The 141382-nt window shown below is 42.9% G+C and overlaps 7 protein-coding genes and 2 non-coding genes across 25 annotated transcripts in view; 5 read left to right on the top strand and 4 right to left on the bottom strand.

The window, feature by feature from the left end:
- NIPSNAP2 (nipsnap homolog 2) overlaps positions 1-13002 on the top strand; it is a gene marked incomplete at its 5' end in the record, with an annotated part of 31345 nt that extends 18343 nt beyond the window's left edge. The window contains 3 exons of the mRNA XM_021700407.1: positions 5421-5515; positions 10512-10595; positions 11843-13002. Of these exons, the coding sequence (XP_021556082.1) occupies positions 5421-5515; positions 10512-10595; positions 11843-11907 (244 nt within the window). The remainder of the gene's footprint in view (positions 1-5420; positions 5516-10511; positions 10596-11842) is intronic.
- Positions 13003-19315: 6313 nt separating this feature from the next.
- PSPH (phosphoserine phosphatase) lies at positions 19316-41932 on the bottom strand. Of its 6 annotated transcripts, none has more exons than XM_021700454.1 (7): positions 41893-41908; positions 36203-36329; positions 25872-26030; positions 25017-25151; positions 24218-24363; positions 22449-22597; positions 19316-19977 (listed from the first exon to the last, which is right to left on the bottom strand). In XM_021700454.1, the coding sequence occupies exons 3-7, from the start codon at positions 26009-26011 to the stop codon at positions 19870-19872; spliced, it is 678 nt and encodes a 225-aa protein (XP_021556129.1). In that variant the 5' UTR covers positions 26012-26030; positions 36203-36329; positions 41893-41908; the 3' UTR covers positions 19316-19869. The 6 variants fall into 6 exon arrangements, with proteins under 6 accessions (XP_021556129.1, XP_021556127.1, XP_021556124.1 ...); XM_021700452.1 differs by lacking the exon at positions 41893-41908 and adding an exon at positions 32960-33014 and having other exon boundaries at positions 25995-26030; positions 36203-36277; XM_021700449.1 differs by lacking the exon at positions 41893-41908 and adding an exon at positions 32960-33014 and having other exon boundaries at positions 36203-36277.
- A 22105-nt stretch (positions 41933-64037) lies between these two features.
- Positions 64038-74585, top strand: CCT6A (chaperonin containing TCP1 subunit 6A). Of its 4 annotated transcripts, XM_021700640.2 has the most exons (14): positions 64038-64261; positions 64663-64726; positions 66012-66146; positions 67138-67311; positions 67819-67922; positions 68531-68641; positions 68925-69084; positions 69166-69248; positions 70599-70695; positions 71021-71168; positions 71573-71706; positions 72627-72729; positions 73845-73917; positions 74191-74585. In XM_021700640.2, exons 1-14 carry the CDS (start codon positions 64125-64127, stop codon positions 74261-74263), a joined length of 1596 nt encoding a protein of 531 aa, XP_021556315.1. In that variant the 5' UTR covers positions 64038-64124; the 3' UTR covers positions 74264-74585. The 4 variants fall into 4 exon arrangements, 3 of the variants coding, with proteins under 3 accessions (XP_021556315.1, XP_044771053.1, XP_044771054.1); XM_044915118.1 differs by lacking the exon at positions 68531-68641; XM_044915119.1 differs by lacking the exon at positions 66012-66146.
- On the top strand, positions 66901-67034 carry LOC123325020. The gene has a single exon (XR_006540188.1). It is a non-coding gene; the product is annotated as a small nucleolar RNA SNORA22 (small nucleolar RNA).
- Positions 71212-71351, top strand: LOC123325015. The gene has a single exon (XR_006540183.1). It is a non-coding gene; the product is annotated as a small nucleolar RNA SNORA15 (small nucleolar RNA).
- A 1052-nt stretch (positions 74586-75637) lies between the features above and the next one.
- SUMF2 (sulfatase modifying factor 2) lies at positions 75638-85998 on the top strand. 5 transcript variants are annotated; one of them, XM_021700435.2, is made up of 9 exons: positions 75638-75739; positions 77457-77613; positions 80115-80229; positions 80648-80692; positions 81062-81212; positions 82047-82102; positions 83984-84068; positions 84257-84401; positions 85811-85998. In XM_021700435.2, the coding sequence occupies exons 1-9, from the start codon at positions 75676-75678 to the stop codon at positions 85893-85895; spliced, it is 903 nt and encodes a 300-aa protein (XP_021556110.1). In that variant the 5' UTR covers positions 75638-75675; the 3' UTR covers positions 85896-85998. The 5 variants fall into 5 exon arrangements, 3 of the variants coding, with proteins under 3 accessions (XP_021556110.1, XP_021556111.1, XP_021556112.1); XM_021700436.2 differs by having other exon boundaries at positions 75649-75739; positions 84059-84068; XM_021700437.2 differs by lacking the exons at positions 75638-75739; positions 77457-77613 and adding an exon at positions 79526-79721.
- A 981-nt stretch (positions 85999-86979) lies between these two features.
- PHKG1 (phosphorylase kinase catalytic subunit gamma 1) lies at positions 86980-92773 on the bottom strand. 3 transcript variants are annotated; one of them, XM_021700434.2, is made up of 9 exons: positions 92691-92773; positions 92031-92187; positions 91515-91564; positions 89178-89243; positions 88757-88920; positions 88266-88356; positions 87975-88128; positions 87675-87800; positions 86980-87284 (listed from the first exon to the last, which is right to left on the bottom strand). In XM_021700434.2, exons 1-9 carry the CDS (start codon positions 92771-92773, stop codon positions 87039-87041), a joined length of 1137 nt encoding a protein of 378 aa, XP_021556109.1. In that variant the 3' UTR covers positions 86980-87038. The 3 variants fall into 3 exon arrangements, with proteins under 3 accessions (XP_021556109.1, XP_021556108.1, XP_021556107.1); XM_021700433.2 differs by having other exon boundaries at positions 91515-91569; positions 92009-92187; XM_021700432.2 differs by having other exon boundaries at positions 89178-89249; positions 91512-91569; positions 92009-92187.
- Positions 92774-98259: 5486 nt separating this feature from the next.
- Positions 98260-102939, bottom strand: CHCHD2 (coiled-coil-helix-coiled-coil-helix domain containing 2). 2 transcript variants are annotated; one of them, XM_044915120.1, is made up of 4 exons: positions 102717-102927; positions 100490-100754; positions 99167-99321; positions 98260-98558 (listed from the first exon to the last, which is right to left on the bottom strand). In XM_044915120.1, the coding sequence occupies exons 1-4, from the start codon at positions 102764-102766 to the stop codon at positions 98486-98488; spliced, it is 543 nt and encodes a 180-aa protein (XP_044771055.1). In that variant the 5' UTR covers positions 102767-102927; the 3' UTR covers positions 98260-98485. The 2 variants fall into 2 exon arrangements, with proteins under 2 accessions (XP_044771055.1, XP_021556097.1); XM_021700422.1 differs by having other exon boundaries at positions 98489-98558; positions 99171-99321; positions 102717-102939.
- A 12939-nt stretch (positions 102940-115878) lies between these two features.
- NUPR2 (nuclear protein 2, transcriptional regulator) lies at positions 115879-116784 on the bottom strand. Of its 2 annotated transcripts, none has more exons than XM_021700583.1 (2): positions 116462-116784; positions 115879-116133 (listed from the first exon to the last, which is right to left on the bottom strand). In XM_021700583.1, exon 1 carries the CDS (start codon positions 116762-116764, stop codon positions 116468-116470), a length of 297 nt encoding a protein of 98 aa, XP_021556258.1. In that variant the 5' UTR covers positions 116765-116784; the 3' UTR covers positions 115879-116133; positions 116462-116467. The 2 variants fall into 2 exon arrangements, with proteins under 2 accessions (XP_021556258.1, XP_021556259.1); XM_021700584.1 differs by having other exon boundaries at positions 115912-116123; positions 116462-116783.
- Between the last annotated feature and the right edge of the window lie 24598 nt (positions 116785-141382).

The following is a 141382-nucleotide window of genomic DNA, read 5'->3' on the forward strand; positions in this document are numbered from 1 at the left end:
CAAATACTTGCTATGTGGAAGAGTCCAAAGGAGCACATAGTCTATGATTCCCTTTGTACGAGATGTCCAGAAAAGTCTAATTATAGAGACAGGAAGGTGAGTGGTTTCCTGGGGCTGGGGGTGGCAACAGAAAAGGATTATAGGTGGGCACAAGGAATCTTAGCATAATTGGATTGATGATTGCACAAGTCTGTAAATTTACTTAAAAAAAAAGTTCTGTGCATCTAATTGAATTTTATGGTATATAAAATATACCTCAGTGAAGCTGCTAATGACACACACTTCACTAAAGAGAATTTATACCGTGAATCCAAGGATAATTCAAAATGAGGAAATTGATCAATATAACACAGTCAAGTGTATGAACCGTGTCTGGCCTCTGCACCCCAGCACATTGCCTCCATGCCTCTGTTAGAGCGCTTGTCACCCCAGGGAGGCCCCACTTTCCAGTTCTACGACTCTGTCTGCAAGACCTGGCACATCCTGGGTGGCTGGTAAACGCTGAATGGATGGTGGAAACTGGTAGTTACATATGAAGAAAAGGTCAATTGCCAAACCTGTGAACTACCTATGTGTCTGAGGGAAATGGATTATAGTATATTCGTGCAGTAGAATCTTACATGGTGGTTAAAGTAAAACAGACCAGGGGCACCCGGGTGGCTCAGTCGTTGAGCATCTGCCTTCGGCTCAGGTCATGATCCCAGGGTCCTGGGATCGAGCCCCACATCAGGCTCCCTGCTCGGCCGGGAGCCTGCTTCTCCATCTCCCGCTCCCCCTGCTTGTGTTCCGTCTCTCACTGTGTCTCTCTCTGTCAAATAAATAAATAAAATCTTCAAAAAAATAAATAAAGTAAAACAGATCGGGTCACGGATAAATATTGAAAACACCAAGATGAGGAGAAAGAGCTAGTTAGAGAATATGTACAACATGATGTCTTTTAAGTAAATTTTAGATTGATACAACAAGAGAGTTTATAAACAAGTTTTCTATAAAAAGATATAATTATTGTTCATGGATACCTACACATGAAGTAGAAATATAAAGCCATGGACAGGAAGACTTGTCTTCAAAAGAGAGGTAACTGGGCGCCTGGGTGGCTCAGACGGTTAAGCGTCTGCCTTCGGCTCAGGTCACGATCCCAGGGTCCTGGGATCGAGTCCCGCATCGGGCTCCCTGCTCCTTGGGAGCCTGCTTCTCCCTCTGCTTCTCTCTCTCTCTCTCTCTCTCTGTCTCTCATGAATAAATGAATAAAATCTTTAAAAAAAAAAAAAAAGGTAACTGCTTCCACAAAGTGGTGACTAATGGGGATGGGGGGAGGGGATGAGGATGAGGAATGCAAAGCGAGCTTCATCTGTTTCTATGGTGTTCATTTCTTTTTGAAAAGATCTGAAATATAAGAAAATGTAAAGTATTGATGTTTTTTGTTTTGTTTTTTTTTAATATTTATTCATGAGAGAGAGAGGCGGAGGCAGAGGGAGAAGCAGAAGCAGGCTCCCCACTGAGCAGGGAGCCCTATATGGGACTCGATCCCAGGACCCCGGGATCATGACCTGAGCTGAAGGCAGATGCTTAACCATCTGAGCCACCCAGGCGCCCAAGTATTGATGTTTTAAAAATCTAGGTGGCCAGAGTGTTTTAATGGGCACAAATTAACAATATAAAAATCATCTTAATACATGTTCAGAAGGCATTTGATAAGATTCAATACCAGTTTTATTTTATTCGTGACACTAATTTCTAATAAGAAGCACTTTAAAAATTAGGAATAGAGGGCGCCTGGGTGGCTCAGATGGTTAAGCGTCTGCCTTCGGCTCAGGTCATGATCCCAGGGTCCTGGGATCGAGTCCCGCATCGGGCTCTCTGCTCCTTGGGGGCCTGCTTCTCCCTCTGCCTCTCTCTCTCTCTGTCTCTCATGAATAAATAAATAAAATCTTTAAGAAAAAAAAAATTAGGAATAGAGAATATTTTATTTAAATCATGGGTTGGCAAACTTTTCTGTAAAGCACCAGTTAGTAAATATTTTAGGCTTTGTGGACCATTCTTTGTCTAAAACAATTAACTTTGCTGTTTTAGTGTGAAAGCAGCCAAGAATGATTTGTAAATGGATGAGCATGGTTGTGTTCCAACAAAACTTTATTTATGGATACTGAAATTTGAATGTCATGATTTTCATGTGTCATGAAATATTATTCTTTTGATGAGATTTTTTCCAAGCATTTAAAAAGGTAGAAATCATTCTTGGGTTCTGGGCCATGAAAACAAGCTACAGAAGGTGGGATTTAGTCTGAGGGTCTATTTTGCGAGCTCTGATCTATAAATGATAAAACTTTCCATTTCTTCCATCTTAACAGCTACATTAAACTTAATGGTGAAACGCAAGAAGCATACTCATTAGCATTATCACAAAACACCAACTTTTACCATCATAATTTTATATAGTTTTTGAAAATCCTATTGTGAGAAAAAAACAAATAGAAGGTATAATAATATAAAGCCTCAGTAATTAAGAGGGATACAAGAGTAGGTTATTGGTCATTAGTCAGATATTAACCCTTTGGTTTCCTTATCTTTAAATGAGAACCTGTGACTTTTATTTTCAACTTAGATGTGTTCTCCTTTTTCAGTTATGAAATATCTTGCTTTGAACTGTATAATTTCTAAGATCTCTTCTAGCTCTAAAAAACGGTTCTGGACTTTTTTTTTTTTTTTTAAGATTTTATTTTTAAGTAGTCTCTATACCCAACGTGAGGCTTGAACCCACAACCCGGAGATCAAGAGTCACACACTCTACCGACTGAGCCAGCCAGGCACCCCTGTGATTCTTATTTCTAATAAATATTTTCTTCTTGGGTCATCAAAGGCTACATAATGCAAATTAGATTTTTTTTTTAATTTGAAAACTAAGACATACCTATTTAATTGGATACCACTGTTACAGGCATCACTTTATTAAGAGACCTTTTTTCGGGAGGGTCCTTATAAATGTAATCATTTAGTTGCCCACAGAATAGGATCATTCATTAGTTTTATGTTTGCACGTTACTATTAAGACTTGCCCACCATGGACTTCGCAAGGAAGTACTGAGGTTATTCTTAGTTATTTAACCAAGTATTTATAAAGCCAGTTCAGCATTCAATTTATATTTTGGCACATAGGTAACTATTTAAGATGGTGATCTCCTCTTCAGTACATGCTTCTGATTATTACCAGGCTAAGGCAAGTATGTTTTCTTTGCCTACTGAAACTGAGTTAGAAAACGTCATAATGGAATGAATAATCCTGAATATTTATCACTATCAATGAAAGACAGTTTTTCCCTCTCTGAGTTAGAGTGCACGTTAAAGTGATTTGCTCAATTTCAATAATTTACCAATCGGATTTGTGATTTTTGTGAAGTTATTGATCACTTAATTCTAAATATAAGGGTTAAAGATTTTAGTATCATTTGGGGGTAACCCATGGGGCAATAGCAAGAGATCCCTCCTTCACCACAGAAGAACCTGAAAGCTTGGGTCCCCCTCAGAGTTGAGCTCATGGGGATGAGAGCCGAGATGCATAAATCGATCTTGAGGAGTCCGGCTTTATCCCTCCCACTCTGGTTGCCCTTGCTCTGATCCTGTGCCCCACCACTGCCTTGAGATGTGCCAGTTCAGTTGCTGTAAAGTTTGCCTCCAGGACGAGAGTGTACTGGTCAAGCCAACTCGAATCTCTTGTCCCTCAAGAGTTATGTCTCTCTGTAGATGTTAGTAGATTAGAATCCTTGTTCATATGCCTCCAGCTCCTTTAAGTTAATGAGAATGAATCCATCTTCCCAAGTCCTGTCAATTCTGGTACCTTGATGTGACAGACTTGAGGCCCAAACCTGGGCAGTGTTGAACACTGGTGGTCTGTGGTGTGGAGTCTCTGATGGACTCCAGCCATGCTTTCCCAGGTGACCTCCTTATATCACTTCAAGCCACTTCTTTCATTTTCAAGTTTGATTCTTGAAAGAAAACTGCTTTTGGAAAACATACACATTTTTTTTTTAAGATTTTATTTATTTGAGAGAGAAAGAGCACGGATGCACACACCCGAGCTGGGGGAGGGGCAGAGGGAGAGAAACTGACTCCCCGCTGAGTGTGGAGCCTGATGAGGGGCTCAATCCCAGGACCCTGAGATTGTGACCTGAGCCCATATCAAGAGTGGGATGGTTAACCGACTGAGCCACCCAGGTGCCCCTGTACATTTTTTTAAAACCATTTTAGGATTTCAGATGCATCACTAGATATAAAAATAAAGTACCTGGTGCAAATAAGAAAGAAGGTGTTTAAGGAGCTCATACCTTTTGCAGTAGGAAATGTTAAAAAGGAAAGTTTAAGACAAGTGCCAATTCTTAGCCAACTTAATCACAATTTCACGTTAGACACATAGACACGTATATATATATCACACATTCTTCCACACATACGAATGCCATTGGGTATTCATTATCCTGATGGTTTGTTCTGGTAAGAAAACAAGAAGCAGGGCGCCTGGGTGGCTCAGTTGGTTAAGCGACTGCCTTCAGCTCAGGTCATGATCCTGGAGTCCCTGGATCGAGTCCCGCATCGGGCTCCCTGCTCGGCAGGGAGCCTGCTTCTCCCTCTGACCTTCCCCCCTCTCATGTGCTGTCTCTCTCATTCTCTCTGTCTCAGATAAATAAATAAAATCTTTAAAAAAAAAAAAAAGAAAACAAGAAGCAGGGGTTTTTTGTTTCATTTTTTATTGAAGTATAGTTGACACACATTAAACTAGTTTCAGGTGTAGAGCAGGGATTTGACAAGTCTGTACATTATGCTGTGCTCACCCCAAGTGTGGCTGCCATCTGTCACCCCACAACACTATGACAATACCGTGAGGCAGCTTCCATTTTGATAGTGATGCTGTATTGCCCAGAAGCTCCACGTTCATGGTTCTTCAGTGTGTTTTCCAGAATTTATGGTCTGCAGGTGCTTTGAAGGTGTGCTCCCTTCATCTCTGTCTTAAACCCCATTCTCTGGGGGTGGTCCCTGTCTCCCTAAGACACAGTAACTTCTGGCATCTTGAGTGGTCTGGCATCCACGTTTCCCTCACTCCCTGTCAGCACATTCTTAGAGAAGCAGTTCTTTTTAAGTTGATGGGTCTTATCCTCAGCCAATTTTCTTGACTATGTATTCTCAAGCACTGATTCTAAGAGTCATTAATTACTGTCCACTTCCCCCAAAAATGACTATTACAGCTACAGAAAAGTACATTTACATCTTATATATTATCTACATTAAAATAATTTTCAACTGCATTTGATAGTTAAAAAACAATTAGTCTTCATATCATACAACTTGCTCTGAGGGCAGAAGAAATCTACTGATTCTTTTCAACATACCTAGTTCAGTATCTGAACACTGTCATTTTTTCCTTACAGGGCTCGTGCAATTCGCTTCAGACAGGATGGTAATGAAGCAGTGGGAGGATTCTTCTCTCAGATTGGGCAGCTGTATATGGTACATCATCTTTGGGGTATGTATTTTTTCCTTCATTTTTGTGTTACTAGGATTTCAGAGTTCATTACCAAATAAGCTATACTAGGCAATAAAGCACATCTCAAGTCAGTAACTTTAAACACCGTAGCAGGGGGCGCCTGGGTGGCTCAGTCGTTGAGCGTCTGCCTTCGGCTCAGGTCATGATCCCAGGGTCCTGGGATCGAGCCCCACATCGGGCTCCCTGCTCCGCGGGAAGCCTGCCTCTCCCTCTCGCACTCCCCCTGCTTGTGTCCCCTCTCTTGCTCTCTCTGTCAAATAAATAAATACTTTAAAAAAATAAACACTGGAGCAAATCCAAACATCACAGATAGAAAGTAAGTGCTGGGCTATCTAGAAGGAAAGAGTCAACAGTGAAAGGCCCATAGACTCGGGGCACATTAGTAGGCTCATTATGAGAGTGGGGATAATGGTGAAAGGAACAAGAGAAGTGAAGCACACAGCCATGGGAGAGGGAAGATGATAAAGCTGCTGTCCCTTTCTAGACACTTCCCATGGCTCCTCAGAAATTATCCTGCATTTTATCCAGAGAGGCAGCTCTCCACATGTTCACTCACTGCCTGCCTTGTGTCTGATTCCATCGTTCCGGAGGCCCTTCTGTCACCTTTTCCATCCCCACCCACTTTTGTCTGGCACCATCTTTGGTATCTCTCAGGGCCTGACTCGGGCGTGCCCCCTTGCCCCCCAGTGAATGTCTCTCCTCCTCAGCCCCCAGAGCCCGGTATCATGTAGGTTGTCACACTGTGGCTATTTGTGTCTGTCTCCCTGCTAGAACAGGAACTGGGTCTGAGTAATAGCTTGGTACATTTGGGGCACATCTGTATATGTTTATTAAAGTTAAAAAAAAAAATGGACGAACCATGAGAGACGATGCACTCTGAGAAACAAACTGAGGGTTCTAGAGGGGAGGGGGGTGGGGGGATGTGTTAGCCTGGTGATGGGTATTAAAGAGGGCACGTTCTGCATGCAGCAGTGGGTGTTATGCACAAACAATGAATCATGGAACACTACATCAAAAACTAATGATGTAATGTATGGTGATTAACATAACATAATAAAATTTTTTTAAAAAGTTAAAAAAAAATGAAGCTCAGCTGAGACTCCTGATCTCAGCTCAGGTCTTAATCTCAGGGTCATGAGTTCAAGCCCTGCATTGGGTTCCACGTTGGGTGTGGAGCCTACTTTTTTAAAAAATGAAAAGCATAACTCATTTCTAGACCATATTAATCAGCCGAGGTATTGGTTTGGCCTGTCCGGTCGCACCCCGTGCTGCACTGTCTGCCTGCTGTGTGGGCACGGCAGGCGCACAGAGGCTGGTGATGGTCTGAGGAGGGGAAAGCCAACACGGGGGACCTGCCACGAGGCAGTGTGTGTGATCAGTAACATAGGGGCACCCCCAGCACTTAAGGGGATATAAACTTACATGTAACTGGGGGAAATCAGTAAAAGGTGAATAGGGTCTAAATGGTTTGGGCAGGTAAAGGCAGGAAGGAAGGGCCAGAACAGTGATGGGAAAACGGGAGATTATAAAAAATGGTCAGAAAATGAAATCGTGCAGACTGGCTAAATGGTAGGAGAGCTGCCAGGGACCTAAGTCTGAATGGGAACCCCTTTCCCCCGCCAAATCTTCAGGGTCTGGGGAGGAGACCCCCATCAGTCACTGCTTCGACCAGGTGCTCAGCTCAGATGCACACATAGGGCTTCCCTGGCGTGTGAGCAATTGAAAACCCTGCACCAAGGAGCACCCAGTGGCTCCGTCGGTTAAGCGTCCAACTCTTGGTTTCGGCTCAGATAATGATCTCAGGGTCGTGAGATCGAGCCCCGGGTCCAGCTCCATGCCCAGCAAGGAGTCTGCTTGAGATTCTTTTCCCGTCCCTCTCCCTCCCCCTCTGCTCTTCCCCCTACTTGTGCTCTCTCTCTCTCCTTCTCTCTCTCTCTCAAAATAAATAAAATTTCGAAAGGAAGGAGGGAGGGAAGGAAGGAAGATAGGGAGGGAGGGAGGGAGGAAGGAAGGAAGGAAGGAAGGAAAAGTTTTCACATGTAACAGATTTGGAAACACATCTTTAAAATCTGCCTTTAGAGATTATGCTAAACATAATTTAACCTTTCTGGGTTTGAGGTAGGGGTGACATCATTTTTATTATTATTATTTTTAAATAGTATGTGTTCTGTCTGGAGAATATAAACTGAAAATCAGGCCTGTCCCCTTTGCTCACTTTCCTCTCAGGCTTGGCGCCTGCACACCTTCCCAGACATCCTCTGTACACGAGCGCAGGGACTGCACTCATGTCAGGGCTTACAGTGTGTCTGGATGGGAACTCCCAGGTGAAGGAGGAGACAGGCAGGCACCAGGGGGTCCCAGGCCCTTAACTCTGTCCCGCGGGAAGGACTTGAGGTTTCACACAGCAACAGCAAGATGCGGAGGAGTCCACCAAGATCATCCTCCATGCGCAGACGCAGAAGCTAGGAACAATGTGGTGCTTCGGCTTTGGAAAGTGGCCAGATCGCAGCTCGTGTCTTTTCTGAGGCGGTGCCTTTCTCTGCCTTCCTTTATTGTCCCCAGTTAGTGTCCCAAATGTCCACTGCCTGCTTCCTCCTTTACAGGAAAAAGTATTGAGATATGCAGAAATGAATTTTCAATGGCCTGCCCCAAAAACTTAGCCTTACTTTTCCATACTTTTTAGAGAACCACACTGATCAGGCACCTCCAGTGTGTTGGTTATTTTAAGCATCACTCTCTTTAATCCCTACAACCACAGACCACAGTGAGGTACCTGTGACTCATGGATGATAAATAAATCACTTAGAAGCTGCAGCTGTCGAGTCACTGAACCAGGCTCAGACTTGGGCATGTCTGGCTTCAAAGCAGGTCTTCCTAGCACGTAGCACCGCTCCTTTTACCCTCGCACTTGATGCCACTCCTTCCCCACCTTCATCAAGGCCTTGCTCCATCCATTTGCTCCGGCACCACCCCATCTAGGGGCTCCCTCCCAGTAATATGTATATGCTCAAGTGCCTCCCACCTTTAAAAGCCTCGCTAACAGAAAACAATAAAAAAATAAAAGCCTCCCCAAATCCAAATGTCCATTGACAGATGAACAGATAAACAAAATGTGGTACGTACGCACATTCATCCATAAAAAAGAGTGAAATGCCGGCACATACTACAACATAGATAAACCTTGAAAACATCAGATTCCACTTACATGAGGTGCCTAGAATAGGCAAATTCATAGAGACAAGGCCAAGTAGAGGTTACCAGGGGCTGAGGGGGCGGGGGAATGGGGAGTTAGTGTTCAGTGGATAGAGTTTTAATTTGTGATGGTAAAAAGTTTTAGCGATGGATAATAATGAAGGGGACAGTTGTGAATGTACTTAATGCCACTGAATTGTACATTTTAAAATGGTTAAAAGTTGGGGCGCCTGGGTGGCTCAGTCATTAAGCATCTGCCTTCGGCTCAGGTCATGATCCCAGGGTCCTGGGATCGAGGCCCACATCGGGCTCCCTGCTTGGCGGGAAGTCTGCTTCTCCCTCTCCCACTCCACCTGCTTGTGTTCCCTCCCACGCTGTGTCTCTCTCTGTCAAATAAATAAATAAAATCTTTAAAAATAAATAAATAAAATGGTTAAAAGTTAATTTTGCTGGGGTGCCTGGGTGGCTCAGTCCGTTAAGCGTCTGGCTTCTGCTCAGGTCATGATCTCGGGGTCCTGGGATCGAGTCCCACATTGGGCTCCATGCTCAGAGGGGAGTCTGCTTCTCCCTCTGCCTGCCCCACTCCCCCTGCTTATGCTCGCTCTCTCTGACAAATAAATAAAACCTTTAAAAAAAAAAAGTTAATTTGGCTGTGCATATTTTACCATAATAATAAATTTTTAATTAAGAAAATTAAAATTTGAAATGAAAAAATAAGAACACAGCCCTCCCCAACCTGTGTTCCCTGCAAGGGGTCAGCACACAGTGCACCTGCCATGTACCTGACCTCAGTTGGAATGCTGCTTCTTGTCACGTTAATGCTAAGTGTTTTGCTCTGGGTGGTGAGAGGTACAAGATTTGTTTTCCTTCTGTTTTTCAGCATCTTCAAAATTGCATGTAATAAATGTATATTCCTTTACTACTTGAGGGAAACTTTAGATGGTTAAACTCCTAGGCCTACAAGGGTAGGTCTTCTCATCAGGAAAAGGAAGTCTTGTGGAGAACAGGTGTGTGTCCCAGAATAGAAACTAGAAGCCCTGATTCTTGTCCTTGTCTTGACTGACCCCGTCAAGATGCCTAGGAGGTATTTCCCTGGTGAGAACTTGGAAGGAGGTTGCCTAGGCTGGGAATCAGAAACCAAGGCACCCAGATGAGGTACCTGAATTGTACCACATGACACCGAAGATTCTGATGCCTTTGACCATGCTCTTCTCTCCACCTGGAGCAGCTTTCTCTTCTGTTCCTGTCGACATTCTTTGCAACCTTCGAGACCCACCTGGTCAAATCACACCCTCCAGACAGCTCTCTCATCTCCTCCGTGCTCTTGTGGGCTTTGTTCTCAAATATACCACAGTGCTCAGCAGGGGCTGACCTTGCCTTCACTTGTCTTTTTGCTCTCCACTGCATTGAACACAGCCTGTCATGCACGTCATTGTAGTGCTTTGGAAATGTAGAGCAAAATGGAATCGAATATTGCTTATCTGTAGTCTGACGGTTTCTGATTATGAATTTAACGTGTTATTGAAGAAATTCACTTGGTTTGAAAGGTAGATCTTGGATCCACTAGATTTTCAAATTTAAAGAGTTGTTTATTTTGCTTCTCTCACAAGGCCTAACATAATTTTGCTCAGAGTGACAGCTCACAGTGATCTCAGCTTATTGTTAAATCCCCAGAGTGGTCTCTTTGAGAAAACTAGCTGAGCAGCTGACTTGATGGACATATTAGTGGAATGCAGGACATTTTGTTGGGTTTAAGCCTTGCTTCTGTGTGGTTATTTTTCAGCTTACAAGGATCTTCAAACCAGGGAAGATATACGGAATGCAGCATGGCATAAACATGGCTGGGAAGAATTGGTATATTATACAGGTAATACTTTCATAAACATAAAATCTGTCATTCTTCTCATCTTACTGTTTTATGTTCTTTCCCCCCCAAGGCTAATATGTTTTTTGGTTTTTTGTTGTTGTTGTTAAATAGTATGTTGCTCTAGGATGGTGAATCATAAGGTTGGGGGGATGGAGAATAGTCAGATTTTTCCTTAATAGTTACATGCCTTCTTTTCAATAAGGAAATTTCATTCTTTCAAGTATGTGTGGGGGGCGCCTGGTGGGCTTGGTCAGTGGAGTGTGCGACTCTTGATCTCATAAGGTTGTGAGTTCAAGCCCCACGTTGGGTGTAGAGATTATTTAAAAATAAAATCTTAAAAAAAAAATAGCAAGTGTGTATATTGTCTGGTACAGTTTTCAGACACTTGTATGTTGGAAATTTTCCATCATTACTTTTTTTTTGTACTTTTCTATATTCTCTGAATATTTATTACACAATTTTTTTCTAAGCTTTCCCTTTCTCATCAAAGTTATTCCCCAAAACATTATAATACAGCAATTAAAAAGTAATTTTGAAAATTAATTTGACATTTTGACTTTCTGTGTGTACATGTGTATGCATGGGCATGGATAGCCATGTACACGTATACTATGAAATCCTGGAGGCTTGATTTTTATAAGAACAATTGGGCTGAATACAACCCAGTAATACTGACACAGTAATAAGTACCAATCATGTGGCATGTCAGGTACATTTAAGCCCGTATACTACTAAGAAAATCAAAGAGTACTTTGTTCCAGAAAATAAGTATTATCTTGTCTTTTAGTTCCAAACATCATATAATTGTATGTGACTGGCTGCTTATTCTTACATGTTCATCAGTTCCCAGAGGCGTATTTGACTCAGCAGTGAGTTTTAGAAGTGCTGGTTATCCAGTCACATGCAGTCTGATTTGATTTTATATAACTTTATTTTAGCTCAGAGTTCTCAACCTTTTGAGAAAGCACCACTTTTGTTACAACATGGACTTTCCTAAGTTCCGACAAGTGAAACACATCTCCAGATAGAATCTGTTTTAATTTTAAAAACATCTCCTGGGATGTTAACTGATCTACCATTAGCTTGTATATTTCTGTCGCTGAGATCAGTTCTCTGTTTTCCGGTACTCTGTTCTGATTCCAAGCAGCATGTCTTCTGAACATTCTCAGCAACCTGTTTGTTACTGTACATTTACCATAATCTGTGTAGAAAAGAACAAGCACAATAATCTTGATCCTTGTTTTCAGTCCCACTTATTCAGGAAATGGAATCCAGAATCATGATCCCACTGAAGACCTCACCCCTCCAGTAAACAGATTTTAGATGTGCCTACATAAATTTATGTGACAAGTATTTGTCATAAATTAATTTTAATTGTATATCAAGTGAAAAAGAAACACTGAAGTGTAAACTGCTGTATATAGCTTACGAGAGATCTGTTTTCTTTAAAATTTACATAATCACAAGAAGGAAACTTAGAGTTGGATTGTAACAGTGCTCTGTAGTCCTCTTTGAAACATCCCTATGTTAGTTGCATACACCTTATACTACCAGGCACCCTTCTCCACCCTCTGAGAAAAGAGGGCCCAAATTAAAATTTGAATCCTCTCCAAATAGGAACCTAACCATGAAAAAAAGTTAGCAATTTCTTTATAAAAAGCAAATCTGTATAGTTACAGATTTTTAAACAAATTTCTTGTATCAGGAAGAAATATAAATTTTGTCATGTTACTCGAGCAATTTTTCTGAGCCTCAGACTCGGAACAAATTAAGAGCGTACCCAATACCTGAAAATGTTTTAATTCACTCTCATTTTTAATCAGTTGGCATAGTAAACGACATGTCATTACTAAGCTGGTGGTGGTTGCTAAGGTACACTTAATCAGTAATTCAGTCTTTACATAGTGTATTGTGATAGCTCAATATGAGGGGAAATAATGGCTTGAACCGTGTATCATATGTGATTTTGAAATGAACACCTTGAATAGCACTAATTTTTATTTGTAATATTTTTCTATAATAAAATGAGTAGCATTAGGAAAAGAGGTTTTATTTTGTAAACAATCATTTGTGACCTCAGACATTCTGTAGTTAATGTTTTAGTAAGCTCATAGCAGATACTTCCAAGATCATGTATGAGGGGTGGTGCATGTTGAGATTTAAGTTGGAATAAATTGCATACTTTGTCTAGCTCTGTTTGATTTAGTTTTTTTAACACAGTGTGCCTATTTTGTGACTGTCATCATGTGAAAGTCCCATTGAAGTGAAAACTTATGTCTGACCCCCAAATTAAAGGATTTATGTGTAAAATAAAGTGTGAATAAATCTCATAGCAAATGTCAAACTTTTACATGTGAATGGTTTTCTCCAAGAACCTATAAAAATCAATAAAATCCTCTTGATTTTCACATATTACTTGTTTGCAATCTTTTTTTTTTACTGAACTTGTGCTGAAAATGACCCTGTCCCTCTTGAAAAACAGCTTGTCCCTGCTGAGTGGGCATATGTGAATCTACAGAGCAAAATGCTAAGAAAGCTCCTCAGCATCCCCCTAGCCGTTTAGCAAAGTGTTTTGAGGACCGGGTGTTTGTACCAGGGCTTGGGGCCTGGGGGGCTGGGTCAGCTGGTAGAAGAACAAGCGCTTCCAAGTCCAGGCTCTGCTCCTTGACGAGGTACTTCCCGTCTTCGGTGTTCAGTTCCCTGAATCCATAAAATGGGGAGGTGGAATCCGATGGCATTTAACATCCCTTCAGCTCTGAATCTTTGTAACTCCTTAGTGCCACGGAAAGCAGGAGGGATGGGTAGCTCCAGCATAGAAGACCTGCATTTTAGCAGTTGTACTGATTGGATGCTCAGAGCATGTTTGTAGGATGTGAATGAATTATTTATATGAAACTGCTTTCTACACTATATAAAGAAAAATGGTAGAATTAGTATTACTGGTGAATTAGCTTTACTGGTGATCTAGCTATTCGGAACTGGGAAAAAATTGCTAGGAACGGAGGGAATTTTCACTTACAACTTGGGTGGACTTGAACGCTGCAGAAGTCCGGAATTTTCTATCATTCACTGGGGCGTAAGGTTCTCCAGAGAAACAGAACCAATAGGATATATCTAGATAAGATACGCATAAGAAGAGACAGGGATTGGCTCATGGTTACGGAAGCCAAGAAGTCCCAGAATCTGCCATCTGCCCGCTAGAGAACCAAGAAAACCAATGGTATAATTCTGTCCCAAGTCCAAAGGCCTGAGAATCAGGAGAGCTGATGGTTTAACTCCCAGTCCAAGGTCAGAGGCCCAAGAACCAGGAGCTAGCTCCAGTATCTGAGAGCAGAAGATGAACGTCCCATCTCACGCAGACAGCCTACATTTGCCCTTCCTTTGCCTTGTTCCGCTTGGGCCGCCAATGGATCAGATGCCCACCTACATCGATGAGGAGGATGTGTATACTCATTCTGTTGAATCAAATGCTAATCCTCCAGGAGCACCCCTCACAGGCACACCCAGAGATAATGTTTTAGCAGCTACCTGGACATCCCTTAGGCCATCAAGTTGACCTATAAAATTAACCCTCACAGCTGAGCTCACAGTTGGTGGATGAGTTAGATGAGGCTCTCTAAATTGCATCATCCACCCAACTCCCTATCCAGGGGCCATTCGGTTGGTGAGCACCATGATGTCCAGATCCCAACAGAATATGCAAGAATGAGGTTTTCTTTTAGAAACTTTGCTTTTCTCTTTTTGTGTTGCTTTCTTAAAGGAGCTTTCTGTTCAGAAAAGCACAGAGCAACAAACTGACTGTAAAATGGAGCTCTTTCAGAATATACCCTACTCTAGGAAGAGGAATTTCTGTCCTAATTAAGTCATTGGATTTCACAAAGCAGCCTGCCTCACGCTAGGCTTTAGTCTTCCTTCAAGTCAACAAACACGGAGTTTCTGTTAGTGCCAAGCATCAGACACAGGGAATAACATCATGAACAAAACATGATCCCTGCCTTTGTGAAGCTTACAGTCCAGTTGAGAAGAGACTAGCAATTAAAATATAAAATACCCTTAAGTTACATGATATGGTAGAAGTTGATACGTGTTCTAGTGGGGGAAGGTAGAACAGGGTAATGGAGATCAGGAACCTAAGGGTGGGCTGCGAGAGGCGGTATGCAGTATTGTCAGAGTTGGCCTCGCTGAAAAGCTGACATCTAAGCAAAAACGTGAAGGAGGTGACAAAGTTAGCCAGCGTTTGGAAGGGAATCCCACCATGCTGAGGGAATGGCTACAGCAGGGTCATGCCTGGCATGCACTAGAGCGGTGGAGACCAGTGGCTGAAACAGGAGAGGGAGGACTTGGTGGGGGAAGCCAGAGGTCCTGGGGCTGGATCAGTAGAGTGCTGGAAGCCCCTGGAGGGACCTTGACTTTTACTTTGAGATGGGATCCACTGGAAGGTATTGAGCAGAGGAAGGGCATGATCTGACTTACATTTTAAATGGTGGCTTGGACTAGGGGTAGCAGTGGAAGTAGGGAGAATGGTGAAATTCTGATTTTATCTTGACAGCAGAGCCAAGATGATTTCCTGAACGAATGATTGCGGAGTGTGAATGAAAGAAAAGAAATCAAGTGACCGAAGTCTTGTCCTCCACAACTGGAAGGATGGAAGGCTGTAGGTGGAATAGGTGCAACAGATCTGGGGAAGTGAAGATCAGGAACTGTTTTGCTCATACTGAGTTTGAGATGGTCTATGCAGATACCCAGGTGGAGATACCAGGTAGGCACATGTGAATTCTGCAGTTTAGGAGAGCAGTCTCACCTAGAGATAGGCATTTGTGAATTGTCTGCATATAGAATTTAAAGTCTTATGGGGAGTGAGTGTAGACAGAGAAGATGGCCAGGGTAAGGAGGAGCCAGGAAGAGAGTGAAAACCCATCAGGGAAATAGGAAAAAACTAAAGGAAGTGGGATGTCATGAAAGCTAAGTGAACAAAGTCCATCAAGGATGAGACCACCCGTGTCAAATGCTGCTGCAAGACTGGGATAGAGGAGGTCTGAAAACTGACCACTAACTGAGTAACAAGGCGGTCACTCGGTGACTTACAAGAACATTCCCTCATTATGCGAATTTATCAAATAATCACTATTTTACCAATTCCTGCCCAATTTGTCAAATCCTTTTATTAAATGCCCATAGAAGAATGAATTGTATTATTTTGTCCTACAAATTTTCATTAGGAATATTCAAAACTTCCAAACTCATTTTCCATTCGTTGGGTGTAAGTCTGGTGAATATTACTTGCACAAGCCCACTCATTTTTAATTATCATTTATGTGATATCATCCCTACTTCTTTTTAAAAGCCCTCTAGGGCCCACACTTTGCTCTCCTAAAACCAACATTTGACAGAACCTATTTCTTTCCCCCTTATTCATACCATGGCTGCCTGTGAAAGAGCCTTTTCTTCAGTTCCACATTGTATTTATTAAATTGATACCTTCAGTTTCTGGCTGGGACACAGATGTTCAATAATGTGCGTGATGAATGGACAGAAGGAAGGGAAGGGTTAAGTAAATGGAGAGAGGGAGAAAGGGAAGATAAGAAAAGAGAAAATATGGAAGGCGCCTGGGTGGCTCAGTTGGTTGGGCGACTGCCTTCGGCTCAGGTCATGATCCTAGAGTCCGGGGATCTAGTCCCACATCCAGCTCCCCGCTCAGCGGGGAGTCTGCTTCTCCCTCTGACCCAACCCCCTCTCATGTGCTCTCTCTCAAATAAATAAATAAATAAAACCTTAAAAGAGAAAGTATGGAGACTGTCAGCTCCAACTGGAAAATACATGAGGCTCTCAGAAAGCAGGGCAGTGTCTTTATTCATACTATTTTTGATGCAAGTTCTAGCGATCCTTGGAAATTAAGATACATGCCTAGGTAAACTCAGTAAAAACAATTCAAAAGGAGAATAATAAACATACATCAAAATATGTTCAGAGGTGGAAACTGATCAGCAAAGTACTGAATGGTCCTCTCTTAACTAGTGCTAAAACTAGTACTTTTTGCAGAGTTCAATGACCATTAAAGATGAAACCACTTGAGTATTTTGTAAAACAGGTCTTCCAACCTAGGGAATAGAATCTCATCTACTGCATTAATATACATTAACACCTGTGATCAAAGTGTTAAGTGTTAGCTTTCGGTAGATTCTCCTGGCCCCAGTAAATTAACTCTCCAGTAACGCACACGATAAAGAATGCTGTGGAAGTCATTGGCCCGAGCTCCAGCTCTGAAAGTCATTAACTTCTGTGAGCTTGCTGCGCCTGTTAAAAAGAGGACAGTGATATCTATACTGCTGACCTCAGGGTTGTGAGAATCACATGAGGACATGTGAAAACACCTGGGAAATGTGAAAGTAAGCAGTGTGACATGTGGCCAGATCACCGCCCAGGTTTTCTGAACCTGATCGTAACGATCCTGAGGGTCACAGAGGCCAAAGCCATTATGTTGGTGCCCACATTTACTGAGGCCGACCACTTGAATCTCTGGAATCCTCTAGAATCCTCCAAGGCTCCTGCCCCAGGTCTGGGATGCTCTGCCCAGCTCTTGGGAGGGACAGCCCAGGGGGCCGCCCTAGGAGTCATGGCGAAACACTTGTCTCCAGGAGAAGAGAGAGAAGAATCCTGGGGCGCCTGGGTGGCTCAGTCGTTAAGCGTCTGCCTTCGGCTCAGGTCATGATCCCAGGGTCCTGGGATCGAGCCCCGCATCGAGCCCCGCATCGGGCTCCCTGTTCGGCGGGAAGCCTGCTTCTCCTTCTCCCTGTCCCACTCCCCCTGCTTGTGTTCCCTCTCTCGCTGTGTCTCTCTCTGTCAAATAAATCAATAAAATCTTTAAAAAAAAAAAAAGAGAGAGAGAGAGAAGAATCGTAACAGCAAACCAGAGGAGGGGGCTGGCGTAGGAGATAAATGCCATGGGGTTCTCTCTCTTTTAAGCAGATAAAAGCTTTGAGGGACTTGTACCGTTTCAATTTAATACCACGAAAAACTTCAGTTCTTAACTTTACGACCCCAAGTCTTACCTTTCTCTGTTTACATAAGCAGGGTGCGTCATCAGAATGAAAATGACGTCACAAGGACAGGAAGCCGCATCACACTGCCGACACTTTCTGCCTCCCGTCCTCCTACCATCACGAACGGCACTCTCGGGAGGGCCGTTCTGTGGCTGTTTGCTGTGAGCGCAGAATGCGAAAAGCGTGAAAGACGCTCGCGCAGTGCCGGCGTCCTTCCAGACTCACGCCAACGCGACAGAGGGGCGGCTGTGCGCGCTGCTCGCCGTGGCCAAGAGCGCCTGTGTAACCGGCTCTTTGAAGAGGTTCCACGTGGGCACAGGGTCTCCCGGCCGATCGGACGCCTCCGAGCCAAATCCAGTACGCACCGCCTGTCCGGGCCGCTGAGCTGGGGAAGGCCGGCCTCGGAAGCATTAGGGGCCAAAGGCTCCTGGGTCCTCCGCCCACCGCCCGCGGGTCCCGCTCCCGCTCCCGCTCCCGCGCTGGGTCCCTGGGGGACGGCAGTGCGCAGCCCTCCGCAGAGGCGGCCCGCGCGGGCCCGCCCGGAGCTCGGCTCGGCTCGGCTCCAAGGGCCCAAGCCCCGGAACGGCGTGCGGGCGAGCTGCCTGCAAGCATCCCCACCGCCTCGTCGGGTGGGGTCTCGTTTAAACGTTGCCACACCTGTCACGGCTCTCCGCCCGCAACTCGGATTTGGACGGAAATCTGATTCATCTGATTTGGTTATTTGGCTACAAAATTACCTGATTATTTGACCAAATCTGATTATTTGGTTGAATTATAAGTTTTTCAAGTAATTTCCTGTATTAAACCCTTCCGGCCTTTTCTGCTTAATTGTCGACTGCATGCCTCTCCCTGGACCTGTGCTTTATCCTCCCCCATTTTTCTGCCAGGGAGGGTATATAACCGCATACTTTCGAAGCATGTTCTGAAATTTCTCTTTCTTGGCACTGCACAAAATAAACACAAACCTGGCTTTCAGGTCTTTCCAAGTCCTCTGTTAAGAAAGAATGGTTCAGGGCGCCTGGGTGGCTCAGTTGGTTAAGCAACTGCCTTCGGCCCAGGTCATGATCCTGGAGTCCCTGGATCGAGTCCTGCATCGGGCTCCCTGCTCGGCAGGGAGTCTGCTCCTCCCTCTTACCCTCCCCCCTCTCATGTGCTCTCTCTCTCCTCTCATCCTCTCTCTCAAATAAACAACAAAAAAAAATCTTTAAAAAAAAAAAGAAAGAATGGTTCATATAGGCTCTTAGGAGGTATTTCTTAATTCATTTAAGGCGAAACTCATTTGGGATGAGTAAAATGTGTTTTTAGTTCTCTTACTTCATGTGATTATCAAATGCCCATTTTTTTTTTTTTTAAGATTTTATTTGACAGAGAGAGAGACAGCAAGAGAGGTAACACAAGCAGGGGGAGTGGGAGAGGGAGAAGCAGGCTTCCTGCAGAGCAGGGAGCCTGATGCGGGGCTGGAGCCCGATGCGGGGCTCGATCCCGATGCGGGGCTCGATCCCAGGACCCTGGGACCATGACCTGAGCCGAAGGCAGACGCTTAACGACTGAGCCACCCAGGCGCCCCTCAAATGCCCATTCTTTAAGGTCACTACTTTTGTTTAAGGCTCCATTTTTTAAAAGGCTTTGTAACAGTGCCAATATGACAAATTCCAAGAGCTAAGAAAGCACCTCCAGCCCTCTGGCCCAGTGTGAGGGTTGGTGGGGGCTGCGCGGTGACCAGCAGGATGCCCTGTGAGCAGGGTGGGGTCTCCAACTCCTTGGTTCCTGGCCTGGAGGTTGTTTCTACTCAAACACTGAAAGTGCTTGAAATACTTGATATTGAAATACACGATAGGCAGAAAGTGACAAGGCACCAATCTGTACTGATATATGGATGAACTTTTATTTACCTACCAAAGGGAAAACCAACATTCACTTAAAGCTGCCTAACCCATATCTCCAATAGGGAAGGTGTTTCATTTACTATCCACCTTTAAAAAGTTTCAAATAAAATATCGCTAGGAAAATACATAAAGAACTCAGATTATAAAACTCTCCAGGTAATTAATGGCCATATTAATGCTGGGACTGCAGTTAAAAAAGAGCAATTTTCCATAGTTTACTTGGAAGTACAGATAATCAGTACCAAATCTATACATTAAGTTGTAATAGGCAATTGTAAGCAAACGGTATCAAACTGTGTAACTTTAAAAAATTAACCTGAAGTTGTTATGAACCGTATAAAATTGATATTATTCTTCCAGTTCTCCCAAAAGCTCTACAAAATCAGTGATGTACCATTCTGCATTGTCTTTTACTTGTTGTCTGATCACATTTCCTCCAAATCCAATGAAAACATCCTAAGAGGGGAAAAAAAAAAAAAGGAGTTAAAAAAAAAAAGATACAGCAGCACCTGGGGCAGTAAGTGTTATTTGAAAGAATAAACTGTTTGTGCAAAGAGAGGTAAAGCCCAGCCTCGAGGGGGTGCCCCCCCAGCTCCCTGGGAGCCTCCTTGCCTCCCCTGTCCCAAGAATGAATGAGTCAGTGCACCACGCTGCAAATCCATTCAGGCTGGGGACATTGCAGGCTTCCAGGAGAAATCAAGCCCCTTTAAAACTAATAAAATTGCTTACAAAGATAAAATCCCATCAGGTGGTAAATGTCTTTAGTTCTCAACTGGATGCAGGCCCAGCCAGGCAATCTCAAAGAGGGAAGATGAAAGAGAAGCCTGGGGTGCAGCTGAAGTCCCACTGCGCCTAGAACCAGGACCAGAGCAGGCATCTCCTGACAGGTGCCCTGTGTGAATCTGACGGACCTCCCTGCCAGGGAGGGTGTTGTTCTGGGCCGAAGGAGATGACAGCCCCACCATCTGCCGGCAGCACTCCAACTTTCCATCATTAAAATTATTTAATGTTACATCTACATTGTTTCCTGAATTTCTACCAAGTGATACCTTCTTTTAAATGGTATTTTCTCTTTTTGATCTTTTAAATGGTATTCTCTCTCTTTCTGCCAGGATATAGGCACATTATACCTAATGTGGACATTCAAAATCCTTTTACTTGCCTTTTCTCTTCATTTTTGTTTTCAGACCACACTAGGGGGCAAAAATAACAAGATTCTGACCTTCCAGTTAAATTTAGCCTCCTAACTGAGCTTCCTGCCTCTGTGGCAGCCCTTTCTGCATGCACCACCAACTCAGCTGTCCCAACACACTGATGCATTCCTTCTCTGTCCAGAAGCCTTCCAGGGCTCCCCACGACCTAACGGGAACACCCAAGTGCCTGATACGTAAAGTCTTCAGCAGTCGCTGAAGAGAAAGCCCATTCCTGCCGGGTCTTGCCCCCTGACCGGCCCAGGTCCGTGCCTAGTACATCCCCACTCTGCTCTGCTGCCCCCCTCCCTCGGTCCTGCCAGGCCCCCCTCCCTCGGTCCTGCCAGGCCTTCATGCGGTGGCTGCTGACCTTCCTCCAGATCACTCATTCCTCTGCCCACTTCTGAGGGCTACACACCTGCATGCACACCCTCGCGCTTGGTTCAGTCAGGCCATGTCATCTTCTGATGACTGCTAGGGTCCTCTGAAATTTATAGTTTTGTCATTTCTTGACATCAGGATGAGCAGCTCCCTGACAGAACTCAGCATCCTTTCCTTCCACACACACCTCGTTAAACTAGCCCTCAGCTTTTGTGACTTAGTCAACCCCAATGTGGGTTGTAAATCATCTGAAGATGTCTTACCTTGAATTGACTCAAGCCAGTTAAAAGGACCCAAAGATTCTTTAACCACTCTGGGTTAATCATTTACAGAGACAACTATTTTTAGATCTCAGGAAACTAATAAAAAGTTCACCACTGTATTTTTGGTTCAATTTTTCTTTAGGATGAGATGATAAGGGCAAAGTCCTACGTGAAAGGGGCACATCTGATATTCAGGACACTTGCTATACAGCCTGGGTTTCCTGCCAGTCTCAGAAAAGAGCATTCACTCAGAAGAACAAAATGTTTTAACACAGGCACATTATCAAACCTCATGAGCCTCAGTTCCCTAATCAGTAACAAGGAGAAGATAATGTATGAAGAAATACTTTATCAAATATAAAAAGGACAGGGGCGCCTGGGTGGCTCAGTGGGTTAAGCGTCTGCCTTCAGCTCAGGTCACGATCCCAGAGTCCTGGGATCGAGTCCCACGTCGGGCACCCTGCTCAGCGGGGAGTCTGCTTCTCCCCCCCAAGCCCCCCCCTGCGTGCTCTCTCTCTCTCTCTCTCTCACATGCACGTGCATGCTCTCTCTCTCAAATGATAAAATCTTATATATATAAAGACATTAAGATTTGGATTACAGTTATAAGAGCTGTCTTACTATTTGTGGTATTGTTTGGGGAAGTAAAGCCGAACCTGGAGCTCACACCTGGGCTGAGAGGTGGCAGGAACGGGGTCATAAAGTTCTAAGTGGTTTTCTTCCTTAGGTTTGCAAAAAGTCGGCTGACATGCTGAGATTGAAGTTGTTTTATTTGTTTTGGTTTTTCACAATGATACCTAGATGTTCTCGTTTAACGGTCACCAATCTTTTTTTTTTTTTCTTCAAAGATTTTATTTATTTATTCATGAGAGACAGAGAGAGAGAGAAGCAGAGGGAGAAGCAGGCTCCCAAGGAGCAGGGAGCCCGATGTGGGACTCGATCCCAGGACCCTGGGATCATGACCTGAGCCGAAGGCAGACGCTTAACCATCTGAGCCACCCAGGCGCCCAACGGTCACCAATCTTACGGAGTTCTAAATCAGCCGTCTAAAACAAAAACACAACCAGAAAAAACCAGCACACTCGATACATACAGCAGGAGGGCAGGCTTCCATGTCTGTGGCGCCATCTCCAATCATGACTATTTTCTTAAATTGAAATTTTTCCTTTAAAAGTTTAATAACTTTTCCTTTCCCACCAGATTCAGCTGTTGGCTGCAGCTCATCAAAACCTGCATATTCACCTTAAAAGAGCAGTTAAAACAGTGTCAGTGATCCACAGAATTCTACCAGTAGGGCCAGCTTTGTGCATAGATGATACCCTCACTTAAATGTCACTGAGAAAGCTAAAAATGGCCCTCAGTAAAGTAACACAGCCTGGATTTCCATACCTACTTCCCCGCATAAACAACCTCTGCCTTTAAATTGCAGATCCCTCTTGTTGAGGTTACTCCTTTAGGTCATAAACACCTTGGGGTCGATCGGTTTTATCCTCTAAGCTGTCAGAGTTGTAATTCTCAAACCTCGCTGAGGTGGCAGAACACCATGAAACAATAATATATTGACGTTTTTTAAAAAGTTAATATATAATTTCATCAAAGAGGAGATTCCAACTTATATTTGATGGATTTTCTTTCTTACAGTAATTACCACACTCCCTGTCTACATTTTTTTAATGGTCTCTGCCTGTAGACCCTTCAAAAATGTTCCACCAACACATTTAACATTTTAAAATTAACATTATTTGGTTTTGGGGCACCTGGGTGGCTTAGTCGGTTGGGCATCTGCCTTCGGCTCGGGTCACGATCCCAGGGTCTGGGGATCGAGTCCCACATCGGGCCCCCTGCTCGGTGGGGAGCCTGCTTCTCCCTCTCCCTCTGCAGCTCCCCTTGCTTGTGCTCTCTCTCTCTCTCTCTATGTCAAATAAATAAATAAAGTCTTTAAAAAAAATTTTTTTAAAACCATTATTTGGTTTTAAGGATGTCAGCTCCCCATTGCCTTAACTAGAGACCCCCTGAGATGGTAGTAAACACAGCTGCAGCTCTGCAATCGTCCAGAGAAGGGCCAGGAGGCACTTCACACCCAGTGACGGAGCAGTGACTCGCTGCTAACAAACTCTCCTTCCTGGGCCTAAACTGGTTCAAATACATAAGAACTCTCAAAAAACTGAAATATAACACATAACAAAATGAGTCACGTGGGTACCCAGGAATCAAGTGCAGACATTTATATACTGAGAGAGATTAGATGGACACACTAAAGCCAGGAGAGGTGATGGCCTAAGTCTATTTCACAGAACAAAGGATACCAAGGAGCAAAAGATACCAGTTGAGAGAATCCTCCATCTCAAAAAAAAAAAAAAAAAAAAAATAGAGGGTATTATGCTAAGTGAGATAACTCAATCAGAGAAAGACAATTATCATAGGATTTCACTCATATGTAGAATTAAAGAAACATAACAGAGGATCATAGGGGAAGGGAGGAAAAAATAAAATAAGACAAAATCAGAGAGGGAGACAAACCATGAGACTCTTAACTCTAGGAAACAAACTGAGGGTTGCTGGAGGGGCAAGGGGTAAGGGGATGGGGTAACTGGAGGATGGGCATTAAGGAGGGCACGTGATGTAATGAACACTGGGTGTTCTATGCAATTGATGAATCACTGATCTCTACCTCTGAAACTAATAATACACTATATTTTAATTAATTAAAATAAATAAAATAAAATTTTAAAAAAGAGAATCCTTCATCTCAATATTTAACTCTGAGGCTGTCTTGCTTAAGCTGCATTCCAACAGACATTACATAAGATATTGAACAATAAAACTGACAAGAAAGGGAAAACGGTACCATTAAAGTCTTACCATTAAAGTAGAATTTCAGCCTATTGGCAAAAACATTGGTTGATGGGATATTGAGCTTTGAAGCAACATGCTCTACAATACTCCTAAAGCCACCAGATATTAGGAAAACCTGAACATTTCGCTCTTGGAGGCGACTTACTAGCTCCCTGAAAAAAAGAAATATAAAACACCAAAATGATTAATATAAAAGAGAAAACATGAAACATGAAAAGGAAACTAAAATACATTTTTTTCTTCTCAAAGCATTTGCCCAAATATATTGGATAAGGTATATTGCCTGGTTAATTATAATGTTTTCTGTATTTTTTAAAAGATTTTTTTTATTTAAGAGAGAGAGCTACAGAGAGCGAGAGAGAGAGAGAGAGCACACAGAGAGGGAGAGGGATAGAAGCAGACTCCCCACTGAGCAGGGAGCCCGACACAGGGCTTGATCCCATCCCAGAACCCTGGGATCATGACCTGAGCCAAAGGCAGACACTTAACAACTGAACCACCCAGGTGCCCCACGTATGTTTTTCTAAATGGCACTAAATTAATAGGTGGGGCTGGACTGCTTAGGAAACCATCCCACAACTCTGTTCTGCCCATGAACCTAGAAACACAAAATGAAGAGGAAGCTTAGGCTCTCCCTCGGGAGAGATGACTTGGGCAGGGCCAACCACTCAGACAGGACCACACGTACGAGCTGAAAGAAGCAGGCAGAAGGGAGGACTAGAGCGATGATGAGATACTCTCAAGAGGACATGCCCCAAAAGGCAGGTGCTGACAGAGACAGTACCCAGACCGGGGCTCCTCTTACCTTATGCCCGGGGTCAGGTGTGGGGGGTGCTCTGCTATGAGCCTTTGCACCTGTTCCCTGGAGGGCTGGATCAGAGCTAAGCGCTCTGTGAGAGCAGCCTTGAAAGGCACTGCCCCACCCATGGCTCGCCGTGTCCTAGGAGGAAGACCCAACAATCAGGCTAGCCGTGTCAGATGTCCCTGAAGTCTACACCTTACCTCCCTAGCTTGTCCAACGTCCACCATGAGGAAGGTGCTGCCTAGAGCCCCACCATACAACAGACATGCTACAACGCCATGGGAGCAAGGCCTTTCAGTAAAGCAAACTTTACTGAAAGTTTGCTTGAGAATCATATTAGTATTTGTGGCCACGTCTTGCAGCAAAAGCAGCCGGACATGAAATGGTCCGTGACCTGGTGACTGCAGGCAGCAGTGCGGAGGGCAGGAAGGAGGGAAGAGTCTCACCCAGGCAGAAGCTGAGAGACTCTGAACCAGAACTAGCTTTCTAGCAAACTACTAAGGCTACACATTCAACCACGACACAAAGCACTGGACGCTTGGTGATCCCCCACCTCGTCATCTTCTCTGGTTCGTTACGGCCATCGTTTCCCTGACTGAGCTAAAAGCATGTCATCCACATTTATTTGTAAGAGGCAACAATTTTTTTTTTTTGGTCATAAGAATTTGTATAAATGGATGACTGGATGACGTACACTAGCTAATTCAGCTCTGAGTGATGGAAGAAGCTTACTGCCCATGATTTGCAGTCAGGGACTAAAAATCGGGGAATTGTGGCCCTGGTCCCGCATGTCATCCGAAAGTCACTCTCTTTTGCAATTCTTTATCATTTCATAAAGTGAATAAATACTGTTCCTACATTTCTGACACAGCATCCTCAACTCCACAGAATTTGGCTAGCTCATCAATTCCTTCTTCTCTGATGACTGTGCTATCAACATCAAAGCATACTGCGTCAGCTGAACAGAAAAGTTTCCTCAACTCTGAATGGGAGACCATCCTTGGAAGAATCTTCCTCCTACAACAGAAAAAGATAAATATATCTGAAGACCCATCATCATAAAAAGATCCAGTTTTGCCTACTAATGCCAATCTACTTTGATCCGTATCAAAGTTAGCATATCCCACATAAACATGGACTCATGGGCTCATTGGTTTTTTTTTTTGTTTTTTTTTTAAAAGATTTTATTTATTTATTTCAGAGAGAGAATGAGAGAGAGAGCACATGAGAGGGGGGAGGGTCAGAGGGAGAAGCAGGCTCCCTGCCGAGCAGGGAGCCCGATGCGGGACTCGATCCCGGGACTCCAGGATCATGACCTGAGCCAAAAGCAGTCGCTTAACCAACTGAGCCACCCAGGCGCCCGGGCTCATTGGTTTTTTAACACAAAGTAAGCACCGTCTAAATGTCAGGCTCTGGGGATACACAGATGTACAGGACCAAACTCTTCTCTACTGAAGGTACCAACTTATAAATATATTTGATGTTCAACCAATATTCGGCTATTTTTGACCCGACAATTATTGCAATAAGGCAAGTTCTGAAGTGAAAATATGCATAAGATACTAAAGATATTATGGGTACACAGAGAAAAATGCTTAACCTTGCCTATGAGACAGGGCTTCCAGGGGCATACAAATTCGAACCGAATCTTGAAGGGTAAGTGGCCTGAGTGGGTTGTTAAAGGGCAGGGTATCAGTTTGGTGGGTGCTGGGAGTAGGGGGCAGGGAGATGGAGGAAAGAAGAGAGGGTAATGATGGCAGAGAGAAGAGCAGGGGCAAAGGCAAGGAGCAAGAATGATGGACGACATGCTGGAAGCTGCCCAGTGGAGTCCGACTGCCAGGCAGTGCACCAGCGGGGCCCTGGGCCAGGCTGATGAGTTTGGATTTTAACATCTAGGTAATGGAAAACCTTGAAACTTTTGCCACAGAAGAGAGGGGAGAGCTGAACTGCACATCTGTTAGTCACCAGTACAGAGGCGGTAAGTGAGGGCATGGCCTGATGAAAGTCACCAGAGAATGGAGAGAGAAGGGAAAGAAGAGGGCTGAGAACAGAGCCCACAGGAACAGAAAGGATCAGATCAGGAGCCTGGGAAGAAAAGGAAAAGGAGGTCAAGATGCACAGGAAGAGACTGAGAGACCACAGTGCTGCAGAAACTATGGAGGACAGAGTTTCAAAAGGAATCCTGTGGGGTTTTTTATTTTTTAAGAAAATCGCTGGACTAGAATCTTGGGGGTAAATGGGATCCTAGAAGTTGCCTAGACCCATCTCTCATCAAATATGTCATGTACGAGGCCACACAGATGATGCAAATAACCTATATTTAGAATAGACACTGGCTAAAAACAGACTCAAAGGGGCTGGCCAACACACTTCACAACTGATTTCTAACCAGACATTTTACGCCAGGGGCTGGCAAACTATAGCCAGTAGGCCAAATCAGCCTGTTTTTGTATAGCCTGTGAAGTAAGACTAATTTTTACATTTTTTAAAAATTTTTTGTCAAATAGGATCCACCCAGCATGGAGCCCAACCCAGGGTTTGAACTCACAACCCTGAGATCAAGACCTGAGCTGAGATTAAGAGTTGGACACTTAATCAACTGAGCCACCCAGGCACCTCTATATTTTAAATAATTGAAAAAAAAAATCAATAGAATAAAACTTTGTGACACACGGAAACCGCATGAACTTCAAAATTCAGTGTCCATAACTAAAGTTTCAGTAGAATACAGCCACGTTCACTTGCTTATGTGTCCACGGCTGCTTTCATACAACAGAGGAGGATCAGTAGCTGCAAGAGGTTGAAAGGCCTGCAAAGCCTAAAATATTTACTACCTGGCCTTTGACAGAAAAATTGCTGACCCCTGTGTGGAACCCTTACAAGAGAGTGCTCTTCATGGGAAACAGGAGTTTCACAGGAGACCCACTAAAATGGGGGAAAGAGGAGGCAATTCATGAATCCAATGATAATAGAATATTAAACTCTAAACTAATATCAGCCTCAATGTAAATGAAGTTTCCTTTAAACAGAGACTCAGCTCCTTTGCTCGTTGCTCCTCTTGCAGTCTCTTAATGTTGCAATGACCACGGTCCACCTCTGGTCTTCTCTAACCATACTCACTCCCTCGATGAATTCATCCGGGCCCGTGGCTTGAAATGTCATCTCTAGGACAGGAACTCCCAAATCTGTACCTGGAGCCCAGTCCTCTCTCCCAAACTCTCAACTCAAACCACCTACCTGACCTCCACTAAGGTGCTGGGAAACACCCCAAACTTCGCATGCCTAAAACTGAACTCCTGATCTTCTTGTCCCGCCAAAACCTCCATTCTTGCACCTTCCTTCTCTCCCTTGATGGCCCATATCCAATCATTCAGGAAACTATGTTGGTTCTATCAACCAAAATCTGACCACTTCTTACCCTATCCACTGCCATCGCTCTAGCCTGAGCTACCAATGTTTCTTGCCAAGACGGTACCAAGAGCCTCCTAAAAGGTCTCCCACCCATTTTTGTTCTCAACATAACAGCCAAAGTAATCACTGTAAGCTAAAGCCAAATCATGTCACACTTCTAGCTCAAAATCCTTCAATGGCTTCTCATTTTATTAAGAGTAAAAGCCAAAGTTCTTGCAATTACCTGTAAGGTCTGCCCCCTACCCTCATACCACTGCCACCACCTCCACACCCTCCCCATTACACCTCTGACCTCATTTCCTACTCATCTCCCCCTTGCTACTCTGCTCCAACCACACTGGTCCTCCTGCTGTCCTGGAAATGCTCGGACCAGGCTTCCCGCTCAGGGCCTTTGGTCCAGCTGTGCCCCTGGTGGGAATGCTCTTCACTTGGATACCCACTTGGCCAATCCCTTATCAAGAGTTTGCCCAAACAACATTGTGTGTCAACTATACTTCAGTTTAAAAAAAGAAAATGAAATTTTAAAAAACGAGTTTGCCCAAGTATCACCTTTTTCCATGAGCCAACCCCAACCACCCTATTTATGACTGCAACCTCTCCCTCCTTATCCTTAACCCAACTTTACTAATATCCCTCACTATGCCTTACTTTTTCTTTTTTCCGTAACATCTATCATCTTCTAACATATGATAAGATATACTTATTATGTTTATTATGTACTATCTATCTGTCCTAATTAGGATGTAAATTTCACAAGCGTAGGAGCTTTATCACCTTTGTTCACAGCTGGATCCTTAGGACTGAGAACAGTACCTAGCATACAGTAGGGCTTAATAATATTTGTTGAATTAAGTGAATGAATAAAGCTCACATGCCGTCTTCACTATAAAGTCTCCCCTGATTCCCTGGGGCTGGAAAAAATTTCTCCCCAGAACTTCCACAGTACTTTATGTAGACCTGTTTTCAATATATGAAATCCATAATATTCCTACTTATCTTAAACTTATTTATGTGCATGTCACCTCCACTCCTGGATCGCAAGCTCTTTATACTAAGATCCAAAATTTTCCAAAATACTTATTCTGAGCCTCTTTTGAGTAGATGATCAATTAATTTCTGAAGGTTGAATGAATAAATGAAATGATATAACCGTGAATTACATACCCACAACTGTTTTTTTAACTTTTTATTGTAGAGAATTTCAAATAGATACAAAAACAGAAATAATGAATACATGAATTCCATATATGCATCATCCTCCTTCAACAATCATAGCAAATCATGCTTCATCAACAACCCCACTAAAAAGGGTTCTGTACCCCAATTCCAACATGGAGGGATTCCTATATATCTGAGCAATTCTTAGACACCAGCATAGTGTCCCCTATAAGTCAATTCAATTCTGACACTATCTACCCAGATAGCACCAGATTCTACAGGTTAAGGGTTCAGTTCCACAAGACTGGACCCCCCCCACCACACACACACACACACACACAAACACACATACACACAACTTATGCTCAAGGTATACAGAGGATGTCTTGTTCCTTAAATATGTCATGGTTTTTGAAACCTCTATGCCTTTGCAAATGCTGTTCCCTCTGCCTGAAATCACCTAATCCCTCATACCCAGTGGGCAAATTCCTATTTATTCCTCAAGATGAAGATTAAATAACCTTCCCTATACTACATTATCTCCTTCCTACTCCTTCAGAGAATTAATTAATCACTCTCATTCCTCTCCTTGATTGAAATATCTTTCATCTCTGTTTCCAGGACCCAGCAGGTGTAAAGTAAATTTTCATAAATTAAATAGAGTTGAATCTAAGAAGTTATTGAGAACTCAGCAAGAATTGAGATTATCGTTCTCAATAAAACTATTCCAACTTAGAGTGCTATTAGCCTAAAATTAAAATCCTTAACCACAATGACGACTATCGCCAATGAAACAGAACTGACATCATAAATTCTGAAGTCGGAAGAAACCTCAAAGCCATCACCTGGGTCTGGCCCCATGCCCTTCTGCAGGAACGATATTAATGTGTCCATTTCACAGATTAACGACTAGAGGTATAAGGAAGTTAAATGATCCAAGGTCACACAGCTCCTAAGCACTGGCTAAAGAACTAAAACTTGGATCTCAAATACACAAACACAACATAAAAGGTGGTGGATAAATTAAGAGGCGGATAAATTGAGAGGTAGATAAATTAAGCAGAACTAAATAGGTTAAACATTTGATAATAAGCTATGTGGACTCAGGAAATGTCAAAGATTTTCATGAACAATTCAGACCAGGGCACCTAGGTGGCCGTCAGTTAAGCATCTGCCTTTGGCTAAGGTCATGATCCCAGGGTCCTGGGACTGAGCAGGGAGCCTGCTCTCCCTCTCTCTGTGTCCCTCTCTCTGCTCATTCTCTCTCTCATAAATAAAATCTTAAAGAAAAAAAAAAAGAATTCAGACCAAAGTTCTGCTAGCTGGGCAACACAATGGGTGATGATTCATTAACAGTGAAAGAAGAAAGTCTGCACATTCTTTGGGAGACCAGCAGATAGAAACAGGTTTCATAAATCGTCGAATTTCCACCAAGCCGGGGAACACCAAGGAGCTTCACATCCCACTCTCTCTGTGGCTCAGTAACCACCCACATGGCTCTGGTCCAGAGGGAATCGACACAGTTCATACCACACGGCTAGGCAGGCTCGCTAACCCAGCCTAGAAGACAGCAGTCTGTCCGCGAAAAAGCAGTGCTTAGTGCAATGCAACCCCACGAGCATAGAGAACGAGTCACATGTAGTAGAGGGAAAGCCAGGAACAGACAAATAACATAAGAAGAGCTCAAATGAGATCAATGGGACAGGCTAAAGACTGTGCGTGAGGCAATACAATGTACCTAAGAATGGGCAATACTCCTGAGAAGGACTGACAGGCTTCTGAAGCCTTAAAATTCCTAACAGCAAAGCCAGTCCACACTGGCCCCCGTGCCTCGCCGAAGACCTGGGAAGTACAGAACGGGCACCATCTCCAAGAGGCCACCAGGCTCCCTGAGATGACCAGACAAATCATTACTGTTCATGTCTGAAAAGCCAGTGGCTTAAGCCTCTCCCCAACCACTGACAATAGAAATAGCTTCAACCAGACCATCAGCCTCAAATATAAAAGGAAAGACACACCTCCTCAAATAAAGTGAGGACTGATTTCCAGATCCCCAGATGAACACGAGTCCTGACTTAGGACTCCGAAATGCTGATCCCTGCCTCCTGGGGTGCATGGTAGCACCAAAGGCAGAGAAAAGAGGATGTTTGAGACAAAAGTTGCACTGAATTTACTTGGAAGGCTGATTCTGTCTCCACGCCCTCCCTAGGAGACAGAGCTGGATTATATAACCTTAACTTTGCCCACAAAATGCTCACGGCAGGGGATATGGCCTCCACCACTGGGTTTACACAGGTTTCAGCTCCCTGCTCAAACTTCAGACGGCCTCAGCCTCCTTCAGCCTTTCCCAGCCTGCACTGTAAAATGCCCTGCCTCCTGGTTCACTTTGGTTGCCTCTTTTTTCAGGTCTCAACTGGGAGCCACTCATAATTCATAGTCAAAATTCTCACGGCTACCGGGATGCGGGGGTGGGGGGGCGGAAATCTGCTAAGTTCAGGTGCTTCAAAGTAAATTGTGTACATTAGAATTTCACACACACAAAAATCATTGCTAGAGAATGGACTCTGGATCCCTTACATGTGGCCCTGGGAGGGGGATAGGACTGGGGGTGGAAAAAGTTCTGGTGGAAGGGTATGTGCTTTGCCATGGCAGCTCCCAGGCCCAGTCCTGACCGCTGAGCCACTGCCCTTCTGTGGGTCAGAACAGGTCTCCCACCCGCCCAGCGCCCAGCTGGTCCATCTGGGGGAAAGAGAGCCTCTTCTAAATGTTAAAGAAGCCTCTGCTGACAACTCCTTCTCACCCCCAGCTCCAAAAGTACAAAAGCAAGTGGTCCTTCAGAGCCAGCCTTAGGAGGTCTGATTTTAGATAAGAAAAACCTCTTCACCCAAATTCTCTTTGAACTTCTTCATCTATGTATTTCATGAAAGACATCCAGAATTGCCTTCACCAACTTACTCTTTTATTAGGACTGACCTCTTACCTTCACTTGTGTAAGAACAAATGCAAGCTGGTACAGAGGTTGTGGAGATTGTGGAGATCAAGCACACCCAAGAGAACAAAACTTCCTAGGCTTAGATGGATGTCACCTTGGGTGGGAGGGCTGAGTCTGTTTCAGGTCCTCTGGGCACTGCAACAATGCACAAATGCAGCCTGAGAAGCTTCTGGATCAAAGGAGAGTCAAAGAGCCTCTGGTAACTAGGCCTAGGGTTCCTGGTCAATGCACTTATAGTACATTTTATGATTTAAAAAAAGAACAGCTGTTCTGGGGAACCTGAGATTTTACGGATCCCACATACATTATAGCAGACAATTTTATTCAGGTGAAGAGGATACTGGTAACTGATAAATAACAACAACAAAAGACAAATCGGACTCACGTTTCTCCAGTGCTGGATTCCTAGGAAATGACACTGTTCTCTTCCTGCTTCTTTCCTGAATAAAAATGCAGCATAAAGTTCTGACTACAAATTTCTTTACAAGAGACCGTGTGAGTTCTGCAAGAGGAAGAGCCTAGAAGGAGAGGAGGAAATGAACATCAAGGTCCAGACACAAGAGAAGAAAGAGAAACGGTCGAGCTTCCCTCTCCCCCTGGTAGACTGGTACGAAGAAGGGTCAGATGCCAAGTGCCCTAAGACTGCTTCCCTTGCGAAATGCTTGACTTCTGCCTCCTTTCTGCACTGCAGAGAGGTAAACACATTATTTTCTGTGGCTTCGATTCTGTAAAAGCATCAGGTCTGACAGGAAATCACCCACACCTGATTAGCAGAACGCCAAGGAGAGGGAAGGGAGAGGACCTACTGAGAGAACAACATGCAGACACAGAGGAGCTGACTCAGGTATATCACAGACTCTGCAAAACAGATCCTGCTATCTTCAAAATGAGTACACAAAGTCGCCAACATGCCAAGAACAGTCACAGGAGAGTCCCGTTGCCCAATATCAAGGGAACACAGCCAACAATTTTGAATTAATATCCTCATAATTAAAACTGTAAATAGTAGGTAAAAGTGCCAAAACTCAGAAGAAAAAAAGATAAAAGAAATAATTAAGAAGATGAGGCAAGAAAAAGCAAAGAAATTGGAAAGGAGGGGAACCGTAATGGGAATAAATAATTCAGAGGGTTCAAAATCCAGTCTGTGCATAACCTTTCTCTCATCTGATTTCTGAGTTAATCTCAAAAGCAAAAAAAGGAATGTGGCTTCCATCTTGGCCCAGCTTCCCTCCCTGCTCTAAGGAAAGGCAGTTCCCATGTTGGCAGCTGCCCTATGGTGAGGCCCATGTGGCAGAACTGGAAGGGACCCCCAGGAAACAGCCAGAAAGGAAATGAGGCCCTCCGTCTAACCCTCAAGGAACTGAATCCTACCAAGGAGCTAGGCAACAGATCTTCTCCAATAAAGCATTCAGGTAAGTTGACCTTGGCCAATGACCTCTTAAAAGACCCTTAACCAAAACCACCCAACTAAGCTGCTCCCAGATTTTTAACTCAAAGTAACTGTGAAAAAAATAAATGTTTGTTGTTTTAAGCTGCTAAGTTTGGGGGTAATTTGTCATACAGCAATAGACAGCTAGAATAACAGCTTTGAGGTAGGCAAAACTTTCTTAAATAAAACCCCAAAAGCATGAACAATAAAAGGAAAACATGATAGAATGGACTTCATCAAGAGTAAAAACTTCTGCTCTTCAAAAGATACCATGATGGGGCACATGGGAGGCGCAGTGAGTTAAGCATCTGACTCTTGATTTCAGCTCAGAATCACGACTCAGGGTGGTGAGATGGCGGCCCACGTTGGGCTCCACGCTGGGCATACTGCCTACTTAAGATTCTCTCTCTCCCTCTGCCTCTGCCCCTCCCCACCTCTCTAAAAAACAAACAGAAACAAAACAACAAAAGATACCATTATGGAAAAAACAAAAAAAAGAAAGAAAGAAAAAGACAAGCCATAGAACAGGAGAAGATATTTACAATACACATATTTGACAAAGAACTTGTATCCAGAATAAAGAACTCTTACACCTCAGTAATAACACAACTTATTAAAATATGAGCAAAATATTGGGATAGACATTCCAAAAAAGAAGATATGAAAATAAACTGAAAAAAAAATGACTACAATAAAAAAAAAGAGTATTGAACTCTTTGAACCCTCTGAATTATTTATTCCCATTACAAGTATTGGTGAGGACATGGAACAGCTGGAGCTGCTGGGATAGAAAATGGTACGACCATTTTGGAAAACATTTTAGCAGTTTCTTATAAACATATATGGTAGGGTAGCAATCTCACCCTGGAGGTTTATCCAAGAGAAATCCAAGAGCGCTTTATTTGTGACAGCCCCAAACTAGAATGTCCATCAACAGATAAATGGATGAACAAATGGCAGTATATCCCTACAATGGAATACTACTCAGCAATAAAAAGGAAGGAATTAGTACTACATGCCAAAACAGGGATAAATACAAAAAACGTTATACTGAAAGAAGCCAGACACAAAAGAGTACATACAACATGCTTCCATTTATATGAAACATTAGAAAACACAAACAAATGCTATAATGACAAAAATCAGGTCATTAGGGCTAGGGGTGGGGCGACCTGGCTGCAACAAGACTTTAGGAAATTTTCAGGGGTGATGGAAGTGTTATATTGTGCTGGTGATTGTAAGTGTGTATGCAATTGTCAAAATTCATCCAAATGTACACTTAAAATGGGTGCATATTATTGCATTAAATTATACATCAAGAAAACATCAGCTTTGGGGCGCCCGGGTGGCTCAGTCGTTAGGCATCCGCCTTCGGCTTGGGTCCCAGGGTCCTGGGATCGAGCCCCACATCAGGCTCAGTGCTTGGCGGGAAGCCTGCTTCTCCCTCTCCCACTCCCCCTGCTTGTGTTCCCTCTCTCGCTGTGTCTCTCTGTCAAATAAATAAATAGAATCTTAAAAAAAAAAAAAAAAAGAAAAAATCAGCCTTAAAAAAGTTATTAGGCATGTATCAAATTATCTGAAAACTTAAAACGTCCTGACTACTTTATTTCACCAACATATAAGTGACAACACTATTATTATACTGAAAACCTACCAGGTAGTTGTAATAAAATTTAGAAATCCTGGATTTTATAATTTTCTTCCCTGATCCTCATTCCAATACCAGCCATTCAAATATTTAAAGAGTAACTACAATGTGTAAGTTGCTTAAAAAAAAATATAGTAAATAACTTTTATGAATGAAAGAATATTTAATTCCCACCTTGAAGTTGTCGCTTTACAACAATATATCTGGTAAGTGCTTATTTAAAATTCTAATTCGGATGGGAAAGAAGATGACAAAGTCAGACAGACACAGCCACTCTAAATTCCCGAGATTTTCCCAATCTGTACTGATGACTCCCCTATGCAGGATTGCATCATTCATTCATGCTGTTTGGTAACAGGCACCAGTGGGATAAAACAAGGGAAAACTACTCAAAAGTAAATCGATGAAAAGAAAGCCTTGAAATCCCATGAAATTTTAAAAACCCCGATTAAGAAAAATGCACGTAGATTCAGAGCCCTGGATGCGGAAAAGGCAGACTGGTAAATCAGAAAGCTGGGCACCCGGAGAGATAAACACATGCCCAGACTCACCCGGGTGCTGCTGTTCCTTCCTGGACTGCCGCCACCGCCTCCCGGGCTCCCGCGGCTCTAACCTTCCGACTGCGGGGGGGCCGAGGGCTGGCTCCGACCTTCAGTCGCGGAGATCCGAGGAGGTGACCTGCGCAGACCCGCAGAGCGTTTACCAAGCAGTCATATGAGATCTGCTGATGGTGCGGTGGTTTCTGGTAGGTTTCGCATGTGCTTTTCTAAACTGCGGACTGCACATTCACACTCCACAGAGCCGAGCTGGGCACAAGCGCCGGGCCCCGCCCCTGGGTGGGGCTCCCTGAGCCCGCCCCTCCGCCCCGCGGGGCTCCCGGCTGCCGCCCGAGACTAGCGCTCCGCGGTGGAGCCGGGAGCCTCACCGCCTCCACTTTGCGGAGGAGGGGCCGAAGCGCTCCCCGCCCGCACCACTAGGGATGAGCGTAAGAGAGAGAAGCCAGGGACCTCTGTGCTGATTTTGCAATTAACGAAGGCTCCTTAGGGACCTTTTCTGAATCCGCGTTTGCCCTGTTCTTCTAAGAATGTAGGTCTCCAAGAGAATTTCAGTAACTACTTATATTCATATTATATGCCAACTATACTTCAGTTTAAAAATATATATTATCAAAAGCAAAACTACTTATATTCGCAACTAAAATGCAGAAAGCCATGAGTGACAAAATGAGTCTGCAGCCTTTTTCTTTTCTTTTTTCTTGTCATCTTATTTTCTTCTAGGTGTCATTTGCCTAGCTACTTTTAAGTTGACTATAATAAATGGGGTGAGCACCTCCAAACATTTACCTTTGGCTCAGCTGGCTGGAGCTGGGCACTGAGGTCCCGCCCTAAAACCCAACCTGAAACCTCAGATGCTAACAGTTCAGCTTCCCTACAAGAGGTCACTCAGGCAGAGGGGATGCAATTGCTGGAGCAGGACATGTGGTTACCGCATCCCTGCCCTTTGCTACAGAACCTCTCAAAAACACAATTCTATCCGGAACAGGAGTGCTGCTGCTCTTTAGTCAAGCGTGCCCTTGACATTCAGTAAGAAAATGGCGGCATGTTTGGGGCACACCTGGTTTAGTTTCTCCCAGATGGGTCAAAGAGGCTTCTGATCTGAAGAGTGGAGAGGAGGAATTTTGGTGTTTTGAAATATGAGCTAAAAAATGATACCACTAATGGGGGAGGGCAAATAAGGGGATCTAAAGCAAGAATCTAGTCAAGAACCTGTTTATATTTTGTAGTAATTTAGAAATAAGCATAATAAAAGAACAAGATGTTAAACACCAAATATTTGTATATAGATGTAATATAAGTTATATAAGTATATATGTATATAAATATATTTAAGTATATAAGTATACTTGGTATATATATATATATATATATATATATATATATATATATATAAGTATAAATGGTAATTGAGTATTTCTAGGGGGAAAGAAACCCAAGTACAATAATGTGAAAAAGCAGTATTAATTTCTGCTATGTTCATATTTCATATATGTTTAATAATTTCAAATAAAATATTTGTACTGAATAAAATCTGTCAGCTACTCATGGTGTCTGTATCGCATCTGTACTAACACTTGTGGTCATGAGGTGGCAGTGTTGTAGACACAAACCACATTAAAAAAAAAAAAAAAAAATGTCCAGAGGAAGCTAATGGGTGGTCACAGATACATGTAAGAATCACAAAGTAATCTTGCCTGACAAGCCGTAACTATACAAGCAGATTATAATATGCTTCATTGTTGTTCTTCTGGAATAATGTTAAATAGCACATGTGAGCCAAACACAATGCAGTATGCCTTTGGCTCAGGGCATGATCCCAGAGTCCTGGGATCGAGTCCCACATTGGGCTCCCTGCTCAACAGGGATCTGCTTCTCTCTCTACCCCTCCCCCCCTGCTCATGATCTTTCTCTCTCTCACACTCTCTCTTTCTTTCTCAAATAAATAAACAAAATTTTTTAAAAAGAGTAGATCTTAAAAGTTCTCATCATAAGAAAAAAATTGTAACTATGTATGGTGATGGATATTAACTAGATTTACCGTGATCATTTCACCATACATGCAAATATCAAATCATTATGTTGTACACTTGAAACTAATATAAGGTTATATGTCAACTATACCACAGTAAAAAATAAATAATAAAACAAAATCTAAAATAAATGAATGAATAAATAAATAAATGCCTCAAATTGCTAAGTCAAATGATTACGTATTCAAAAAGTTATCTAAAGTTGCTAAATGATCTCAGCCAATTGTGAATTCCTGTTATCCACATTCCCAGCTCTCCTTCAACTTAGGGTGACCATGCATTCCTGATTTGATTAGTGAGATTCATACAGAAACATGCTGAGGAGTTTGCTGGGGAAGCTTTTGCTTTCCCAATATGAGGAGAATAACATCTCTGGCCTACTCCCTTTCTATTTCCTCCAACCTCTAATATTAATGAAATGAATGGAGGTACCGCAGTCATCTTGCAACCATGAAGAAAAACCAAAAGAATGACAGCAACCCAACTCTGCAATGATTGCACCATGGTTCCCAATACCAGCAGCCACCCATCTTTAGACTTCCTTTTTTAAAAAAAATCCTATTTGTTTAAGCCAGTGAGGTGAGCCCTCTGTTATCTGTAGGTGGAAGGCTAAAGGAAGCTGAAGAGAGATTTCAGCTGCTGTCCACCACAGAGTAACAGAGTTTGTCATTTGAATCTTGTCAAAGTAGAGGGGTTTGGTACACATCTTAGGCTTTCCACTAAAACCCCAGAAGGACCACAGTTTAGGAGTAAACATTATGTCCCAGAACAAAGTATTTGCTCTAAAACTGAGAGCTAAGGATGAAACTAAGGGGCCAAGTCTTCAAAGGGTTTGCTTGAGAGGTCAGGAGGGGACAGTGGGACAGACATAGGTGTTGGGCTCAGCTTAGGGAGTTTAGCCCAGAGTGGCCAAGCTTCCAGAGTGTCTCCCAGATGCTTTGTGAAGCCCTCTCAGGGCCAGCTGGTGATCTAACAAAGTAAAATATCAAGAGACCACAAGTACAAAGCAATCAACTAGTATTTTAACTTCCTGGTAGAACAAATGTACGCATTCTTTAGAAAAAGATAGTGGAAACTAAGTCCCAAAAATACTCAATCCAAAATATCCAAAATGTCCAATATCCAATCAAAAATTAAGACTTTCTAAGAAACAGGAAAATGTAACTCACAATCAAGGGGGGAAAGGCAATCAATATAATAGACCCCAGGATAACAGAGATGTTACAATTCCCATACAAGATTTTAAAGCAATGAAGCTAAAACTAAATATATTCAAAGACCTAAAGGAAAAAATTGTCACATTGATTGCCCAGATGAGAAATCTCAGGAGGAAATGGAAGCTTTTTAAATGGAAAATATAGAACTAAAAATTAAACATACTAAATAAAAATTTACTGGATTGATTTAACAGCATATAGAAGACTACAAAGAAAAAGGTCAGTCAACTTGCAGCTAGATCAATAGAGAACCAAGGCGGGGGGCGGGGGGGATGGTACAGAAAAAGAAGAGCAAAGCAAACCCAAAGCAAGCAGAGGAAAGAAATAACAGATATTAGAGCAAAAATGAATGAAATTGAAACCAAAAAATACAGAAAATCTATAAAACCAAAAGCTGGTTCTTTGAAAAGATCAATAAAGTTATTAAGACTCTAGTCAGGCTAACTAAAAGAGAGAGGAGACACAAATTACAAATATCAGAAATGAAAGCAGGGACATCAGTACAGATCCCGTGACAACTAAAATGATAATACAGAAATATTATGGGGACGCCTGGGTGGCTCAGTTGGTTAAGTGTCTGACTCTTGATTTCAGCTCAGGTCATGATCTCAGGGTCGTGAGATGGAGCCCCAAACAGGGCTCCGTGCTGGGCATGGAGCCTGCTTAGGATTCTCTCTCTCCCTCTCCCTCTGCCCCTCCCCTCCCCCACCCCTACCCACATGCTCCCTCTCTAAAAAAAAAAAAAAAAAAACTAATGAACACCTCTATAAACACAAATTTGATAACTAGATGAAATTGACGAATTCCTAGAAAAACACATCTAGCAAAACTCACAGGAGAAGACAATTTGAATAGGCCTATATCTATTAAGGAAATTGAACCAATAACTGATAATTTTCTAAAACCAAAGACCAGGCCTAAATGGGGATAACTGGTCTACCAAACATTTAGAGAAGAAATTATACCAATTCACTGCAATCTCTTTCAGAGGTTAGAAGAAGTGGGAATACTTACTTCCACTCATTCTATGAGGTATTACCCTAATATCAAAAACAAAGACATTACAAGAAAAGACAACTATAGAACAATATCTCTCATGAACACAGATGCAAAATTTCTCAACAAAATATTAGCAAGTCAAACCCAACAACATATAAAAAGAATTATATACCACAACCAAGTGGGATTTATCCAAGGTATTCAAGGCTCATTCAACATTTGAAAATCACTTAATGTAATCATCAACAGGCTAAAAAATAAAAATCACATGATCATTTCAATAGATGCAGAAAATACAACAAAATACAAACACAGCAATACTCATTCATGATAAAAATTCTCTGTAAACTAGGAATAAAAGAGAACTTCCACAATCTGATAAAGAATAGCTACAAAAAAATTTAAAAAGACACCCTACAGTTAACATTATACTTAGTGGTGTGAGAAACCAGTTTTCCTATTAAGATCAGGAACAAGGCAAAGATGTTACCACTCACCACTCCTTTTCAACATTGTTCTAGAAGTCCTAACTAATGCAATAAAACAAGAAAAGGATATAAAAGGTATACTGATCAGAAAGGAGAAATAAAATTGTCTTTGTTTAGAAATGGCATGTTCATCTAATAGAAAATCTGACAAAAATCGACAAAAAAAACTAATAAGTAGTTAGAGCAAGGTTGCTGGATACAGGTTAATATATAAAAGTCATCTCTTGCCTATATGCTAGCTATGAACAAGGAGAATTTGAAATTTTAAAATATGCCATTTACATTAGCACTCCCCAAAATGAAATACTTAGGTATTAGTTTAACAAAATACGTACAAGATCTATATGAGCAGAAGTACAAAACCAATATATAAAATCAAACAGGTACTAAATAATGGAGAAATATTCCATGTTCACAAATATGAAGACTCAATATTGTCAACATGTCAGTCCTTCCCAACTTATTTATAGATTCAGTGCAATACCACTCAAAACCCCACCATGTTATTTTGTGGGTATAAACTAACTGATTCTAAAGTTTACATGAAGAACCAAAAGACCAGAATAACCAACACAATATTGAAGGAAAAGAACAAAATAGTAAGACTGCTTTAAGACTTTAAGACTTACTATAAAACTACTAATAACCAAGACAGTATGGCATTGGTGAAAGATAGACAAATAGATCAGTGAAAAAGAATAGAGAGCCCAGAAATAGACCCAGATTAATACAGTCAACTGATCCTCAACGAAGGAGCTAAGGCAATATAATGGAGCAAAGACAGTCTTTTCAACAAATGGTGCCGGAACAACTGGACATCCACACGCAAAAAGTAATGAATCTAGATACAGGCTTTACACCCGTCACAAAAATTAACTCAAAATGGATCACAGACCTAAATGTAAAATGCAAAACTATAACACTCCTAGAAGATAACATAAGAGGGGTACCTGGGTGGCTCAGTCGGTTAAGCGTCTGCCTTCGGCTCAGGTCATGATCCCAGGGTCCTGGGATGGAGCCCCATGTCAGGCTCCCGGCTCACTGGGGAGCCCGCTTCTCCCTCTCCCTCTGCTGCTCCCCTGCTTGTGCTTTCTCGCTGTCAAATAAATAAATAAAATCTTAAAAAAAAAAAATAACATAAGAGAAAACTTACATGACCTTAAGAATGGCAATGACTGTTTAGATACAACACCAAGGCATAATCCATGAAAGAAATACTTAATGCTCATTAAAGCTGAATTTCATTAAAATTAAAAACTTCTACTCTGTGAAAGACAATGTCAAGGGAATGAGAAGACAAACCACAGAGTAGGAGAAAATATTTGCAAAAGATATATCAGATAAAGAGTTGTTATCCAAAATATACAAAGAAGTCCTAAGAGTCAACAATAAGAAAAACAATCCAATTTAAAAATGGGCCAAAAATAAATTAAAAAATAAATTTAAAAGTGGGTCAAAGATCTTAACAGATACCTCACCAAAAGAAGATATACAGATGACAAAAAAGCATATGAAAAGATGCTCCACATCATATATCATCAGGGAAATGCAAATTACAATGGATACGAGTAAACACCTATTAGAAAAATTCGAACACTTAACAACATCAAATGTGGCAAAGGTGTGTAAACACAGTAAGGTTCATTCATTGCTGGGAGAAATGCAAACGGTACAGCTATTTTAGAAGACAGGCAGTTTCTTAAAAAACTAAACATGCTCTTATCATACAACCTAGCAATTGTACTTCCTGGTATTTACCCAAATGAGTTAAAAATTTATGTCCACACGAAAATCTGCACACGGATGTTTATAGCAGCTTTATTCATTCATAATTGCCAAAACTTAGAAGCAACCAAGATGTCCTTCAATAAGTGATTGGGTAGGGGTGCACCTGGCTGGCTGTCAGTAGGCATGAAACTCCTGATCTTGGGGTCAGGAGTTCAAGCCCCACACTGGGTATAGAGCTTACTTTAAAAAAATTAAATTAAACGGGTGAATGGATAAATAAACTGTGTGTGGTACATGCAGACAAAATATTAATTACTCAGTGCTAAAAAGAAATGGGGTATTGAGCCTAAAAAGACATGGAGGAAGCTTAAGTGCATATTAATAAGTGAAAGAAGCCAATCTGAAAAGATTATATACTATATGATTCCAACTATATGACATTCTGGAAAAGGCAAAACAATGGAAAAGGTGAAAAGGTCAGTAGTTGCTAGGGTTTGCAGGGGGTGGTATGGGGTAGGAGAATAAATTGAATAGGCAGACCACAGAGGATTTTTAGGGCAGTGAAGATACTCTGTGTGACACTATAATGATAGATACATGTCATTACATATTTGTACAAACCCAAAAAATGTACAACACCAAGAGTGAACTCTAATATAAACTATGAACCTAAGTGATTAGGATGCGTAGGCTCATCAATTGTAACAAATGTACCATTCTGGAGAGGGACATTGGTAATGGGGGAAGCTATGCATGCATGGGGGCAAAGGGTATATAGAAACTGTACCTTCCTCTCAATTTTTCTCTGGACCTAAAACTGCTCTAAAAATATAAAGTCTTTAAATATTAAAAAAGTAAGCTATAGTAAAATTAAAACCATTCTGGTATATACAATAAAGGGAAGTTAAGACAGAGAAATAGTTAGATATTTAATGGAAGAACTGAGAAGCCTAGCAGGGTATGGTAAAGCAGCTCAGAGATTAACAATTGCAAGAAGCCTTTACCAACTCTGGGGAAGTGGTATTACTAGGCACAGGATTATCCGGTAGAGCTGGAGCCGCAGTGACCTGCCCAGTTGAAGCAGGAGCCACAGAGGAAATGCACACATTGCCACCTGAAACATGGGGGAGAAATACCCTGGTTTCTCACTTCCTCTCTTCAGGGCTTTCTCTTGGCCAAATCTAGCGAGAAGCCAGCTGACACAGGAACTTGAGGGGAAATGTATTTTTCCTAGATGTCAGAGCAGAGCAAAGGAAGAGCAAGGAACAGATTATGACAAAGGCAGGCCAAAGAACAGCACAGATTGCAAAGAAGGCCTACAAGTAAGAGGAGAAAACTAATTCCAGTAGAAAAATGGGCAAACAACATGAATATGCAATTCACTAAAGGCCAATAAACAAACAAAAGATCTAATTAACACTAGTAAAGAAATTCAAAGAAAAATAATGAGTTACAAATTTTTTCACAGACATACAAGATTGAAAAAGTTGATAAGGATGCAGGAAAATGGGCACTTATTGGTAGTGTGAATATAAATCCACGCAATTTTTTTTTAAAGATTTTTATTTATTTATTTGAGATAGAGAGAATGAGATACAGAGAGCATGAGAGGGAGGAGGGTCAGAGGGAGAAGCAGACTCCCTGCCGAGCAGGGAGCCCGACGCGGGACTCGATCCCGGGACTCCAGGACCATGACCTGAGCCGAAGGCAGTCGCTTAACCAACTGAGCCACCCAGGCGCCCAATCCACGCAATTTTTTAACTTAACTAGTTACCTATCCCAAAGAGCTCAATCAGTGCATAAATATTTCTCTTTTAGGATGTTCATTAGATAAGTTAAACAATTTATGGTATATACATTTATTGTACAATAGAATACAGCATAGCAATTAAAGAGGATGGTAAATCTATATCGATTGACAAAGAACTTTGGACAAATTACTGAATAAAAATGCAGAATACATGGGCGCCTGGGTGGCTCAGTTGGTTAAGCGACTGCCTTCAGCTCAGGTCATGATCCTGGAGTCCCGGGATCGGGTCCCACATCAGGCTCCCTGCTCGGCAGGGAGTCTGCTTCTCCCTCTGACCCTCCTCCCTCTCATGCTCTCTGTCTCTCATTCTCTCTCTCTCTCAAATAAATAAATAAAATCTTTAAAAAAAATGCAGAATACAAAACAATATATATAGTATGAACTTATCCATATAAATCTGTATGTAATTGAAAGATATTTGAAATGTTTACCAAAATGCTGAATGGCTGCCTCTCAATGATTTTCACTCTTCCTTGTACTCTTTTGTATTACTTGAATTTCCTACGTGGCTATGCATTATGTATTATGTTTGTCACACAAAGCTATCCTTATAATGGAGAAAAATAGGAAAATTTATATTACAAAGCAATATGATACAACATAAAAAGTGCAGCAATTCATGACTGAATCTTCCCTCTCCTCCTCCTAGAAATTCTACAAAGCAACAGAGAGATGATTGAGGGGGACCTGAAAATCCTGTATTCCACAATACTAGGAGATGAAAAGCAACTAGAGTTTCCAAGATCTGAGTAAGGGCTACCAAGAGCAGCTGAGATTGGGCAGCAACTACATGGGAAGTGGCACTTGGAAGTGTTTAAGGGAACCAGCAGCAGCAGATCCCAGAAAACACCAGAAAGTACATTCCCTGAGGATGAAAAGTTCACATGAAAATGAAAAAGCTTCTTGTTCAAAACACCCAGAGCATCCACAGAGATAAGAAGTGAGGTTGAACTGAAGCTACAAGGAACACAGTAGACAGAGAAGGTACAGAGTATCCAAAAGAATGTCTTGGAAACCAAATATGGTAAATCTCAGAAAGTAGATAAACAGCTCACCTCAAATGTTTCCTGGGTGCAATGACCAGTGACGATGCCAGGGAGCACAGGTATGACAGCAGAAGCCCTACTGGGCCAGTTTAGAACAAGGAAGCAAAGGAAGAGGGGCTACACAAAAACCGCAAAGAAGAGCCACATGGGGGGCGCCTGGGTGGCTCAGTTGGTTAAGCGACTGCCTTCGGCTCAGGTCATGATCCTGGAGTCCCGGGATCGAGTCCCGAATCGGGCTCCCTGCTCAGCAGGGAGTCTGCTTCTCCCTCTGACCTTCCCCCCTCTCATGTGCTCTCTCTCTGTCTCTCAAATAAATGAATAAATAAAATCTTAAAAAAAAAAAAAAAAGAAGAAGAGCCACATGGAACGAGGCGGTCTGACTGTGGCAGCTAAAAACTTTGGCACTGTTCAGCCTGGAAAACTACCTTGGCCCCTCTTGCCCTTCCTTCACAGGAGATCCCTGAAAACTGTGGGTCCTAGAAAACACAACTCATTTAAAAATGGATTAAAAATAAAATAAAGGAGCACAAAGTGACAAATACCTTTGTTACGAGTTAAAATTGTGTACCCCCAAAATTCATATGCTTAAGTTCTAACCTCTAGTTACTTCAGAATGTGAGAACAGTTGGAGATAAGATTCTCAAAGAGATGATTAAGTTAAAATGAGGTCTTTAGATAGCACCCTAATCCAAACCAACTGGGATCCTAATACAAAGAGGAAAGTTGGGATGCATGGAGAGACACCAGAAATGTGAGTGCACACAGAACAAAGACCCTATGAGGACACAGTGAGTAAACAGCCATCTACAAGCCAAAGAGAGGCCTTGGAAGAAACCAAACCTGCTGACCCCTTGATCTTGGACTTCTAGCTTGCAGAACAGTGAGAAAATAAGTTTATATTGTTTAAGCCACCCAGTCTGTGGTTTTTTGTTATACAAACTAATACAACTTTTCATACAAAATTACTAGGTAAGAATGGTAGAAAAGGGCAGCAAATCTTACCTACAGATAAAAGTACACACCAGAAAACTGTTAGTCACAGAAAAGATGAAAACTAAGATTGATTATACATTCTGTCTTGATATTAAAAACACATGGAATTGCCTCCATCCAAACAAAACTACAAAAGCAGGAATTCAGGGAAGAGATGAAGAGATGACAAGAGAAGAGGAAGACATAAGACAAAACATAAAATCTCAGGGAGAAGTCGAAGGGGGAAAATCAAGAAATAAAGATGAAACTAAAAAGAACACAAATAAAAATAGATACTATGAAAAACTCATTTACCAATACAGAGGATAAAAATGAGCAAAGCAAACAATTTATAATGAAAGAGAATTAAGCAAACTATATAAAGTAATGAGAGAATGAAAGAGAAAATGATGCTATAGAAAACAGGCAAGGGAGAGGCAGCAAAAGCACAGCTGAACTCCCCAAAGAAAATAACCAAAACATGAGAACAAAATAAGTATTTAAAGATACATAAATGGGGCGCCTGGGTGGCTCAGTCGTTAAGCGTCTGCCTTCAGCTCAGGTCCTGATCCCAGGGTCCTGGGATCGAGCCCCGCATCGGGTTCCCTGCTGGGCGGGAAGCCTGCTTCTCCCTCTCCCACTCCCCCTGCTTGTGTTCCCTCTCTCGCTGTTTCTCTATCAAATAAATAAAGAAAATCTTTAAAAAAAGAAAAAACACTTAAAAAAAAGATATATAAATAACAGCTACTGGATTTAAAAATAAGGAGAGACGGTTGAAGAAACCATCATCAGCTTCCTGCTCACCTTGTTGGTGGGAGGCAGGGACTGAGCTTGCATCAGCTCATTGTCCTCCTTCAGCTCCTCCCCCTCCTGGACCTAGTGTCATAGCTCCATGCCAAGGCCTTCCTGTTCTTTCCAGCATCTGCAGGACACTCATCCCATCAAGATGAACCATAGTGTGGTCCTCACTTCTAAAGGCCGTTTGAAAGCAAGAGCCGTTGCCCTCGCCAGAGATAATGGCGTCTGAAACAGGCCCAGAGGAATGAAATGGGGGAGTTGTGAGAGATGCAGTCTGGAGATCCGTATAGTTCTTGGGGATCTAAAGATCTCTTCAGGACAGGAGTTAAGATGGCAGAAGAATAGGGGACCCTAAGTTTGTCTCATCCCTCGAATACAGCTAGATAGTTATCAAATCATTCTAAACACCCGAAAAATCAATCTGAAGTCTGAGAAAACAAATGCTGCAAGTCTACTAGTAGAAAAGCGACCACTAATTTGGAAGGTAGGAGATGTCGAGACTTGAATCCAGTATGATATATCTAAGGATATGGTAGCGGGGAGAGAGCCTGCCTAAGGAGACTACCCCAAAGTCTTAGAAGCAGCGGAGCCAACATTGGAACCTGTAGAAGTCTGATAGAGTCGGGGATGCGCCTGGCTTAAAGGTGCTCTGGTGGCGAAGCAGGGTGGAATCCCAGGTGTGACCGCCGGGTCTGAGATGCCCCAGGTCCGCAAGAACGGGTGGTGTCTGAGTGCCTAACGGTTCCCAGGCATAGCAGCATGAAAGCCCGCTGAGAACAGTGAGTCTAGGCGCCAGCTGTCTGCTCTGTGTTGTCATAAACTGCAAACCGCTGCGGGGTCGTGTGACCACTTTCATGGGCCAGGTCCAGCACAAGGCAGAAAGGTCCGAGACTCCCTGGGAGGAAGAGTGTGGGTCTGCACTGCAGGAGTCCCTAAAAGTTAAGAGTTTTGGAACTCAGTGCATGCCTGAGAGAAAAACGCTCAGACACAGGCAGGGTGAACCCAGAGTTCTGGCAGAAACCAGGTGGACAGGGGCGCCTGGGTGGCTCAGTCGTTAAGCGTCTGCCTTCGGCTCAGGTCGTGGTCCCAGGGTCCTGGGATCGAGCCCCGCATCGGGCTCCCTCCTCGGTGGGAAGCCTGCTTCTCCCTCTCCCTCTCCCCCTGCTTGTGTTCCCTTTCTCGCTGTATCTCTCTCTGTCAAATAAATAAAATCTTTAAAAAAAAAAAAAAAAAAAAAGAGAGAGAGAGAAACCAGGTGGACAACAGTGATTAATTGCTCTCCTGTGAGGGCTCACTGAAGAGTCTGGGATGCAAACTTCCAGCTCTGCGGCTGGACAGCTGGGCACGGAGATACTCATCCTGCCCATCAGTGCTGAAAGCCTGCAGGGAGCCAAACAGCACCACCTAGTGGACTCCAGGGCTGCTTACACAGAGCCCTGCCTCGCTGTGCACTGGAGGGAGGCACATCTCCACTAGGGCAAGCCCACCTGAGAAATCAACTCAACAGGCCCCTCCCCCGGAAGACCACCACAAACAACTCACTCGCACCCAGTTTACTGATCATAGAGCGCTGCAAAGCTTCAGCTCTAAGGGAAGATAGTATCTAGCATTCTTTGTATTTTTATTCTTTTGTCTTTTAGTGTTACTTTTTCAGTTATTTTCTTATTTTTTCAATTCTTTCTTAATTTTTATTTTATATATATTTTGTATATGTATTTTTAGTTTCCTTTCATTGTATTTTATTTTACTTTTACATATATATGTTTTTCTTTCTTTCTTATTTTGGGATCTAGTTTCTTTTTTTTTTTTTTTAAAGATTTTATTTATTTTTTTGAGAGAGAGAGAATGAGAGAGAGAAAGCACATGAGAGGGGGGAGGGTCAGAGGGAGAAGCAGACTCCCCGCGGAGGAGGGAGCCCGATGCGGGACTCGATCCCGGGACTCCAGGATCATGACCTGAGCCGAAGGCAGTGGCTTAACCAACTGAGCCACCCAGGCGCCCGAGATCTAGTTTCTTTTAACAAGCAGACCAAAACACACCAGGATCTAGTTTTTTGTTGTTGTTGTTTTTTGTTTCTGTTGTTGTTGTTATTTTTGTTTTCTTTTCTTTTTCTTTCTTCTTTTCTGGACAAAATTATGAGATGGAGAAATTTACCCCAGAAGAAAGAACAGGAGGTAGTACCCACAGCCAGGGATTTAGTCAGTATGGCTATAAGTAAGATATCCAAACTAGAATTTAAAACAACAATTATAAAGATACCAGCCAGGCTTGAAAAACGCATAGAAGACACTAGAGAATCCCTTACTGTAGAGATACAAGAACCAAAATCTAGTCAGGCCAAAAGTAAAAATGCTGTAACTGAGATGAAGTCCCAAGTGGAGACCACAAAAACAAAGATGAAAGAAGCAGATGAGTGAAGCAGTGATATAGAAGATAAAACTATGGAAAATAATGAAGATGAAAAGAAGAGGGAAAGAAAACTATTAGATCACAAAGGTAGACCTAGGGAACTTAGTGATTCCATAAAGCAAAATAACATCCGTAATATAGGAGTCCCAGAAGAAGAGTGGGAAAAGAGGGCAGAAGGTTCATTTGAACAAAGTATAGCTGAGAACTTCTCTAATCTGGGGAAGGAAACAGGCATTCAAGTCCAAGAAGCACAGAGAACTCCCCTCAAAATCAACAAAAATAGGTCAACACCTCAACATACTATAGTGAAACATGCAAATTACAAAGATACAGAGAAAACCTGAAAGCAGTTTGGGACAAGAGGTACCGTGCCTACAAAGGTAGGCACATAGGCTGGCAGCCGACCTGTCCACAGAGACCTGGCAGGCCAGAAAGGACTGGCATGATACATTCACTGTGCTAATTGGGAAAAATATGCAGCAGCCAAGAATACTTTATCCAGCAAGACTGGTCATTCAGAATGAAGGAGAGTTTCCAAGACTAACAGAAACTAAAGGAATTCGTGAACACTAAACCAGCCCTGCAAGAAATATTAAAGGGGACCTTTTGAGCAGAAGGAGAGACCAAAAGTAACAAATACCAGAAAGGAACAGAGACAATCTACAGGAAGAGCGACTTTACAGGTAATACAATGGCACTAAATTAATATCTTTCAATAATTACTCTGAATGTAAATGGACTAAATGCTCCAATCAAAAGACAAGGGTATCAGAGAGAAAAACAAAAACAAGACACATCGATATGCTGCTTACAAGAAACGCATTTTAGACCCAAAGACACCTCCAGATTCAAAGTGAGGAGGTAGAGAACCACCTATCATGCTAATGGACATCAAAAGAAAGCTGGGGTGGCAATCCTTACATCAAACAAACTAGATTTTAAACCAAGGACTGTAATAAGAGATGAAGAAGGACACTATATCATAATAAAGGGCTCTATCCAACCAGATCTAACAATTATAAATATGTATGCCCCTAACTTGGGAGTGGCCAAATACATCAATCAATTAGTAATGAACTTACAGAGGGTGCCTGGGTGGCTTAGTCAGTTAAGCATCTACGTTCGGCTCAGGTCCTGCATCGGGCTTCCTGCACAGTGGGGAGTCTGCTTCTCCCTCTCCCTCTGCTGCTCTCTCTCTGTCAAATAAATAAACTCTTTAAAAAAAAGAGTTTAAAAAAATAACAAATTTAAAGAAACTCATTGATAATACTACAATAAGAGTAGGGGACTTTAACACCCCACTCACAGCAATGGGCATCTCACCTAAGCAGAAGATCCACAAGGAAATGAGAGGTTTGTTTTCTTTTTTGTTTTTTGTGTGTTTTTTTAAAAATTCTTCAAAAAATTTTTAAAGATTTTATTTATTTATTTATTTATTTGAGAGAGAGAGAGCACACGAGAGAGAGCTACAGAGAGCATGAGCAGGGGAAGGGGCAGAGGGAGAAGCAGACTCCCCCCACTGAGCAGGAAGCCCAATGTGGGGCTCAATTCCGGGACCCTGGGATCATGACCTGAGCCAAAGGCAGACGCCTAACCAACTGAGCCACCCAGGTGCCCTGAAACAAGAGCTTTGAATGACACACTGGACCAGATGAACCTAACAGATATATTCAGAGCATTTCATCCTAAAGCAGCAGAAAACACATTCTCTCCAAGTACACATGGAACATTCTCCAGAATAGATCACATACTGGGTCACAAATCAGGACTCAACCAGAACAAAAAGGTTGAGATCATACCATGCATATTTTCAGACCACAATGCTATGAAACTTGAAGTCAACCACAAGAAATTTGGAAGGACCACAAATACATGGAGGTTAAAGAATATCCTACTAAAGAATGAATGGGTCAAGAAGGAAATTAAAGAATTTAAAAAATACATGGAAGCAAATAAAAATGAAAACATGACAGTTCAAACCTTTTGGGATGCAGCAATGGCAGTCTTAAGAGGGAAGTATATAGCAATACAGGCCTTCCTCATGAAGCAAGAAAAGTCTCAAATACGCAACCTAACCTTACCACCCAAAGGGGTGGGGAAAAAACAGCAAATAAAGCCCAAATCCAGCAGAAGAAGAGAAATAATAAGGATTGGAGCAGAAATCAATGATATAGAAATTAAAAACAACAACAACAACAGTACAACAAGTCAACAAAAGTAGGAGCTGGTTCTTTAAAAGAATTAAAAAGATTGTTAAACCCCTAGCCAGACTTATCAAGAAGAAAAGAGAAAGGACCCAAATAAATAAAATCATGAATGAAAGAGGAGAGATCACAACCAACACTGAAGAAATACAAACAATTATAAGAGAATATTATGAGCAATTATATGCCAACAAATCAGGCAATCTGGGGGAAATGGATGCATTCATAGAAACATATAAACTATCAAAACTGAAACAGGAAGAAGCAGAAAACCTGAACAGACCCATAACCAGCAAAGAAATTGAATCAGTAATCAAAAATTTCCCAACAAACAAGAGTCCAGGGCTGGATGGCTTCCCAGTAAAATTCTACCAAACATTTAAAGAAGAATTAATATCTATTCTTCTGAAACTGTTCCCAAAAACAGAAATGGAAGGAAAATTTCCAAACTCATTCTATGAGCCTAGCATCACCTTGATCCCAAAACCAGACAAAGATCTCACCATAAAGGGGAATTACAGACCAATATCCCTGTTGAACATGGATGCAAAAATTCTCAACAAGATACTAGCTAATAGGATCCAACAGTACATTAAAAGAATTATTCACATGACCAAGTGGGATTTATTCCTGGGCAGCAGGGGTGGTTCAACATCCACAAATCAATCAATGTGATACACCACATTAATAAAAGAGAAAGGATAAGAACCATACGATCCTCTCAATAGATGCAGAAAAAGCATTTGACAGAGTACAGCATCCCTTCTTGATAAAAACCCTCCACGATGTAGGCATAGAGGAAACATACCTCAACATCAGAAAAGCCATATATGGGGGCTCCTGGGTGGCTCAGTCATTAAGTGTCTGCCTTCAGCCCAGGTCATGATCTCAGGGTCCTGGGATCGAGTCCCACATCGGGCTCCCTGCTTGGCGGGAAGCCTGCTTCTCCCTCTCCCACTCCCCCTGCTTGTGTTCCTGCTCTCACTATCTCTCTCTCTCTGTCAAATAAATAAATAAAATATTTTTAAAAAGGAAAAGAAAAGCCATATATGAAAGACCCACCACGAATATCATCCTCAATGGGGAAAAACTGAGAGCTTTTCCCCTAAGGTCAGGAACATGATAAGGATGTCTACTCAACAAAGAGCAATAAAAGGCATCCAAATTGGCAAAGAAGAAGTCAAACTTCCACTCCTCACAGACAACATGAAATGTAGAAAACCCAAAAGATTCCACCAAAAAAAGTGCTAGAACTGATACAGGAGTTCAGCAAAGTTGAAGGATATAAAATCAATGTACAGAAGTCTGCTGCATTTCTATACACTAACAGTGAAGCAACAGAAAGAGAAATCAAGGAATCAATCCCATTTACAATTGCACCAGAAACCGTAAGATACCTAGGAACAAATCTAACCAAAGAGGTAAAGGATCTGTACTCTGAAAAATACAGAACACTTATGAAAGAATTTGAGGAAGGCACAAAGAAATGGAAAAACATTCCATGCGCATGGGTTGGAAGAACAAATATTGTTAAAATGTCTATGCTACCCAAAGCAATCTACACATGCAATGCAATCCCTATCAAAATACCACCAGCATTTTTCACAGAGCTGAAACAAATAATTCTAAAATTTGTATGGAACCAGAAAAGACCCCAAATAGCCAAAGGAATGTTGAAAAAGAAAATCAAAACTGGAGGCATCACATTTCCAGACTTCAAGCTGTATTACAAAGCTATAATCATCAAGACAGTATAGTATGGCACAAAAACAGACAGATCAGTGGAACAGAAGACAGAACCCAGAAATGGATCCTCAACTCTATGGTCAACTAATCTTTGACAAAACAGGGAAAGAATATCCAATGGAAAAAAGACAGTCTCTTCAACAAATGGTTTTGGGAAAACTGGGCAGCTATGTGCAGAAGAATGAAACTGGACCACTTTCTTACACCATACACAAAAATAGACTCAAAATGGATGAAAGACCTAAATGTGAGACAGGAATCCATCAAAATCCTAGAGGAGAACACAGGCAGCAACCTCTTTGACCTCGGCCACAGCAACTTCTTGCTAGACATCTCTCCAGAGATGCAGGAATCAAAAGCAAAAATGAACTATTGGGACGTCATCAGGCAAAAAGTTTTTGCACATCAAGGGAAACAACAAAACTAAACGGCAACCTACAGAATGGGAGAAGATATTCACAAATGACATATCAGATAAATGGTTAATATCCAAAATCTATAAAGAACTCACCAAACTCAACACCCCAAAAATAAAAAATCCAGTCAAGAAATGGGCAGAAGACATGATCCAAATGGCCAAGAGATACATGAAAAAATGCTCAACATTACTCAGCATCAAGGAAATACAAATCAAAACCACAATGAGATACCACCTCACAGAAGTCAGAATGGCTAAAATTAACAATACCAGAAACAATAGGAGTTGGCAAAGATGAGGAGAAAAGGGAACCCTCTTACACTGTTGGTGGGAATGCAAACTGATACAGCCACTCTGGAAAACAAGGAACCTCCATACTGAGAAACAATCTGAGGGTTTTGTTGTGGGGGAATGGGTTAGCCCGGGATGGGTATTAAGGAGGGCATGTACTGCATGGAGCACTGGGTGTTATATGAAAACAATGAATCATGGATCACTGCATCAAAAACTAATGATGTATTGTATGGTGACTAACATAAAAAAACAAAATAAAATAAAATAGAAGTTAAAAACAGAGCTACCCTATGACCCAGTAATTTCACTAATAGGTGTTTACCCCTAATATTAATAAATAAATAAATAAAAATCTTTAAAAAATTTTTTTAGTTTGCATCTAAAAGTGAAACCAAACTGTATGTTGCATTATTGAGGCTCACCTAATGTGATTCAGAAGACTGAAATAGAATGACTAAACATCTGCTAGTCAAGGGCAAATAAAAGAAAGCAGGAGTAATAATTTTAATAGAAGATAAGGTGGAAGCCAAAAATCTTTAAGTAAGAAATACTGCTTACAGTTATAATTCATAATGAAAAGTTACTAATATCAATTATGTAATAACATTGTATAAATCAATTATGTAATTATGTTGTATAAATATCATACTCATAAAGCAAAAATTACCAGTGATATAGGGAGAAATAAACTTACTTTTGCAGTAAAGGAGGTATTTTTTTTTAAAGATTTTATTTATTTATTTGAGAGAGAGAGAATGAGAGACAGAGAGCATGAGAGGGAGGAGGGTCAGAGGGAGAAGCAGACTCCCCGCCGAGCAGGGAGCCCGATGCGGGACTCGATCCCGGGACTCCAGGATCATGACCTGAGCCGAAGGCAGTCGCTTAACCAACTGAGCCACCCAGGCGCCCTAAAGAAGGTATTTTTAGTGAGTGTTTAAATTTACAAAAACATTAATAAGTTTGACCACATGTAAATAAAAATGTTTCCACACAACAAAAACACTCCATAAAGTTAAAAGACAAATCTGTTGATTCAAGGGCATGAGGAGTCCAAAGTGGTCAAGTGACAGTCTTAATTTCCAATTCATTGGAACTATTACTGTTAGAAGCATTTCTCCCTTTAGAACTAAGATAGGCTAGTAGAGCATAAGGTTGTAGGGATAGGTAGCAAAAAATGTACTGGGTTACCAGGGATGCCATTCCCATTTCCACCCCATGATTCCTAGACCAGTGAACGCTTGCTATGAGAAAAACGGCACCATATCTTGGACATTGATTCAGAGCATATAAGCCTCCTGGAGAACCTTTCCGCCAGTCCCACTAGGTACTGCCACCCGGCTGGCACTGTAACTGAGTCTGAAAGGCCATTCTACCATTCTGTCAAACCAGCTACTTCAGGATGGTGGGGAACATTGTAAGACCAGTGAATTCCGTGAGAATGGGCCCATTGCCAAGTTTCATTTGCTATAAAGTGAGTCCCTTCACCAGAAGCAGTGCTGTGTGGAATACCATGATGGGGGATAAGGCATTCTGAGAGTCCGTGGATGATAGTTTGGGCAGAAGCACTGTGTGCAAGGAAGGCACATCCATGTTCAGAGTAAGTGTCAATTCCAATAAAAACTGTTGCCTCTTCAATGACAGAAGTGGTCCAATGTAAGCCACCTGCCGTCAGGTAGCGGGCTCATCATCCCGAGGAAGTATCATATCAGAGACTCAGTGTTGGTCTCTGCTGCTGCCAACTGGACACTTGGCAGTGGCCACAGCCAGGTCAGCCTTGGTGAATGAAAGTCCATGTTGCTGACCCCATCATAACCTCCATCCTGCCACCATGGCCACTTTTAAAGTAAACTCATTGGGCAATGACAGTGGTGGCTTGAAGAGGCCAATTGCTATCCACTTATTAAAATCCTCTTCTGCTGAGGTCACCCTTTGGTGAGTGAGTATTTATATGGGACACATATATTCATGTTTTTCACCCATTCAGAGAAGTCAATCTATGTATCTCTTTCCCAGACTTCCTTGTCCCCAGTTTTCCATTCATGTTCCTTCCAAGTCCCTGACCATCCAGCCAAACCATTGGCCACAGCCCATGAATTGGTATATATAACTGCTTGAAGTTCTGCTCACTGAGAGGATCTCCCTTTATCACTGCCTTTCATGGATGTGCACAGCTGCCAACTTTTGGGTGGTGCCTGCATATCCTGCAGGACCATTTGTAAACCAGGACCAAGTTTTCTCTTCCTCTGTCACCTGATCACAGGGAACTTCCTATAAAGCCACAGGTGCAGACTGGGAGAGAGAAGGTAGGATAGCAGGAGTTGGGACCATGAATATTTGGGCCACATCTTCATATAATTACTTGTGCTTCCAGGGCCTAATGGGATATTAGTCTAGTTACAGTTCTAGAAGCAAAGAGGGGTGGTGGGGGTGGGTTCTGAAGAGAATCAGCAGTGTCTTTCAAGGCAACTGCCTTGGGGGAGACCATTACAGTTTCCTAGTGCAAAGCAGGGTATATCTCCTCAGACAGGAGCTATAGAGACAGACTGCTTCTACTGGCAAAGTACAACAGAATTTACAGGCCCAATGTCCCCAGCTTCATCAGGGTATTCTCACACATTCCATTCCAAATATCAGGATCCCATTCCTTCCTCATCAATGCCCTCACTTTTCAATTCGCACTATTATTCGGCTACTAACATGGTGAGATTCTGGGTTTGGTTTTCAGCAATCTCAGCTCTGCAGCTATAGGAGTATCTTTCAGGATAGACACAGAAGCTTTCAATCCTTTATACAGTGCTTGGGCCGGGAATCTGAATCCCTGATCTCATCCTTTTTTCTCCCCACTTTGTTCAGTTCCATCAGGAGCAACAGCCAATCTCATTATACTCATTAGTTTGACAACAATGTTTGAAGGTATCACGTACATGGCAATCCAGTTACTTGCCTCTTATTAAGTGTTTGATTAGGAATATCCAATAGTGATATTTTGCATATTTCTATTTTTATATCATGTCACAGACTTTATCATTATTTCTACTCTCTTTACTACTGGAAACAGAATCATTAGTGTCTTTAAATCTAATCGGACCAGAGAGCCAACTCTAGAAACACCAGAGCCAATTCAGAGAATTCATCCTTAAGATTCTGTTCCTTTAGAACCACTCTTAGTATCAAAATCTGTATTAGTTAGGATTCTCCAAACAGAACCAACAAGATGTGTATACATCTATATATCCACCTATAGTGAGGGCATGATCTACTGTTGAGAGATTGAAAGAAATTTAGTTTAAGGAATTGGTTCATGTGATTGTGGAGGCTTGGTAAATCCAAAACCTGCAGCATAGAAAGAGTTGCACTTTGCATCCAAAGGCAGTCTGCTGGCAGAATTCCTTCTTGTTATAGGGAGGTCAGTCTTTATTCTATTAAGGCCTTCAACTGATTGAATGAGGCCCACCCATATTACGTAGAATAACCTGCTTTACTCAAAGTCCACTGATTTAAATTGTTAATCTCTTATCCAAAAAACACCTTCACGAAAGTTTCAGCATAATATTTGACCAAATATCTGGGAACCAACGTGGCCCAGACAAGCTGACACATAAAATTAACCATCACAAATGGTTCTCTCTGAGGGGAGTTTGTGAATTTATTTAAAAATTTGTTTTTGTTACTTTTTCTATGATTATCATGTATTATCTTTGTAATAAGTAAATATATATTTTTAATAGTTTTTTTAAAAAAGATTTGCTTTGGGAAGTCTTCCCTAGTAGCATGGCACTCAGAATATACCATTATAGCTGTCCAGTACATCGTATATATTGTGTGTCCTACTGTATGTTTGTCTAATAGACTAGGAAGGCTCTAAAGGAAAGAGCCTTCTCTTTTCATGTGCATGTTTACCCCAAGCATAGTACTCTGCCACAAAGTACACTCAAAGAATGAACGGCCAATAACAGAAAAATATTACCCCAAATCAATACTATTAGCCCACCTACCCATTCTAAACCTGCCCCACTTCTGGGATTTCTTTGACCTCTTCAGACTCCTAGACTAGAAATGGTAACCATGTAGTACGTTTCAAAATTCTGTCAATTTTACCTCAAGAATGCCTGTAGTCCCTGGCCTTTTGGTATCTGTATGTCCACTGCTTTAATTTGAATATCCCACATATAAAACATGTGTTTTATTAAAAAAGTAATACATGCTTATTTTTGAAAGCATAGGTCAAAAGAACAGATTTTTCAGAACTAGATAATGCTATACTTCATTTAGGAAAAACAAACATGCAAAATAGCCAGAAAATTTCTGAAGACTGAAGAGGATTCAGCTCTACCAAATTTTGAAACATATTGTAAAACTATAGTAAATAAAATATGGTGTTGCTACTTGTATGGACTTAGCTATGAATATAGTCCAAAGTGGGTCCAGATACATATGAGAACGTAGCATATGCTAATAACTGCATTACATATTAATGGTGCAAAATGTGACTTATTCTGGAAGAAAATAAGTGGATTCTGTGTGAACTCTTTCCAAACACCAATTACCAATTCAGTCCTCAGACACCAACTTCCTTGATTCTCCAACACCAACTGGGTGTCCAGCAACTCAATTCAATTCTAATTCTACCTGGAATTAGCACAGACCCTGCAGTGAAGGGCTCAGTCCCAGACTGCCTCCACTTCAGACACCAGTTACAAGTTCCAGGCCTACATGCTACCTCCATTTCTGTCTGACTTGGCTGCAAATTTGGGGGTTCCCACAATTCCTTCCTCAGGTTTGAAAATTTTTGAGACTTGACTCAGAACTTGGGAAATCACTTCACTTAGGTTTATGGTTTATTTATAAAGGATACAACTCGGGAAGAAACCAAATGGAAGAAATGCACAAGACCAGGTATTGAGGAAGGAGCAGAGCTTCCAAGCCCTCTAGGTACACCACCCTACCACTGTATCAATGTTTACCCACCCTGGTTATTCAATCATTTTTATAACCTATCTGCTGCCCACCTCCACTCCCCCAGAGGGTGGGGGAATGGGACTGAGAGTCCCCACCCTCTAATCACTGTGTTTGGTCTTTCTAGTGACCAGTCCCCATCCTGAGGCTATCTAGGGTTCCCACCTCAACTCACATCATCAGCAAAGACTCAGGTGTATTCTAAAGGGGATGGTTATGGATAACAATAGATACTCCCATCACTCAGAAATGGTTAAGGAGTTCTGTGCCAGGAACCAGGGACAAAGACCAAATACATATTTTCATAATACAACAGATTCTTATCACATTCCTTACTGAAATAAATTTTAAATGAATCAAGGGTTAAAATGAAAACTAAAACCTTAAAAATACAAATGAAAACATGGGAGAACTTTCAGAATACTTTTTAAGAGCATAAGGCCTGTCTTACACAGTATAGCACAAAATCCAAATGCCCATAAAAGGGGAAAAAAAATACATCTGACTACATGAAAATAATTTTTTAAATTTTTAATTGGAAAAAAGACAAATACAAAATACTGTACAAACAGTATTGAGACAAGTTAATTGCAACACAGAAAACATAAAAGAGCTCCGACAAATCCACAAGAAACCAAACAGGAAAACAGACAAAAGACATGAATAGACAGTTCACAGAAATAGAACTACAAAGATATATAAGATATATGCTCACCTTCACTCTCAATAAACAAAACTTTTAAGATACCATTTTTCACCTATAAGATTGGCAAACATAGAAACAAAATGTTAAACATGTTGATGTATATTCTTTCGGTTCTTTATTGATATATATACATATGTGTACGTATATATACATATATATACATATACACACACACATATACACATACACTTGGCGGACTTAATACGACACTGGACATACTTTGTATATTTTATATTTTCATGTATATACTTCTGCATCTCCCTTCTGTGGATACATAAATTTGGGGAGGTTTGCAAAAATAAAAATATTCTGAATTTTAATATATTAATATTTTGACGCATACCCTTATTTTGGTATAGATACATGGGGAGTGGTTACAAAAATGAGAACATATAATTTATACCACTTAAAACGTTTTTCCCTCTTATCAAGAACACCTCTTTATGTCTTTAAATATGCCTTCATCACCTTCTGCATGGACTTTTCAACATCCTTCTTTCTGAATGCCCTATCCTTCGTCTTCTCCCTTAGTTCATCCTCCATTCCACCTCCAGAGTAATCTTCATCACTAGTTTGTTGGGTTCCCACTGCTGGCCCACGTCTTAACCAGGACATGACAGTCAGGAAATGCTACTTCTCCAGATTTGTCTCTTGCAACCTTCTTCCCTCCAGCCTAAGTATCCACCTTTCAATGGGCATGCCAGGTCCTTTCACTGTTACTGTCTGGAATCACTCTCCTAAGCCCTTTTCTTCCAAAAAGGATCTATCTATCTTTCAAAATCCCATTAGCCTCATCTCTAAGAAACCTTACTTGGTGCTCAAAGCTAATACCTTTGTGCTCATTGTACTTCATTTATCTCTTAACTATTACATCCTACACTTTATGGTCATTTACCTGTTTACAAGTTTATCTCCATAACTAGGCCATGCACTTTCTTGAGGATTAGGGATTTTATTTATTTCTATACCCACTGGATGGGAATGGGGATAAGAATGAGGAGAGGAGAGAAGTGGTCCCTGAAGAGTGGTTCAGGCTGAAGAAAGGCAGGTAGAATGTTCCAAGCACTGAAAAATTCAGAATGACCAGAGCATGGAGTGAGTGAGAGAGAGAGAGAGAAAAGGGTTTTAACCCAGAGAGGTAGGCACAAGATGTAGTTGATTCTGGAAGCAAATTAAGGCATTTATGTTTCAGTCTAAGGTCTTGAGGATAACAGGGATTATAAGCAGAGCTGTGGCTTGTAGATCTACTTTTGATAGGTTGCTCCAGTAGTAACATGGGGAATAAGGCAGAACAATTACTTAGGGCACTATAGTAGTTGTACAAGTAAGAAATCATCATGGCCTAAACCTGAGTGGTGTAAGTGGAGATGGATATATCTAGAAAGTGAAAGTGTTCAGGGAGTAAATGGATGTGGGGGGCTGGGGCAAAGGGAGAAGTCAAGGGTGAAACCTAGGTTTTTGGCCCTCTCCTCATACAACACAGCATGACCCTGTTGGTCATTTAACCTCTCTCTGTGTTGATTTAATCATCTATGAAACCGGTTTGATTATACCTGACCTATTAAATTTCAAAGGATTCATATTAGGATCAAATGAAACACTACATGTGAAGGTGCTATAAGAATTATATAGCTTAAAAAAAAGAATTACATGCCTTAATTACACCATATGAACGCAAAAGTGGCAATTACGTCACACCTTCCATGTCAGGCACAATACAAAGCATGTTACACATGCAATCTCATTTAATTTTCTCTAAGATGTCATTTACCCCTACTTTATATATTAGGAAATAGTCAAAAAAAGCTAAATACGTTGTCCAAGTTCACCTAGTGGTAAACATTGCAAATCTAGAATTCAAACTCAAATTGTTTGATCCTAGGATTCTTTCTAATATACCACCTTGCCTCATTAGGGTTCATTCCTCAAAATTTTATTCTTTATTGAAATCCCTCCTGAATCAAATGGCTAAACATCTGCTACCACCTCATTTTTTTCAATCATGGATTGAAATGGATCTGCTCCCACAACATGACCTTTTGTGTGAAATTCTCCAAAGACATTCTGAAGTTTTCCCACTCTATACATACATTACCATATAGACAACACACCCTTGCTACACTCTTTTGCATCATATAATGAAAACAATTAATTTGCTTGGAAGTGTGGTAACAGAGACCAGTAGAACGATATATGCAAACAGACTGCCTCTACAGGGATCATGTGGCTCTTTCTGCTTTGCTGAGACTTTGGTGTGATGTTAGTAGAGACGCCTAATTAAAATTCCATTCATTGTGGATCTCTTGCATTAATTTTGATTTTTTAAAAAATACTGCATTAAAATATTATTGATCTCAATTACTGAGTTTTATGGTGCCCCCTTTAAATTGTGTACCTCAGGAGATCCACTCCCCCTTTCTCCACCTGCAAGCACATGCCTGAAAGTTCCACAATCTTCATCTCTGCTCATGTCTCCCCTTACATCTGTAACAGTAAATAAATATGCATACTTACCAAATAAGGTAAGCACAAGTCTCCTGTGTACTGCTATTACTCAAACTTATATATGTGCTTTTGATTCTCAAATATACAATGCCACTTAAAAGCATTATATACCAGGGTATTCACTGCAACTTCAATAGCAAAAGATTGGGAACAACCTAAATATCAGCCAGTGAATGACTACTTAATTTTGTCACTCTTACAAAGAATATCATGCAGCTGTTAATAAGAATGAGGAATCCCTATTCATATTGATATGGTACTAAGAATGAGGAATCCCTATTTATATTGATATGGTACAATCGCCAAGATACTTTAAGTATAATACACCCAACAGTGTGTATCATAAATCGACATTTTGTGTGGGAAAAATGCTTATATCCATATACATATTTATAAATTCAGAAAGCATCTGGGAAATTCAGAGCATCTAAGGGTAATTATGCTTGTCTGAAAGAAGTTTAACTAGAGGGACAAGGACGTACTTTTCACCATATGCCCTTTGGCACCTTTGAATTCTAACAATTTTTGTTATTATAAAAATGAAATACTAGACGTTATCTTGTATATCTAATGGGGGGATGAATACGGGATACTAGAAAATAACTGCAGACATCTTTCGGAATTTTGTCTTAAAAAGGAGACTACTACTCAATCATTTGAGATTTAAAACCTGCTGAGGGACGCCTGGGTGGCTCAGTCAGTTAAGCATCTGCTTTCGGCTCAGGTCATGATCCCAGGGTCCTGGAATCCAGTCCCTCATGGGGCTCCCTGCTCAGCAGGGAGCCCGCTACTCCCTCTGCCTGTGCTCGCTCGCTCTCTGACAAATAAATAAATAAAATTGTTAAAAATAAATAAATAAATAAAACCTGCCTTGAGAGCAGTGTGTCCTGAGCGGGAAGGGTGGGCTGACCAGCTTCTCCTCAGCCGCCAACACACCGATCCTGTAGCTTGCTAAAAAGGCATCGAGCACTTTCTACCTTGCATTCATCTCCCCTAAACTTAAAACACCTACAATACTGGGCGAGCAGCCCTTATCAGATTCACTTCTGTATCCCCGCAGCACCGAGAACCCCTCTAAGCACACAGTAGATAGTCAAGAAAACGCTGGTGACAGGGAAGAAAGAAGCGAGGGGAGGAAGCAGGGCAAACCGCGCGAGGGGGGAAAGAGGAAGCCCACCCTACACCTGCGGCCAGAGACCTCCAGGAGAGAGCGGCCCGCTCTGCAGTCACGCCCGGACGCGCGCGGCCCACAGGCCCCGCCTCCGTCCTCAGGTCCCCGGTCCGCAAAGCTGGGGCCCGGCGGGCGGCGACACCGGGCCACCGCGAGCCCTTACTGCCCCGGAACAGGGCCCTCCTGTGCGCAATGGCGCCGGGGCTGGCCGCGAGGGGCGGGACCGAAGGCGCCGCGACCCAATGAGCGGCGCGGGCCGACCTGCGGCCCAATGGTAGCGGCGCACGGGCACGCTGGGGGCGGGCCGGACGCGCCCGACTTTTCCAGAAGACCCGCGCAGCGAACGCCTCCTGGCCACGCTGAGCGGGCTCTGGGCCCTCCGCACGCCGGCTCTCCTCCTCTTCCTGTGCTGGTTAGCTATGGCGGCCGTGAAGACCCTGAACCCCAAGGCCGAGGTGGCTCGAGCCCAGGCGGCGTTGGCGGTGAACATCAGCGCGGCCCGGGGCCTGCAGGACGTGCTGAGGACCAACTTGGGGCCTAAGGGCACCATGAAGATGTAAGGCGGGGCTGGCGGGGCTGGTACCTAGCGCCATCACGGGCCTGGCGCCCCCGGGCCTCTGCGCTCGTCGCTGCGGCCCTACTTACCCGCAGACTCCCGGGTCGCTCCTGTTTCCTGCCCCGGCCGTTTCCTCTTGTAATCGATGCCATCTCTGCTGAGAACAAAGCTGCCCGCGTGCGCGGCTCGCCCCTGCGCCCTGGGACCCTAACTGAGAGTTGGGCAGGCTGTTTCTCTGGAGGGAGGGGGTGGGCACTGCACCATTCCTGTTACCGGGTGGGGAGAACCAGCCGCGTGGCCCCAGGTCCTTAGGATCTGGGTAAAGCCCGATAGTAATGGGACTCTTAGTTAGGTCTCCGTTGAAAAAGTCACACTGTGATTCATTTGTGCCCGCTGAACAGGCTTGTTTCTGGTGCTGGAGACATCAAGCTTACTAAAGATGGCAATGTGCTGCTTCATGAAATGGTGAGAGGCTGCTATATTAGGTCGAAAATGTCTTGGTTTTCCGTATTGCATGTGATTCGCAGTGAGATTTTTAATGTTCATATTCAAGATAGGAGAAATGAGTCAGCTCTCAGCAGGTCTTTCAGACAATGGAGGAAGTAGAAAAGGAATGCAGTCGGTAATAGTACTGACAGTACGATGCCGGGAGGAGCCCTGGAATCTGATTACTTATTTTTGAATCCTTATTCTTGCCATGTAAGCCCTTGGTTAAAGGATTGTAGTTATTAAAATTAACTGTTAAAATCTGAAAAACTAAGCGATTGACATAGTTAGGTAAGCGCAAAATGGTTATACTTTTTCTCTTTTTAAAACGTGGATTTCTGTCAACATCTCTCTCCACCTCCAACTGAAGGGGAGATAAAACTCTTTGCTTTACTATTGTTAAAGTCCCACTGACCAAGAGTGTGAGACTATTGAGAGGAGCAATTGTTTTACTCATCCCTAAGTTTCCAAAATCTAGCACTTAAAATCCAAGAAAAGGAAATGATTTGCCTGTGTTTTGAGTTCAGAATAAAATTTAGGGTTTTTTTTTTTGTTTTTGGAGCCCAAGGCTGGGCTTGAACTCAGGACCCTGAAGTAAGAGCCAGAAGCTTAACCAACTGAGCCACCCAGGCGTCCCTCTGACCTAGGTTCTTAAAACTGTCAGTGTCCCCAAAAACAAAAGGCTGGGAAACCATTCTAGATTACAGGAGAATAAGGAGACTTAAAAACCAAAAGCAGTTCAGGAGCGTTGTTTGCGTCCTTTGTAATTAAGAATCTATGGGTGATACTGGAGACATAATGAATATCCTGTTTTTACAGAACTTTTTAGCGATTTAGCATTCACTGATGATCTTTGTTAAAAGGTCTTTTTAATTTTTTGTTCAATCCAAGTAATACTGGAGGCTAGTGAGGTTTAATTTTAGAAGGAACCTGGTTTATTCTCACAAGAGTCCTAAAGAAGCTTGCATGGATTTGAAATTATTTCTTACTGTCAACTCTGTCATCTTCAGTAAAACTTAACTGGGCCTCAGATTTCCTCATCAGTACAGTGGAGATAATCTTCTCAAATCTAAATGTGAAAATGTTTGGGTTACCATAAATGGATGTACAAAATAGTTAATGGTGAGTTTTAAATCAGTATGGCATGTAGCTGAACACTTGGGCAATTTATGCAAATAGATGCACTTAAGGAGACCCTTCACACATTTTAAGGTATACTTAGACTATTTCAACTTAAGTAATTTTCTTCTTTTTCTACTTTCAGCAAATTCAACACCCAACAGCCTCCTTAATAGCCAAAGTAGCAACAGCCCAAGATGACATAACTGGTGATGGTACCACTTCCAATGTTCTAATCATTGGAGAGCTACTGAAACAGGCGGATCTCTACATTTCTGAAGTATACATGATTCTTGTGTTTCCATGGTAGTTTATGTATATAGGAAATTTATTTACATAAATTGAGGTGTTAATAGTAGCAAGGCCGTATGGTAGAATGTAAAGAGCAAGGGGCTTAACTCTGGGAACCAGAGCCTATATCCTGGTCTTAATACAAGTTTATTGTGATCCTGGACAGATTAAGGAACCTTCCTTGGCCTGCAGGGTTTTTTTGTTTTGTTTTGTTTTTTAAAGATTTTATTTATTTGAGAGAGAGAGACAGAGAGCATGAGAGGGAGGAGGGTCAGAGGGAGAAGCAGACTCCCTGCCGAGCAGGGAGCCCGATGCGGAACTCGATCCTGGGACTCCAGGATCATGACCTGAGCCGAAGGCAGTCGCTTAACCAACTGAGCCACCCAGGCGCCCGGCCTGCAGGGTTTTTTTAATCAAGTTGCATCACATATTACTTATATATGTCTGTCTATAACAGATTGATAGTTGAGATCTAGAAACAGTATATTCAGGACTAGGCATATTTATAAGGAAAGCCAACTAAAACGTAAATTTAAAGAAGAATTACACAACGTTTTTAGCCCTGAGTTAGTTTGAAGGTTAAAGCAAACCTTAGTAGTAATCCAATGCCAAGAAATTCTTGGAAGAGAGAAAAAGCGGACCCTTCATCTCCCTGTTTGTTTTTGTTAGTAAATGATGTGAATTGGAAAGATAAATGGTCCTACTGAGTACAGTTTTAGGTTTGGGGCATTATTCCTTGTGGTCTGCACAGTGAACACCCAAGTGTGCTTTATAGTTCCCTTGGCTTTGATTCTGTGCTAGAGTAATGTCTGTTCTTTTCCTCTGCATTGAAAGGACTATTTATCCTTTTAAATGTATTCAAAAAATCAGCACATTATATTAAAGCATATGAATGATCCAGAATATTGCTTTAAAAATTTACTTTTTCATCTAATTGAAGAACTCCAGTTAGTGGTGGTTATGTAATTGTATGTTTACAGGGTCTTCATCCCAGAATAATAACAGAAGGATTTGAAGCTGCAAAGGAAAAGGCACTTCAGTTTTTGGAACAAGTCAAAGTAAGCAAAGAAATGGACAGGGAAACACTTATAGATGTGGCCAGAACATCTCTACGCACTAAAGTGCATGCTGAACTTGCTGATGTCTTAACAGAGGTATGTTAAATGTGGTATATGTCCGGTGTGTACACCTATACTGAAACCCATGGCATACTTTCTGGTTGGAATTACAAGGTGCTATCTAAAACTTTCACAGTATCATACCATGTGAGATAAGTAGTTTCTTTTTTTTGTGGCAATGAGCGGCTGATGTATGTGAAATGAGAAAATCAAATAATAGTATACCTGACCATACTATAAAGATATATTGGAGTTTTCATTAAAGGTTTATAAAATTGAGATTTTTATTGTGAAAAAACTTCCTGTTATCAATATTTTTAATAGAATAGTAGGGATGTCAATGATTCTTTACATAATTATGAATTGAGATGTCAGAAATGTAAAATGACTTCAATCCTTTACGAGTAATGTATTCTGTTACCTCATAGAAGAAGGCGAAGATTGATTCAGATTTTAAAGAAATGTATATTTCTCTGAAGAACAAGCCACATAAGTGTCTGGACTGCAAATCAAATTCATCTAATGGTTCTGCTCTTACTGTAGGCTGTAGTGGACTCCATTTTGGCCATTAAAAAACAAGATGAACCTATTGACCTCTTCATGGTTGAGATCATGGAGATGAAACATAAATCTGAAACTGATACAAGGTAGGTGGTAGAATGCTATGAAATACTTACAATGTATATTTACAAATTTACAGGCACTTTATATAATACATATTATTTGGCTGATGTCTTTTTCTTTTAATTTATGTGTATTGCCTACATGAATATTTAGTTTGCTCAGTAGTGTTTCCTCCTGAAATGAGGTTATTGTTACATGTTTATAGTCAGTATGATTCTGAAAAGCGAGCTATGTCAATGATTTATTAAACTGTAGGTTACAAAGCATAGTAGGAGACTGTTGGGGAATTTAGAATATATATTACATTTCAAAGACCTAGTTAAAAAATAATTTTTAAAGGAGGTGATGACATTTGAGAGCCTACCAGTTGCAACTGTTTCTCTGCAGAATTTTCTTTACAAGATAAGCATTGTTACTTTTGTTTGAATGGCTTGTTTTTGTGCTGTGTTCTGGATATTGCTTTTTCATAATTGAACCTGCCTAGGTTTCACCCAAAAGTCTTTTTCAAAAACTCAAGAAATAAAGTTGTGTGAAAATTATCAATACAGTCTCAATTCAGTATTTGAATTTCATTAGTGTATGTTATTATCTGGAAATCAATAACAACATGACTTATTATGTGTTTCAACAGTTTAATCAGAGGTCTTGTTTTGGACCATGGGGCACGGCATCCAGATATGAAAAAAAGAGTAGAAGATGCATACATCCTCACATGCAATGTGTCATTAGAATATGAGAAAACGTGAGTTTATAGCCCGTTACAAATGGAATAGAGAGGTGGAGGAGCTTGGTATTTTGGGCACATCACTTACGAGACTTAAGTTTCCCCACTGTGAGGGCAGTAATGCCTCAGTTGGGTTCAGGTGAATTATAGGAAATAACCTCTGAAAATACACCAGGGGCAGGATTGGAGCTCAGTGGCTGTTTGTTAAATCTCAAGACCTGTTTCTGAGGCTACTGGTTTATCTTCTCAAAAAATAAACATTCTCCCCCACTCCCCTTTTGTAACTTTTTTTTTTAAATAGAGAAGTGAATTCTGGCTTTTTTTACAAGAGTGCAGAAGAGAGAGAGAAACTTGTAAAAGCTGAAAGAAAATTCATTGAAGATAGAGTTAAAAAGATAATAGAACTGAAAAAGAAAGTCTGTGGTGATTCAGATAAAGGATTCGTTGTTATTAATCAAAAGGTGAGAATGAAATGAGTCTATATTGTCCATTATTATTTTTAAGGTGACTTCTGTTGTAACTAACTTTTGTTTTTGTTATAGGGAATTGACCCCTTTTCCTTAGATGCTCTTGCAAAAGAAGGTATAGTAGCTCTCCGTAGAGCTAAAAGGAGAAATATGGAAAGGTACGGATAGCATATTACCTTAGTGATGTAGATTTTACTTATTTTGCAAGTTAAGTGGGATTACTTCTTTTCCCCCCGTTCTTATTGTGTTTTTCCTTTTTTGTTGTGATTAAAATATACATAATATAAAATTTATCATTTTACTCATTTTTTCAAATGTACAATCTAGTGGCATTAAGTTACATTCACATTATTGTGCAACCATCATCATCATTCATCTCCAGACTTCTTCATCTTCCCAAACTGAAATTCTCCTCATTAAGCAGTAACTTTGTTTCTTTCCCCTGCCCCTGGTAAATACTATTATTCTATTTTGTCTCTATGAATTTGGTACCTCATACAAAGGAATCGTGCAATATTTGTCCTGCTATGCTGGCTTATTTCACTTAGCATGATGTTTTTAGAGTTCATCCATGTTGTCACATATTAGAATGAATGTCATTTCTTGTTAAGGATGAATAATATTCCATTGTATGGATGTATATCACCTTTTGTTTATCCATTTATCAGTGGACATTTAAGTCTCTCCCTTTTGGCTGTTGTGAATAATGCTGCTGTGAACATTGGTGTATGCTTTAGTTTTAAACCATGACATGTATATGTACGTTACCAACCATGTCAAAAGAGCATCAGGGGGTTTCAGAGAACTACTTTTTCCCCAGATCTCACCACGATAAAGAGGTCTTGTTCATCTTTAGATTTCTTTTTTTTATTTTAAGATTTTTTTTTTTTTTTTTTAATTCATGAGAGAGAGAGCGAGAGAGAAAGGCAGAGGGAGAAGCAGGCTCCCAAGGAGCAGGGAACCCGATGAGGGACTCGATCCCAGGACCCTGAGATCATGACCTGAGCCGAAGGCAGACGCTTAACCATCTGAGCCACCCAGGCGCCCCATCTTTAGATTTCTTATCAGAGGAGTATTTGCTGACTTTGAAAGAGTGGATTAGGGCGCCTGGGTGGCTCAGTCATTAGGCGTCTGCCTTCGGCTCAGGTCATGATCCCAGGGTCCTGGGACCGAGCCCCATATGGGGCTCCCTGCTTGGTGGGGAAGCCTGCTTTTCCCCCTCCCACTCGCCCTGCTGGTGTTCCCTCTCTTGCTGTGTCTCTCTCTGTCAAATAAATAAATAAAATCTTGTAAAAAAAAAAAAACGTGGGTTAAATGTCGAGTTAGGAGAAAAGACTGGTTTTTAGCTGGTTGGTGGTGAATGGGAAGGTTCAAGGTTATTTAAAAAATAACTTTAGGATTTTAGTATTAATTCTGAAAGGTTGCTTCATAAAAATTATTAATGATCTCTTTAAACATACATAACAAAGCTGCTTATACATCTCCCAAAACACACTTCAATATTTCAGGCTGACTCTTGCTTGCGGTGGAGTAGCCCTAAATTCCTTTGATGACCTAAATCCTGATTGTTTGGGATATGCAGGACTTGTCTATGAATATACATTGGTAAGTGTGTTTTCTTTCCGAAGATAATATAATAATTTTTGGTTCATGAATTCTTTGGTAGTAAAAATTCATTCAAACTTAGGATCAGATTTTTACTTTGTTTACATACATTTTGAAGGTTATGTGTAGTAATGATAAGCTATTGATGGGAAAAATCACTTTTATACGCAATTTTTTTTTAAGTGAAGGAATTTGCTTTAATGTGATTGGTGTGTTGTTCCCTTATTAATATGCTACTTATTCTTCCGTAAGCCCTCTACTCTTTTCATTCTTTGCACAACCATATCCTGTTTTTGAAAATATTTTCCCTTCTTCATTCACATAGGGAGAAGAGAAATTCACTTTTATTGAGAAATGTAACAATCCTCGCTCTGTCACATTATTGATCAAAGGACCAAATAAGCACACACTCACTCAAATCAAAGATGCAATAAGAGATGGCTTGAGGGCTGTTAAAAATGCTATTGATGATGGTAAGATCTTTACTGTATTTATATTCTTTGGCTAGTGTGAAAGGCATGGCTGAATACTGTGTTCTTTTTATCAGTAGTTTACACAGCCAGACACCATGCAAAAGTAAAGTCTTCCCTTTAAAATGCCTGTGATGGTGTGCTAAGCTTTTTCATAGCATACCATTTTTAAAAGTGGATACAAGTAAATGAACTAATACTAAGAGCTTGGAAGTACTAGTTGAATTGAACCATTTTGCTATTTGATGTGTTGCTTATAATGCTTTCAAGTGCAGTATTAACATTGTGGTGGCTATACTACATTCTCGGGAAATTAATGTTTTTTATGTTATGTTTTATGTCTTTCCTTAAAATGATTCTACAGTTTTGTTAGTTCAGCACTTCTCTCCTCTCCCCGCCTCCCCCAGGCTGTGTGGTTCCGGGTGCAGGTGCAGTGGAAGTGGCAATGGCAGAAGCCTTGATTAAGTACAAGCCCAGTGTAAAGGGCAGGGCCCAACTGGGAGTTCAAGCGTTTGCTGATGCATTACTCATTATTCCCAAGGTATGACTGCTTTAACAGTCCGTGTTCTTAACTACATCAAAATGAGTTAGCTGATGAAAGTATTTGATAATGTGGGGTCTTTTTCATAATGTAGATTTTGAGTAAACAGGTTTTATCAGCTTTCTCCTGAACGTAGCTAGAGCAGGTATCTCTCATCATCCAAATGTATTTGGTTCCTCTGGAAGGGAATTGAATATCTGAAGTTTCAGGTGCAGGAGATAAACTGTTTTTAGAGGGTTTGCAGTGTAGGGGTTATACTAGAGTACAAGCTTGCTTTTTGTTTTTATTCTATTGTGTGCTCATTTGGGGGTATTGCTTATGATCGGTGTGTTGCTGGGCTTGAAATGGATCAATGAGTTAGTAACAGATGCCTATTCTCTGAACATAAATACTGGTCTGTCTTCATTAAGGGTTTGGGGTTTTTTGGGGGGTTTTTTTGTTTTTTTTTTAAGATTTTATTTATTTGACAGAGAGAGAGCGAGAGCAGGAACACAAGTGGGGGGAGTGGGAGAGGGAGAAGCAGGCTTCCCGCGGAGCGGGGAGCCCGATGCAGAGCTCGATCCCAGGACTCTGGGATCATGACCTGAGCCGAAGGCAGACGCTTAACGACTGAGCCACCCAGGCGCCCCAGGTTTGGGTTGTTTTTTTTTAAGATTTTAAGATTTGAAAGAGCATAAGCAGGGGGAGCTGCAACCAGAGGGAGAGGGAGAAGCAGGCTCCCCACTGAGCAGGGAGCCCAATGCGGGCTCGACCCCAGGACCATGGGATCATGACCTGAGCTGAAGGCAGATGCTTAACTGACTTAGCCACCCAGGCGCCCCTTTGTTCATTTTTCTTAATTTGAATTATGGTTCATTTATTGTAGATTGACTATCACTTCTTGGGTTCTGTCCTTAAAGGATTAAATTTGTTTGCTTTAGGTACTTGCTCAGAACTCTGGTTTTGACCTTCAGGAAACACTAGTTAAAGTTAAAGCAGAACATTCAGAATCAGGTCAACTTGTGGGTGTGGACTTAAACACAGGTAAGACAATGCAGCTATTAGTAGGGGGAGAACTAGATTCAGGTGAGATGAAGCCAGGAAGAATAAAAAATGCAGACAAACGAATCTTGGAGAGATGCTTTGCAGTTTGACACCAGTGTTATTAGGGAACCCTGAGTTCTTTTTTTTTTTTTTTTAAAGATTTTATTTATTTATTTGAGACAGAGAATGAGAGAGAGAGAGAGCAGGAGAGAGGGGAGGGTCAGAGGGAGAAGCAGACTCCCTGCCGAGCAGGGAGCCCGATGCGGGACTCGATCCCGGGACTCCAGGATCATGACCTGAGCCGAAGGCAGTCGCTTAACCAACTGAGCCACCCAGGCGCCCAGGGAACCCTGAGTTCTAAAAAATGATATAAAAATGGAATGACTAGATACAGTAATTAATGGAATAGAGTAGACATTTGTATAATTTCAAAGAGTATGGATTTTTGATATTGCTGAGTAGTGGTAGGTGGTTAAGGTTAATATGGAAGGATTTCATGTTGGGCTGGCTTTACTCAATCTTTTATTAGGGACTTTAATAAGAAAATACATTAGATGATCATATTCATGGGTGAGAAAAGGCTGAGGATAGCAAATGCTGGAAGATGGGACCAAGTCGTAGTGAAATGATTTAAAGCCCTCATCTTAAATGCAATAACACAAAATCGACAAATACAATAAGTGGAAGAAAGAGAACTGAGAGAGACACCCATGCGGTATGTGTAAGACCTATTGTTGTCAATAACATCATTTACATTCAAGTTAATAGAAAAGGTTTCTGGGATGAGGGAAATGATAAGCCCATTTTGGCCAGATTATATAGTTCGAGTGCTTTACTTTAAGATGGACAAACAAGAATGTGTCCTGAAAAATAGAGATGTTCAAACATTTGGTAACCAAATAGAGCATTAGTATTACTAGAAGTCTTCTGAGTAGAGATCAGCCACTTAATCAAAGATACTGTATACAGGAGTCATGGTTTGGAGCAAAATTGGGAGGAACTTTGGATAATGAGAATAATCAGTGATGAGCAAATCACAAAATACTCTGTTGTCTTAGCATTCTGATCTTATAACTTGCTATGTGTGATTTTAAGAATACTGGGTTACTTTGCAGGTGAGCCAATGGTAGCAGCCGAAGTAGGCATATGGGATAACTATTGTGTAAAGAAACAGCTTCTTCACTCCTGGTAAGTTTGAGAAAGCCAAAACTAAAATAACCTTTAGGGAATCATCATACTCTTAATTTGGTGTGTTCTGTTTAATTACTTGGGTTTGGTTTTGGTTTTTTTGGTTTTGCAAAAATTGTGATCAACTGAAAGTATAGAAATAAAACTAGCCTTCCATGTTTTGGAGGGGAAAGGAGAAACTTAATTGGATATAATTTGCAGTTTGTTTGGAAATTGAGTTGAATTAGGGTTCATATCTCAAACCTGAGCCATCTGATTTTCCACTCCTTTCAGCACTGTGATTGCCACCAACATACTCCTGGTTGATGAGATCATGAGAGCTGGAATGTCTTCTCTAAAAGGTTGAATTTGAAGCTTCCCTTGTGTCATCCGAATCACGAAGACTCCACAGAGTGATCCTAAGAATATAGCGACGGAATTTTTGTCCAAGCCTCAAATAATTTTCAAAAGCATTTTCTTTTCCCATATGAAAAAGAACACTGACATTTAAATTCTGAAGTTCTGAAATTACAGTATTTTTTTAAATTGCACTGCAATGTACACACATTAAGCAGGCCGTTTTTACCCAATGAAAAGGATGTTTTGCTTTAGCTTCAGTGATATAAAAGTACCATGTGAGATAAGTATATGTTATCTACCTTGTTATTAAATGTTCCTTGAAAAACAAATTATAATGGTTTAATAATTCTTCTAATGGATGTATTTTAATTTATCCAATAGGTCCCTATACTGTTACACTTGTAAGTTTTTATGATAATATAAATACTTAAAGTAACTTAAAATTTTGAAAGCATCCCTGTTTTAGTATAAATTCCTATGAGTAAAACTATTGGATCATTGGGACTTTTAATGCTTTCAAAGTAGCTGTGCTAAAATGCTCCCCAGAGGGGCGCCTGGGTGGCTTAGTCGTTAAGCGTCTGCCTTCGGCTCAGGTCATGATCCCAGGGTCCTGGGATCGAGTCCCCACATCGGGCTCCCTGCTCAGCGGGAGGCCTGCTTCTCCCTCTCCCACTCCCCCTGCTTGTGTTCCCTCTTTCACTGTGTCTCTGTCAAATAAATAAATAAAAATCTTAAAAAAAAAAAAATGCTTCCTAAAGTTTTAGTGAACAGCAAGATGGGTGAGGTAGAGGCAAGGGAGTTGATAAGCTCAAAGTATGAAGTGGGGAAAATAGAAAAAGAAGGCAGAGGTAGACCTTTCAAGCATGGGGGCTTAGGGATAGGAGATTTTCAGTGGACCATGTTTTCACACCCCTGCACCTTTGCTTATGCTGAAGTACCCATCCCAGACCCTCCAGTGCCCTTTTTCTCCCACCTGTCTGCACAAAATTTTTATATCTCTGCAGTCCTTGACCGTAAAGTGTGTTGCAAAGCTTTGTATTTTTGAGGACTTGGCAGTTGCGTACAATAAGTGTGCAGTAAATGTTAAGCTGAAACCTTTTCTTTGATCTTGAAATGGTGTTCCAGCGCCCAAAAGGGGTTTGAATATAAAAGGGAAGGAAATCAGTCAAAATGTTCTGTTCATGGGGTATTGAAGGGGCTTCTGGAATGGCCTGGTCCCTCAACGCTAACCCTGAGAAAATTGCACGTATCTGGCTCCACACACGTTAAATTCTAGACCCAGCTGTAGCCTGGGACCAACCAAACCCATCGGCCAAAAAAAAAATCGGGCAGTGCGCACGCAGTACGGCGGCCGACGTGGTGCACGCGGGGCGCATGCGCGGCAGGGCCCACGGTGTGTGCGCTGATCGTGTTCCCGGCATGGGCCCCTCGCCGCCGCTGTTGACCCTGCTGTTGCTCCTGTCTGGTCCGCGGTTCGAGCTAGGTCAGTGTGCTGGCCTGGCCCTGTGTGCCCCGGGAAACGTCAGGAAGGGGGTGGGTCCCCCGCCCTGGTCGGGGAAAGAGACCGTGGCCCCTCCGCCCGCTTCCTGGGTGGGCTTGGAGCGGCCGGAGGCACCTCCCAGAGGCGGCCAACTTGGTCAGGTGGTTAACGGCTCATATCCTATCTAACTTCTTTTTTACTTTTTTGAACATAAAGTAAGAGAACATAAAGACACCCCCTCCCATGTACCCGTCGCGCAACTTAAAACAGTTGCCACTTTATAGCTAATCTTGCTGTTTCGGTATCGCTCCCACTTTCCCATTTCCCTGGGGCCTTTTTGAAGTGAATCCAGGCATTACACAATTTTATTTGTAAATACTCAGCTTGAAAAGACAAAGAGTCATGAAAAAAATGCCGTTCTCTTCCCCTGCCTTAAAAAATTAACAGTTCTCGGGCGCCTGGGTGGCTCAGTTGGTTAAGCGACTGCCTTCGGCTCAGGTCATGATCCTGGAGTCCCGGGATCGAGTCCCGCATCGGGCTCCCTGCTCAGCAGGGAGTCTGCTTCTCCCTCTGGCCCTCCCCCCTCTCATGCTCTCTCTATCGCATTCTCTCTCTCAAATAAATAAATAAAATCTTAAAAAAAAAAAAAATTAACAGTTCTCAATATCATTAAACGTCCGGTTAGTGTTCAAATTCACCTCCTGTGTTTGTTACAGTTGTTGAGTTAGTGTCAAAGTTCATACATTGCAGTTGTATGTTGTTTCTTAATTCCCTTTTAATCTGAGATTTCCCTGCTTGCTCCATTTTTTTCTCCCTTGAAGTAGATGAAATCATCAGTGTGAGTGTGTCAGAATGAGAACAAGAGGGCTAAAGATAGAGAAACGTGAAAAGACGGTGGACTCTGCTGCCATTAAGGAACTTATGGTACTTAGATATCCTTAAGAAGAAACATAACATTCTGAAGTGTGAAGACAAGTGTGGTGGGTTGGAAATAGCACTGACCTGGAAGTAAAGAGACCTGGATCTAGTCCTTATTCCTTGTTAACTAGCTCTTCACGTGATTTTCCTTTTGGGGTCTTGGTTTTTTCCTGTTAAATAAGGGGGTTGAATTAATGATCCTTTTAATTCTGATTTTCTGAGATGTTCAAACAGCAGATATGAAGGATCTCAATCGTTTGCTAATTATTGTGCTCTTGTGCTAGATGCCGGGAATACAGTGGCAAAATAGGTATTTTCTGGAGCATATGATATAATGGTGAAAATCATTAAGAAGTGGGGAGGAAGCGGCAGAGAAACAACAAGAGCAGAAGTATGGATAGAAAGGTGCTAGAAGTATTTCAGGTTCTTAGTGTCTAGATTTACCTAGCTGGGACAAAGAGTTGTTGTGTACAGGAATAGAGCAGTAAGGACAGAAATAAACATTTGTTGAATAATTACCATCTGCTCACAACATTTCACACATGTAATTTTAATTTATACAGCGACCCCTTGAAATAGTTAGATGTTGTCTCCATTTTGTGGAGCGAAAGCAAAACTCAAGATTAACTAATTTGCCTAAGGTCACCCAACAAGTTAAGTGGCAGAACAAGAATTTAAGGCCAAATTTTAAGCCTACATTTTTTTTTCATTACACCATTATGAATATTACATATAATCCAAATATTGCCACTTGTTTTATATATATTCATGTGTTACTGATGATGCTTCCTTTTCTCTGCAGGGAATGGGCAGACTACTAACATGGTCCAGCTACCAGGTGGGAGATTCCAGATGGGAACAAATTCACCAGATGGCAGAGATGGTGAAGGGCCTGCCCGAGAGGTGACAGTAAAACCCTTTGCCATTGACATATTTCCTGTCACCAACAAAGATTTCAGGTACATCAGGTGTTCTTCCTGGAGGGGTAGAGACTCTTTCTAATTTTCATTCCTAATATCTAAATGGAAAGTAGCTTGTTTACTATAACATATCATCTTTGCAATAGTACTGTGGGATAAGTGTTACCTACATTTTTCAGATGAAGAATCAAGTCTGGAGACTCACTCTCTGTTAGTGGCAGAGCTGGGCCTGGAACTCAAATCCCCTGACTCTTCAGCCAGTGGATTTTCCATTACATTGGGTATAGCACTGAGAAATATGGGCAGAAGTCAAACACTCAACAAAAACCTCTTCCACAGGAGGGAGGGATTGGGAGAGGGTCCTAGTAGCTGAGAGTCTCTTAAATTCCCTTTGTATTTACTTAGGGAAATGGCGTTAGTTTAGGACAAACATTATGGTTCCAGCTCAGTCTAAGAAGCCATGTTGAGCTGTCTCAGTCTCCTCAAGGCGGTATGTTTTGTGTATGTTTGTGTAGGCTAAAGCAGAAAATGATCCAGGAGATATCTGTAACTTACCTTAAATGATACAGGGAAAAGGAGGGAACAGAAAGACAAAGCAATGTGGGAAATGACTTAAATGTTACATTGTGGATTTAAAACTCTTTAAAATAAAAAGTTATGGGGAAAAATTGATTCAGGAGACACAGACTGAAGTAAACATAAGGATGGTTGGTGTACTTCTCAGGCCCTTTGACTTAGTGATTCCATCTTTAGAGATTTTCCTTAAGGAAAGAATTAAGGTCTTAAAACATTTAGCTAAAAAGATGCCATTGTAAACAAATATTAACAATATAAGGATCGCTTAAACATACTGTAACAACATCACAGAATATTTAGCAGCCATTAAAATCCTGTTGTCAAAAAGAATTGTGAGATGTTAAGTGAAGAAAGTAGCTTACAAACAATATACAGGGTATGATCCTATTTTAAAAAGTATGTGCATGGAGTGTATATGCATTTAAAAAGAACTGGAAGATGTAACATTGCATTAGGTAACAGATTTTACCCATGTTTTTGTGACTTCCAAAAGAAAATAATTCCAGGGAAGCGTCCCCCTTTTTTCTTTCCCCCCCGGGAAGCACCTTCTTAAAGCTATTTAAAAATTCTTGCTGGGGGGCAGAACAGGAAAGGATATGCACGGCTATATCTTAGTTGATGTGATAATGGATGATTTCAATTTTTTTCTTTTTATCTACTTGTATTTTCTCATTTTTCTGTAATACAATGTGCACTACTTATATGTGCTTTTTGAAAGAATTTTTATTAAAATTGAAGGAGAAGTCACTTTTGATCAGGCTTGAGCTATATCATGACAACCAGAAATAGCTAGCTAGCTAGATGCACAGTGTGCACTTTTATATATTTCAAGTTATGACATATTTTATGATAGAAATCTTTTATATTTCAAATTATGGCACTTACGTATTTATTTATTTTTATGACCTTTTTATGATAGACTTCCAGCAAGCCCCTAAACTTTGCTTAGAACCCATGATTTGTCTCTGCTTCTCTGGTAAAAGATTTTCAAACCGTTCACATGCTCTGAGGTTGGTAAATAGCTATTGCTGCCAAATCTGATCACCTCCTCCATTCTCAATGCCCCTTTGATGGGTGAACACTGTCTTCTCATATCAGAGGGCTGGCACAGATGGGGTACTTTTAGCCCAATAAAAACAATCCATCTTACCCTGGCAGTTTGCTTGCTGAATTTGCTATACCATAGCAAACTATGTGAACATCCATTCTAAAATTTCAACACATTATTTTTATTTGATTCCGTTTTTTTCATCTGTTAGATGGAGATAGTAACACACGTTCTGCCTCCCTCTCGTGATTGTTGTGAGAGTAGGTATGTGATGAAGACCTTTCAGAAAAGAGACCCATTCCCACCCTTAAATCTTCTCAACAGCTTTATTCATAACCTCCAAAAACTGGAGATAACCCCGATGACCTGCATGTACCTGGTGAATGGATAAGCAAAATTCGGTACATCCGTGCAATAAAATGCTGTCCTGCAACAAAGAGGGACAAACGACCAATACTGGCAACACATGGACGAATCTCAGAAGCATTACACTAAGTGAAGCCAGACCCAAAAGCTACATAATGTATGATTCAATTTCTGTGAATTTATATTCTGGGCAAGGGAACACTATAGGGACAAAAAACAGATGAGTGGTTGTAGAGGCATGAGGAACTTTTAAGAGGTGTTTGATAGACTTGCTCTGTATCTTGATTGTGATAGTGACTATATGCTTTGTCAAAACTCACAAAACCATGCACTAAAAAGAGTGCCTTTCTATATATGAATTACACATAGAGCAACAGATTTTAAAAGAAAATCTCCTGCTCAGGCTTTCATGTTAATTGCTTGTTGTTGATGGAAACTCTGTGATGTGTGGCTTTGAGGAGAAAGATATATGAGGTTTTCTGGAGCAGAAGGGGGTGAGAGTGGGACATGGAACCTTATCAGCTTAACCAAGTGAAATATCTCTTCTCAGGGAGTTTGTCAGGGAAAAAAAGTACCGGACAGAGGCTGAGATGTTCGGATGGAGTTTTGTCTTTGAAGACTTTGTCTCCGATGAGCTTAGAAACAACATGACCCATCAGATGGAGGTGAGAGAACCTGGGCTTGCAGCCGAGGGAATGTGAGCGGGTCATGGGCCCACCAGAGCCACCATAGAGAATCCCACCTGAGAGCTGCAGGCAAGGAAGGAGCAAGAGAGATCCTCCGTGGAAGAGTCAGAGGGGCACACACTCCCGGGACATTAACCCTGAGCTGGTTTCTGCATACTGAGACTCTGTAAGGAACCAGATACATGTAGGGTTCAAGTTACTCCCTGAACTGGCAGGAGAACAGCTTGACATCCCTCTAATAATGGTAGTGAGATGTCCTGCTTTCCGGGGTCCAGAAACAGCCGCACTTGGGCCACCTGAGTCCCAGTCTGAAGTATTTGTTCTGCCTCGTGTGTGTCAGTCAGGAAGGTGCCCTGGCTGGGTCAGAGCATCTTGCCGTCATACTTCTTTTTTGCAGTCTCTTCTCTGGTGGCTTCCAGTGGAAAGGGCGTTCTGGAGGCAGGTAAGGGTTGTTTCCTCTGCCTCATTTTCTACCCCTGTTGACTCTTATTCTGGAGGCCTGGCTTCCCTGGAAGACCCCTTGCCTATCTAGAGACACTAAATTAAAAAGGGTGACAGAAATTTCAAGGCCAACAGCCAAGCAGCCCTGTTTCCTCTGCCCTGAGCTCTTTTCCCATTGCCCATCCCATTTCTCCCTTGGCTCATATTTATGCTCTTTCTGACTCTAGGCCTCTCTTCACTCACCAGGCTATCTCCTCCAACTTCCTTGCTCCATCTAGTGGTAAAAGCTGAACTCAGGCACCCTAAGCCTAGCCTTCCTCAGACTTCTGTGCGCTCCCAGAAGCCTGTCTCACTTCATCCTGGCTGTCAGCCTGCAGGTCCTGGCTCTGGCATCCGAGAGAGACTGGAGCTCCCAGTGGTACACGTGAGCTGGAATGATGCTCGTGCCTTCTGTGCTTGGCGGGGGAAACGGCTGCCCACTGAGGAAGAGTGGGAGTTTGCTGCCCGAGGGGGCTTGAAGGGTATAGAGATGGCACGGCGACTTCCCTTTATTCTTCTCCCCATCCTGTCCTGCATGGGGAGCTTTGAAGGGTGGGAAGGGTCCATACTCCCTAGAGCAGTGCTTCTTAAACTGTGTGGTGGAGGGCCAGTTGTTACTGTTTTCAATTCTGATCCATCTCAGACCAATACTTGTGTAAAATGCCAAAAAAATTAATAACTGGAAAACTGGAATAAAGAAACAGACATAAAATTTGTTATTCTTGGAGATTCCACCCAGGTATGTTACATTTCAATTAATATAATCAGAACAACATAGCACAGGGAAGGAGAAAAGAATTACCCAGACTGCTTTTTCCGTAGGTGTGAAGGGACTCACACAAACAATGAAGTTTTGCAATCCTAACTGAACAAAAAGTTAGGAGAAGGAAACAGCAACTCCCCATGTTCCACACCTCTGCTACTCTTTAAACACCAGCTATACCAATAGTCAAAATTCTTGTGATAAATGAGGTTGCTTATTTATCCAATCTAAGTCCAATTGACAAGTTTCTGAAATCTTACTCTCAATTTCTGTACTTATCTGGACATGATCTGGTAACAGATAGCTTACTAGACTGGCATTAGTCAGAACCACACCTGGGATTCCACTGTCCTGGAGCAGATCAGGAGACCAGGGACTCTGAATGCAGGACAGTGAGTGGAAGGAACAGGCATGGGAAATAAAAGTAAGTAATCTCTCTCTCCTTTTCTCATCACCTCCTGACTTCCTTTTGGTTCCCTCACTCTCTCTGTCTTTCCCTCTTCCACGACCCTTCACCTCCCCCTCCCCCACTCTCTCCTTGTTCTACTGGCAGGTCAGCTTTACCCATGGGGAAACCAGTTCCAGCCAAACCGCACCAACCTGTGGCAGGTAAGACATACATTCCTCACCCCTGTCCTTTCTCAAAGCACTGAATGAAACCTCCTGAGGCTAAGCATCGTGTTGGGCTGTGGGACTGCAGAGGGCTTTGTGTTCTAATGGGACTGGTAAACTGGGAAAGCAAAAGACAGTGTGGTGGGGTTGCATCCTGAAGAGTTGTAGAAGTAACTGCCTGCGAATGGTGGGGGTGACTTCACAGAGAAGATGACATTGGTGCTGCTGGAATAGGAGTTTGCCAAGTGAAAAGTGGAGGAAAGGGCGTTCACAGCAGAAGAAACAACGTGTCAGCACTGTATTAGGAAAGGGTACTGTGTGTTCAGGGATGGGACAAATTCAGAGAGGCTGGAGCACAGGGAAACGGGAGGTGTAGGAGATGAGGTAGACAGTGGGTTGTAGGCGGATTATGAAGGAGCGGGTGTGCCAAGATACGGTTTTAGATTTTCCCCTGTAGGCAGTGGGGAGCTGATGAAGGTTTTTAAACAGGGGACTAACAACGTAATTTGATTTGGGGAGGATGCTAGTTGCTAATTTGTGCAGGCCTAAATGAAATAGAGCTGCAGTGGTGGTGGGGTGGGAGGGGTCTCTGAATTTGAGTCTGTGGCAATGGCCCAGGGGATTATGAACATGTGAATTAAGTAGAAGTGGAATGGGGAAGAAGCCAAATGGGAGAGGCATGCCTGTAAGATAGACGGGGTTTTGTAATAATCAAAGTGGAAAAGTGGGAAGGAGTTGGATTCAAGCATGAATCTAAGCTTGGGCAACAGGGTGACGGTGTTACCATTATCCAGAACAGATGATATGCATTTGGGGTCAGAGGGATAGAACTTGATGGGGTTAGCATCAGCTTAGTTTAAGGTGCCCTTTGTCATTTATATGCTCAAACATTGAAAATATGAGTCTAGATCTTAGGACAGAGGTCTGGGTCAGAGCAAGTGGTAAACGGGAGTCATCAGCATATATCTTAGGCAAGAATGTTATCCCCCAAGGAGACTCTGTAGAGTAAGGGGCGGGGCACAGCATCAGCATTTCAGGGGGAAGCATTAAAAAGAACCCAAGGGGTAAACTGATCTTTTAGATGATCTTGGGATCAGAGCTTTGCAAAAAGACAGATCTGATTCACTGTGTGATCTTTGATAAATTAACCACTTTGAGCCTCAGTTGCCAGTTTTTTAAAGGGAGAAAATACTTGTCTCACAGCCTTGTAAGGATTAAAAGAGATAAATGTGGCAACCCGAACACATAGTAGCTGTTGAGTAAATAATTACCTCTTCATCTTCCCTTTAGTGAGATCAGTTTCCATAGAGTAGGGGGAGCTGAACCCCAGTTTTATTGAGAAGATTGAACAAATTGCATTAGCAAATATAGGTTCCTTTTTCAAGCATTTTGGTGGTAAAGAGCAGATGAGAACAGTAGAGTCAGGGCAGATGAGGGAGGGTTAAGCCTCTTGGTGGTAGAAGGAAAGAGATGGTATAGGAGAGCACAGGGCAGGCATCAGTCGTCCTTGAGAAGGCAGGTGGTGCTGGGCACAGAGGAGGGGAAGAAGAGCCTTCCCAAGGCACTGAAGCACATGGGGTTCAAGGCGGAGGGGTGGAAGCTGCTGAGAGTGGAGAAAGTGGGAGTGGGGTGGGCTTGACATAGATCACTGTGGGCACAGGGAAACCACACATTTCCGAATCCAGCCGGGAGGTAATGGTGGAGGACATGAGGTGACTAGTTTGGGAGCTCAGGATGGGCACCTCAGTGCACTGCCTCATGCCCTTCATCCTACCCCAGATGACACAGCAATATGACCTTGGTTTTCCTCTGGCCAAGCAGGAACACCCATCTTGGAACAGGATGGTAAATTTTTTAGCTTAAATTTCTCCCCCTTAGGGAAATTTCCCCAAGGGTGACAAGGCTGAGGATGGCTTCCATGGAGTCTCCCCAGTGAATGCTTTCCCCCCACAGAATAACTATGGTAAGATTTCCTATCATGTTGCTGTCAACACTCACAAATTGGTTGGTGGGATCACTCTGCCTGAAGGATGAGGCAGAGAGAAACACCACCAGGGAAGCGTTTGCTTCCCGAAGCCTTTGATACCTGGGGGGCAGGGGATGGGGGATGGTACTGCCCAACCTGGAACTGACCCACCTGCTGTGCTGCAGGGCTCTATGACCTCCTGGGCAACGTGTGGGAGTGGACAGCATCTCCATACCAGGCTACAGGGCAGGACATGCGTGTCCTTCGGGGGGCGTCCTGGATCGACACAGCTGATGGCTCTGCCAATCACCGGGCCCGGGTCACCACCAGGTGAGGAGACCGGTAGCTGGGGGCCGAGGGTCTGGGTCCTGGTCTCCCAGAGCTGCTGTTAGTGCTGCTTCCACTCCTCTATCTGCACCCCAAGTTGTGGGGACAGAAGAGAGCATACACAGTATTTGCCATGAGAAGCAAAAGGGCCTCAGGCAACTTGTGCCTTTTCTTGCCAGCTCTCGGTACCCGGAGAGACTGTGTGTCCAGCATCATAAGGGTTTCTCCCCTCGTCCTCATAACTAGTGGCAGAGGCAGGGCAGTGGAATGGCCACATCAGTACTGGTCATGGAAATACGCGCCCTTCAAACTGGAGAGCACATGAAAAACCTTTTTGTTTTTTTTTAAAGATTTTATTTATTTATTTGACAGAGACGGTGAGAGAGGGAACATAAGCAGGGGGAGTGGGAGAGGGAGAAGCAGGCCTCCCAAGGAGCAGGGAGCCCGATGTGGGGCTTGATCCCAGGACCCTGGGATCATGACCTGAGCTGAAGGCAGACGCTTAACCACTGAGCCACCCAGGTGCCCCGAAGAATCATTTTCTATAACGATGTTGTTTTACAGTCAAGGAAAAATAGGTTCGCAGAGGTGCTGGGACCCGCTCATGTCACACAGATGGTTAATGCTGGCACCTGAGTGGTAGGGTCCCAGGCTCCCAAGTCCCCTGCTGGGACTCTCTCTACTTTGCTCATCTGTAGGTTTATTTTGATGATTTCCCTCTGCCTCCTCCCATGCCTGGGTTCCAGAAGGACTAGAAAGACCACGGTTTCTGTGGCCTCAGGAAGTCAGGTTTGCAGATGTTTCTTGGATACATTGAGGCCCCTGCTCTCCCTCACCTCCTTTTCTAGGACAAAGTAGTGGAGAAAGTACTGGCCTGGGAACCAGGAAGCTGGGTTTGCCACTAAATCTCTTGTGCCCATGAAGCAGTGGTTGGCCTTGGCCGAGACATTTAAATATTCCTAGTATCTGATTCTGGGTCTGTAAAATGGTGAACAAATCCTGCCTGCCAGAGGTGTGAAGAAAAGGCAAATGAGGGAATATATGTGAAAGTCTTTTGGAAAGTATGAAGTACTCATTGGCACTATGGTATTCTCACTTCTTACTGACAGGTTTTTTTCGGCTGAGTTATTCTAAACTATGAGCAGTTGAAGTTACTAGTCATTGCCTTTCTTGCCTTCCAGAGCAGACTCTCATGACTGCTCGGTCACACTTGCTCCACCCTGTACCAGGTCCCTTCTTATCCCCTTTTCCCCAGGAGTGCCCTCATACCAGGCTTCTTTCTGGACCCTGCCCTCAGTCCTCAGGCACCCTGGACCAGAGCAGACCCTAGGAGGTTGAGCATAAAAGTTGGGTAAGGCTCCAGGCCCCTTTCTCAACGAATGTCCATTCTCTTTCCTCTTCTCTGGTGGCAGGATGGGCAACACTCCAGATTCAGCCTCAGACAACCTAGGCTTCCGCTGTGCTTCCAGTGCAGGCCGACTGCCTGGGGAGTTGTGAACAGCCATGCAGAGCCGTGGTACCCGTGTCACTCCCTGGCCACATTCCCAACACAGTCAAACTTTAGCCTCAGGAATGACTTCGTGCCCCTTCCGCCATCCCTCTGTGGCAGGCATCTCTCACCAGGCCAGAAGAGGACTCTGACCTCAGAGGAGGGGTACCGCTGTCTCTTGAAGAAGGGACCTGACTTATTGATGGTGGCTGGGGAGCTGGGCGTTTCTCTTAGACGTCAGATATTAACCATATAGGGGCCAGTCCTCAAACAGTTGGGGCAGAGTGCTCTGAAAGGCATTTTGTTAAAAATTTTTAAATCTGTTCCCTCCCCCTTTCTCAGTGTCTCATGCAGGGATCCGACATTGTTTTCTCAAGGCAGAATTTCCCCATTTTTCTTTGTTTTCCCAGCAAACTGCTGTAGAAGGAAAATACTTCCTTCATTAGCCTCATTTATAGTGTTTCGTATGCCTCTGAAAGAACCTAATTTCTGTTATCAGTATGTAGAATGCAGTAGCTGGGCTCTCTAAAGCACAATGTGAGTCTTCAAAGGGTCTAGAAGAACCGAATTATGTGCCAGACAAAACTACATTGTGGGAGTCACAAAGTAAATAATACTCGAGAGAGACAAATACCAGAACCTTCCCTTTCTATTGTTAATTATATGAGGGCATCCATATGCCTGTAAACACATGTCCCTGGAAAAGAATCTGCTCCCATGGTGTCACTGGATGCTGTGAGGTCAGTAAAATCTCCATGATTGTGTGTATCAGACCGTCGTCTCTTTTATCCTCCTCCTGGGACCCTAAGGGAGGTACGTGTGAGTGTCAGGAACTCTGGTCCTCCCATGAGAAGGACCCAAGATGGTGGTACAGCGGGGAAGTAGAGAAGCAGGAAGGCTCTCAAACCACCTCTGGTTCCCTTTCTGTGGGGCCTGGCCCTGAGCACACTTACCAACATGTGATGGGAGCACCCTGCTCTTCTTGTGCAGAGTCTCTGAGAGGGGATAGTGGCCCTAGTTCCAGGGGTCCTTGCCAGGGCCAAGGGCCCCCTCTGGACAGAGGCCTGGACGTGATCTCACTCCTCAGCTTATATTTCTGTGACTTTGCCTCCTCGCCTGCCCCCCACCCTACCTTCCCGCCTGCCAGCCCCTCAGTAGTCCTCCTCAGCCAGGGAGAGGAGCACAGCCTTGGGTGTGTTCTCGAAGAGGGCAGCCCGGTTCTGCTGCTGTCCCTTCTTCACCCAGTGTCCATAGATCCGGAAAGCATAGGCATCGATGAGTCGGCGCAGAGGCCGGAGGGCATAGGGGTCACGGATGATGATCTCCCGGCTCACAGGCTTCACCCGGCGGTACTGGTAATAGATCCGCACTGAAGCCAGTACAGTTAGAGCGATCACCTGTGGAGAGCCAGAACTGGGAAGCTGGCCCAGCCCCTGCCGGCCGGTCTCCTCCCCCTCCGGTGCAGGGGGTCCCTGAGCTTGTTTGCTTGTTTGCCATGAAGCCTTGTGTGCCTACTGCTGGACCCTTCCTCGTGTTCCCCCTTCCATCCCAACCCCTCCTGCATCTGCAGAGATGTGGGCTGTAGGAGCCAGAGGGGTGACGTCTGCCTTCTCTGAAGCCAGAAGTTGAGCTGGAAGCATCACAGGGGTGGGTGGGAAGGGGAAGGGCTGGTGCTCTGGAACCCCGGTGGGTGAAAGGAGGAGTCCCTGGGGGAAGGAAGGGGACTTGGGGGCTTGGACTTGAGGAGTCCTGCCCCAGGGCCCTGGGTGGGAGGGGAGCTTCAGTACCTTGAACTTGCCCCGGGGACTGAAGTGACGCACTTCTTCCACCACATACTGCTGGAAGAAGGGATGCGCTAAGGCCTCTTCTGCTGAATAGCGGCCCTGGGGGTTCACCACCAAGAATCGGGAAACCTGAGAGAATAAGGAAGGGGAGCGGAAAACACCAAGGCAGGCTCCCCTCCAGCACTTGAAAAGACATAGGGTCTTCCCAGCAGGGTCCTCCGTTCTATAGCACGATATGCCCCCCACCCCTGTTGGGGACTTCCCCTCGCCTGAGTGGAGGAGCCAGCAGGCCTGGCCTCTCACCAAGTCCTTCACAGTGTCTGAATAATCATCCCATTCAGGTGAGCCAAACTGGTAGTTGCCACTCATGATCATCCTCAGCATCAGCATCTGTTTCCGGTGCCAGAAGGGCGGGGAGCCAGCCAGCAGGGTGTACATGATGACCCCGGTGCTCCACCTGGCACCAGGTGGACAGGGAGGAAGGCAGGAGGGCTGGCTGCAGCTCCTGCCATTTCCTGCCCTCCCCAGCCAGGAGCTCCTAGCCATGGGAACATCCCTGTCCCTATGGGTCACTGCCTTCCCCAACACACTCACATGTCCACCTCCTTCCCATAGCCTGGGTGGTCATCGTTCATGGAGCATTCAATGATCTCAGGGGCCAGGTAACTGGGAGTCCCACAGACCTCTGCAGGAACAGTTACCATCAGGATAGGTCAGCCGGGGGCACTTGGAAGACAAGGGTCCAAAGAAAACAACGGAGATGAAAGTGCCACGGTGCTTGGGCTGGGACTCAGATTCTAACACTGACCAACTTCAGGACCAAGGGCAGGGGCTGAGTGCTGGCTCCTAGGACCACCTGCCAGGGCCGGTTTCCTGGCCTGGAACTCAGGCGGTGGGAACCTGGCCCAGCCCTGGGAAGAGGCTTACCTGAAGAGACAGCTTGAAACAGTAGGATTTTTATCTCGGAGGGGGGGAGCGGGAGAGGGGAGGGGGAATTGGGGAAGAAATGCAAGCATTTTCTGTTCCTGGGAGCATGGATGAGAGAGCCTGAGCCCTTGACATGGGCCAAGGTCATGTTACCAGACCTCGAAGCTTCTCTCCTGGCTCCAGCTGGCAGGAAAAACCAAAGTCTGTAAGCTTGATGTTCATGTCATCATCCAAGAGGATGTTCTCGGGCTTCAGATCCCGATGCACAATGTTGAGTTTGTGCAAGTTGCAGATAACCTCCAGCAAGGCTCTCATGATCTTTCTGGGGTGGGACAGGCACATGTTACTCTTATCTCCTCCTCTGCAGGCCAGGTAACAAGCAGGGAGACCAAAGCCCATATACCTGCCAGACTGCCAGTGAGGGAGGACTCAGGACAGGCTGGGGGAAGGCTACAAAAGCCTGCAGGGCACACCCCCAGCCCAGACAAACGCATGCTTTGCCCCTCCAAGACCTTGGTGGCGGTACCACTCATACTCGGGGGGGGCAGGGAGTGGTGATGGGGACAGATGGATCCTTACCTGGTTTCCTTCTCACTCAGAGTGACCTTCTCAGTGAGGTAATCAAAGAGCTCCCCTCTCTTCATCCTGTGGGGACAGAGTGTTTGTAGCTGGATTGGTTCCAAGACCACCCCCTCCTTATCCTGCTCCCAGAGACCTATTTCCTTCCTCATATCTCCAGAGACAAAGTGGGCCACAGTGAAGGACCCAGGGCTGTAGGGAAAAGCTGGGGAAGTGAGTGGAGAGGCTATCTGAAGATTAGAAGAGCAGGGGATGCTGAAGGGGTGGGATGGCACCAGTGTCGGGGTCCCCTCATCGTGGAAGTGACAGCACAGACTGGGATCTGTGAGGGTCAAAATCAGGGCTGGGAGGTGAAAGAGGGACCCAGAGCCACTGGCCTGAGTCCCCAGATCCAGATTAGAAGGACAGGAGTATCCTGATTCTTCCCAGGAATGAGTGGTAGAAGCAATAGTACAAGTGCTGGGGGAGCAAAGCTTGCTTATTTTAGGATTAAGAATTACGGTTCAGTCTTCTCACTTCTTGGGATGACGTAGAAAGAGGTCTCTGCTAGAACAATCCGGTTATACTCTGGAGGGCAACTCAGGACAGCATTAAAAATAGCTTCCCCAAGCAACTTCTTCAAAGGTTAGGGATATTTGAGCTGCTCCCACGGGCTCTACAGGACCATGCCACTGAGCGGAGTTGGGACAGCTGCAGCTGGTTAAGTCTTGGGGGTCCTGGGAGAGTCTCCCGTGGTTAAATAGGAAAGGTATGTCCTGCCCTTTCCCACTCACCCCTCCAGGGAAATCGGTGGGATTCCTAAGGCACAAGGGATTTGGCTGGTGGCACAGAGGCAAGAAAACCCTTGAGCTTAGCTGGTGGGGTGGGGAGGGGGTTCTGTTTGAGGAGATAACCTAGAATTTACAGAGGTGAGCCTTACTTATACAATACCTGTACTATGTTCCTAAAAGGTAATGTGTGAATCCAGTTTTTATCATTTTTTTTTAAAGATTTTAGTTATTTGAGAGAGAATGAGAGAGAGCACAGGAGGGGGGAGGGTCAGGGAGAAGCAGACTCCCCGCCGAGCAGGGAGCCCGATGCAGGACTCGATCCTGGGACCCCAGGATCATGACCTGAGCCGAAGGCAGTCGCTTAACCAAACAAGGCACCCCCAGTTTTTATCATTCTAATTCCATATTAAATACACGAGGAGAATTCACTGTTAACAGCTGCAGAAAGATTTACCAGTAAACACTGGGTACTGCCTTCCTGGAGTTGGTAGTTTAATTGAACACACAGACCAAGTTACCTTGTGTCTCCAAGTAAAATAACCTTGCACATACTCAGTATGGCTACAGTATGAAACGTTCACAATCAGTATGAACAGTATGAAACAATACAAAATCTACTTGAATAATTTCAAGTAAATCCAGTCCCTAAATTAGCTGTTATATATGGAGAAATCAAGACAGCCCCACGACATGATTCATGCAGCTGAGATTTGCATTCTTTAGTGAGGACTCAGTGGAGTGGGGGAACAAGGAGCTGGAGAGCTCCCTTTTCTGGCAAGCTTTTCTGATAAAAATCATAATAAGTCTGAATGCATTGTTCACAGAACACTTTGTGTTGTTGGAATTTAATGCTGAGAGCCTGGTTGGTGTCATTTTTCCTTTCTTGAGAAAACAGAGGCTCCCGGAGCTAAAAGGCCCACTGGGAGCAGGGCCCTTGCTCTCTGGCTCTCCCTTCTGCCCTTCTGCTGAGCCTTCTTCAGGTCTTGGCTCTGATCCCTCCCTCACTTCATCTGGGTCTCTGCTCAGGTCGCCTTCTGGAGAACATTCCCTGACCATTTAAAGAAGCCCCACCTCTCTCTAACCCCTGTTCTGCTTTATGTATCTGTACGTGTACATAACTGTGCACGTAGTATGGCTTATTTTATTGCTTTCTGTTCGCTCACTGTGAAAATTGTTACATGAAGTCAGGGACCTTATATGTCTTGTTCATTGCTGTATCCTCCATGTCTAGAATGAGTATTCAATGACCACCTTTGTCATCATCATTGTAGTTAATAATTTATAGCATTTACATCCTGCCATTCACTGTGCTATTATTACTTCTGTAATACCCACGAGAAAACAAGTACTTAAAGAAATCATCTAGCTTCCAAATGGCGGACCCAGGATTCAAGACCTGGCAGCCTGACCCCCAGGGCTGATCTACCTAAAGCATTGGTGATCCTACTTGGCCTCCACAGTGTAGAGAGCTGGCTGTTGGTCTCCAGGAAGCACTGGAAAGGGGACCACAATAGGAGGTTCTCCGGCAGGCTCTAGGGTGTGGCTGGCTCCGGGGCTGGGTACTTACAGATCAAACACCAAGAAGAAGAAAGTGTTGGTCTCGTAAGTGTCCTTCAGCTGTACTGAAATGGAAAGGACTAACTTGTAGCAGGAGAGCTTGGGCAGAGAGGCAGCAGGGGTAGAGGGCAACAGGATTAAAACTGCTTGGACCCACCCCAACAGCTGGAAGCCATATCAGAATGGCGTTCAAAGGAGGACCCCCAGGGAGGGACCCACCCAGGGGCTTCACTTTCCCATTCCCTGACCTGCAACCAGCCCCAGCCCTGCTTGCAACCCCTTCTGTCTGGCTGGAAGAGGAGGCTTAGAGCTGAATCTCCACAGCGGTGAGCATGGAGCTGGGAACCTCAAGCCTCAGGGCACTGGACTGGCAGGGCTTCAGGGGACACGAGATACCCTGGGGGTTCTGGCTAGCTGCAGAGTGGGGCTGCACTCCCTGACTTGGGTTATTAGAGCAGAATCATGGTGGAGCACCCTGCTGGGGTGAGTAGGGCCATTACTCACCGATGTTGGGGAGCCCTGAGACCTTGCGCAGGATGTCCACCTCCTTCAGCGTGGCCTCTCGCAGCTCCCGCACCTCCTCAGAGCTGAAGCTGCCTCCACCAGTGACGTCAATGATCTTCACAGCGTACTCCTTGCGCGTGGGCTTGTGGATGCAGCGCCTGACGACGCTGCTAACTCCTCTGGGGGTGCAGAGCACAGGTGGTCCCGGGGGCCCCTCACCCCAGGGAGAGCCCAGGTCCGAGCCCCCACAGAGATGTCCTGCCTCATCCACCAACTCCCTGGGAGCTTTGGGGGATGGTAGGATGAAGAAGGCAGATGGAGGATGATTTGTCTGGAGCTGATGAGTAATAAGCCTGGTCTTAGGACTCTTGACTCCTAGTTCAGTGCTCTTTCTCAGCATCTAAGGCCATAATCTTCCCTCTGACCCCTGATCTTTGACACTTGGCACAAAGCTGGGTTTGGACGTGCTTGTCAACAGCACCGGGAGAGCTGTGCTGGGAGAGGTCTCTTATCTGGATGCTTTTATACCCTTCTCATCTGTCCTGGTCAGGAGGGCAGGACCCCAAACTAAGGGTTTCTCCAAGTGGACAGTGCTTTGGGGATGGAAAAGGGTCAGTGCTCAGGGCCCATGGAACTGGCTGGAGCCTAAGACAGCACTTCCTGGGGAAGGTCTGGGCCTTACCTGCCCAGGATCTCCTTGGGCTCATAGTTCTCATAGAAACCCTGTGCTGAGTACGAGTCTGGAAGTGCCTCGTCCCGCGTCATGCTCAGCAACTCTGGGGTGATTCTGAGGGGCTCTGAGAGAGAAATAGAAAGAAGCTGTCAGCTAAATTCTACCCCTGAAACTAATAATACACTAGGTGTTAACTAAATTGAATTTAAATTAAAAATTTTAAATAAAAAAAGAAGAAGCAGCTGTTAGCCATCCTGATCTAGGTGATGTGCTTTTTGAGGGCTGGAACCCTTTCTTGCTCGTCTGTATCTCCTGGCACAGAGCAGGTCTATTGTGAGTGTTCAAAATAAATGTGAACTGAAAAACCCTTTGGAAAGAGTCCACCTGCATCTTCCCACTGGATGTAAACTTTTGTGAACCCCAGGCAACCATGCGGCTCCCCGAATGTTCTCGCTCTAAGCTGCCGCACCCGTAGTAGCAACCGCAGATGGTTGGCCAGGCCTAAGCCCAGGCCAGAGGCAGGAGGTTGGGCCATCAGCCCCCAAGATCAGCTCTGACGAGGCCGGCACACCCTTGCTTTTAGAAAGAACCCCAGAGAAACTTTGCAGAGGACAAATTAAAGGGCCATTTCCTCTCTTTGAGGAGATGAGGCTGGTCCTGCTTTTCCTCTGCTTGTTCGCTGCACTTGTGGAAAAGATGAGAAGTTTCATGATTTCGTCTTAATATGGCAGTCCTATAGACTCTCCTAACCACCTGCAGTCCTAGCTGTGCTCACCTGAAAACTCCCCTCCTTCCAGGACACACTTCCAGTGCTTCCCACTGTTTCTTACTCATTCTGCCCTTAACCAGGACTTCCCTAACCTTCCTTCCTGCCTGCCTGCCTCCGTCCCTCTGCCTCTCCCTCCCTGTCTCTCTGTTTCTTTCTTTCTCCCTCTTCTTTCTTTCATACTCTTTGAGAAGCACTCTGCCAGGTGCTCAGAGGGATGCAGAGCTTAATGGTCCCAGGCTCTGGTATCATTTGTCAGTGTGTGGGGTTACCTCCTCCATTAGACTGATCTCTGAGACATCCCAGTCATTCCTGCCCCCTGTGCCCAGTGCTGCTTCCCGGATATGAGTCAACGGTTGGAGGTATCCCTTTGGCTCAGGGTCCTGATGGCAGGATGGGCCTGTCCTCAGAATGTCCCACGTCCTACCAAAATACTGGCCAGCGAGCCCTGAGTGATCCTGCCGCAGTGTGGGGCGGTACAAAGCCAGGATACTCAGGCCTGGACCCAGAGCTGCTGAGCTGGCTGGCTTTGCCTCAGGAATATAGATGCCACCAGGATACTAAACTCCTACCTCAGATTCAGGATTCGAGGGATGGAGAAAATCATCTACCAACAGGAAGAGGGGCAGACAGAAAAGGGGCATAAGATGACACTCAGCAGGGCCGAAGCTACCTCTAGTCCCACTCCTACTGCCCTTTCTGGGCCCAAGAAGGCCTGGCCTATCAAAGGGGCCAATTTGCCGACCAGCCAAGTGGGGCTAGCTGTTCCAGGAAGCCTGGCATCCCCAGTGCTGGTGCCTGGTTACTGAGGAAGAATTAGAATAACAACAGTCTCCTCTGCCAACAGCCGGTGCCTGGGCTGCTCACAGCCTTCCCAGTCAGCAACCCCAACCGAGCACCGAAGTATCTGTTCCTGTTAAGACAAGCCCATTTCCTCGCAAGTCCTTTTTAAGTTCCCAAGATGGGCGTCTGTGCCCCCCACTTCCCCAAACTGGGTAGCACACGGTCTCTCTCTTTCCCCAGCCCACTACAGGCAGAGGGTATATCTGGGCCCACCCCAGGAAGCCATCCAGGCTGGGGGCTCCATTCCCTGGCATGCACTCACCTCTCTGGGGCGGGGCGGAGGGCCAGCCCCTTGCTCTAGGCCTAACTTGGGGCCATCTTTGTGCTTCTGTCCATTGCCTCCACCCACACTCCCCACACCTTTCCCAAGACTCCTTTGGAAGGGGTCCCCAGACAGGAGTAGGTAACCTGGTTCTTTTTGGAACAAAACATCCCTCCCCCAAGCTCAGAGAGTCTGAAAATACAGGGAACCCACTTTCTGTAGGCAAATACCCTGAGGGGGCTTCAAGAGTCAACAGTGTCACTCTGCATCCATCTGCCTTCAGAAGGGAAAAGTGGGTCTAACAGCTCTTGGGGTTTCTGTCTTCTCTGCCGCAGAGCCTCTCTCTCTCTCTGCCTGTCGCCTGGCTTTTGTCCATCACTGGCCCAGCTACTCACTGTTAGGTCCTCGCAGGCCCTTGAGTGAATGTGACAGGAATCCCAAAGGTCTCAGAGCCCCTTGGGGAATGGGGACAACTGAGGGCTGAAGCAGTTCCCCCGCAGACACTCGTGGCCACAGTAGGATATCTTGCTGCTCGTCCTTTGGGCTTTGCTACTTGGTGACGGAAGGCGGACGTACCAGAAATAAATCACAACTGCAAACCTGGGATGCAGGCCAAGGCCCGGCAGGGGCCAAGTCTCACCAGGAGGTGACCTCTGCTGGAGGGTGAGGGAAGCTCAGCAGAGGTGACCAGTCTCCCCTTTGGAGCTCCGTTGGCCTCCAGGCACAGAGGAGACAAAGCCAGCCTTGGTGGGAATGCATTCACTTCTCTGGGAGCCATTTCTGTACGTGCTGAGAGCAGGGCTCTGGAGAAAGCCCAGCACACCCACAGAGCAGCCCTGGCTGCCATGGGGACCCAGAGTTGGTGCCCACCCAGGAACAGTTTGTGTGGCTGACCCGCAAAATGCAGACTTGAAGCGTTAGGGAACATCCCCGTTAGGAATCTTACCTCTGATCTACCTCCGTGATTTCATCCTTCACCCATTTGGTGTTCAGCCTGTGGGCCACTGGGAGGAGCTCCGGGTGCCAGGAAAAGCGTATGAGCTCTGACAGGGTGCACCTTTGGGCTGTTTGGGTGAGGGTCCTCATCAGAATGATGAAGAGGTTGACAGAATTGGAAATAATGTATGTGACGTGCTGGCACACAGTAGATACTTACTGCTCTCTTGTTCTAAAGCTACTTTTCTTTTTTTTAAAAGATTTTATTTGTCAGAAAGAGAAAGCACACAAGCAGGGGGAGCGGCAGAGGGAGAAGCAGGCTCCCCACCGAGCAAGGAGCCCGATGCGGGGCTCGATCCCAGGACCCTGGGATCGTGACCTGAGCCGAAGGCAGCCACTTAACGACTGAGCCACCCAGGCGCCCCTAAAGCTCCCTTTTTCAAACCCCTAATTCTAATATAACAAATGAAGGGAGCCGTAATACAGTGCTTCACACAGAGGCTGGGCCCACAAGCACCCCATTTGATTAGCATTTCACAAAGCACTTGCACATCTTCACTTGCAACCTAAAACTCTGGTATTAAGCCCATGGTAAAGAGAATGTGACTTGCTCAAGGTCACGAAATAGGTGAGTAGGAGGGCCCAGACTAACCCCAGGTGTGGGCCCAAGCGCTCTTTCCACTATTCATGCTGACCACCTATTTCTCCCACTCTGGGGAGGTACTTTCCTGGATTGCTGCATAGACAGGAGTTGCGCATGACTTGGGGTCTATGCATAAAGGCCTCTGCTTGCTGAGATGCAACATCTGGCTCCAATGATGGGAACACTTCCATCTCGTCCTTTCACTCACTGTCACTAAGCTCCCCGATCCCTTTTGTTGTCCTCATGTTAAGCTATAGACTTGACTTCTGCTTTATACCTCAATGTTTATAAAATCCCTTCTAACCTCAGGGCAAAAGGCCAATGTATCTAGTGGATTATTCCCTGGGTCTATCTCTGTGTAGCCATGGCTCCTACCAGGGAGAGGCCAGGACAGCCAGACTCTCGCATTTTATTGATGTCAGCGGTTCATTTTCCTTTTACTTTTTACCTTATTTAAATTCAATTATCATATACTATATTATTAGTTGCAGAGGTAGAATTCAGTGATTCATCAGTTGCATACAACACTCAGTGCTCATTACTTCAAGAGCCCTCCTTAATGCCCCATCACCCAGTTACCCCATTCCCCCTCCCACCTCCCCTCCAGCAACTAGCAATTTGTTCCCCAGTTAAGGGTCTCTTATGGTTTGCCTCCTTGTTTTCATCTTATTTTTCCTTCCCTTCCCCCATGTTCATCTATTTTGTTTCTAAAATTCCACGAGTGAAATCATATGGTATTTGTCTTTCTCTGACTTATTTCACTTAGCATAATACCCTCTAGTTCCATCCACGTCATTGCAAACGGCAAGGTTTCATTCTTTTTGATGGCTGTTTACTTTTTTTTAACAGAAACTCTACACTCAATGTGGGGCTTTAACTTATAACCCCAAGATCAAGAGTGACATGCTCTACCTGCTAAACCAGCCAGGTGCCCCATTTTCCCTTGATTCATTGATTCAACAATACACTATTAGGGTACCCACCACATACCATCACACCTTGGACATTAAGGGGCAATAGCACTATGAACTTAGAAGTCCTGAGCTTTCCCAGAAATGGGCAAAGGAGCCCACTGATGAATCCAGAAGGAAATATGGTGGGGGATTTGCCAGAAATGAACTTTCTGTGGTGATTCAGGCAAGGTGGTCTTGGCCCCTTTCAGGAACTCAGTAATACTGAGTGGGGCCCTCTAGGGGCACCTGGGTGGCTCAGTTGGTGAAGTGTCTGCCTTTGGCTCGGATCATTATCCCAGGGTCCTGGGATGGAGACCCACGTCAGGCTCTCTGCTCAGTGGGGAGCCTGCTCCCTCTCCCTGCCGCTCCCCCTGCTTGTGCTGTCATTAAATAAAATCTTAAAATTAAAAAGAGTGGGGCACTCTAAGAACACAGCTGAGAACAGGAGACAGCAACTGAAAAATTTACTTAATAGCACTTTCCTCACCTTGTAGTAGCACAGGTCTCTCAAACTTACAGATTGGAAAAGAAATCAGATAGCCTCGGAAAGGTCCACTGGAAAGTAAAAAAGTGCAGAGCACAATGTAGGCTGGAGATAACTTCCAGAAGTGAATGAAATTTTGAGTTGTGAGGAAGGGAGCTGGGTTCATTTTTAAAAAATGATGCACCCCAAATTGAGTCCATCTCAAGAGAACATGGAATGGGCAGTCGCAGCTAGCTTGAGTCTTTCAGCAAAGGGAAGCTACAGTGCCTTACATAGAAGAAAAACATTTGCAGGGGGACTGCCTGTATTGAGAGGCTGGTTTTCATCTCTGACCAATTAACTGGATACAGTAGGGGAAGTGACATGTAGTGCTGACCTGGCCAGAGGAACCCACTCACGTAATAGGTCTATTCCCACACTTCCTGTTACTGCTCAGTTTACCAAACACTGGCCTTCCACCTGGAACCTGGAACCTTTTTAATAAGCACTATGTTTACTAGTGAGCTACTCCTTACAGAACTACTTTTCTACAAAAGCTCAGGGAGCTCGGCCAGATCATCCAGGTGGATGCGAATTTAATACTGAGACTATAAAACGGATACGCTTGAAGACAAGACAATTGGGTACTTTTGCAAAATGCAAATACCGTATCTAACTTATAATCTTACACTTCAAAGACACCACATTTTGGGAGAAAATCACTTTATTCTAATTAATTCACAAATGAGAACATCACAAAAGGTGATATAAGGAGGCACACAAACATCTGCCCAACCCCAAATTCAAACCATCTCAATGAACTTCTATACAGTAAGAACAACATTTTTCATTCCAATTCTGAAGAAAGCTGCATTTAATGATGAAGGAGAAGCTTACTGGTGGTTTTACATCTTACATATTCACCTTCAATTATATTTTTATGCTAAATTAACTTGGTTATGAGAGATGATTTTCCATATCTTCAATTTGAACTTCTTGATTAGGCTAATCCTGCAAACAGAAAAGATAAGTTAGAAGAGAAATAGCTGTATATTCTTAACAAAGTAGAAGCCCTCCAAACGATAAAAGGAGGGATGAAAGCCCAAGGTTATCAGTTTCTTGCCTAAATGAAGGCAGGAAAATGAAAACGGAATATTTTAATAGATGGTGAATTCTTAGGTCAATAGGGGGAAGTTACATAAAAACAAGTTCACTGCCAACATTCCACACAGCCCAAACCTCAGAGTTCCACTGAGGGACTGAATACACTCATCTCTCAAATAATCTGTGAAGAATGCCAAGGACTTATCAGTCTTTATACCCAACCTTGGACTTCAGTGAAAATGGAATGTAATTTTTTATTCACAGCTTTAAGGCTGTAACTCCCACATCCTGTAACCAGAACAAGACCTGGCACACTAATCTACACCCACTTAAGGAGGAATCAGATTCACAACATAACTGGTAAAAGTGTAAGATAATGACTAGAAACCTCTGGACCAGCTCTGTTAGAAAAACTAGATTATTTTTAGAATGAAAACAAAATCTCCTCTAGGGCCCAGGAGTATCATGCTGTGAACTGCACAGATGCAGGTTCAATCAGGGATTGATGTTATCACCTACCATTTGCAAATCTGCACTGTTTCAGCACCTCGCTGAAACCTTCACAAAGCTTCAGGTCACCCTGGTTCTGGGCGCACTCCAGAAACTGTTTCATCTCATAGTGGCATGGGCCAAACTGCTGCTGCTGTGCGGCCGGGGTTCCCTGAGGCTCCTGCAAAGGCGTTAACATTCAGGACCATTAAGAAAGGAAATTAGATTTACGCCTGAACAAAGAACAGTATCCAATGTCTTTGAGGTCAGCTGGGGAAACATAACTACAACTAGATGCAAATTAAAGTTTCCATCTAATAACATGGAAAGTGAAAAATTTTAAAGGCAGAAAGCGAATCTGTGTCTTTGGGGCATCTGGGTGGCTCATTCATTAAGCGTCTGCCTTCGGCTCAGGTCATGATCCCAGGGTCCTGGGACCGAGCCCCACATCAGGCTTCCTGCTCAGCGGGGAGCCTGCTTCTCCCTCTCCCACTTCCCCGCTTGTATCCCCTCTCTCGCTGTCAAATAAATAAAATCTTAGATAAATAAATAAATAAATAAATAAAGGCAGAAAGCAAATGGGCTTTAATCCAGTTATAATCAGAAAGACTCAAGAACAAAGACGCAAAATACCAGTGAGGTTCAGTGAAGTTTCATGGAGGAGAAAGTGGGACTATTCTAGAGAAACGGACGAGAGTATCAAATACACCAGAAATACAACAGAGTATACACTATACACTCATGCTCATCAGAGGAGAAAATTCACATACTTCAGAAAGAGGGGCAGTGGCAAATATCGTAAGAGGTCAGAGAGCACAGAGCGACTAAAGAGATTTTTAAATACTTAACTAAGATTGAGACTAAACTTAAGGGGAAAATGGCTGTTTTACAGTGAAATCAGGCTGAACTGCTATTCTACTCCTTGGGAACAAATACAGTTTGTACAGTACTTGATGATGCTGGTCTAAGGCACTAACTCAACTGCCAAACATGGCTTTTGATAAGCCATCTTCTGCTAAGAGCACTGTGGATTCTAAAATTATAGTTCCTGGGGTGCCTGGGTGGCTCAGTCGTTAAGCGTCTGCCTTCAGCTCAGGTCATGATCCCAGGGTCCTGGGATTGAGCCCCGCATCGGGTTCCCTGCTCAGCGGGAAGCCTGCTTCTCCCTCTCCCACTCCCTCTGCTTGTGTTCCCTCTCTCGCTGTCAGATAAATAAATAAAATCCTTAAAAAAATAAAAAAATTAAAAATAAATAAAATTACAGACAGTTCCTATACATTAAGGAACTTACAAATAACTAGGTTTTCTCGTAACGCACCACTGAACGACAACACTGCCCCAAATCTTACCTGGTAAGTGATGTCAGGCCTCGAAGGCTCAGCATTGCCTCCTCCACTGAAGCCCCCGGTGATGGCATGACCTACCGTGTGCCCGACAGCAGAGCCCACAGCCACGCCAGCTGCAGTGGTCGCCATCTGGGCCATGAGACCTGGCTGCCGGGGCGCAGCAGCAGGTGAGCCGACAGCAGCTGGTGGAGCCACTGCCGGAGGCTGAGCTGCCGGAGGCTGAGCTGCCGGCGCTGGTCTAGGCGCCGCTCTCATCTGAGGTGGCCGGCTAAGAAGGAAAAGAACAAAAGTATGACGTGCCCACTTCCTACCAGGTTTGGAAATCGTCAACCTAAAGAAACGGTACTGCTGACCATTTAACAACACAGGTTTGAACTGCATGGGTCCACTTACATGTGGGTTTTTTTCGATAAATACACTATAGGTATAGTACTGTGTTTATCTTCTCTTCCTTCTGATTTCTTAGTAACACTTTTTCTTTAGCTTACTTTACTGTAAGAATACAGTATTACAGTAATATAACATACAAAATACGTGTTACTGCGACTGTTTGTTATCGCTAAGGCTTCTGGTCAACAGTAGGCTTTCACTAACACGTCCAGTACTGCTTTAAAAACCTTCACATGGGCGCCTGGGTGGCTCAGTCGGTTAAGCGGCTACCTTCGGCTTGGGTCATGATCCCAGGGTCCTGGGATCGAGTCCCGCATCGGGCTCCCCGCTCTGCGGGGAGCCTGCTTCTCCCCCTCCCTCTGCCGACTTGTGTTCTCTTCTCTGTCAAATAAATAAATAAAATCTTTAAAAAAAAAAACAAAAAACCTTCACATATGGGGGCGCCTGGGTGGCTTAGGTCACGATCCCTGGGTCCTGGGATGGAGCCCAACGGGGAGCCTGCTTCTCCTTCTCCCTCTGCCTGCAGCTCCCCCTGCTCGTGCTCTGTCAAATAAATAAAATCTTAAAAAAAATAAAGTAAAATTTTTCACATGTTATGTTCCCTCTGGCCATTTTTAGATTGTCTCCTTGGGTGCTCATCCCCCAAATAAGGCTAGGCCAGAAGTTTATGACTTTGCTTCCACCACCTGATTGGCATCACTTTACAAAAATGTGGTTTTCTGTCCTTTGCAAAGAAGCTTCTTTCCGTTAAGTGAACCACTTTCCTACACTCTTAGCATATCATTTGAACACAAGCCACCCTACTCCAGAGAAGCAATGTGGTACCATGCTAAACATCCTAAAGTGGTCACCGGAAAACTCGGGTCAGACCTGGCTTTCGTACTTACTGATAGCGTGACCTTGGACAAGTCACTCCGATTCTCGAATTTCCTTATTTCCGGAAAAGAGGAATAACATCTATCCCTAACGTTACTGGTGTTAAGGTTAAAGTATAATTAGAAGTATATTTTTAAAATATTTTAAGAACTAGAAAACAGGGACGCCTGGGTGGCTCAGTCGGTTAGGCGTCTGCCTTCAGCTCAGGTCATGATCCCAGGGTCCTAGGATCGAGTCCCACATCGGGCTCCTTGCTCAGAGGGGAGCCTGCTTCTGCTTCTGCTGCTCCCTCTGCTTGTGCTCTTTCTCTGACAAATAAATAAATTCTTAGGGGGAAAAAAAAAAAAGAACTAGAAAACGTCACGTACACGTGAGGCTTTACTTTAGTAACTGCGTTCCCAACTGGGCCGAGCCCCTGTAACGCTCATTGCTGGTGCTCAAAGATTATCCAGTTTATTGAAATGCGATCATTTCCCCGATTATACTACCTTTCTACGACACTGTTTGTTTTTTTTTTCTTTCTTTTTTTGGGGGCTACTTTTGAAGTTTCAGCCGTTTCACACTAAAAAATACCCACGCATTTATAGGACATGACCGTTTTAATTTAAAATGAGCTCTAGGAGCGCCTGGCTGGCTGAGTCGGAAGAGGAGCGTGGGAGTCTCGATCTTGGGGTCGTGAGTTCCAGCCCCATGTTGGGTGTACAGATTACTTAAATATGAGCTCTAAAGTATTTTAAGTACTCATGGGCGTTCGAAATTAGAAAGTTTGCCACTAACGGGAAATCTAGCTAAAGCCCATTTACAACCAGCCTACGGCAGGCGGAGTCCGGCCCCCGCCACACCGGCCTTCGGACGCCCGCGCCCGCGGCCTCCACCGGCCTCCGCCAGGCCGCGGCGAGGCCTAGCGCGTCCTCCGTCTGCGTCACGGCGCCGGCAGCGCCCCTAACCCCCGCGGTGGCCTTACCTGGCCGGAGGGGCCATGCGGGAGGTGCGGCTCCGGCTTCCACGCGGCATGGCGACTTGCAGAGCAGCTCGGCGTCTACAGGTCCGAGACTCCGCCGAGACCCCAGCGACTTCTGCAGCACGGAAAACAGGCGGCGGGATTGGCCTCGGCTCGCGACCAATCAGCGCACAGGCAGAGGCCTCTCGCGCGCCGCTGTCTCCGCGGGACCTGAAGGTCACTGGAAGAACAGGACGTCACGGCGGCGCCTGGTCGTACGCGGTTTGCGTCATGAGCTCGGCGCCAGGCTCCTGCCGGAGACCGGAAGTGCCTGAAGTGAGCCCGCGCTCTTCGTCCTCCCATCCTAGCCTGAGTCAGGACCGCTTGCTGTTTGCTTCCTACGGCGGGAGGACGTCGTTGCTTCCTTCCAAACGTTTGTATTATTAACGTGGCAGACAAATCCAGCCTTGAGAGTGAGGCAGATATCTGGCGCGACTGCCACTGGACCTTAGACACTTCTCAGCATTACGTTACTTGTTTGGGGAAATATTTTTTGAGGACCAGTGTGGGCACATAATACGAACTGAACGAAAGAAACCGAATACTTTAGGCAGGATCGACAGAGCTGATTGATTCTATTTGTATTTCTTTTATCTGGATTCAGGCAACAAAAGTTGAGATTGTAGTAATGCCTTAACATTCATTACTATACATTTTTAGACCCTTTTCATATGTATCATAGTACCAGCCCATAATTGGGATGGTATTCATTCACTGATAATTAAAAATGTTCTGAATGATTTTCAAGTGCTGGCTAGGTTCTGGAGATAGATACATTCCAAATAAAACAAGACTCTACCTTTTTTTTTTTTTTTTAAGATTTTTTTTTTTTTTTTGGTCAGAGAGAGAGCACAAGCAGGGGGAGCCCCAGGCAGAGATAGAAGCAGGCAGAGGGAGAAACAGGCTCCCCTCGGAGCAAGGAGCCAGTTGAGGGACTCGATCCCCTGACCCTGGGATCATGACCTGAGCTGAAGGCAAACGCTTAACCCTCTGAGCCATCCAGGCGTCCCAACAAAGCTCTACCTTAGTGGAATTTAAGTTCAGGGAGGGGGAGACAGAAACGCCTATATAAATCAGGTAGTGGCGACATGAAGCAAAAGCAGGGTAAGTGAGATGGGGGTTAGAGGCTGGAGAGGCAGGACTCTTTGAAGAGGCAGCATTTGAATAGACTCCTTGAGGAAGCACTGGAAGAACCAAATGTTTATCGAGGTTAAGAGCATGCCAGGCAGAGGGAACAGCAAGGCCCCAAGGGTGTGTGTTTTAGTGACTGTTGGTGTGACATGCTTGTAACAGTACTGTTTTAGAACATCTACAGCAGGGGAAAAGTTGGCTAGTGACATTTCATGGAGGGTTTCATGGAAGGTCCTTGGGATGGGGTGGGATTTATGGAGGAGGAAAAGCAGGGATGTTCCCTCCATTTCCGCTTGGGTGTCAAAGAGGAATTTCCCCCTTCCACCAGAGGTAGCAGAGTTTAACACATTCTTTCCAGTAACAGCCGAATGTATGTGGAACCAAAGTGTAAATAATGCAAAAACCTTTAACGAAAGAGTTTTATTTTCCCAGAACTTAATAAAAGTTTTACAAATGATATGACATTGTACTTGCCTTTGGATAATTCATAAGCAGAGACGGAGTAAAGGAGCCTTATAGAGGATATCCTGGCACAAGAAGAGCTTAGAATAAACATAAGTTCGGACAGTTTAGACAAGCATCCAGAACAGAGACAATTTTAATCATACCTGGCTAAGTCATTAATTCCTACACTGAGGAGAGAATATTAGATATTTGTACAAGGTTATTTTGTAATTGTGTAAGATTGGAAACAACCTAAATTCCTGTCGGTAGAATACTGATTTTTTTAAAAAGTCACATCACGGGCGCCTGGGTGGCTCAGTTGGTTAAGCAACTGCCTTCGGCTCAGGTCATGATCCCGGAGTCCTGGGATTGAGTCCCACATTGGGCTCCCGGCTCAGCAGGAAGCCTTCTTCTCCCTCTGACCCTCTCCGCTCTCATGCTGTTTCTCTCTTTCTCTCTCAAATAAATAAATAAAATCTTTAAAAAAAAAAAGTCACATCCCATAATATGCAACTATAAAAAGGAATAAAAAAGCTGCTCCAGGCAGCAGCTCTTTCTGCCCACGGGTCCGGTCGCCGTGCTTTAATAAAACCACCAGGGCGCCTGGGTGGCTCAGTTGGTTAAGCGACTGCCTTCGGCTCAGGTCATGATCCTGGAGTCCCTGGATCGAGTCCCTGGATCGAGTCCCGCATCGGGCTCCCTGCTCGGCGGGGAGTCTGCTTCTCCCTCTGACCCTCCCCCCTCTCATGTGCTTGCTCTCTCTCATTCTCTCTCTCTCATATAAATAAATAAAAATCTTTAAAAAAAAAATAAATAAAACCACCATTTTGCACCAAAGATGTCTCAAGAATTCTTTCTTGGTTGTTGGCTTTGGACCCCACCCCCCCAAACCTCACCTCTATTCCAAAACCACATCATTTGGTGCCCGAATGTGGGGCTTCCAAGTCTTTTCATCTGGACTCCGAGCTTTGGTGCAAACTTGGTGAGTACTGTACTTTCTCTCTTCCTTTACTTTTATTCCAGGGGCCCTTCAAGGAGTATGGGACACATGAAAGTGTTACTGGAACACTTTCATGCCGATTGCTCAGACCACAATCCTCTAGCCCGTGGCTGCTCTATGGGGAGGAGAAAGCCTGCCTTTTGGCTGAAAGTTAGTACCCTGGCCAGAATGGTAGTAAGACACAGAAACTTGATGCCCTCTCTTTACTGCTGTCCTCATACGAAGTTGTTTGTCCTGGGCACGGGACACCACCTAAGTCATCAGGATAGCGCCAATCTTAAGACTCCTGTGGTGAGGTTTCCTCCTGATTGATCTAATGTGATCCCCTTCACATCCCTGGTCTAGCCACTTCTGGCCACAGGACCTCCACTGGCAGTCCGCCGAAACCAGTACCCGACTGAATTAAAACCCAACCAGGGACTGTTTCCTAGGGAAGTTGGCTGTAAGGACTACATGTGTTGGAATGCGCTTAGATCATGATGGATTTCTATCTTTACTGTTTTCCATCAATGTCCTCTATTAACTAAAGCTACAAAATTCGGTAATTTCTTGTAAAACTTTTCTAGTGTTCTCCATGGGTTAAAAATGGCAAGTTCTTCAAGCCAAGGTAAAATAAGACATGACCTTCAAGGCACCCATCTGTAGCCTGGGATGCAATGGGGAAATGGGAGGATGCTAGCATCCCTCCTACAGGGGCCTTTACTGGCAACGATGGTTATAGTGATTTTGTTCAGGAAATGCCTTGGGTCGCTTTGACACCATGAACCTCTGACTTACCCTGGAACGCCACCTGGGAGTCAGGATTGGGGGGCAGGGGGATTTTCTAGGTAATGGGCCTTCTCTTTTCTTCAGTTCCCAAGGACTCTCCCTTGGGGTGCCTTTTAACCCCCCTGGAAACAGATTATAAAATTTAGGAAAGGACTGAGCTCCTGTAACACTGCATGGCCTCAGCGGGATCTATTAGAGCTCCTCTGCAGGAAATAGAGCAAATAGATCTAGGGTAACTTCATTGCTCATACCTAGCCTTCATTGCTCTACACCAAGACCTCGACCTAAAAGGGCCTCTTGCAGAATTTTGCCTGAACATTCTGGCTAGTAAGCCCCCTCCACACGCTGACATATTGGATGATAGTTATCTAAATAAGCCTCCGAATTAACCCAGGTTGCTGGAGGAAACACAGGCCCTCCCTAGCAAAGGGGACTCTGACTCTCTCACTCTTCTTCCTCCTAATAGATGTGGGGGCTTCTTCTTCACTCATTTCCCGGGTTAATGGCTATAACTAGAGCCAACTGTGGTTAGTCTCCCTCAGGACGGGAACTTTGAGGGATATTCCCAAGCAGCTGCTGAAACTCCTTTTGTTTCGGGGAAATTCCCTGTCTTCTCCAGCCCCACATGGACTGCCTATTCCCACTTGTTGGCAGGAAAACATGGCGTCTGTGCCTCTGTTGGAGCTGATGAGCTCTGGAACCGGGAACCCTTTCTCTGCCTTCTGGCGGCACTTGGCCTCTTCTGTCTCCCCCTCCCCCTTCCTATTTCCACACCACCTGGGTGTGGCCTGCATAACTGGCTTCTAGACCATCCTCTGTGCCTCAGGCATCATGGCTCCTTCCCTCGCTATAAAGGAGCAAGAAGAGCACCCCCTGGACCTAACACCGCCCACTCCAGATTTCCCCACCAGCGTCTCAGGTAAAAACTGACAATGGGAAGGATCCAGGTGGAACATAATTTAGTATTTAAACTAAATTTGTTGGTTTAAGATAGACCTGTCTTTAAAGTTAGCACTAAATGTGAGACTTTTATTCTATCGAGGTTTGCTGAAGGTCAAATAACTTCATGTTATCTCTGTTGCAATTTGTTAGTAAAAAGATGACTAAAATGATGGTTAATTGTCTTATCAAAATTTTCATGGGTAATTGCTTTCAAAGTCTTTGGTAACCTGAAACTAAAGTTTTGCTTGGATGATGAGTGGGATTAAATTCATTGGGCATCTAGGTCTTTTCCAAATAGGATAAAGTGCTAAATCATTGATTACTGAATGTAGGTTTGCACTTTTGACTTGCAAAGAAACTAAGGATATTTGAATCTCTTGGTAAACATGCTTTGTGCTTAATAGATTCATAAAATTGCCGTCTAGGGGCGCCTGGGTGGCTCAGTCGTTAAGCGTCTGCCTTCGGCTCAGGTCATGATCCCGGGGTCCTGGGATCAAGCCCCACATCGGGCTCCCTGCTCTGCAGGAGGCCTGCTTCTCCCTCTCCCACTCCCCCTGCTTGTGTTCCCTCTCTGGCTGTCTTTCTCTCTGTCAAATATATAAAACCTTTAAAAAAAATTAAAAATTAAAATTAAAAAAATAAAATAAAATAAAATTGCCGTCTAAAAAGTTTGGGTGAAAAAGTTCCTAGTTGGTTACTATTTAGTTTTCACTGGAGACTAAGATTTCTAAAAGTGAAAAAATTCTACTAACTCTAAGACTGATGGAAATAAAAGCAACTCTGTATGTGTAAGAAAGATATAAGTGATGTAGGAGAAAGAATTCTTGAGACGTCTTTGGTGCAAAAAGGTGATTTATTACAGCATGGGGACAGGACCCATGGGCAGAAAGAGCTGCAATGGGGTCATGAGGAGTGGCCCATTATATACTTGCAAGTTGGGAGGCGGTTAGGGATAGCGTTAAGTGTCTAAGGAATTTTGGAAGCAAGGTTTCCAGGACCTTGAAGGGGCTAGCTATTGTTGGGAAAAGGTCATTTATTACCATCTAATAAAACCTTAGTCATGAGACCCTTCAGATATATATCGGTGGGCCATATGCTTGGGGGGTTTAGTGATAAAGGAAATTTCTAAAGGAATTTTTATATGTTAAAGTAGACTTACAGGATCCTGGGGGTTGGGGGGTCAGGCTAGGATTGTCTTTTGCCCGTAGCAAAGTGTCAATATCAAGGCAGTTGAGTCCCTAGAGAAATGTCACTCTGCCTGTTTCAAGGACTTGTCAGTGGGTAGTAAGGAAATTTAATAATTTTTCTTCTGCTTTTGTTTCCCACATCATAAGGAATGGAAATGCATTTTTTTGAAGGTAAACGAAGGTAATTTTGTCCTAAATGAGACTGGTTGGAAAGAAATGGCTTGGGACAAAATCTGAATGCAAAGTAAAGTTGTAGGTTTGTGATGGGAAACCTTTGGAAGGGAATTTTAGGTGTGGTCAGGATGGACTACGATTGAAATGAATGGATTTTAAAAGTACATTGGTATAAGATTGAAAGTTGGCTTTCTCTCTGTTAAAAGGACAAAGTGTTCTTGAATTGTTGGTCTGCTCTTGATAAGAAAATGTAAATAGTTGTTTTCTCTTCGCCTGCCCAGAAAAACCATTTTCTATATTTTGCCTTTATCAGGTCTTTGACCATCCCTAATCCTATTTAGGCATGTGCTTTAAAACTTTCTAAGGTTTTTTTTTTTTTTTTTTTTAAGATTTTATTTATTTATTTGAGAGAGAGAATGAGATAGAGAGAGCATGAGAGGGAGGAGGGGCAGAGGGAGAAGAGGACTCCCTGCCGAGCAGGGAGCCCGATGCGGGACTCGATCCAGGGACTCGATCCAGGGACTCGATCCAGGGACTCGATCCAGGGACTCCAGGATCAGGACCTGAGCCGAAGGCAGTTGCTTAACCAACTGAGCCACCCAGGCGCCCCAAAACTTTCTAAGGTTTTAACAAACTTCCCCAAGATTTAAATCAGAACCAAAATCTTGACCAATTAGACTTGTTTGTTTGGTATGTTACGTTCTGGTATAAGGTCATTATCACTCGATGTTCTGGCTATTGAATTACATGTCACAGAAATAACTGAGTTTCCCAGTCAATTGCATCATAATGAATTCTCATATCAGGTCATTAACAATGTCCATTTCTGAGTTTTTGTCATTTATAATTGTTCTAATTCTCTTGCAAAATGAGTTTCATCTTCAAGAAAGTCCATAAAAAGGACTTTTAGGACAAATACAGGTATTCAGTATCTTTAAGATCAAAACCGAAATGGGTAAGAATTTCCAGAACTAACTAAAAAGCTGCATTCAAATTAAACAAGACTTAGTAACCTGCGACTAAATGAACTAAAAGGATGATTATAGTTTTGTGACTCTTGTTTGAAACATTGCTGGTTCTCTAATGTTCACTCTTTCACATGAAGCAAACTTTCTCTTAAGATGTCTATGACTTACAGAAACATGATAAAGTATTCATTTGTGAACATATTGAAGCATTTAACTTTTCTACCTGGACCCTCTGAAATTCAAAAAGGTCTCCGTAAGTATTCCTCCTTCCAATCATAGTCATTTGCACAAGTTCAATAAGAATCTGTTCTCCTGGGGCACCTGAGTGGTTCAGATGGTTAAGCATCTGCCTTCAGCTCAGGTCATGATCTCAGGGTCCTGGGATGGAGCCCCTCATCTGGCTCTTCTCTCTCTCTCCCCTGTTCATATTCTCCCTCTCCCTCTGTCTCAAATGAATCAACGACAAAAAAAAAAAAAAAAAAAACAACTGTTCTCCTTGTAATAGGACACCATTGGAAATATTGGTTATTTTACCAAGGCTTTGACTGGAATGTCATATTTGAGAGAGACATGCATAGATTCAGATACGACCAAACAGCTTTCAGGAACTAAGGCTGACTTTATTTTATCTTATTTTTTTAAAGATTTTATTTATTTATTTGAGAGAGAGAATGAGATAGAGAGAGCATGAGAGTGGGGAGGGTCAGGGGGAGAAGCAGACCCCCTGCTGAGCAGGGAGCCCGATGTGGGACTCGATCCCGGGACTCCAGGATCATGACCTGAGCCGAAGGCAGTCGCCTAACCAACTGAGCCACCCAGGCGCCCTAAGGCTGACTTTATGAAACCTGGAGCCATAAAGCCCCTTGGAAATGTTGGCCTGATACCTTGCTAAAGAGTTCCCAGCAGCCTCACCAGGTGAGTAAAGAATATCACCTCCTGGCAGGTGCAGGAGCCTCAGGATACTTTGGGCACCTTGCAAAGAGGAATTCCCCCTGCAGGTATTATAAGGCATGTCTGATGGCAAGTACTTGGCTTGGCTTCTGGCCTGGAGAGGCTACTAAAAGTTCAACCTAGAGATTCCTTATAAAAGTTCCAGCAAAGCAGATTCTAAAAGATCTATATGATCATTATTCTTGCTGAACTTATGTAAATAATTAGGCCAAGTTTGTTAAAATTGGACTTGTTTTGCAAACAAATTAGTCTTGACTTGGCTATCTCTGGAAATGAGGGTTATTTTAGAGGGAAAAATTATGTTTCAATAACCCAACTTTGTGGATGTTAAATCCTAGTTTTGATTGTCCTTAGATGTTGTTTGCTTTAGCTAGGCAACTTGAGATAAACTTCAAGAGAAATTGCCACAAAAGCTCACGTATAAGCAGTCTTCTTGCTTGTTATTCTGTGGGGCTAATAACAGGACCGCATGGGCTTATGATTATTTGAACAACTGGGAAATGGGATATATTTCCCAACAATTGTATAACTCAGCTATCACCTTGACCAACTCTATGTGGCTGGGATGACAAAATCGCTCCTTGAAAGCCAGAGCATACCCCACTCTATGGGGTTAACTATGGACTTGTGGAGATAATGGATGACCCTACTTTCTTTATGATTAGATTGGATGATACACTTGGGGATGCCCTTATCTCTTGAGACAAGTCTTCTCCCACTTGCTAGTGATTCCTTGTAATTAGGATATAATTAATGCTGGACCTCAAACAGAGGTCTTCTTGATGGTATTATCCTTTAGTCGTATTTATCCTAAAAGCCACCTCTGTTGAGGTACAATGGCAAACAAAGCCTTTAGCCACACATACAACAGTCCTCCTGGTAAAAGGAGCCTCAAAGCTCACTATGGGACAGCCCCTGACTATAATGACTTCTCATCAGGCCCAGAGTATCTTAGAGACCAAAGGCCACCAATAGATGATGGGAGGCCAACTTATTAAATACCAGGTTATGCTTATAGATACGCCTTAAATAATACTTGAAACCTGTCAGACTTTAAACCCAGCTACCCTTATGCCTGGACCTGACCATCATACTTCTATAGAGCATAACTGTTCAGAGGTTATTGATCTTACTTATTCTAGTCAACCAGATTTAAAAGATTCCCCTATTGAAAATGCCGATGACAGTTGGTTTACTGGTGGCAATAGTTTCAAAGAAAAGGGAATAAGAAAAGCTGGGTACGCTATGGTGCTCACTCGTGCTTGCAATTGCCAAAGCCTTAAAAATTAATTTATACTGACTCCAAATATGCTTTCCTAGTCCTACATGCCCACAGAGCAATTTTTTAATAAAGACTTTATTTATTTGTGAGAGAGAGATCACAAGAGAGCACACAAAGCAGGGGGAGCACCAGGCAGAGGGAGAAGCAGGCTCCCCGCTGAGCAAGGAGCCCCATGAGGGATGATCCCAGGACTCTGGGATCGTGACCTGAGCCGAAGGCAGACGCTTAACCGACTGAGCCACCCAGGCGTCCCCCACGGAGCAATTTGGAAGAAAAGGGGGTTATTATCAAGCCATAACACCCCAGTCAAATATGGGTCTGAAATTATTACTCTTAAGGCTGTACACCTACCTAAGGAAGTAGCTGTAATTCACCTCAAAGGACATCAAAGAATATGACCTTAGAATCTAAAGGAAACAGTTCACTAGACCGTGCAGCCAAGCGGGCAGCACAAAATAAACAAATATTAAGTCTTTTACCAGCCTTAACTCCAATAAAGTCTGTAAGTCCAGTCTATTCAGACCAAGAAATGCACAGGACTGGCTTGTTAATAATGAGGGAAAAATCTTTATACCCAAAAATAACCAATGGAAGGTAATACAGGGTTTACACCAGGCTCCTGATTTGGGTAAAAAAGCCATGGAGGTGGCAAAAACTTTGCTAAGAGAAATTGTCCCTAGATTTGGACTCCCTTGGTCCCTACAAAGTGACAACAGACAGTCTTTTATTACACAAATTCAAAATATGGCCCTCCAAAACTGAATAGCCCTTGATATCTTGACCACAGTTAAAGGGGCCCAGAATTATATGACTGTGTTCTGAGGGGACCCAATGGCTATGCGGCTCTAACTTGCGGCCATGGCTTCCCCCAGGCGAGATAGGCTGCTGAAGATCCTCTTTAGTAAAATTTATGTAACAACTTCTCATTCCATAGTGATTTCAGTCATTCTCAACAAATTCACATATAGTGATCAAAATTTGAACAAATAATTCTTGGAGGAATTGTTACATATATGTGATACCAATGTTTGGATGAATGGACCCCTGATGATTGCAATAAAATTCTAGTCAGGTAGTAGGTACCAGAAGTTTTAAAATTGTGCAAACCTGTTCCAGAAATTCCACATCTAGGAATTCAAGAAACAGTCATGAATGTGTAAAGAAATTAGCTATAAAGATGTTCATTTAACAAGTTGTATAAAATAGGGAAAATCAATAAATAACTTAAGGGTCCTACAATATAGAATTATATGTTATGATTCATACACATGATGAAATGTTATACAGCCATTTAAAATATTATGAAAGAATACCTGACATGAAAGTATCTTCACAATATATTAAATGGAAGAGTAGGTATACATAGTATGTTTATACTCTGAGAAAGTTCATAGATATTTGTGAGACTTGAATTATGTACACTTAAGTAGTGATGTTACCGATTGGATAGTGATTGCTTCCTTTTTTGTTATTGTTTTTGCTGTTCATATTTGCCAATTTGTCTAAAATGAACAAAGTTTTAGTAATTAAGCATACCATGGTGGTTTAAAATAGGTCCACAGATTCTTTGACACTTCTTTCAAAAAGTGGAGCCTAATTCCTCTCCAACATCATGACCCTAAGCTAAAACCACCCTGTTAGCCACTTCTGAATTCTTTACCTCTGGAAACTAAGATAAATATCTGTTGCTGTAAGCCACTAGGTTTTGGAGTAATTTATTACACAGCAATAGGTAACTAATACACAATTTCTATAGTTACTATATTTAAACTATGAAAGTTTTAGTATCTAAGGTGAGCAAAATCTCGTTAGAACACCTACAGAGTGTTGCTTTTTTTTTTTTTTTTTTTTTTTTTGACAGAGAGAGAGACAGCATGAGAGGGAACACAAGCAGGGGGAGCAGGAGAGGGAGAAGCAGGCCTCCCGCGGAGCAGGGAGCCCGACGCGGGGCTCGATCCCAGGACCCTGGGACCACGACCTGAGCCAAAGGCAGACGCCCAACAACTGAGCCACCCAGGCGCCCCCAGAGTGTTGCTTTAACATGGCTTATGTCTGTCTGGGATTGTGATGAATTGGGAATTGTGTACGAACTGACATTAGCCCTAAGGTCCTTACACTAAGGTCCTTACACTCTAAATCTAATTTTTTCCATTGGATAACTAAGACATACTTATGTGAATGCGGTGCCTTGCACATACCAGACAAAAAAGAATGAACCAATGAATGAATTTTTAACTGTTGATCTAAAAATACAAAATATGGGATGCCTGGGTGGCTCAGTCTGTTAAGTGGCTGCCTTTGGCTCAGGTCATGATCTCAGGGCCCTGGGATCGAGTTCTGCATCGGACTCCCTGCTCAGTGGGAGGCCTGCTTCTCCCTCTCCCTCTGCTTGTGCTCTCTCTGTCAAATAAATAAAATCTTAAAAAAAAAATACAAAATACTATATACACAAGTGGTTAGGTGGTGTTTAAATGAAGTTCTATGGATTTCAAAGGGATGGATATTCACTGTGGGTGAAAGATTCGGAGAGAAAGTGGCACTTAAGTACAGGTGGAATTTATTTTAGAAAGATTAAAATGATAAAGGGGAAAAGGGCATGCTAAGTAGGACAGCACAGATTCACATGAAGAAGCAGAATCGAATATGGTGAGGACAGGACAGAAGATCTGTGTCAAGTACCAAGTGTGTTTTTGGAAGTTGTGGTACAAAATTGAAGAAAATCTAATAGATGATTTCCAGCACAATGTAAGGAATCTAGGCTTTTTATCCTACAGGGTTAGAGCAGTCCTTGAGGGTTTTTTTTTAATGTTTAAAATGGTCTTCAGGAAGATTAATCTGGACATGGTATCTCTGAAACACAGCAGGAGAGTAGGAGTAAGGAAAAATCCTGAAGGCCAAGACAGTGGCAATGGAAACATTACTAATGATGTAAGTGCTGTGCTTGCTTCAGCAGCACATATACTAATCATGTGAGGGCCGGTTATATACCAGGCACTAAGAGCTTTACATGTATTATTTTATTTACACCTCACAAGAACTTTCTTTTTTTAAGATTTTATTTATTTATTTGAGAGAGAGAGAATGAGAGATAGAGAGCACGAGAGGGAAGAGGGTCAGAGGGAGAAGCAGACTCCCCGCGGAGCAGGGAGCCGGATGAGGGACTCGATCCCGGGACTCCAGGATCATGACCTGAGCCGAAGGCAGTCGCTCAACCAACTGAGCCACCCAGGCGCCCGACACCTCACAAGAGCTCTTGAAATAGGTACAGTATTATACCCATTTTATAGATAAGGGACAGATAACTTAAGAGTTTAAGCAGCTTGCCCAAGTTCATACAGGTGTTTGACTCGTCAAAGCCAGGACTCCTACTATAGCAAACTCTATTCATTCTTCTGAATATAGTAAATGAAGAATATAACACTTTGACTAGAGAGGAAGAAGGGATTGTGTTCTGTAAACTTAAAAATAGTTGCTATTTATTGAGTTCCTCTTATGTGCCATGTGCCGGGCCCTTAACTGTGTGATATGATTTATATATTTAATCTATAATCCATAGTTTGGTACGGTAATCCGGTATCATTCCCATTTTACAAATGAGAAACCAGAAGCGTGGTGTAACTTGAAAGTAGTTACCTCAGAAGTGTGCCGAAAGCCACAGCGATGAATAGTCATAGTGAGGATTAAAATTCAGGTTGCTCCTTCCAGTACACAGCACTCTTCTCTCCTTAGAAGGACTCACCACTGGGCACAGAGGCCTAACGGAATGCAGGCTGAAGAGAAAGGACAGCCACCATGACACTGACATTGTGTGTATAATTTTTAAGCCACAACTCAACTCTTGTCTTTGAACGTGGAGTTTGTGGGTGGTTCTGAACAGAATCTTGCATATGATAGAAGAAAACTGTGATGCTGGAAGGAGGGAATGCTTTCGAGTATCTGCTATCCCTGGTGTCCTTTGCAGCTAGCTGTATGACCTCTGAAAAGTGACTTGAACTCCTTTGCCTCAGAATCCCCTCTATAAAATGGGAGATAGCAGCGTCCACCTGAAAGGCTTGTTGTGAGATCAACATTGCAGAGAACCTAGCAAATGTTCAATATACACTATTACAACGGAAAATATTCCTGTTCTGGCAAATATTAAACTTGCACACCACATCTATGAAATCTTGTACAGATTCCTATCTTTGTTCCCCCCTATTCATCTTGTTTACACGTAAGATGAACTTATTTGTTCATTTGCGGACTTGAAACGTGTTACCGTAGCAACTGAAAAAGACAAAAAACAAAACCACCAAAAGAGTTCAAATGCCGTTCTTGCTGCTTTTAATTAAAAACCCTAAAAAGGCATACCCACTTGGACACTTGGATGTTACTTAATTAACAATCAGTAAGGAAAAGATACTGAAGCGGTAAACTTAAGCGATGTCGAAAAGAAGTCATGTCGACCAACACGGATTCTCCCCCTTACGACCACAGTTACAGCTGGAGTCAGAGAAAATACTTTTATCAGGGCCTTCGGGTATCCTGCAGAAAACTGACAAAAAAATAAAATTATTCTCTTTAGCCCATGCATAGGCACTGGAAGTAAATTCTTCACTTATATTTTTTAAAAAGATGTTTTCTGCATTTCCTAGCCTCTTCCCCCAACTACAAAATCCAAAAGGTAGCGGTTTACACTATTCTGACTGCAGCCCAGAGATGAGCTGGGCGTTTAGGGGGTCCAGCTGTGACTCGCCAACGAGGAGCTGCCTCGGAAGGGGGCGACACTGCCCGGCTGCAGACGGCCGACGCGAGAGGCGCGCGGGCGGCCAGGGTGCTCGCGGGGCTTCCCAGGGCTCCGGCCGCTTGCAGCCCGCACGCACCTGCGCTCAGCCGAGCCGAGTGCGCGCCCGGGGCTGCAGCTGGCGCTGGCGCCGCTTGCGCTGGCCGTTGAGGAGCTTCTGCGCGATCTTGCGCTCGTGGCCGCCGGGCACTGGCCAGTTGGTGCGCAGTTCCCGCTCGCGCCGCGTCCGACCCTTGCTGCGCCCGGCCCCGCAGGCCGGGAAGTCGCGCAGGTAGTAGTAATCCAGGCACTCGCAGAGCTCGTCCTCGGAGCTCACGGGCGGCCACCGCTCGGGCGGCTGCGGCTGGAGCCGAGCCTGGGCGCTGAGAAGGAGCGCGTCCATCGCGCCACGCCCCGGGGCCGCCCGCCCGCGCGCGCGCTTCTGGAGGGACCTGCCCCGCGTTTCGATTGGCTCTGCCCGCGGGGGTGGGGCTGACGGGTGACGTCACAGAGCCCGGAAGGAGGCGCACGCCAGGCTCCGGCACTGCGGTCCCAGGAAGCGTGACGCTTTTCTCTGGCAGCCTGTGCGCTGCTGGCGGGAGAGGGGCGTTTGGCAAAATCCGACTGAACATTTTGGTATCTGTCGGCCCGAAGTGGAAAACTACCCAAGTGTCAACAACAGTGAGGGACTGCTTAAAGAACACGGGCCATGCATTCCTCCGGAGGACTTTTATCGGCCGTAATTTGTTAGGCTGTTGATGACATGAGAAAGTGCTCAGTAATGATGTAAAGTGAAAAATTCGCTTTGAAGACTATCTCTGGTATTCCAGTAACGTATTTTTAAAACATCTACCTATATAAAAGATTGAAAGGAAAGCCATCAAAGCGCTAAAAGTACTTGAGGCTGGAAAGGCCACACATACATTAGCTCTTTTTCCTTCCCGCCGTCCCCGTTTTTGGTAAGGAGTATGAATGAATGGTATTAAGCGAGAGATTATAAAGGCCTGCTACAGAGCCTGGAACGGCGCGCGATTTCGCATTATTCGCGGGTGCCCAGGTCCTCCGGTCAGGGGACGCCAAACTTGTTAGCTTGGCGCGCCGGCAATTTGGGGTGAGGGCCCGGAGTAGGGAGCGGCGGTGCAGGGGACTTAGCTGTGTCCGGCCCCCGCGGGCTAGCCCGGGGGTGCGAGAGCAATCAGGCCGGGTGACGGCGCCCGAAAAGGCCGGGTCTCCCCCCTCGCCGAGGCGGCAGCTGCAGCGCAGGGCGGGAGTCTTTGCGCTCCGCGGCACCCCAGGCTCCGCGGCGACTCCCAGGTCTCATTACCTAGTTAACTGTCTCTCCAAACGCTGCTCTCAGGGAGTTACTGCGAAGAACGCCTTCGTTTGGGTGAGGTTTAACTAGCCCAGATAATTCTCTTCCCACAAAAATTGCAGCTATCGTCTCGGGGATTTTCTTTTTAATAGATCAAAAATAATTCCCTACTTAAAAAAAAAAAAAGGCCTTCCCAGATATTCGATCTTGCTGAGTTTGTTGCCGATTTGAGATTTTTTTCTTCGGCACTGTGAAGACCTATCCCTGGTGGGGCGTGGCCTACATACCACGCTCTGAGGGCAATTTTGGTGGTTCCTTAAATGAACAAGTCCCGGGAGAGTGTTTTTAATAAAATACCGAGAGGATTTTCTCTTCCACCCACGTCTTACATTTGCTATTGCGAAAAAGAGAAACTAATATTTATCCTTTTACTGTTCTCCCACGCATGATCTTTTTGAAAAAAATCTTTTCAGTTTGTTATGAAAATACTCAGATATCTTAAAAGTGCAAAGAATAGAACAATGAACTCCCATATCCCATCACACGGATTCAACAATTATCAAGATCCTGTCACATTTGCTTTATATATATCCCTTTCTGTTTTCCTCTGCTGCAGACCTAATGTCATCTCACCCCTATATTTCTCCATATACAGCTCTACAAAACTAGACTTATTGCAGTGTTATTTTCACACCTGACAAAATCAACCACCCCTGTTATTAGCTAATACCCAGTCCAGAACATTTCTCTGATTGTCTAAAAGACATCAGAATACAGTTCAGAATATACATGAAATCTATACATGAAGCTTGCTTGGAAGTCTCATATTCTAGGGCAGTCTCCCTGTCCTTTTCATTTTCCCCTGACATTGACTTGTTGCAGAAACTGGGTCAGTTGTCCTGTAAAATGTCCCACTTCGTGGATTTGTCTGCTTCTTTGTGGTGTCATTTAACTTGTTCCTCTCTCTTCCATATTTCCTATAAATTGAGGTTGGATCTAGAGGCTTGTTTATACTCAGATTCAATGTTGGGGGCAAGAAAACTTCCTAGGAAGTAAAGTGTGTTGGCATCACACCAGGATATCCACCATAGTTCATTGTCTCAATTTTAGTGATGTTATGACTTATCAGTGAACTCAGGTGGTAACAGCCTTTCCTTGAAATTTCCTAATGATTTCATCTATAGTTCATTGCTTTATTTGCTATTATGTTCATTTGCTATTATTTCATTATGGGCTATGAAATGTAATTTTCTAATTCAATCATTCCTTCCACATTTATTTGCTAGAATTCTTTCTTTCATGAACCTAGGCCATTTGGTTACCCTGAAATACATTATGACAAGAAAGACAAAACAAATGTTTAATTCCCTTTAATTTTTTAAAGTTTGTTTGTTTGTTTAATCTCTACACCCAATGTGGAGCTCGAACCCATGACTCAGAGCTCAAGAGTCACATGCTCTTCCAACTGAGCCAGCCAGGTGCCCCTAATTCCCTTTTAAAGATGGGTTTTCAGGGGCGTGTGGGTGGTTCGGTCATTGGGCGTCTGCCTTCGGCTCGGGTCATGATCCCAGGGTCCTGGGATCGAGCCCCACATCGGGCTCCCTGCTCCGCGGGAAGCCTGCTTCTCCCTCTCCCACTCCCCCTGCTTGTGTTCCCTCTCTCGCTGTGTCTCTCTCTGTCAAATAAATAAATAAATAAATCTTTAAAAAAAAAAAAAAAGATGGGTTTTCAGGGTTCTGATGGACATGGCTCTTTTTAAAACACAATGTGTTCAATCCATTTCATTCATTTTTATAATTTTTTTAATGCTCAAATTGTTCCATCTTTGGCCAGTGGGAGCTCCTTCATGTAATTCCTATGTTCTGTTGGCATTAATCTAGTAGTCTTGGAGAATGCCTTTGTTTTCTGGTAAACCAAGATGTCCAACCAGGCTCATCCTATACATTGTATGCCCCAGACCTGGAATCAGCCATTTCCCCAAGGAGTCCTTGATCTTTTTAGTGTAGAGAATGGATTTAGACACAACAATCTTAAGGTATGTATTATGTTTCTTGGTCTTTACAAAAGCCCTGTGAAATATTACTGTCCCAATTTTCCTGATGAAGAAACAGTTTAACAACTTCCCCAAGGTTATATAACTAATAGAAAGCAGAGCCAGGGGGCGCCTGGGTGGCTCAGTCGTTAAACGTCTGCCTTCGGCTCAGGTCATGATCCCAGGGTCCTGGGATCGAGCCCCGCATCGGGCTCCCTGCTCGGCGGGAAACCTGCTTCTCCCTCTCCCACTCCCCCTGCTTGTGTTCCCTCTCTTGCTGTGTCTTTCTGTGTCAAATAAATAAATAAAATCTTAAAAAAAAAAAAAAAAAGCAGAGCCAGGCTAAGAGTGAGATCTTCTGATCCCTAGGTAATTGTCTCTTCCATATTACTATGCCTCTTCATATAAACTCCTTACTTGTTGGTTCACAGATTGCTAAACATTCCTGCCCTCCTTGCTTCTGAGATGATATTTAAAAGCAGGTGCCACCATCTGTCTTGCTCTCTTGCCCCAGAACTCTGAATTGATTCTGATGATATCATTGCAGTAAGATTTTAAAGTGGACTTTGTACCTTATTTAGTGGTTTGACTCCAGATCCAGGGGATTAAACAACTAACAATCATACTCCAGGAGCAGACTTTAATTCTTCATGTTAGCATAACCATGCACACACAGTTTATAAAGCTCTATCTCATCACTTTCTTTTTTTTTTTTTTTAAGATTTTATTTATTTATTTGAGAGAGAGAGAATGAGAGAGCACATGAGAGGGGGGAGGGTTAGAGGGAGAAGCAGACTCCCTGCCGAGCAGGGAGTCCGATGCGGGACTCGATCCAAGGACTCCAGGATCATGACCTGGGCCGAAGGCAGTCGCTTAACCAACTGAGCCACCCAGGCGCCCTATCTCATCACTTTCTAAAGAATTATGGCAACTACCTCATAAGGTAGTGGAAAGAAAAATGGAGATTCAGCCCAGTCATTCGCAAACTCAGAGGTGACTACAGCTTATATTCCACACTTCTTTCTCTTCCCCATTTATTCATGCATTTGCATTACTTGTGGATTTTTCTAGCTCCCCTATAAGATTAGAAACACCTTTGCCCCCACCCCTGTCTCCAGCTCACAGTAGGTATAAAATATATGCCTATTAAATAAATACATATATGTATGTATAAACAACCAAAACCATTAAAAACTGTTAATGAAAGTGAGTGAAATTTAAATAATTTAAACCTCATTCATTCATTCAAAATATATTTACTAAACGTGTATCATGTGCTAGATATTGTTTTAGACTTTTAGGATAAAGTTCCCTGCTCTCATGCATTTTATTCTAGGAGAGGCAGACCATAAAAAATATGTAATATATGATCTCTCAGTGATAAGTGCAATTAAGAAATATGCAGCATGAAAATGTCATGAATGTGATATTTTAGACACAGAAGTTCTTTTTGAGGAGGTCGTATTGGAGCAAAGGGCAAAATGAAGACACCAAAAGTGACATGAGCAATTAGTAGCTTAGGAAGCTCCAAACTCTTGTTCCCACACAAGACATTAAAACAAACAAACAAATAAACAAAAACCAAACAAAACAAAACCACCCAGAGACTGGCTAAAATAATCCTGTAGGAGTTCTGGTAAACAGTTAAAATAAATACCCAATCAAGAAAAAATCACATTCAAAACAGTAGGAAATTTTATACTGTTTTTACTTGTCCTTGCCCCACACCTTTCATGGCATAGCAATGGTCTTGGCCAGAAAGAGGCAGCAGTCCAGTCCGCAATTCCCTCCTTCAAACCAGAGAGAGCAGAGCAGAACTTACTTGCTTTTTTTTTTTTTTTTAAGATTTTATTTATTTATTTGATGGAGAGACAGAGACAGCGAGAGAGGGAACACAAGTAGAGGGAGTGGGAGAGGGAGAAGCAGGCTTCCCGCTGAGCAGGAAGCCTGATGTGGGGCTTGATCTCAGGACCTTGGGATTATGACCTGAGCCGAAGGCAGACGCTTAATGACTGAACCACCCAGGCTCCCTGAGCAGATCTTACTTGTAACAGTCTAACCTGCCTGGGGACTGAAGGACTTGTATCTGCTTTGTCTAACCCAAAGCTCAGGTGGAAAAGTGGTGGGCACTGCTCAAGTAAGCTGCAGAGGGACTACAGACCTACAGATGCCTGAGGGAAGAGATTATCTAGAGCCCCGAGAAGCTGGATGAGTCTGTGGAAAATTAAGACATTCAAACGTAGCCATGTATATGGGGGAATTAGTAAAGCCACACAAGCTGAGGGAAGACATTACTCAGAAGGGACCTCAAGCTGATCTCAAGGTCTAGAGAAGAGCCAGATAACTAGAGAAGGAATGCTTGAGTGCAATACCAGTCTGCAAAGACTAGGAGAGATGGGTTCTTTTTATGCCCAATTTTCAACACCAACAGAATTACAAACATACAAAGAAACAGGAAAACATGACCCATTTAAGGAAGAAAATAAACTGGCAGAAACTATCCCTGAAAAAGCACAGCATCAGACTTACTAGATAAAGACTTTAAAAAAAAAACTATCTTTAAATACCCCGAAAGAGCTAAATAAAAACACAAAAAGCTAAAGGAAATCATGAATATTATATGTGAACAAAATGAGAATATCAAAAAGGGGTAGGAATTATAAAAAGGAACTAAAAAAATCTTGAGCTAAAAAATACAATAACAATTTAAAATTAATTAGAGGGGCTCAACAGCAGATGTTGAGCAGGCAAAGAATCAGTGAACTTGAAGATAGGACATATGGAATTATCCAATCTGAGGAGAGAAATGAAGAATTGTGAACAGAGCTAAAGGAACATTTGGGGTATCATCAAACGGATCAATATATGCATTATGGGAGTTCCAGAAGGAGACATGAGGAAGAAAGAGGCAGAGATTATTTGAAGAAATAATGACCAAGAACTTCACAAATTTGAGGAAATATATGGGTCTACAAGTCCAAGAAGCTCAGTGACTCCAAATAGGATTAAACCCAAAGAGATTACACCACAACAAATTATAATCAAACTATCAAAAGAGAAGACAAAGCAGTGAGAGAAAAGTGATTCATCATGTGCAAGAGATCCTCAATAAAATTTGCAGCCTGGGCACATGGCTGGCTCAGTCAGTGGAGCATGAGACTCTTGATCTTGGGGTTGTGGGATCAAGCCCCACATTGGGTGTAGAGATTACTTTAAAATCTTTAAAAAAAATTTGCAGCCAATTTATCAGCAAGAACTTTGGAAGCCCAAAAGGAGTGGGATTAAATATTTAAAGTGCTCTAAGGAAAAAAACCTGTCAACTGAGAACTCCATACCCAGCAAAAATGAGGGAGAAAATAAGACATTTCCAGATGAATAAAAGCTAAGGGACCTGTCTTCCAATAAATGCTACAGAGAGCCCTATAGGTTACAGTGAAAGTGTTCTAGACAGTAACTTGTAGCCATATAAAGATTTAAAGATCTCTGTGAATGGTAAATACATGGGCAAATATAAAAACCAGTATTGTTATAATTTTGGTTTGTAACTCAACTTTTTATATTCTACAGGATTTAACAGACAAGTGCATGGGGATAATTATATATAAATCTATGTCAATGGGTATATGATACATAAAGATGTAATTTGTCATATCAATAACAGATAGTGTTAGTTGTATCCAGAGCAGTTTTTGATTGTATGTGATTGAAGTCAAGTTGGTATCAATTTGAAATAGATTGTTATAACTTTGATATGCAATCCCCATGGTAACCACAAAGAAAATATTTATAGAATACAAAAGGAAAGGAGAAGGGAATCAAAAGTGTCACTACAGGGCGCCTGGGTGGCTTAGTCGTTAAGCGTCTGCCTTCAGCTCAGGTCATGATCCCAGGGTCCTGGGATCGAGTCCCACATCGGGCTCCCACCTTGAGGGGAAGCCTGCTTCTCCCTCTCCCACTCCCACTGCTTGTGTTCCTGCTCTCGCTATCTCTGTCTCTGTCAAATAAATAAATAAAATCTTTAAAAAAATAAAAAAGTGTCACTACAAAAAAATTAAACATAAAGGAAAGCCATAATAAAGGAGATGAGGAACAAAAAAAGCCATAATATGTGTAATTTTCTATAACACATAAAAAAACAAATAACAAAATGATAAAAGTAAGTACTTCCCTTTCAGCAATTACTTTAAACATAAATGGACAAAACTCCCTAATCAAAAGACAAAGATTGGCAAAATAGATTTTTTAAAGATTTTATTTATTTATTTGAGACAGAGAGAACACGAGGGAGAAGCAGGCTCCCTGCTGAGCAGGGAGCCCGATCCCAGGACCCCAAGATCATGACCTGAGCCGAAGGCAGACGCTTAACCAACTGAGCCACACAGGTGCCCCGGCAGAATGGATTTTTTTTTTTAATGAGCCAACTATATCCTATATTTTATTTTATTTTTGAGTTTAAATGCATTTTATTTTTAGACAACGTACATGACTTTTTTTTTTCTTGAAAACAGTGCCTCCATCCAAATAAATCAAAGTCAAGTTAATGAAGAGTTTAAGATGACATCAGGTGTCTAAGTCCTGGTGTTGTGTGGATGAAGAGCAGCAGCCAGTTATGACAACAAGTGATACATCCAAAGCAATAGCCAAATTAGTTGACATTTTTCCATTTCTAAACCATTCTTAAAGAAAATCATACGTGGAGTCACACCATCCTCACAATAGTCCAGCAGAGCAACCATTCCATCTGGATTCATGTTTTCACCAATAAAGAACGGGTAGTTTTGAAATTAGCAAGGATGTGCTTGATTTATTCTGCAGCCCATCATACAAGTTTTTAGTCTTTTTGGTCTTCGTTCTTAAAGTTTGCCTTTGATTGACTTCATGTAATCTTTTATGTACTTCTATCTTTAAAATATTTTTTTTGTTTAAGAGAGAGAGCAAGACCAGGGAGGAGGGGCAGAGGGAGAGGGAGAAGCAGGCTCCCTGCAGACACCCCCCAAGATATTTGTTTTAGATCTAAGGACACAAATAGGTTGAAAATGAAAGGATGGAAAAAGAGACCAGAAGAGGGGCACCTGGGTGGCTCAGTCAGTTAAGTGTCTGCCTTCTGCTCAGGTCATGATCCCAGGACCCTGGGATCGAGCCCCATGTCAGGCTCTCTGCCCAGAAGGGAGTCTGCTTCTCCCTCTCCCTCTGCCTCTCTCACCAGCTTGTGCTGTTTCTATTTCTTAAATAAATAAATAAAATCTTTTTTTAAATGGTAACCAGAAGAGAGCTGGGGTAGCTATACTAATATCAGACAAAAAAGACTTTAAGTCAGTAATTGTTGCAAGTGACAAAGAAGGACATTTATATTGATAAAAGGATAAATTCACAAGAAGATAGAATAATTATAAACATACATGTATAAAATACCAGAGATCCAAAGTATATGAAGCAAACAATGATAGAGTTGAAGGAGAAATAAACAGCTTTACAATAATAGCTGGACATACCAATACCCACTTGCAATGGATAGAACAACCAGAAAAAAGATCAATAAGAAAATAGAAGACTTGGGGTGCCTCAGCTGGTTAAGGATCTAACTCTTGATTTCAGCTCAGGTCTTGATCTCAGGGTTGTGAGTTCAAGCCCTGCATTGGACTCCACACTGGGCATGGAGTCTACTCAAAAAAAAGAGAGAGACTTGTACAACAATGTAAACCAATTAAACCTAACAGACATGTATAGAACAGTTAAACCAACAACAGCAGAATACACATTTTTCTCAAATGCCCATGGAACATTCTCCAGGATAGACCATATGTTAGACCACAAAACAAATCTTAATTGAAATCATACATAATTTCTTTTCTGATTACAGTGGAATGATGCTAGAAAATAATAACAGAGAGAAGATTGGAAAATCCACAAATATGTTGAAATTAACTATAAACTCTTAAACAACTGATGGATCAAAGAAAAAAATCACAAGGGAAATTAGAAAACACCTTGAGAAAAATGAAAACAGAATAACAATATACCAAAACTTAAGGGATGCAGAAAAAGTAGTGCTAAGGGAGGAAATTTATGGCTGTAAACATATACATGAAATAAGAAAGGACTCAAATCAACAACCGAACTTTACATTGTAAAGAACCAGAAAAAGGAGAGCAAATTATACCCCAAGCTAGCAGAAGGAAATGTTAGAGATTAGAGTGGATATAAATAAAAAAGGGAATAGAAAAACGATAGAGAAAATAAGCCAAACCAAAGGTTGGTTCTTGGGAAAAGATCAACAAAGTGGACAAACATTTAGCTAGATTGACTAAGAAAAAAAAGAGGAGACTCAAACTACTAAAATCAGAAATGAGAGGGGAGACATTTTACCAATCTAAAAGAAATTAAAAGAAAAACTCTGAGAGTACTATGAACAATTTTACACCAGCAAATGGGATAACCTAGGTGAAATGGACAAATCCCTAGAAACACAGACCTATCAAGACTGAATCATGAAGAAATAGAAAAGCTGAATAAATTAATGACTAGTAAGAAGATTCAATCAGTAATCAAACACCTCCTAACAAAGAAAAGTCCTTGACCAGATGGGTTCACTGGTGAATTCTACTAACCTTAAGAGAATCAACACCAGGGCGCCTGGGTGGCTCAGTTGGTTAAGCGACTGCCTTCGGCTCAGGTCATGATCCTGGAGTCCCTGGATCGAGTCCCGCATCGGGCTCCCTGCTCGGCAGGGAGTCTGCTTCTCCCTCTGACTCTCCCCCCTCTCATGTGCTCTCTCTCATTCTCTCTCAAATAAATAAATAAAATCTTTAAAAAAAGAAAAAAAAAAAAGAGAATCAACACCAGTCCTTCTCAAGCTCTTTCCAAAAACTAAAGAGGAAGAAACATTCCTACTTCATTCAATTAGGTCAGCATTACCCTCACAAATGGCCAGATAGACACTATAAGAAAACTATAAACCAATATCTTTTATGGACATTGGTGCAAAAATCCTCAACAAAATTTGCTAGTAGCAGCATATTAATAGGATTATAGACCAAGACCAAGTGGGATTTGTTCCTGGAATGCAAGGATGTTTCAGTGTAAGAAAATCAACAAACTTCCAGTTATAAAATAAATAAGTCATGGAGATGTAATGTCTATCATGGTGACTATGGTTAATAATACTGTGTTGCATATTTGAAAGTTGCTAAGAGAGTAGATCTTAAAAGTTCTCCTCACAAGAAAAAAAATTTTTGTAATTATGTATGATGACGGATGTTAACTAAATTTATTGTGGTGATCATTTCACAGTGTAAACAAATATCAAATTGTTGTGTTTTACACCTAAAACTTACATAATGTCATATGTCAGTTATACTTTAATAAAAAAAAAGAAAATTAACAGAATAGAAAAAAATAAACCATATGACCATTTCAGTTGATGCAGAAAAAACATTTGTGAAGATTCATCACCCTTTTATGATTAAAGACTTGGCAAGCTAGGAATAGAAACTTCCTCAATGTAAAAAACGCCGTATGTGAAAAACCCACAACTAACATTACACTCAATGGTAAAAGACTGAAAACTCCCCCCCTAAGATCATGAACAGGACAAGGATGCCTGCTTTTACCACTTCTATTCATTACAGTGTTGGAAGTTCTAGCCAGAACAATTAGGCAAGAAAAAGAAATAAAAGGCATATATATTGGAAAGGAAGCAGTAAAATTATTCTTGTTTGCAGATAACATGATCTTATATGTAGAAAAGTCTAAAGAGTCCACACATACATACAAAAAAAACTGTTATAACTAATAAATTCAGCAAAATTACAGAATGAAAAATCAACATTGAAATATCAGTCACGGGCGCCTGGGTGGCTCAGATGGTTAAGCATCTGCCTTCGGCTCAGGTCATGATCTCAGGGTCCTGGAATCAAGTCCCGCATCGGGCTCCCTGCTCCTTGGGAGCCTGTTTCTCCCTCTGCCTTTCTCTCTCGCTCTGTCTCTCATGAATAAAAAAAAAAAAAAAAAAAAAATATCAGTCACATTTTTCATCAACAATGAACAACCTGAAAAGAAAATTAAGAAAATTCCATTTATAATAGCATCAAAAAGAATAAAATACTTGGGAACAGGTTTGATCAAGGAGGCAGAAGATTTGCACACTGGAAACTACAAAACATAGCTGAAAATTTAAAGTAGATGTAAATAGGGGCCCTGGCTGGCTCAGTCAGTAGAACATGTGACTCTTGATCTTAGGGTTGTAGGTTTGAGCCCCACATTGGGTGTAGAGATTACTAAAAATAAAATCTTAAAAAAAAATTTTTTTTAATTAAAGAAGATGTAAAAAAATAGAAAAACAAATTCATGTATTAGAAGACTTCATATTGTTAAGATTTCCATACTACCCAAAGTGATCTGCGGATTCCATGCCATCCCTATCACAACACAGTGACTTTTTTTTTTTTTTTTCAGAAATAGAAAAAGCCGATCCTGAGGATCCTGAACAGTCAAAACAGTCTTGGAAAAAAAAAATTTGGAGGACTCATACTCCCTGATTTCAAAACAAACTATGATGCTAAAGTAATCAAAACAGTATGGTACTGGAATAAAGGCCGGCATACAGACCAATGGAATTGAAGAGAGAGCCCAGAAATAAGCATATATGGTCAAGTGGTTTTTAGCAGATGGTGCTGGGTAAACAGGATATTCACATGCAAAAGAATGAAGTTGGACCCTTACCTTACATCATATACAAAAATTAACTTAAAGTAAATCAAAGACCTAGACATGAGACCAGACTTTATAAAAGTCTTAGAAGCAAACATAGGGGGTAAGTTCATGACATTGGATTTGGCAATGATTTCTTGGATATGACCCTAAAAAGCACAGGCAACAAAAGAAAAAATAGGTAAGTTGAACTTCATTAAAATTGAAAACTTTTGTGCATCAAAGGGCACTATCAAGAGAGTGAAAAAACAACCTACATAATGGGAGAAAATATTTGCAAACCATGTATCTGAGAAGGGATTTAGATCCAGAATGTGTAAAACTCCTCATCACCAACAACAAAAACAACCCAGTTTAAAAATGGGCAAAGGGGGTGCCTGGGTGGCTCAGTTGGTTAAGCGACTGCCTTCGGCTCAGGTCATGATCCTGGAGTCCTGGGATCGAGTCCTGCATCGGGCTCCCTGCTCAGTGAGGAGCCTGCTTCTCTCTCTGACCCTCCCCCCTCTCATGCTCTCTCTCTCTATCTCATTCTCTCTCTCTCAAATAAATAAATAAAATATTAAAAAAAAAAAAAAAGAAAGAAAGCTGACTGGTTGGGGCGCCTGGGTGGCTCAGATGGTTAAGCGTCTGCCTTCGGCTCAGGTCATGATCCTGGAGTCCCTGGATCGAGTCCCGCATTGGGCTCCCTGCTCAGCGGGGAGCCTGCTTCTCCCTCTCCCTCTGCCTCTCTCCCTGCTCATGCTCTCTCTCTCTCTCTCTCTATCTCTGTGTCTCAAATGAATAAATAAAAAAATCTTTAAAAAAAAAAAAAGAATTGACTAAAGTCCTAGGTACAATGATTTTGACACCCCAGCAGACATGGCCTTACCATGCCAGTCACCCATACTGATCAGCCTAATCATGATTAAATATATAAAAGGGCAGTTAGCGGGTGCCTGGTGGCTCAGTTGGTTAAGTGACTGCCTTCGGCTCAGGTCCTGATCCTGGAGTCCCTGGATCGAGTCCCGCATCGGGCTCCCTGCTCGGCAGGGAGTCTGCTTCTCCCTCTGACCCTCCTCCCTCTCATGCTCTCTGTCTCTCATTCTCTCTCTCTCAAATAAATAAAATAAAATCTTTAAAAAAAAATTTTTTTTTAAATAATAAAATAAAAATGGGCAAAGGACTTGACTATACACTTCTTCATTCTGAACCTTCCTTGACATGTTGATTTCTAGCCTGTGTGGTACTCCAGCAGCTATGATCAACAGGAAGGGGTCTTGCTGTTTACACATTTACTGCTTCTTGGTTCCACATTCACTCTTCATTGCTTGCTGTGCAAAAATGGAGCTGGACCCTATAAAAGTAATTTTTCCTTTGTCAGGTGGTACAATGTTAAGCTTTGCCAGCTGTGAGCTCTGGAGAGCAATTGCATGAGGAAGGGGTTTTCCTTCCTATTCTGGTGTATTCCAGCAGGCTCCTGCAGTATGCATGGATTCCTCAGTGCCCAGCTCTTGCAGTGCAGATGACTTTTCCAGCACCATGGCTCTGCAGCTCATGTAGCTCCTCCAGAACTTGGCTCCTACAGTAACAGTGGTTAGCAACACCCAGGAGCCAGGTAGTTTCTCCCGGAAATACCCTTTGGTTGGCTTTGTAGCTGGGTGCCTCCAGTGAGACACCTTTCTGTGAAGACTTTCTTTGGCAGCTCAGAAGGTAGGTTTCCAGCAAATTCTGGAGGGCAAATTTCTAGCAACTACTATTGCACAGCACCACGCAACTTCTGTGCCATCCAATCACCCACAGCCATGTCCTCTCCAGCAAGGTCGGTTCTCAGCCTGGGTGCTCTACGTCAGCGTCAGAGGTGGTCTATGAACTTTATATCTGCTGATCCTATGTTCTTTAGGGTTCTCTTTACTTTTTTTTTTTTTAAGATTTTTATTTATTATTTTGACACAAACAGAGACAGTGAGAGAGGGAACACAAGCAGGGGGGGTGGGAGAGGGAGAAGTAGGCTTCCCACTGAGCAGGGAGCCCAATGTGGGGCTCGATCCCAGGACCCTGAGATCATGACCTGAGCCGAAGGCAGACGCTCAACGACTGAGCCACCCAAGCGCCCCTACTTGTTTTTTTTTAAGCTTTATTTATTTATTCATGAGAGAGAGAGAGGAGCAGAGGCAGAGGGAGAAGCAGGCTCCCCACGGAATAGGGAGCCCGATGTGGGACTCGATCCTAGGACTCCGGGATCATGACCTGAGCCGAAGGCAGACGCTTAACCGACTGAGCCACCCAGGCGCCACATAGAGTTCTCTTTACTTTTTACCAGCCAACCCCTCATTACTCAAATCCCTTGTTACAGTTAATAATTCTACACATTAAAATTTAGCTGTTAAAATTACTGTGTGGCTTCCATCTCCTAATTTGACCCTGACTGATACAGGTCCCTGCCCAACACAACAAGGAAGAAGGACATACAACTTCTCACCATCATACAATATGCTGTACTAAACCAGAGTGCTGGGGGCAGCAGGTAAGAAGGTGCCTAGATGGTCGATGAGGACTAATGAGAGAATTAAGTCGAAAGGAGTAGGAGATCAGGGCACTCCAAGTTCATCAGTAACACCTCTTGTCTTTCTCCTCATGCTCTCATAATCAATCTCTGAGTTATATCAACTCTGTCTCCCAAGTCTGGTCCATGATTTCCACCCCACTGTTGCTCCTCAGGCCAGGCCACCCATCATCTCTGGCTGGTTTATGAAGAGAACCCTGTAATTGTCCTCCTTACTTCCAGGCTTGCTCACTTCAGCCTGTTCTCCACACTGACATGAGAGGGATTCTTCTAAAATGCAAATTTGGGTCAAAATGGTCTTTGACCAAAAACTGCTGGTGGCTGCCCATTGCCCTTTGGACAAAATCTGAACTTTTTTGGGCACAAAGCTTGGGAACATCTGGCCTTTGCTCTCACCTTCCCAGTTTTATCTTGTGCCATCTTCGAACATCCATGCTCTCCAGCCACGTGGAATGTTAGTTTCCTTAGGGACCTAAACAAGTACTGCTCCCCTTCCAGGAAACCCTCTCCCTACCCCCACCCTTGCCCTTTCACTCTCACCTTTGCTTTCTTAGCTCATCCTTAGCCTCAGTGAGGATATCTACTCCTCGGGGAAGCCTTCCAAACCTGCTCTCTGTGACCTTGTGTTTGTTTCAGTCACACCCTATACTTCTCTCATATCCCTTATCACAGGCTGGCAATGGTCTAACATATATGTCTCCTCACTCCACTGTAAACTCCATGAAGTCAGTCACTTTTGTTCACCATCATTTCCTGAGCACCTATCATAGTGCCTGATACATGTTAGGTGTTTGATAAATGTTGGGGAACAAAAAGAATGCACAAGCAAAAGTGACAGGGAGAGTATGCATGAAAGTATGTCACATAAGCAGAGTGTAGGGACATGGGTAGGGGTGCTGGACTTGAAGAGCAGGCTGTTGGAGCCAGGTTGGGAAGGGCCCTTTTGTTCATGTGAAGCGGTTCATACCATACAGTGTAGATCAAACATCCCACATTGTCTGTTGGTCACTGCACTGCACTTCCTGTTCATGCATTTGATTTGACCAGGACAGTTTTAAAAACTTTCAAATGTGAATGCTTTTCAGCTTGCCACAATTTCCACCAGTCCTCATATTAACAGGTGCCCTTTCCTCATTTAAACTGGCTGCCTGCCCCACTGAGATCTGTGTTTGCTATCCCTGCAGAAGGGTGGGAGGTAGTCTGAGGAGGGGAAGAATATAAAGAGGGGAAATTTAAGATAAAAGTTCTAGAAAGATAGATGGATCCACCCTCAGTAGGGAGTGTATTTTTGAGAGTTTCTTGGGAGAAGTGAATTTATTTTATCTGAAGGGCCCTGGGAGCAAAGATAAACCCAGAAAATCAGAAGAACTGCCCACATTTTGAACAGCATATATCTTTAGACTGCTAAGGTGGCCAGTGCTGAGCTGGGTCCACTCTTTCCTGTTTACTTTCTGAAATAAAAACTGCCCTGATGGAATCTGAAGTCAGAGCTGCCGTAGATCAACATTGACTCAGCAGCCTGCCATGTTGCAAGGCCTTATGCCAGGAGCTGTGCAGGATACAAAGCACAAGGGAGAGCTGGAATATAGCATCTCCTGGGGGACATGACAGCCATAGACACACACAGTGACCCAGAGAGACAGTGGGCTGGTGCTTTGGCAGCGCTTTACCTCAATGAGGTCTCCACAGTACAGAACGTGACCCGCAATATTATAGGTCCAGGAACTCTAGTTTTTCATGTTCCCAACATAGGTAGGGAATTAGGGAAAGGTTCTTTCTAAAAGAAACTTCTTGGTTTTTAAGGCAGGTGGTCCATTTCTTACTTTATAAAGGGGGCATTACCCCTGTAGTAACCTCAAAACTCAGGCCCACTCTCCAAGGACTCCTGTCCCAATGTAAAGGTTCTTGGGAAACTAAGCTGCTGATCAGAAAGAAGCCATGAACAAGCTTGATGATCAATCTCTATTAAAAAACAAAAAACAAAAAAACAAAAAAACCCACACCTCTTTAATGACCAGAAGACCCTCTCCATCAACCAAGGCTGGACAGACTGGGATGAGTTTTTAAGAATTTAATTCTCCTTTTACAAAACTTCACCTAAGCTCAAGATTCCCTCAAGTACCATCCTGCGCTTTCATGGCCATTCCTGCATTTGTGGTTCTTGTCCAGTGAAAGCAAATGATACCCTATCAAGCTGGATGAACCAAAGTTTCGCAGTAGCTGGAATAAAGAAAGATGATGGACAAATGTGTCCCACTCAGCACCCACAGCTGAAGCATGCGGACCTCAACACCTCTGCCCCAGATGCCGTCTTTCCCTGCAAGAAGTTCTGGAGTGAGGCTTTTGGTTTGTAAATGCCACTGGCAACAGTTTATAACGGCAAATGAAGTAGTAAATACTTCATGAACTCTCTGTTCCCAATTCCAGCATAGATTGGATTAGATAATCATTTTCATAAAGATTTCCATATGTCACAATCCTAATCGTATCTTGAAGTGAACGGAACAATTCCATGAAGATAAAGAGTTGATCCTTTCAATTTGGGCTTTCAAAAATTGCCTGTGCGGGCGCCTGGGTGGCTCAGTCGTTAAGCGTCTGCCTTCGGCTCAGGTCATGATCCCAGGGTCCTGGGATCGAGCCCCGCATCGGGCTCCCTGCTCCGCGGGAAGCCTGCTTCTCCCTCTCCCACTCCCCCTGCTTGTGTTCCCTCTCTCGCTGTGTCTCTCTCTGTCAAATAAATAAATAAAATCTTAAAGAAAGAAAAAAAAAAAAAAAAGAATTGCCTGCGCACAGTGTTGGTAAAGCATGAGTCCTGATAATCTTGAACAAAGCCTCCCTTGAATTTAACTTCATTTTTTAAAGGTTTTTTTATTTTTAAGTAATCCCTACATCCAGCGTGGGGCTCCAAACCACAACCCTGAGATCAAGAGCTGCATGCTCGGGGCGCCTGGGTGGCTCAGCCGGTTAAGCGTCTGCCTTCGGCTCGGGTCATGATCCCAGTGTCCTGGGATCGAGACCCGCATTGGGCTCCCTGCTCCGCGGGAGGCCTGCTTCTCCCTCTCCCTCTCCCACTCCCCCTGCTCGTGTTCCCTCTCTCACTGTCTCTCTCTCTCTCAAAAAAAAAAAAAAAAAGAGCTGCATGCTCCACCGACTGAGCCAGCCAGGCACCCCTACTGATTTCATTTTGTAATACTTGCTTATTTTGTAGTAATTTTGGGGGTAGTTGTGATTTTAAAAATTAACAGAGTTTATATTTAGAGCTGTTTTAGGCTTATGGAAAACTGATAGAGAAGTACAGGAAGTTTCCACATGCAACCCACTGTTTCCCCTGCATTTGCATCTTGTATTAGTGTCATGCATTTGTTACAACTGATGAGCCAATATCAATACATTATTATTAAATAAAGTCCAATAGTTTACATTAGGGGTCACTCTTTGTGTAGTATAGTCTATGTGTTTTCACAAATGTATGATGACATGTGTCCATCATTACCGTATCGCAGAGAACAGTTTCATCACCCTAAAAATCCCCCTACTCCACGTATTTGTCCTTCCCTCCCGATAACCTCTGGCAAAACTATATTACTCCTAGGGGTGCCTGGGTGGCTCAGTTGGTTAAGCGACTGCCTTCGGCTCAGATCATGATCCTGGAGTCTCGGGATCGAGTCCCGCATCGGGCTCCCTGCTCAGCGGGGGATCTGCTTCTCCCTCTGCCCCTCCCCCCTCTCATGTGCTCTCTTTCTCAAATAAATAAATAACATCTTTAAAGAAAATAAAACTCCTAGAAGATAATGTAGGTGAAAAATCTAGGTAACCGTGGGCTTTGCATTGACTTTTTAGATACAACACCAAAAACATGGTCCATGAAAGAAAAAAATTGATGTTGGACCTCATTAAAATTGAAAACTCCTGCTCTGTGACAGACACTGTTGAGAGAATGAAAAAGCACGCCACATACTGGGAGAAAATCTTGGCAAAACTTGATATTTGATAAAAGACTGGTATCCAAAATATACAAAGAACTTTTAAAACTCAACAATAAGGAAATTAACAGTCTGCTTAAAAATGGGCAAAAGATCTGAACAGACACCTCACCAAAGAAAATATACAGATGGTAAATATGCATACGAAAATATGTTCAAGGAGTGGCTCAGTTGGTAGAGCATGCGACTCTTGATCTCAGGGTCATGAGTTTAAGACCCACGTGGGGTGTGGAGTTAAATTTAAAAAAAGTTTAAAAAAATGAAAATTTGCTCAACATCATATATCATCAGGGAATTGCAAATTAAAGCAACAATGACACATGACTGCACGCCTATTAGAATGGCTAAGTTTCAAAACTCTGACAACACCAAGTGTTGGTGAGAGTTTGGAGCACCAGGAACTCTCATTCATTGCTGGTGGGAATATAAAATGGTATAGTCATTCTGGAAGACACTATGGCAGTTTTTTTAATAAAACTAATTGTGATTTTTTTAAAGTTGGAAATCAAACCTATAACTTGTTTGAAGTCAATAGTGCCATAAGCAGATTTTCTCAAAGAGCTAAACAAAGCTTAAAAAGCAAGTAACAGTGGGGGCATCTGGGTGGATCAGTCAGTTAAGCATCAGACTCTTGGTTTTAGTAATGCTGTCAAGAGTGGTGGGATCGAGCCCCCAGATGGGCTCTCTTTTCAGCTCGGAGTCTACTTGAGAGTCTCTCTCCCTTTCCTTCTGCCCCTCCCTCCCACGCATGCTCTCTCTCCCTCTCTAAAATTAATAAATAGGGGCGCCTGGGTGGCTCAGTCATTAAGCGTCTGCCTTCGGCTCGGGTCACGATCCTGGGGTCCTGGGATTGAGCCCCGTATCGGGCTCCCTGCTCAGTGGGGAGTCTGCTTCTCCCTCTCCCACTCCCCCTGCTTGTGTCCCCTCTCACTGTGTCTCTCTCTGTCAAATAAATAAATAAAATCTTTTAAAAAATTAAATTAAATTAACAAATAACATTTAAAATAAAAATAAAAGCAAGTAATAATGGAAGACAAAGTTTCTAGCATTGGACCAGTAGTACCAAATAATGCTGTATGAGTGCCTGAATAATAAACCCATTTTGTAAGAGACAAATTTAAGTACATATTGTAGATTCCCCATAGTTCAGGCAGAATTCAAACTCTACATTTTTTTTTAAAAATTTTATTATGTTATGTTAGTCACCATACAATACATCACTAGTTTTTGATGTGGTGATCCATGATTCATTGTTTTCGCATAACACCCAGTGCTCCATGCAGTACGTGCCCTCCTTAATACCCATCACCGGGCTAACCAATCCCCCCCTCCACTCTCCCCTCTAAAACCCTGTTTGTTTCTCAGAGTCCATAGTCTCTCAAAGTTCATCTCTCCCTCCGATTTCCCCCCCTTCATTTTTCCCTTCCTTCTCCTAATGTCCTCATGCTATTCCTTACGTTCCACAAATAAGTGAAACCATATGATAATTGACTTTCTCTGCTGGACTTATTTCACTTAGCATAATCTCCAATCCCTTCCATGTTGATGTAAAAGTTGGGTATCCTTTCTGATGGCTGAGTAATATTCCATTGTATATATGGACCACATCTTTATCCATTCATCTGTTGAAGGACATCTCGGCTCTTTCCACAGTTTGGCTATAGTGGACAAACTCTACATTTTAACAGCTAACTGTTCCTAAATAAAACTACTTTTAAAAAGGTATAACACAAGAGTTTTTTTGTTTTTGTTTTTGTTTTTTGACCAACTCCATCTAAGTTTAGATGTGTCTAAGGGCTTAGGTCATTTGTTTTCAAACTGTGAGCAAAGGGGATCCACAAGGTGAAAACTATTTTGATAACAATATTAAAGATGTTATCTGCCTCTCACTCTTGTTTTCTCATTAGTGTAGAGTGGAATTTTCCAGAAGCTACATGAAGTGTGGTATCACAACAGATTGAATGCTGATATGAAAATCCAGCTGTCTTTTATTAAGCCAGACATTAAAGAGACATGCAAAGATGAAAAATGAGTCCACTTTTCTCACTATTTTTTTTTTTGTTTTAGAAAATATAGTGTTTTAAAAATATATTATTTGGCTAAAATTAACAACACAAGAAACAATAGGAGTCGGCAAGGATGCAGAGGAAAGGGAACCCTCCTACACTGTTGGTGGGAATGCAAGCTGGTGCAGCCACTCTGGAAAACAGTATGGAGGTTCCTTAAAAAGCTGAAAATAGAGCTACCCTACGACCCAGCAATTGCACTACTGGGTATTTACCCCAAAGATACAAATGTAGTGATCCAAAGGTGTACGTGCACCCCAATGTTTATAGCAGCAATTTCCACAATAGCCAAACTATGGGAAGAGCCCAGATGTCCACTGATAGATGAAAGGATAAAGAAGATGTGGTATATATACACAATGGAATATTATGCAGCCATTAAAAAATTGAAATCTTGCCATTTGGAATGACTTGGTTGGAACTAGAGGGTATTATGCTAAGTGAAATAAGACAGTCAAAGAAAGATAAACATCATATGATTTCACTCATATGTGGAATTTAAGAAACAAAACAAATGAACATGGCAAGGAGGGGGAGAGAAGAAAACCAAGAAACATATTTTCATTTCTTTTCTGGAAAGTATCTAGGAGTGAAATTGCTGGGTCATAATGTAGATGATATTTAACTTTATGAGAAACTGCCACATTTTCCAAAGTGTTTTACCATTTTACATTTTCCAACAATGTGTGATTGTTTCAGATTCTCCACTTCCTGGCCAACAACTGTTTCAGCTGCTCTACTTCGTTGTCATTGTTGTTTTTTTTTTTTTTTAAGATTTTATTTATTTATTCATGAGAGACAGAGGCAGAGGGAGAAGCAGGCTCCCTGCTCACTGGGGAGTCTGCATCTCCCTCTCCTTCTGCTGATCTCTCGCTCATGCTCTGTCTCTCTCAAATAAATGAATAAAATCTTAAAAAAAAAAATTAGTCATTCTAGTGGGTAGGAAATGGTATCTCGTGGGATTAATTGGAATTTCCTTTTCAGAAAACATCATCCATCATACTAAATTAATGCTACTCATTTGAATCTTACTTATTTTGTACAATTATATTTAATTTTAAAATCTGCTTTGGTTTTATACCTGTATAAGCAGCTATAAGAATAAGGCATTGATAAGGAAATACTGCCCCAGTGTTCCATGTCTTGCCTTCTCTGAGTCATTGACAGAACAGAGATGTGTTGAGCCGTACCAGCTTCTTTTCATTGATCATTTCTTTCTTCTCATCCCCAGGACTTGACAGAAAGTTCCCTGGGTTATGTCTGTACCTAGTGCCTGTGGTTGTTGGAGAATGGATGGCTGTGGGCAAGAGTGTGTGAGTGCAAAGGAACTGTGTGCTGCTTGTGTTCTGATTTTTGGCAACTTGATTCTACACTTGGGGTCGGTCTCTGCAGTGATTTGTGTCATTGTAATGATTTTACTTCTAACTGACATTTTTATCAAATGTATGAATAAATACATAAAGAATGGTAGAAAAACAAGAATAAGGCATTTATATCTAGTTTTCTATTTGTATGCATTAAGTATCATCATAATAAAAATAATATAGGTCAACATTTGAGGGTCATAATTTTTCCTTTACAAGATGTAAGTGCATTTCTTAAGTTTGAACCACTAACCTAGCCCACACATCTCTACTATTCTAGTCTCTGTCCAATTCTCAAAAAGTTAATTCAGCTACAGCTTTTTTCATCTACATTTACAACTTGTTTTATAGTCACCTTATTTGGATTCAGGTGTTTCTCAAGCCTCCATTAAAATTTCAAAAAGTGTACTAAGCTAGGTTTTTTTTCATAGATACCTTTCATTGTGTTAATGTTTACTGGTGTAATTCTTAGAAAGTAACTTTATTCTTCATATTATGAGTGTCACAACTGAGTGTGTAACAGACTCAAAATAGCTCTAAACATCTCTTTACTAGGTTCTGAAAATAGTGATAATATTAACTTTGGGAGATATATATGGCTTTTAAAATTTGGGCTTGAGGCTAGATGAATAATGTGCTGAAACTCTTTAAAAATTATATAGATATATATAACAGTATTATCAAGAGTTTGGAGGGGCGCCTGGCTGGCTCAGTTGGTTAAGCGACTGTCTTCAGCTCAGGTTGTGAGCTGAAGTCCTGGGATCGAGTCCCATGTCAGGCGCCTGGCTAGGCAGGGAGCCTGCTTCTCCCTCTGACACTCTCCCCTCTCATGCTGTTTCTCTCTCTCTCTCTCTCAAATAAAATAAAATCTTAAAAAAAAAAGAGTTTGGAAAACATGAGAAAATAAAAAGAATCACCCTTACTCTGGTATCCTAACACATCCATGATCATTTTGTAAATTCATTTTCAATATTTTAATATTATATGTTTTTGCATGGTTATACTGTAGGATGCATTGGTTCTTCATAGACTTGACAATGATAATTTTTAATGATACATAATTTTTGTATTGAGTACAACTGCCATAATAATAATAATAATAATGGTAACAATAATAATATGTGCCTATGTGCCTATGAATATCATAGATTGTTTAATTTCCCACAACAACTTTATTTTGCTTAACCACTCTACCTCAAATTGCTTCCAAATTTTCACTGTCTTTATGGATATGACCTTTCTTTAAGTTGAATTAGTTCCAACGTGAGATATTTCCAGAAGTGAGTGAGTCATAAGGCATGAACATTCTTGTTGCCCTTGATACAAATTGCCAATTTTTATCCCTGAAGGCTTATATAAAATATAAATGTCACTAAAAACACAAGAAAGTGCCCATTTTAGTGCATCTTTAACAGCATGAAGTATTATAATTTAGTAGGTTATTTTTTGGACTATTTTTATTTTTTTTATTTTTTAAAGATTTTATTTATTTATTTGAAAGAGAGAGCATGAGACAGGGGAGGGTCAGAGGGAGAAGCAGACTCCCTGCTGAGCAGGGAGCCTGATACGGGACTCGATCCTGGGACCCCAGGATCATGACCTGAGCTGAAGGCAGTCGCTTAACCAACTGAGCCACCCAGGCGCCCCCTTTGGCCCCTTTAAAAATCAAATTATTTTGTTTTTATTGTTGAGTTTTAGGAGGTCCTTATATATTCTGGATATTAATCCCTTATCAGATGCATGATTTGCAAATATCTTCTCCCATTCTGTAGGTTTCCTCTTCACTCTTCATTGTTTCTGTTGATGCACAGAAGTTTTTAAGTTTGTTGTAGTCCCATTTGTCTGTTTTTGCTTTCATTGCCTGAGCTCATTCCATCCAGTTGCTCCATTCTGTGGTCTTGTTCAATAGGAAGCATCTGCATTCTAGGCAGAAAGAGGGAGCAAAGAGAAAAAGGAGGAGGGAGGGGTATGTGCCATATTTTGAGGAAGGTTCCCTGATGTGTCCAAATCTTATTTGGCCTCATCTAGCTGCAAGAGAGACTTAGAAGGGGGCGCCTGGGCGCCTCGCTGCCTCTCTCTGCCAAATAAATAAATAAAATATTTATTAGAAAAAAAAAGACAGTATGGTACTGGCACAAAAACAGACCCATAGATCAATGGAACAGCATGGAGAACCCAGAAATGGACCTTCAACTGTATGGTCAACTAATGTTCAACAAAGCAGGAAAGAATATCCAATGGAAAAAAGACTGTCTCTTCAACAAATGGTTTTGGGAAAATTGGACAGCCATGTGCAGAAGAATGAAACTGGACCTTTTTCTTTTTTTTTTTTTTTAAAGATTTTATTTCTTTATTTGAGAGAGAGACACAGCGAGAGAGGGAACACAAGCAGGGGGAGTGGAAGAGGGAGAAGCAGGCTTCCCGTGGAGCAGGGAGCCCGATGTGGGGCTTGATCCCAGGACCCCGGGATCATGACCTGAGCCAAAGGCAGACGCTTAACGACTGAGCCACCCAGGCGTCCCTGGACCTTTTTCTTATACCAACACAAAAAATAAACTCAAAAGGGATGAAAGACCTAAATGTGAGACAGGAATCCATCAAAATCCTAGAGGAGAACACAGGCAGCAACCTCTTTGACCTCGGCCACAGCAACTTCTTGCTAGACATATCTCCAAAGGCAAGGGAATCAAAAACAAAAATGAACTATGGGGACTTCGTCAAGATAAAAAGCTTCTGCACAGCAAAAGAAACAGTCAACAAAACTAAGAGGCAACCACGGAATGGGAGAAGATATTTGCAAATATCTTATCAGATAAAGGGCTAGTATCCAAAACCTATAAAAAACTTATCAAACTTGGGTGCCTGGGTGGCTCAGTTGGTTAAGCGACTGCCTTCGGCTCAGGTCATGATCCTGGAGTCCCGGGATTGAGTCCTGCATCGGGCTCCCTGCTCGGCAGGGAACCTGCTTCTCCCTGTGACCCTCTCATACTCTATTTCATTCTCTCTCTCAAAT

This window comes from Neomonachus schauinslandi, chromosome 5, assembly GCF_002201575.2.
Source record: "Neomonachus schauinslandi chromosome 5, ASM220157v2, whole genome shotgun sequence".
In the NCBI taxonomy this organism is placed as follows: Eukaryota; Metazoa; Chordata; class Mammalia; order Carnivora; family Phocidae; genus Neomonachus; species Neomonachus schauinslandi.

What these genes read in the sequence shown, in the direction of transcription:
- CCT6A (XM_021700640.2), top strand. Translation starts at nt 64,125, where the DNA reads ATGGCGGCCGTGAAGACCCTGAACCCCAAGGCCGAGGTGGCTCGAGCC. An exon ending in TCGTTGTTATTAATCAAAAG is followed by an intron (nt 69,085 to 69,165) that starts GTGAGAATGAAA and finishes TTTTTGTTATAG; the next exon opens with GGAATTGACCCCTTTTCCTT. An exon ending in TAAAAATGCTATTGATGATG is followed by an intron (nt 71,169 to 71,572) that starts GTAAGATCTTTA and finishes CGCCTCCCCCAG; the next exon opens with GCTGTGTGGTTCCGGGTGCA.
- CHCHD2 (XM_044915120.1), bottom strand. Translation starts at nt 102,766, where the DNA reads ATGCCGCGTGGAAGCCGGAGCCGCACCTCCCGCATGGCCCCTCCGGCC. An exon ending in CGCATGGCCCCTCCGGCCAG is followed by an intron (nt 100,755 to 102,716) that starts GTAAGGCCACCG and finishes TTTCCTTCTTAG; the next exon opens with CCGGCCACCTCAGATGAGAG. An exon ending in TGCAGATTTGCAAATGGTAG is followed by an intron (nt 98,559 to 99,166) that starts GTGATAACATCA and finishes TTCTGTTTGCAG; the next exon opens with GATTAGCCTAATCAAGAAGT.
- NUPR2 (XM_021700583.1), bottom strand. Translation starts at nt 116,764, where the DNA reads ATGGACGCGCTCCTTCTCAGCGCCCAGGCTCGGCTCCAGCCGCAGCCG.
- SUMF2 (XM_021700435.2), top strand. Translation starts at nt 75,676, where the DNA reads ATGGGCCCCTCGCCGCCGCTGTTGACCCTGCTGTTGCTCCTGTCTGGT. An exon ending in ACATGACCCATCAGATGGAG is followed by an intron (nt 80,230 to 80,647) that starts GTGAGAGAACCT and finishes TCTTTTTTGCAG; the next exon opens with TCTCTTCTCTGGTGGCTTCC. An exon ending in TGCCCGAGGGGGCTTGAAGG is followed by an intron (nt 81,213 to 82,046) that starts GTATAGAGATGG and finishes TTCTACTGGCAG; the next exon opens with GTCAGCTTTACCCATGGGGA.
- PSPH (XM_021700451.1), bottom strand. Translation starts at nt 26,011, where the DNA reads ATGGTCTCCCATTCAGAGTTGAGGAAACTTTTCTGTTCAGCTGACGCA. An exon ending in GAGGATGCTGTGTCAGAAAT is followed by an intron (nt 25,152 to 25,871) that starts GTAGGAACAGTA and finishes TCTTCCTCCTAG; the next exon opens with GACACGGCGAGCCATGGGTG. An exon ending in TGGAAGCCTGCCCTCCTGCT is followed by an intron (nt 19,978 to 22,448) that starts GTATGTATCGAG and finishes TTCCCCTCTTAG; the next exon opens with GATGTTTTCATTGGATTTGG.
- PHKG1 (XM_021700432.2), bottom strand. Translation starts at nt 92,773, where the DNA reads ATGACGCGGGACGAGGCACTTCCAGACTCGTACTCAGCACAGGGTTTC. An exon ending in TTCTTGGTGTTTGATCTGTA is followed by an intron (nt 89,250 to 91,511) that starts AGTACCCAGCCC and finishes AACACTCTGTCC; the next exon opens with CCACAGGATGAAGAGAGGGG. An exon ending in GCCAGGAGAGAAGCTTCGAG is followed by an intron (nt 88,357 to 88,756) that starts GTCTGGTAACAT and finishes CTGTTCCTGCAG; the next exon opens with AGGTCTGTGGGACTCCCAGT.